At 55.5% G+C, this 121,896-nt stretch overlaps 2 protein-coding genes across 3 annotated transcripts in view; both read left to right on the top strand.

The window, feature by feature from the left end:
• The first annotated feature begins 20,779 nt into the window (after positions 1–20,779).
• On the top strand, positions 20,780–85,603 carry RAPGEF3 (Rap guanine nucleotide exchange factor 3). The gene is given in 29 exon segments (XM_065576530.1): positions 20,780–21,110; positions 21,277–21,483; positions 58,914–58,967; positions 59,329–59,435; positions 60,195–60,316; positions 61,220–61,388; positions 61,999–62,083; positions 63,267–63,327; positions 63,993–64,069; positions 64,543–64,605; positions 64,607–64,690; positions 65,187–65,302; positions 65,778–65,866; positions 67,024–67,102; positions 68,052–68,202; positions 68,701–68,783; positions 69,252–69,291; positions 69,562–69,643; positions 73,017–73,163; positions 77,055–77,152; positions 77,630–77,755; positions 77,884–78,065; positions 78,230–78,320; positions 78,846–78,896; positions 79,543–79,630; positions 80,868–80,932; positions 81,592–81,646; positions 83,605–83,676; positions 85,084–85,603. Coding segments are annotated over 29 exon segments (2,769 nt in total). The 5' UTR covers positions 20,780–21,104; the 3' UTR covers positions 85,203–85,603.
• A 26,713-nt stretch (positions 85,604–112,316) lies between these two features.
• LOC101932406 (E3 ubiquitin-protein ligase TRIM39-like) overlaps positions 112,317–121,896 on the top strand; it is a 14,721-nt gene continuing 5,141 nt past the window's right edge. The window contains exons 1-3 of one of the 2 annotated variants that reach the window (XM_008176224.4): positions 112,319–112,856; positions 114,159–114,254; positions 117,029–117,259. In XM_008176224.4, coding sequence (XP_008174446.1) covers positions 112,428–112,856; positions 114,159–114,254; positions 117,029–117,259 — 756 coding nt within the window. In that variant the 5' untranslated portion in view covers positions 112,319–112,427. Of the gene's footprint in view, positions 112,857–114,158; positions 114,255–117,028; positions 117,260–121,896 lie in introns of both variants that reach the window. The other variant, XM_024112737.3, reaches the window with a different exon arrangement.

Here is a 121,896-nt window from a genome sequence, read left to right as displayed (position 1 = left end):
TTGCTGTGAAAAACAGGGGATGTGAAAAGCAAGACAGGCTATTGAGATCAATAGTGGAATTTCCCTGAACAAACTCAAAGTGGGGAGGAGCTCCCTGTCTGCCTGGTCCCACTGACTCTCTCCAGCAGGGCACATGGTCCCTGGGCAGAGCTGTCCGGCACTGCACTCAACCAGGAGTCACAAAGCCTCGGTGATTTTCAGCAGGCTTTGTGGATACGCTTTTCATTATTCAGCAATTATGGATGATTTGAGAGGAAGGATGGGCTGACTTGGGAGAGCAGGGTTCTGTTCCTGGCTCCAGCACAGACTCCCTCTGTGACCTGGGCCTCTGCTCCCCATCTGTGCAATGGGATGCCCTGCCCTGCCCTGCCCTGCCACACAGGAGGTGGGAGGACAAATGCATTAAATATTGGGAAGTGCCCAGCCACTATAGTGACGGGGGCCTGATAAGTGCCTTAGTTTGATGGCTTATTGATAATCTTTCGAACATCCAAAAATGTACTTCACAAAACCAAGTTGAAGACTTAGTTCTTGTGCTGAAGAGTTGCTAATCTCTGTCTGACCTGACACAACTAGCAAGGGCCATAAAAAGGCAAGAGTTATGGATAGACAAAGGACAAGGGGGATAATAAGACAAGGGGGATGATCTTGGGCTCTGGAATGGGACTCTGGAAATCTAGGTTAAATTTCTGGTTTGCCTTCGACTCCTGGTGGGATTCTGGGCATGTTTAAAAATCTGTCCCCGTGCCTCAGTTTCCCCATTTGTAAAATGGGGATCATGCCTTCCAGTCTCATAAGAGAGTTGTGAGGGTCCGGTCACCAATCTCTGGGAGGGACTTAGAGAGTTTAAGGCCAAAAGGGACCATCAGATCATCTAGTCTGATCTGGACAGCATAGTTACTCTTGCAGTGAAAGCAATAACTTGGGTTTGCCTAGAAAAGGAAGACGGCCTACGCTGCCTTGGCAGTGGTGAAACACGAAATACCCACATAGACTGCTCTAGGGGCCCACAGTGACTCAGTACAGCATGGGCTCATATTACTGCTTCTGGTGGCATTTACGATATTTTTTGGTATTTTGCCATTTTTTGCTGAAAACTGTATATGAAAATTCCCGCCTAGTGATTGTTTCACAAACTGTTTTTATTTCACTTGCTCGTTATTTTTAATGGTCACTGGGGAACTCATGATTGGTCACTTGTTGTCACATGGTGTTTCCATTTTAGATGGCATGTGTGACCCAGGCGCCAAAGTGCCCTGCTGGTCTGATGGTCGGGGGGGAGACTGCTCAGGGAGGGGGAGACTAGCAGTTTCCTGAACAGACCAGACTGAAACGGGTGCTCATCTGTGCACGGCCAGCATGGCTGGCTCAGTTTGCGCATGGTCCCATTCTTTCTGCTGCAGGACTCTGTCCTGCCATTAAACGGCTCCTTCACCAGCTTTGTAATTGTCCCTCCAAAGAAGGACGTATTCATAAGAAATGACTAGGCCACACGTCAGAGATTTGTCTGGCCTAGGGTGTGCAGGGGGGTGTCAGAATGAGGTAGCAGCTAATGCCTTCTAACACCTCCTTGAACGACGGAGGGCGAGACAGAGGCTTTCAACTCATGCTAGCTGGACAAGTTGAAAGCTAGACTCCCACGTCTTGGCTCCAGCTCACTCAGGTAACCCACGTTCAAGTCTCTGCTGCCTTGTCTCTACTAGACCTTCAGAACAGGGCAGTTTGAGTGTGGTATTAACCCCCACACAACGGGCAGCACTCTCCACAGTACACAGAACACTATTATGGCACAAGACATAGCCCTGATGGCATGGATCCATGTGCAAGTGGAATGGGTCCCCTGGGAGCTGCTAGCTAGGACTAGTACCAGCTCCTGGTTGTGGGAAAGGCCAGGTCCGGAGCTATAAAGAGAATTCACTCTGACATGTCGCAGGCTTTATTCAGTGCTGACAATGCGTGTTTGCTGCGTTTCCCACAGAAAGCTGGGGCCAGCCTGCCGTGTTCCTGGGAGGTTATTTTATCCTGGACTTGATTTATGAAAGGGCCCAAGAGAAAGCTAGAGGGCTTTAAAACTGGATTCAGCGATCTTGCCGTTCAGAGGGTGAAACACAGGGGAGGGGCTGGGCAAACACTCCAGAAAGGATGGTCTGGCTTATCTCTTGTGGGCTCAGAGGAGCACTCACTTCCTACCAAAATGCCTCTTCAGTGCTCCCAGCATGAAACAAACCCAGAGTTTGCTTAGGTCTTGGGTGGTGGCAAAGGGCAGCACCCAAAACCTGTGTGAAGTCAGGGTTCAGCTCATGTGCACTCCCCTGCAAAGGCAAGAGAGTTTGGGACTGCCGAGTGAACAGGCTAGGTGGAACAGTCCTGCTGACAGCAACTAGTCTGGAATCTCAGAAAGGGCTAGAGGTTCTTCTCTCTCCCACCCCAGCATCAATCAGAAGTAACTCCCCCGCCACCTGTGGAGTCACCCTGGTGTAAAATTGGTGCAAGTGAGATTGGATTCAGGCTCAGTGGGTATGTCTACACTGCAATTAAAGGGGCTGTTTAATTGTGATGTAGATCATAGGACTGGAGGGGACCTTGAGAAGTCATCTAATCCAGTCCCCTGCACTCATGGCAGGACTATATTATCTAGACCATCCCTGACAGGTGTTTGTCCAGCCTGCTCTTAAAAATCTTCAATGATGGAGATTCCACAATCTGCCTAGACAATTTATTCCAGTGCTTAACGACTCTGACAGTTAGGAAGTTTTTCCTAATGTCCAACCTAAACTGCCCTTGCTGTAATTTAAGCCCATTGCGTCTTGTCCTATCCTCAGAGGTTAAGAAGAGCAATTTTTCTCCCTCTTCCTTGTAACAAACTTTTATGTGCTTGAAAACTGTTATCATGTTCCCTCTCAGTTGTCTCTTTTCCAGACTAAACAAATCCAATTTTTTCAATCTTCCCTCATAGGTCATGTTTTCTAGACCTTTAATCATTTTTATTGTTCTTCTCTGGACTTTCTCCAGTTTGTCCACATCGTTCCTGAAATGTGGTGCCCAGAACTGGACACAAAACTCCAGCTGAGCCCTAATCAGCGTGTAGTGGAGTGGAAGAATTACTTATCGTGTCTTGTTTACGACATTCTGCTAATAGCTTGTGATCCGCTATGACACCCAGATCCCTTTCTGCAGTACTCCTTCCTAGGCGGTCATTTCCCAGTTTGTATGCGTGCAACTGATTGTTCCTTCCTAAGTGGAGTCCTTTGCATTTGTCCGTATTGAATTTCATCCTGTTTACTTCAGACCATTTCTCCAGTTTGTCCAGATCATTTTGAATTTTAATCCTATCCCCCAAAGCACTTGCAACCCCTCCCGGTTTCATATTGTCTGCAAACTTTGTAAGTGTACTCTCTATGCCATTATCTAAACCATTGAAGAAGATATTGAAAAGAACCAGACCCAGCACTGATCCCTGGAGGACACCACTTGATGTGCTCTTCCAGCTTGACTGTGAACCACTGATTACTACTCCCTGGGAACGGTTTTCCAGCCAATTATGCATCCATCTTAGATGTTCAGGCTCATGCTGTAGGATCCTGTGAGGTGGGAGGGCCCAGAGCTTGGGCTGCAGCCCGAGCCCAAACCTCTACACTGCAATTAAACATCCCTGCTGCAGCCCAAGCGTCACCCCCACCCCTGAGCCCGAATCAGCTGGCGTGGGCAAGCCGTGGGTGTCTAATTGCAGTGTAGATATACCCAGTGTTTCTCTCTGTGGGGGCTTGAAAAGTACTTAGCTGTCCTGAGAACCCCTCTCTGGTCAGCTGCTCCAATCCTGTGGCAAGCTGCTGGTGTCCCATCCCTGCAGAGCTCCTTGTTTCCCTGGAGAGGAACACCGAGGTGACGCCTGTTGTTCAGCGCTGGCCATTCTGTGTGTTGGAGTTTCTAGTGTGAAGAACAGGGAGGGTTCCTGGCTTGCAGGTGGAGGGCGTAGCCTCACCCCAGCTAGGTCAGGGATGTAGGCTCTGTTCACAGCAGGACTGTGGGGCTGGGCTCTGAATGCTGCAGCTCTCTCTCAGGGCCAGCTCTAGCTTTTTTGCTGCCCCAAGCAGCAAAAAAAAGCGCCCCCCCCCAGTCCCCCCTGCCGAGCGCTGCGCTACGTCCCCCCCCCCCAGCCGAACGCCGCCGGAACCCCCCCCAGAGCGCCACCCCCCGCGCCGCCCCCCCGCCGAGCGCAGCATGCCGGACCCACCCACCCCCTGCGCCGAGTGCCACCGGAACCCCCCCCCCCCGAGTGCCCAGACCCGCGACGCCCCCCCCGCCGAGCGCCGCAACGCCGGAGCCCGCCCCCGCCCCCTGCCAAGCGCCGCCGGAACCCCCCTCCAGCGCTGCACCCGCGCCGCATCCCCCCCCGAGCGCCGCGCGCCGGAACCCCCCCCGAGCGCCAAGCCCCGCGCTGCCCCCCGCCGAGCGCCGCCAGCTGGTTTGGGTGACTTTATCCCCTTTGCCTCGTTGTCAGACCCTTGTGAAAGCTGGAAGTGACATTTCTTCCCCTGGTTTGGTTTCCCCACTTGGCAAACAGTCCCCCTCTCCATGCCTGCCTCCCCATGGAGCTGCCTTATTGTTTGCTTCCTTTTGGGGGGCACTCAACTGGCACTGCCTGAGCTGAGACCAGGCCCCACATGGCATCGTGGAGTCCTGAGTTAGACTCCTCTCATGGAAGTGCACGTTTCCTCCTAAATACAAATAGAGTAAGAGACAGAGACACTTCTTCATAGATTCCAAGGCCAGAGGGGGCCATGTAGTCCTCAGGCCATACGACTTACCTGAGTTAATTCCTGCTTGAGCGAAAGCACGTATTGTAAAAAACCTCCGAACTAGATGAAAAAGGTGCCAGTGATGGAGAACCCAGCATGCCCCGTGGTAACTTGGTCCAAAGGTTAATCATCCTTTAAACGTGTGCCTTATTTCCAGTCTGACTTTGTCTAGCTGCAACTTCCAGCCACTGGCTTTTCCCCAAAGGGGCCCGGGCTTGAAGGGCTTGAGATCTGCAGGCATCCCTCTATCCCTTATGCTGCCCCCATTTCCCAGTTCTTCCTAGTAACCAGAGGATCACCCCATCACTCCTCACCCCCCCAGAAAGAGCCACCCGCTGTCCTTATGCAGGGCTTATTTGGGTGCATGGCAGCTCCTGGGACAGAGGGAATGTGCTGTTCCAGGAACGATGAAACTTCAGAGGTCTCAGATCCAGGGAGCAGCAGGATGCCACCCAAGAGTGCACATGACGGCACCAGCTGTTCTGGGAGCTCGATTCTAAGGTGTTAGAAGGGAACTGGTGGCATCTGGAGCCCAGAGGCCTTGCCTAGGCTATGTAGGGGAAGGGCTGGAGATGGAGAACTCTCAGGTGAACTTTCACCTGATCATTTGTACTGGTGCCAATTTGTTGGACCCAAAACTTGGAAACAAACCTGACTCTCAGCTTTAGAAAATGCTGCTGGGTGCAGGCAATTCTGCAATGTCCCCACCAGGGGTCCCTAACGATCTCGGCTAGCCATAGCGAGCAACTCTTTGGGTCCATGTACACTGCAATTATGCAATGATGTCGTAGCCATGTCAGTCCCAAGCTATTAGGTCTGGTCTACACTACAGCATTAGCACATTGACCGAACTCTGTAAGCATCAACACTAAAATGTAGCTCCTACCGATGAAAGTCACCCACTACCCTGATCTAATAACTCCACCTCCGTGAGAGGCGTAGTGCTTAGGTTGATGTAGTTAGGGTGACACAGTGTCCATGTAGGCATTGCGTTACTTACGTCGCCTGTTCGCTGTCGCCTCTGCTCAGGGCTCACAGCTGGAGTCCCCCCCGTCAGCCCGAGCTGTCAGCCCCACGCAGGACTCACAGCTCAGCCTGTCAGCTCCCGGTGGCAGAGCTCCTGCTGTCAGAGCCCCACAAGGCCCCACACAATTAAGTCAGTGGAAGCTCCTGGTAATGACGCGCATCACCGAGAGGATGTGATACAGCACTTTAGTTACTGCGCGGACTGTACAGCCAATTCACTTAAATCAGCTTAACTTTGTGGTGTAGACATGCCCTTAGAGAGACCAGGTCGGCGAGGTAATATCCTTTATCTTATGATATCTTAATAATGGTACATATTTAACCCAAGCTCTGGAACCTCCCACCTTGCATGGTCCTAGAGCCTGGGCACCAGCCCGAGCCTGAACGTCTACACTGCAATTAAACAGCTCCTTAGCCCGTGTCAGCTGGCATGGGCCAGCCGTGGGTGTCTAACTCCAGTGTAGACATACCCTATAAGAAAGGCCACTCCTGGTCCCACCATTCTGGTGCAGCTGCAGTGAGGTGAATTGGCAGCATCGCTTTGGCTTGGGGGGAAGACAGGGCCCTGGTGGTTCAGACCTCGCTGCCTCAGACTTACATGGCCTTGCACAGGCCTGAGAACGTGCCCTGGGGCTCATGCCCCCCGGCCCCATCTGTATGGCAGCCTGGGGGAGGGGCAGTGCATGCACTGGAGGACGAGTGTGGGGTTTCTGCGCTAGGGAAGGGGCAGTGTGTAGGGTGTATATGCTGGAGGAGGGGCAGTGAGAGTACCTGTTCTGGGAGAGAGGCAGTGGGGGGTACGTGTGCTGGGGTAGTGAGGGTTGCTGGGGGAGGGGCAGGGTGGGAGGGCATGTGCTGGGCAAGGGGCACTGCAGGGGTGACTGAGGGCCAGGCTTTGGGCCACATGGGCACATTCTGTAAGTCACAGACAAGAGACTTCCCAAGCTTGGTTTGTGCCCTTGTGCTAAAGTGACTCACGTGCAGTGTTCAGCTTCCCATCCCTGTGGAGCCAGCAGCTCCCCTTCCCGAGGTCCCGGCAGCCCAGGGCGCTGGGCTGGACCAGGACCGATGGGATCAGGCCACAGGTGCAGGCACCAGGGAGCATATCATCCTCTGCAGGGAAGGAATGGCCTCCTTATCTGACCCCCCGGGGGGGTGCTGAATGGCCTGCCCTGCGTCAGAGCCCGGCTATCTCCCATCTCGCTCCTCTGGTGCGGAAAGCTCCTGGGCATGGCTGGGCCAGAGGGGGCTGAGACTGGTTCGTCACCAGGAGGGTGATCCAGGCAGGGCTCAGTCCAAGGATGGCTCCCACTCACCCTAGCACCTGTTGGGGACAAAGGGGGTCCCCCGTGAAAAGCCCACCCCTGTGGCACTGTTCTGGTGGCACATGGGAGGGCTCTGCCCCAGACTGGGCCAACCCTCGGAGCAATGTCAGCGAGGGAAGCGGAGTGGCAGTCAGATGGGGAAAGAGCGCAGGCACTCCTGCAACTTTCCCTGGCCTGTCTTATTAATGGGGCCATGCAAGACTCAGACTGAGGTTCCCGGGACAATCCCAGGGAAATGCTGGCAGGCTGGGGATTACCAGCGGGCAAGGGGGGTACGTGTGCTGGGGTAGTGAGAAATGCTGGCAGGCTGGGATTACCAGCGAGCAAGGGGGGTACGTGTGCTGGGGTAGTGGGAAATGCTGGCAGGCTGGGGATTACCAGTGGGCAAGGGGGGTACGTGTGCTGTGGTAGTGAGAAGTGCTGGCAGGCTGGGGATTACCAGCGAGCAAGGGGGGTACGTGTGCTGGGTAGTGAGAAATGCTGGCAGGCTGGGGATTACCAGTGGGCAAGGGGGGTACGTGTGCTGTGGTAGTGAGAAGTGCTGGCAGGCTGGGGATTACCAGCGAGCAAGGGGGGTACGTGTGCTGGGGTAGTGAGAAGTGCTGGCAGGCTGGGGATTACCAGCGGGCAAGGGGGGTACGTGTGCTGTGGTAGTGAGAAGTGCTGGCAGGCTGGGGATTACCAGTGGGCAAGGGGGGTACGTGTGCTGGGGTAGTGAGAAGTGCTGGCAGGCTGGGGATTACCAGTGGGCAAGGGGGGTACGTGTGCTGTGGTAGTGAGAAGTGCTGGCAGGCTGGGGATTACCAGCGGGCAAGGGGGGTACGTGTGCTGGGGTAGTGAGAAGTGCTGGCAGGCTGGGGATTACCAGCGGGCAAGGGGGGTACGTGTGCTGGGGTAGTGAGAAATGCTGGCAGGCTGGGGATTACCAGCGGGCAAGGGGGGTACGTGTGCTGGGGTAGTGGGAAATGCTGGCAGGCTGGGGATTACCAGCGGGCAAGGGGGGTACGTGTGCTGGGGTAGTGAGAAATGCTGGCAGGCTGGGGATTACCAGCGGGCAAGGGGGGTACGTGTGCTGGGGTAGTGGGAAATGCTGGCAGGCTGGGGATTACCAGCGGGCAAGGGGGGTATGTGTGCTGGGGTAGTGGGAAATGCTGGCAGGCTGGGGATTACCAGCGGGCAAGGGGGGTACGTGTGCTGGGGTAGTGGGAAATGCTGGCAGGCTGGGGATTACCAGTGGGCAAGGGGGGTACGTGTGCTGGGGTAGTGAGAAATGCTGGCAGGCTGGGGATTACCAGCGGGCAAGGGGGGTACGTGTGCTGGGGTAGTGAGAAATGCTGGCAGGCTGGGGATTACCAGTGGGCAAGGGGGGTACGTGTGCTGGGGTAGTGAGAAGTGCTGGCAGGCTGGGGATTACCAGTGGGCAAGGGGGGTACGTGTGCTGGGGTAGTGAGAAATGCTGGCAGGCTGGGGATTACCAGCGGGCAAGGGGGGTACGTGTGCTGGGGTAGTGAGAAGTGCTGGCAGGCTGGGGATTACCAGTGGGCAAGGGGGGTACGTGTGCTGGGGTAGTGAGAAATGCTGGCAGGCTGGGGATTACCAGCGGGCAAGGGGGGTACGTGTGCTGGGGTAGTGGGAAATGCTGGCAGGCTGGGGATTACCAGTGGGCAAGGGGGGTACGTGTGCTGGGGTAGTGAGAAGTGCTGGCAGGCTGGGGATTACCAGTGGGCAAGGGGGGTACGTGTGCTGGGGTAGTGAGAAATGCTGGCAGGCTGGGGATTACCAGTGGGCAAGGGGGGTACGTGTGCTGGGGTAGTGAGAAATGCTGGCAGGCTGGGGATTACCAGTGGGCAAGGGGGGTATGTGTGCTGGGGTAGTGAGAAATGCTGGCAGGCTGGGGATTACCAGTGGGCAAGGGGGGTACGTGTGCTGGGGTAGTGAGAAGTGCTGGCAGGCTGGGGATTACCAGTGGGCAAGGGGGGTACGTGTGCTGGGGTAGTGAGAAGTGCTGGCAGGCTGGGGATTACCAGCGGGCAAGGGGGGTATGTGTGCTGGGGTAGTGAGAAATGCTGGCAGGCTGGGGATTACCAGCGGGCAAGGGGGGTACGTGTGCTGGGTTAGTGAGAAATGCTGGCAGGCTGGGGATTACCCCAGTGCCAACTTTCCCTGCAGCACTCCCTGCTCAGAGCTGTGTCCTCAGTATCATCAAACCCTCACACCAGCTTTCCCCCAACAGCCCTGCACCCCCCCCCCACACATGCGCCTTTGCATCACCCAGTGACATCAGAGGGGAACACCTTTAAAACTGAGCAAAGGAAATACTTTTCACGTCACACAATTAGCCTGTGGGACTCACTGCCACCAGATGTCATTGCGGATACGAGCTCAACAGGGTTAAAAGAAGAACAGATGTTTGTATCCCGGTTACACTGGAGAGGGTAGAAAGGGTACAAGGGCTATAAATCCTCATGGCATGATCCAGTCACTGGGGGTTAGGGAGCCATGGACAGGTTATTCCAGAATTGTCCACTAGAGGGTTTCCTTCAGCTTCCTCTGAAGCAGCCAGTCCTGGCTGGTGTCCAAGACAGGAGCTGGACTAGAGGGACACTGCTCTGATGTGCTACGGCAACGCCTGTGTTCCAGCGGCGAGTGCCAGGACATTGTGTCTACTTGGCCATCTGGGGAGCTCGTTGTGCAGTCCAACAAAGGCCCCTGCTGGACACAGGCTTCCTCCTCCCGCTCCCGTGGGAGGAAGAGGCCAGCAGCTTTAGGGCCGGACTGGAGCCGCACGAGGAGCCCCGTTCTGGGCAAGAGTCTCAGGTTGGGGGCAGGAATTTCAAACTTTTCCCTGGGAGAAAATGGATCCCTTATCTTCGAATCTCAACTCGGGCAGCGGCTGCAACTGTGTCTGGACTCAGGTCAGCAGCTCTGAGCCAGCAAGGCTGATATCCACAATCCCCTATGTTTTCCAGGAGCTCTGGTCCCCAGGAGCGGGTCCCTGCTTCCCCATTGCAAATCTGTGTTACTGCCTGCGGGTCAGTGCACCATCACCGTGCCCCGGCAGGCTCCGAGGCAAGGGCAGTCTGTGACCCAGAAGACACCCCCAGCGGGGGTGAGGTGGTGGCAGGGAAGAGCGCAGGTTACAGCTATGGGCTGGCTGGTGGGGAGGGGGATGGAGTGGAGTTTATACAGCATCTCTGCCTATTCACTGATCCAGCCACCCCACATGCTCCCCTGTGATTGGCTCCTCTCCTAGAGATCAGCTGCCCCTGTGGATCAAAGTCCCTTCCCAGAGGGTTGGTGCTGGTGATGAGTTTGCCTTGGGGTGTCAGTGGGTGCTGGGGCTATTGCCCCGTGATCATTTCAAAGCTGAGGAAGAATGTCTCCCTCTTCCAAGGGCTGCTGATCTGCTGTCGCTTGTGGGAGGGCTGGTTAGAGCCAGACAGACCTGGACCCAGCTGCCCTGGCCCGGAAGGCCCAGAAGGCTTGTCCGTGCCGCAGGGAGATGTAGGTGCCGCTTCCACGCAGTCAGGACGTTTGCTGGTTTATGGCTGTGAATGCCATGATCAGCCAGATGCGACAGTCCGAGGGGGCTGGCGTGACTCGCTGGCTGGAGCAGGATCCCACGAGGAGGAGGAAGCCCCTCGTCTCTGAAGAACATTTCCTTATCCCCACTCGGTGCTGCTACTAGGAGTGAACTGATCAGCCATCAGCCCCGAAGGAGGGTCCTGCCCAGCACAGAGCTGTTCACAAGGCGGCTGGATGCAGGGAACCCACAGCCTCTATTACAGAGATACTGCTGCATGGTTAGCGAAGCCCCAGAGAGCACCTAGCTGAGTGCCTTTGTCACTGGGTGGCTGCCCTTTGAGGGATATTAGATCTGCCTCACTGTGACTGACTCCTGGAGCAGGGGGAGGGATGCGAGGGTAGAGGCCCCTGGGCCTGCACTTTGTGTTACTTGGTGAGTTTGTGTTTGAAGAATAGAACTGCCTTGCAGGCGGGGCCTGAGCAGACTCTGGGTCGGGGTGCTCCTTCCTGGGCTCAGGAGTCAGGCCAGCAGCTTCCAGCCTTGTCCTTAGGGGGAGGAGGGTCACTGGACCATATCTCCTCGGCCGTGCCCACCACCCATCCCTTGGACGCCCTGCCTATGTAGAAGGTGAGGAGGCTGGTCGGCAGGAGGCTCAGATGCCCCCTGCTCAGGTTGGGGATGTTCTGCCATGACCCTAGATTTTGAGCGGTGCCTCAGTGCAGCGCTGAGCATGACGGGGCCTGATCCCTGCTGGGGGCCCAGGCTCAGCTGCAACCCAAATTGCTGCCAGGAACCTGCACCCATGAAATCCTCATGTTGGAGTGGAACAACTGGTGTTCCCCGTGGTGTGAGCCAGCTCATTGCTGGCTACTGCTTTGTAACTGGAACTTACTGTCAATGGATTGAGTGTGACCTCGTGGGCAGTCACGCAAGGGGGTCAGGGGAGTCCAGACACAGCTGGGAACAGAGGGAGGAGCTGCTAGTCCTGCTAGTGTCTCATACATCCAGGAAGGGCAAGTCACGCATTCCCCATCCCCACCTTGAGAGCTGCTTCCTTGAACCCATGGACTCACCTTCCGCTTTGGCCATCTCTCTGTTACTGCCCAGCCAGCCCCCAGCCCTGCTTGCCAACAGTGGCTGTGAAGAGGCTGGCAAGACAGGTGCCTGCCCAGCGGCGTAACCTCCCCATCTACGTACGGCAAAGGAAACACAAGGTTTGTTTAGGTGAGATCCTCAGATCTGAGTGCCTGTTGCTCACGATGAGACATGGGAGTGTGAGACTTTCAGCCATGCAGCCCTGGCCTGGTTACCTTCCCTTCGGTGCTGATCCCAGGGCTTCTTCGGAGATTAGCAGCTGGGGTAGCCATGACCCACCGTGTGCCCAGACAGTCATGGCTTGGCTGGTTTCAGTATTAACTGCTTTGCGGCTGTAGTTATTTGCATTTTCCAAACACCCCTCTAGGTGCCATCCAATGTGTGGGCACCAGTTCCATCCCTCTCAGATCACACTGTAAGGACTGACCACAGGTACCCCCCCATCCACACGCTCTTCAACAGCCTCACCCAAGGGAAAGATGAGCTTGGAGGAATGCCTGGAAAGTAATACATCAGGGCTCACGTGAAGCTGGGGGCAGTGAGCTCCTAAACTGATGAGCCCCCCACCCCAATGTGAGCTGCCTCCAGCTCTCTCTCATTTATGCTGAATGAATGCAGTGGTGTGGATTCACACCAGCTGAGAATCCAGCCTGCAACGTTTCCCCGCTAACGCTTGCACGAAATAAAGACCAGCAACCAGCAGGGATATAGCCACTGGAAACAGCCCTGTGTAAGGCTTCTCATGTCTTGTGGTAATACACTCTTCTTACCTCAGCCCTGAGGCTGCCCTTTGCAGTGCCCGGGCAGCACAAGCTCTGGTACTGCAGAGCTCTGCTCCTAGCCCCCAGCACAGCGCATGAGTGGGGGGTGTAGCCAGGGAGAGAGGTGTGGCAGGAGTGCCAGGGCTGTCTGGCACTGTTGCCAGAATGGCCCTTGGGGACTGATGTAGCTGGGCACAATTTGGAGGAGCCCTGAAACTATTCATTTGTGCTGAGAATGACTCTGCCGGGGCAGACCCTGGAACTCGCGGTGTGCGGCACAAATTACTGGGAGCAAAGGCAAGGCTGGAGGGGGGTGAGATGGCATGGGCTGGTGGCGGGTGAAGAAGGGACAGAGAAATAGCTCAGTCCAGAACCGGTCAGAAAATGGAAACCTATTTTCACCAAAAACATTTTTTTTTTTAAATTGGAAATTTGGAAGTTGTTACCAAAGGTTCAAATCAGACCCATTTTCTGTTTAGTCAACATTTTCCAGGCACTTTTTGAATTGTGTAGAGTTCAGAAAGCATTTGGATAATAATTGCAGTAATACTGTGGGGAGAATCTCAGAAGCATGACATATTTCATGTCAAATATCAACAATCCCACATGGAAAAGTTTCTTCTTTAAAAACGTGGCCATTTTTCAATGAAAACCATTTTGTCCCAGAACCATTGCCAGAGCGTCACACTTTGGCAATCCAGACGCATTGGAACAATTCCACAGAGCAGTAAAGCGTTTCATTTTCTGGGTGGGGAGGTTGGGGGGGGGTCCAGCACCAACTCATTTCCTTCAATTCACTGCCCTGCAGGATGGAGAGTTCCCAGGCAGCAGGTCCCAGAAGAGGGAGAGAAATTCCAATATGTACTTCAGACAAAAGGCAGATTAGTCTGGGGCCAGGCCCGGCTGTTTCAGGAGATTAATTATTAGTCAGGTGCAGATAAAACGAGCAAGTTAAATACGGTGATAAAGATTCAGATAAAGCAGAGCCATTATACAGGCGTTTTATGGCAGAGCAGGAACTCTCCTTAATGGGGTGCCTAGAAGTTACCAGCTTGTGCAGCTGTTCGTGCTCTAAGCCTTTTTAGAACTGAGTATATAAAACCTGAATTGGCGACAACCTGAGCATATGGTGAGCTGCCGTGGCCTCAGTGCAGTGTCTGTGCCCTGACACCATCACAGGCTGCCCCGCCCAGCACCTAAGGTAGGCTTGCAGATGTTATGATCATGCTAATGCTGCATATTGTGCCACCTCACACCCGGCACTGAACTGCTAGGGAGGCCAAGGGCTGGATTTTCAAACCAGTTCAGGTCCACGGAGATCAGAAGTATGCAGCCCCCAGCAGCTCCATCTGGGCCGTTTAGGGGCAAGTTTTCCGAAGAGCCCAGCGCCCAGTGCACTCGGTCTCAGCACTCGGAGCTCTGGCAAATCTGGCCCTGACTGTGGGTCTGAGGAGAATTCTGTCCTGGCGGCCCAGACATTTGGAAGAGCCCCGCTGCCCAGAGGACATGGCCATGCTGTTTTGTGCGTGTTTCATGGGCTCCCTCTTCACCAGCACAGCTGCACCAGCCCAGGCCGTGACCTTGGAAATGTTTACAAGCCAAGTAGGGCTCAGGCCTGCTCTGTTCTCAGAGAAACGCCCAGGAATGCATGAGGTGGGGCATAGTGGGGGTTGGTAAATTAGGTTCTTCTCTTTGGCTGAATGACATTAAGGAATTCAGGAGCCGTGATTCCCCACTGGTGCAAGCAATGGCAGAGGATTCAGGTATTTTGTATCCCTGCACAGAGCAGATCCAGATGATGTCAAGGTAAAAGCATCAGCGGCTAGTCCTGCTCTCAAGCTTGGGGAGAGAGAGCTGTCCAAGGGGATGGGACGCCTCCAATCCCCAGGGCAGCCAAGCCCCGGTGTCAGGGCTTCCTTAGCATGTTGCATTTGACCTCAGCCTTCAGGATAGATCCCCCAAGGGCAAGTGCTTTTCTGAATTACCTCACAATAGATTAGCTTCTTTCTACCTTTTCCTCCTTCAGTATGTGTTTGCAATTGCTGTCAAATGCATGGGTGTGTATCTGTGCATTTCAGTGATCTTGGGCCCATATCAACAGTAGCCAGGTGCCTGGCTAAGGTGGGCGAGCCCTTTATGTGTGAACTTGGCACATCCGCATGCATTATACAGCCAAGAGTATTTACTTTCAGGGATGGGGAGTTTTCCAGAGGGGTCATCCCCAGCAATATCTCTGCAGCATCCTCCTTCAGAGCAGGCGAATGATAGGCCCTGCTAACGTTGCGCAAGTGAACAGCGAGGCACCGGCATAGGTGAGCAGAGTTCCCTCTGCTCCCCTGGGGGCGCTCACTCGGTGAGGGGGCTCCTCTGGAGACAGTGCTGCATGGCTATTTTCTAAGGCCCGCCCATGGTGCAGGCTGGAGGCAGGGCTTTCCGACATGGCGAACGCACCAGGGGAGGAGGCCCCCTCGCCATGTCTTTCATGTTGCAACAAATACGGGTGCTGTTGGGTGCTGCAGAACCTTCCCTCAGCACGCCTGTGCCTTTGAGGTTGAAGCAGAGCTGGGAAAAGAATAGCATTAAAGGTTTATTATACAATGGGTGAGGGCTGCATTAGGGGCAGGAGGGGCTGGCTGGGGCCGGACGGTGCAGCTAGTGCAATGTTTGGGGCTGTGGCACACCTGACACCACAGATAATAGGAACTGAATAAACAATAATCAGTTAATGAATGCTTTAGTGTATTTCTGTACTAATGGCTGAGTCAGCATTACGAACCCCGCCCAGCTGCTGCAGGGTTATGCTGGCGGTGCTGGGGTGGGGAAGGATTCTGCAGCGATTTAAATAGAGAGAAGGCGAGCGGTGAACAAAGCCAAGACTCCGCTAGGAAATGTGTTTGCTTGATGCCTAGTGGAGAAGTCTCCTGCTGGGGGCACTCACAGCACCACTGGCATGACAGTGATTTACACTCGGTTGAATCCATCCGGGAAAGACGCTAGTGCCAGCACAGGGAGAAGGGAAGGAGGTTTGTGCTTCCTTTACTCATGGGCTCCTAGGGAACCAACGGGACTCCTGGTGCAGGCCTAGGGTGACCAGAAGTGTGAAAAATCGGGACGGGGGTGGGGAGGTAATAGGCACCTATATAAGACAAAGCCCCAAATATCAGGACTGTCCCTATAAAATGGGGACATCTGGTCACCCTATGCAGGCCATTTCAGGGCACAGAGTCACCAGCCTGCAAGAATATCTTGGCCACACCCCTGGTCCAGGCCCTCCCACAGAAGATACCCTGCACCTGGGGCAGCTGTGGACGTAGGCAGAGGTGGCACAGCCAGTTCTTTGCTTGGCATAGAGGCCCCAGCTTGGAAGGCTGGAGGTATTCCCTGAGGCCTGGTCTACGCACCCGAGTCACCAACCTTCGTGGCACAAAAGAGCTGTGAGGCAATGTTGGCCCTTCCCAGCCCTGCACCTCATGTGTAATTTACACCAGTTTACAGTGGGTGTAAAACACAACCCAATCAGAACTCTTCCCTCACACCTGTCCATGCGCACACTGGATTCACCTATGGCTTGCACGCCACTGGTGTCAATAACACAGCAGGTGCCAGGTCGGGGGACTCGGGCCCATCGTTACTGGGACTGGGCCGAAGCAGAGAGGGCAAAGGTTTGCCAAATTGCTGGGGCTGGGGCAGGGAGGCCCATATTAAACAGGCTGGATTTAGAGTCTTGCTTTCTGCACCTGGCATCTGAAGGGCTCTCAAGGGTGGCAATGCCAGGGCCCATCCCATACTGTGCTGAGTCAGTGAGGCAGAGAGCACGTGCTTCCAGAGCCACCTGCCGAAGATGATGACCAGCAGGGGTAAAGCATGGTGTCCTGCTGCATCCCAGGCCTGCTGGTGCAGCAGCCAACTCCCCTTCGGTCCCTAGAAGGGCTCCCTCCAGTGCAGTCCTGCCCCAGAAGGCTCTGTTTCAGCAGCAGTCCTTCTCCGAGGCCCCCACGGTGCTGCAGTTTGAGGTGGCTGAGCTGTCTGCTTGCAGGTGGAGGGCGTAGCCTCACCCCAGCTAGGTCAGGGATGTAGGCTCTGTTCACAGCAGGACTGTGGGGCTGGGCTCTGAATGCTGCAGCTCTCTCTAGTGTCAGTGTCAGTGTGTCCTGCTCACCCCAAGTCCGGACCCTCTTCCAACCCCCATGCTGGCAGGGCCTCAGCCCTCTACTGGTGGAATGGCTCAGCTGAGCCCTGGGCTGCGCTTGGGAGCTGGTTTGGGTGACTTTATCCCCTTTGCCTCGTTGTCAGACCCTTGTGAAAGCTGGAAGTGACATTTCTTCCCCTGGTTTGGTTTCCCCACTTGGCAAACAGTCCCCCTCTCCATGCCTGCCTCCCCATGGAGCTGGATTCCTGGGGGGCGCTCAACTGGCACAGCCACAAACCAGATGCCCCCAGTGTTGATGTTCTTAAAACCTGCAAAACACCCCGCCCCCCTACGAAGAATTCCCTCTCTGTGCCCAGAGAAGAGAGAGAAAAACACCTATTTGTGCCCAGCCTTTGTGACAGGTGTCACAAAAGCGGTGAACCTCCAGAGACAGCTGGAGTGTGCAGTGCTGGGAATAACCCTCCGTGCAGCTTCAGAGCCAGCAGTGCTGTCACTGTTTTCATGTAGGCCCTATGTAAACCTTGCTCACTGTCGCATTGGTTTTTGTGCTGTCAGGACCGCGGTAGTGTCATTTTCTATTTAATGTGAATGTTACGAGGTCTGATTCTCCTTTCCAGTTTTACAGGGGTAACAGTAGTTTGACTAAAAAGAACGAGGAGTACTTGTGGCACCTTAGAGACTAACAAATTTATTTGGCCATAAGCTTTCGTGGGCTAAAACCCACTTCATCGGATGCATGCAGTGGAAAATACAGTAGGAAGATATATAGACGCAGAGAACATAAAAAAATGGGTGTTGCCATACACACTATAACGAGACTCATCAATTAAGGTGGGCTATTATGAATGAAGTTATTCTCGATTTACACTGGGAGAATTAGGATTCTTGATGTCACTCCGGATTTACACCAGAGTAGGTCAAAGGTGAATCAGGCCCTTTGAGTGCAGGGACTAGCCCTGCAGCAACTCCCTGTCACGGTGCCTCTCTGGCCACATCGCTGCAGGATTCACATGCTGCACAGGCACTAAGGGATTTGTGCTTACCAGACCCTGTGAAGCAGGGAAGTATCATGCCCATGACGCAACTGGACACTGAGGCTCAGAGAGATTCAGTGACTTGCCCAGTCCAGCACCTTGTCCACCAGAACATCCTTCCCATCATCCAGGCTTGCAAAGTTGGTGCCACCTTGGACTCCCCTCCCCCATTCCTGTCTCAGCCCAAGGCCCTCCCCCAAATCCTGCTCTCACCCCTGTTGCTAAGATGTGAATCCATACTCAGGGAATTTCCCACCTTCACCATCGCTTGTGCCTCCTGATAAGGGCTAAACCAGTGCTCATGCTGCTCTTGGCCTGGGGTGGGAAGAGAGGTTGTCGGGAGGAGGTTTTCAGAGTTGGCGAGTTTCAGGGGCCAGAGAGTTCAGGGAAAGAGGAACATTTTGTGTGGTTAATAACGGTGTTTAATGCCATTTAATAACATTGGGGGAAAACGTGAGTTACAGTCCACGGATGGGAGGGGGACTGCCACCACTCACACACACTGCTGGATCTCTGGGGGGGTACCCAGTGCATGCGTGTGTGTGTGTGTGCACATGTGCGTGTGCATCCCAGGGTCCACGAGCCAAGGTACAACTGCAGCACCAAGAAATTGCGACTTTTGTGCCAATTCCTACACTGTCCTCCACTCTCCCCCTTTTGCTGCAGGGGCTTCAGTGTAACCCGCATCCCCTGTGTCCCTCATGGGACTTCAGCCAGGGACACTGAAATTACAGCATCACGAGCTGTGTGATCTGCTCCCCTTCACCTCAGAGCCTAAATGCCAACAAGGTTCACACTTAACTACAAATTGCCAGCTGCCTCCAGCAGGCGCCCGTGTCAGTGTTCAGATTCCAGCTTCACTGCAGTCTCACCCACCTCTTGGTTCTGTCATGGCCCACCCAGAGTAGCGGCCACATTCTGCCCAGATGTTGCTGCAAGGGAGTGGTGGGTGAGTGATAGATGTGCTCGGATATGAAGTGCTCTGAGATCTAAGAAGCCTTCAGGACCTGAAGGGTGCCAGGAATCTGCATGGATTTGCTCCTTAAAGGGATGCACAATGAAGAAAATTACACAGAAGCCTTGGACTTTTGACTCAGATGTTCCAGACACACTGACAGCACTCAAGGGCAGACTCCAGGCCTGCTGTAAGAAGGTGCTGCATCTCAGGGCAAGGTGATGCAGAGGCGTAATTGACAGCATTGCTATTGGGTGGTTGTTACTTTGTATCGGAGTAGTACTTAGAGTCTTCAGCCAAGATGGGGACCCCCTGGCGTCGGGTGCAGCACAGACAGTGAGAGGCAATCCCTGTCCCAAAGAGCACACTCTCACTAGACAAGACCGAGAGTGGAAGCAGGAAGGTCAGAGCCCCCATTTCACAAAGCCATGCCGGGACTGGTCCAGGGCACACAGGGAGTCTGTGGCAGAGCTGGGAATTGAACCCAACTCTCCTGAGCCCAACGTCTGGTGTGAACTGGGGAAAGGGCTGTAAGCAGCAACGCAGAGTAATGTGCCAGAGATGTGCAAAATGAGCATAAATCACATGGCAGGAAAACAGAAGGGCACAGCAGGAACAACAGGAAGGGGTGAAATATGGCAGCTCTCACCCAGACCATGCGCTTGGGGCTGTATGAGCTAAGGTCTGCCCAGGAGAGGAGTAGAGACAGTCCAAAAGTCCAGCCTCATCACACATCCAGAGATCGACGAGGCTTCAGCGCCAGCCCATTGGCCCACATGCTGGCCCTTCCCTCAGCTCAGTGATTTGATCTGCTGCACTCTCAGGGCCCAGCCTCCTCCCACGCCCACTGGTGTCCGGTGGGAATGGCAGCACTGATGTCACTGAGTGATTCTGATGTAAAACGGGTGTGAGTGAGATCAGAAGTAGGTCCTTGGCATGTGCATTGCACTCACTTGGCAGGAGGCCAAAGCCAGCATCTGTCATTTCGGGTCAGGGAGACCAAGCATCTGCGTCTGGTTGTCAAGAGACCAAGAACCAGCGAGTAGCATCTCAGCGCAGGGTTCTAGATAGTGCAGTGATGGGGGCCGGCTCAGCACCATAGATGGGGTTCCTGCGTGGCAAGGAGGCAGGGCTGCTGGCTGCTACACTCCTAGCCTTGGGCTTAAAGGGCACACTGGGGTTGTTACCAGGAGCAAGGGGACACGATCTAAGAATCTCTCTCCCAGAACTGGTTCCCTCCAGGATCAGAGAGACACAAACGGAGCCTTTGCTCCCACAGCTGAGAATCAGGGTTTTAACTTCGCTTGGCTATTTTATCATGTGAATGGTTAGCTCCGCACTCCCATTTGTTGTCATTGGTACAGTCCCACCTGGATAAAGGGCAGCCAGCCAGCAGGCCATGCCAGCACTCTGGTGAGTCCATGAGTTTAATACCCAGCACTGGCTGGAGTACAAGAGCGAATTGCCCCTGTCACCCCAGGGAGCCCTCAGTCACTAGCCCAGCGGCCAGTTGTGTTTCATGGCACGCGGGACATTTTGTTTTTCAATTTCCAGAACAAAATTAATGGAAAAACGGAAACAAACTTTCTGGGTTTTGAAAAGTGTTTTTATAAAGTTCAGGGGTTTGTTGATTCAGCAAAACACAGGAACATTGTGACCCGGATGAAGGTTCGCTTTGGCTGAAAAGGCTTTTTCAAAAGTTTCCTGGTCAACAAACTGTAGAGGGAACAACGGGAGCGGCTCTGGTCACTAGCTCGGGGGGCTTTGCGTCTCCTGCAGGGCACGTGCAGCTCCGGCTGCTTTTAAATTCAGGCCGGAATTTCACCTGCGCAAAGTTTCGGGCGAGGTTCCCACCCCTAGAGCCCAGGAGGCAGAGGGGCGCGGCGTCCTCCCCGTCCCACTGGGCGAGCCAGGGGGCAACCCCACTCCCGACCCCTGGCGCGGAAGGGGAATCCCCGGCCCGTAGATGGGGCTAAGACCGAGGCTCCCGCCCCCGGCCCGCTCAGCCTGTCCCCAGAGCCCGGTTTGCCAATACGGCCGCGCGGGAGGGTTTACACGGGCTTGGTGCGCGCCGCTCCGGGGGCGTGGCGCTCGCCGCCCGGGCTGGAGGCTTTTCAGGTCCTGTGCCAGACGCTGGAGCGTCTCCTGTGCTCGCTCCCAGTTCCCCGCGGAGGGGAGGCGCAGCAGCCCGGCACGGAGCGTGTCTCCAGCCGGAGGCAGGGCTCAGGGAGCAGGATCCCGGCTCCCCACCGGTGCCCGGGAGCCATGGCTTTGCCCAGGGCACCCCCGGGGTCCTGAGCACCCCGACCCCAAAGGCGGGAGCGGTGGGGCTCTCCGTGCGCCAGTCCAGCTGTTCCTGGCACCGCCCTATGGGCTGGGGCAGCCGGCGGGACACCTGGGAGCCGGACCCCGCGCCAGGCTCAGCCGCGGGACATGCAGGTGGGTGACGCACCGGGACGGGACACGGAGCGAGTTCGCTGCTGGCTGCGATTCGTGCTGGGGAGGTGGAGGGCGCAGAAAGCGGAAAGCCTGGGGTGGGGTGGGGGGTTGGCCAGAGCCTCCCCCGGGCCCAGGCTGAACGCCAAGGGTTTCTCTCTGCACACAGGTGGCCTGGGGCAGGCAGGGCAGGTGGCATGTCGGACCTCTCCTCGAGGACTTGCCAACGCCACCAGGTGGGCTTGGAGACCCCACTGCTGAAGGGCATCTGCTCTACCTGCTCTTGAAGAAGATGCACTTGTTCCGGAGCTACAGCTACCAGATCCAGCTGGAGGGCGAGGCAGGCAGCCTGCCCAGGATACAGGGCATCCGATGGGTAACTACTGAAGCTGCTTCGTGTTGTCTTGCCTAGTGTTTGTGAGAGCTGCAGGCGTGCGTGCCAAGGTGCTAGCAGGGCTCTGCTAGTGGGGAAGGGCGGGGAGGGGATGGTTCCTTGTGACAGGCTCCGGGTGCAGGGAGCTGGCACTGAAGAATGAAGGTTAGTCAGGTTGGAGCAAGACTTTGTTTCATCCCTTGGGCCACTGCTGTAGCAATAACTCACTCCGTAACTAACTAGCAGAGCAAATTGACCTGGACACTGGCAAGTGCTTGGTGCCAGACAGTGGAAAGCAATTCCCAAAGATTCTATGGACAATTGTGGTTTCTGGGGCTTAAGCAGCCAGGATCCTCTGAGATGTGTGTCTGTGATATACTTCTAGGATTCCTAGTCTAGCCTAATTCAATCCAGCACGTAATGGGGCAGAGTTAAATGGGAAAGGTGCAGGAATGCCACCTCTGCACCCACCCTTCCCCCACTCCTCCTCAGAACAGACACCGTTGAGTAGACTGTCTCCACCCATGAATCCTTCCCTGGGGTGCGATTCCGTGTTGTCCTGCAGACTGCCCGCGTGCATTCTAATTGGGTGGTATTTTACATCCACATGGCACTCGCTTTGCACGACTGCACCTGACTTCACCAGGGCCAGGCAAGGGGGAACTGGCCCCAATCCAGAGGGAAGAAGGGAGTTAGTCTCCATGGCCCAGTCAGGGCTTGGCCCCTCTGCTGAGACAGCCAGCGAGGGGGCTGGTTAGGATCAGTTGTTATTAGTGACAACCAGCTGAGACCCGCAGACTCAGCACACGGAGGGGGCCTCCAAATCTGGAGTCAACAGTAATTTGAGGCAGTTTCCACTGTACTACTTCTGCATCCTTCATAGTGTGTTGGGGTGTGACGAAGTGGGACTGTTCTCAATGTTTCCTCTGAATACTGTGTGGGTGCCTCAGTTTCCCCTATGTATTTCTTAAGTCTCTAGGTGGTGGGGAAAGGCCAGTGTGCATAAATCACTGACACTCTGTCTCCCTGGCAGCAAATGGCCAGGGCCCCTCCACCCCCCCCCCCCCCCTGCAAGGTAATAGCTAAAGGTGAACAAAGAGATCAGGTGACCTCCTGGCCCAGGAAAGAGACAAAGCCGGGAGAAAGAGGGGCCGGAGGGGGTTTTCAGAGTTGGAGCTACCTGGGGACTAGGAGTGAGGGCAGACGTGGGTGTCTGGCTCTCTGAACCCCATAATGGACCCGGCCGAGGGGTCCCGTTCGCCGCTGTACCTACAAGCTCTGTTTTAGACCGTGTTCCTGTCATCTAATAAACCTCTGTTTTACTGGCTGGCTGAGAGTCACGTCTGACTGCGAAGTGGGGGGTGCAGAACCCTTTGGCTTCCCCAGGACACTGCCTGGGCGGACTCGCTGTGGGAAGCGCACGGAGGGGCATATGCTGAATGCTCCCAGGAGAGACCCAGGAGGTGAAGCCGTGTGAGCTTCTTGCCCTGAAGATGGTCTGCTCCATGGGAGAGGAGGCTCCCCAAAGTCCTGACTGGCTTTGTGGGGAGCAGTTCCAGAGCATCGCCTGGGGACTCCGTGACATGGGGTCTCAGGACTGGGGCCCGAGGGCAGATAGTGTGGGCTGGGGGTGGCACGAGGCTAATGGGAAGCAATCAGGAGGCAACATGTGCTGGGAGCAAAGGGAATAAAACCTCAGGAAGGGAGCCCGCAGAGTGATGTTCATGTGTGAAAGGTCAACCATGCACGGGATCCCTCAGCCAGGTTCGGTGCTTTCCCATGTAAACGGCCCCTTCTCAGCAAAGTGTTCCCGCCGAAGCTGGATTTCGTGTCTATCGGATTCAGGGGGACTCTCGTGCTTGCTATTCCGACTCCGGGGGAGATGTGTGTGTGGGGGTCTGTCCAGCACCATTACCAGGTCTGCGATGTGCCAAGCCAGCAGTATGGGGGCGGGATGCACGGGGGTCTCTGAGGGCAGAACTTGGCCTGCAGAACCTTATTTCCTGGTGATGGCGCAGCCAAGGAAGATCCCTGGCGTGACTCTCTGGTCCCAGGATGGGGCTGCAGGGTCGGCAGTCAGAGAAAACAGCCTTCCCTTGTACACCTAAGCAAGGAGTCCTAAGGTGTCACTTTTCAGCACAGAACTGCACTGGCATCTCCAAAGACAGTCCGATCTCCATGAGCGAGTCCCCAAACGGCCTAGGCCCTGGGCTGGGAGGGCAGCCTGGTACTCACTCCCTGCTGCTTCTTTCCTGTAGGGTGATTTGGGGCAGGGCAAGGGACACCTCGGCAGACATGGCCTCAGCTGTTAGCGAAACCATTTCCCAAGCGATTGCCCCAGCTTGTTCTCCAGGTTCAGCTCTCACTGAGGCATGAAATCAGACCTGTGCTATTGTGCTTCAGTGCACAGCGGCTGTACGGAGTGTTTAAACAATCTACTTGACCATGTCTTAGATTAGATTTAAGCCCTGAGCATGTGAACAGGAAACACCTCCACACCAATCTCTGCACCAGCAAATAACCCCCACTCTCTGCCACACAAGATGTTTCATGGGCAGGATTTCCCTTGAGTTTCTGCTTCTTCCCCCTTAAATTAAAACTGCTCTAATTTATGCTGTGTCTCCTATTATCCTCTTTGTGCCCTGGGGAGCAGAGAATAGCTATAGTGCAGTTCACCCCTTCCCCACCCTCCTCATTCCTGGCAGGTCCCTCCATGCCAGGCGCTGGGACCAGGGCTGTACTCTGGCAGGGAGAACCCCTGTGCATGTGGTATTCCTGGTGTACATGAGAACTGGATCCCACATCTCTAAGAGTGAGTCAGCCGGGGCAGTGTGTAGCCACCTGGCGTGTCAGGTGCTATCCTGAGCACGGTGACCATGAGGCATTAGGGATGGCATTTATGGTGGCCTGGACGGCTGTAGATATCAGGGATGCTCAGAACACATGCACTGTTAACTGGCCCGTCTCTCAAGTGAATCCATGTCTGGCTTTCTTTGCTTAAGGTTCCTCTTCCAGTGGTGTGTAAGTAAGAGCTGGGGCCATTTTCCCAACAACAAGTTTTTCATTGAAAAATGGCTATTTTTTCAAATAGAATTCTTTTAAATGGAAAATTGTCCATTTTTGTGATTTTTTTTTTTTTAAAAGTGATTTAAAATATTTTTGTTTCTTGTTTCCTTTTCTTCCTCACCCCCCCCAGATCTTTTAGAAAATACATACAAAATGATGTGTCTAAATTAGCTGTTACCCCTCAAGAAAGAGATCTTGGAGACATTGTGGTTGTTCTCTGACAACATCCACTCAATGTGCAGCGGCAATCAAAAAAGCAAACAGAATGTTAGGAACCATTAGGAAAGGGATAGGTAATAAGACAGTAAATATCATATTGCCTCTGTATAAATTCATGGTACACCCACACCTTGAATACTGGGTGTAGTTCTGGTTGGCCCATCTCAAAAAAGGTATATTAACATGGAAAGGGTACAGAGAAGTACAACAAACATGATTAGGAATATGGAACAGTTTCCCTCTGAGGAGACAGTAAAAAGACGGGGACTGTTCACTTTGGAAAAGAGACGACTTAAGGGGGGGGGGGGGGATATGATAGAGGTCTATAAGATAATGACTGGTATGGAGAAAGTCAATAAGGAAGTGTTCTTTACCCCTTCACATAACATGAGAACTAGGGGTCACCCAATGAAATTAATAGGCAACAGGTTTAAAACAAACAATAGGAAGTCCTTCTTCACACAACACGCACTGAACCTGGGGAACTCGTTGCCAGGGGAGGTTGTGAAGGAAGTATAAGTGGGTTTAAAAAGAATGAGATAAGTTCATGGGGGATAGGTCCATCAATGGCTATTAGCCCAGATAGTCAGGGCGCAACCCCATGCGCTGGGTGTCCCTAAATCTCTGACTGCTAGAAATTGGGAGTGGACAACAGGGGATTGATCCCTTGATAATTGCCCTGTTCTGTTCATTCCTTCTGAAGCATCTGGCACCGGCCACTGTGGGAACACAGGATACTGGGCAAGATGGACCATGGATCTGCCTCAGTAAGGCTGTTTTTATGTTCTTAAAATCATTCCCCATCCACCCCTGAAAATGCCGGGGGGGGGGGGGGGGCAGAGGGGAAGATGGTGCTTGATAAGTTTATGAAGGGGCTGATCCGGCGGGGTTGCCTGTGATAGCAAGGGACCGGACTTGATGGCGCTGTCCTGTGTTCCTAAAAGAAAATAAGGAAAAAACAAAACAAAAAATGTCAAATTAAAAATGCATCTTGTTTCCCCCAAAAATTGCACACGCAAAGAAATGGAAAATAAAATTCAAACTGGGTTGAATCTGGTGAAATGGATATGACCTGGGAGTTTCCAGTGTCAGTGGGGAATCACTGTAAGGTCCTTGGCCTGCCACTGATCTCAACCCCTTGGGTCTGGGCTCTGCTACACCGGCACATGCAGGGATGTCACCCCAATGGGATGGTGCCAGAATCTTGTTTCCTTAAACCTCCAGCAAGTTGCCCAGCCCAAGCGAAGGGGCGGCTCTGCCCTTAATTTAGGACAAAACTGTGCCTGGCCTTTCCCCACCCCGCACAAGGGCTAAAGCCTACAGCACCCCAGGGCACATACTGCTGCAAATGCGGGGGTGGCAGGGGGAGAAGGCAGCCATGCTGCCTAAGGACCTGGCTGGACCTGGCGTGGGAGCAGGCAGCTTCCCCTGTGTTCTCTGTTGCTCTGGGAGACCCATCCCTTTGGAGCTGCCCTTGCGGCTCTGGGTAAACCCCACAGTCTTGCCCTCTCTCTCAGCCAGCTTTTGCAGCGTTGAGCGTTTGCAGTCAAACATCAGCCTATGTGCTTTTCTGTGCCAGGGCTGCAATGCATGTCATTGTGGGGGGGTGGGAGGGGAAGTCATTTCAGAGCATCCTGTCAGGCTCTGGGGGTCTGAGATTCCCCTTGCCCCCACGTGTATTTTGCCATGGCTTGGAGTCCCTGAACTCCAGGACCGTCTACAGCTCCCGGAGGGGTGCGGAGCCCTTGTTGAAGGTTCTGGGGAGGACCCCAGGGCTGCAGAGGAAGGCACCCTGCATGGGTGGGCCTGACGCTGGGTTTCTTGCCATCCTGTTTGAGGCTGCGGAAGGGCGAGGGCCTTCACAAGAGCCTTAAGGACTGAAATAGCTTTGTTGTTGTCCCTGGGATCCCAAACAAAGGCCAGCGCGAGAGCAGCGCCGCGGTCCCAGGGCTTGGCCAGGTGCCCAGAGCTGCCGGATTTCTGGAGACAGACAGGATCTCGAGGCCCTTGCAGCCAGGCAGCAGGAAGATGGAAAAGGGCAACTCCTTAGGAAGCTGCCTGGAGACAGCAGCTGAGCTGCTGGGACAAATTGGGCAGGGGCCAGGTGGGGATGATCAGCAAGTCAGGGAGGGAGTGAGGCGAGCAGAGCAGCAGTCCTTGCAGAGAAAGCTGGGGCGCACGCAGTGGCGGGGCAGTGCCAGCTAGGCGGGCGGTGGCGGGGCAGGGCCGGCTGGGAGGGTGGTGGCGGGGCACGGCCGGCTGAGTGGGGCAGGGCCGGGAGGGCGGTAGCAGGGTAGGGCCGGCTGGGCGGGCGGTGGCAGGGCCGGCGGGGCGGGGCAGGGCCGGGAGGGCGGTAGCAGGGTAGGGCCGGCGGGGCGGTAGCGGGGTAGGGCCAGCTGGGCGGGGTGGGGCAGGGCCGGCTGGGCGGTTGCGGGGTAGGGCCAGCTGGGCGGGCGGTGGCGGGGCAGGGCTGGCTGAGCGGGGCAAGGCTGGGAGGGCGGTAGCAGGGTAGGACCGGCTGGGCGGGCGGTGGCAGGGCTGGGAGGGCGGTGGTGGGGCAGGGCCGGCTGGGCGGTTGCGGGGTAGGGCCAGGTGGGCGGGCGGTGGCGGGGCAGGGCTGGGAGGGTGGTAGCGGTGTAGGGCCAGCTGGGGGGGCGGTGGCAGGGCTGGGAGGGTGGTGGCGGGGCAGGGCCGACTGGGCGGGTGGCATTGGAGCACCCAGGCACTGCGTAGGAGTGTTTGGGAAGTGCTGTGGCAGCAAAAGGAGTGCGGCACAAACCTGCTTTAGACACAAAGGTCCCTTTGAGTGTCCAGGGAAACCACGCACTGGGAATGTTACTAGAATGAATGGGGGACAGTTCTAGAGCTGGTTGAATAATGAGAAAATCCTGGGTCCCAAACACTTCTGTGAATTAAAGCACCCAGTTCCTTTCCTTGTTCCCCACTGGATTCCAGGTGGCTGCCGGGCGCTGGTCTGGTGAACACATTTGTGAATCTTGAAAAGTTTCTCTGGTTTTAGTGCTAGTGCTGAGTTATGTGAAAACCCATGTTGGAAAGTGTGTTAGTCGCTCTTCTCTTTAAAATGGTTTCAGCTGGTTTGGAAAGGAGGGAGTGATTAGATCAAGGTCTGGCAGCCAGGACTCCTGGGTTCCATGGCTACGTGCCTTTGGGGAAGACACTTGTCCGCTCCGTGCCTCAGTTTCCCCATCTCTAACATGAGGATAAGGCTTTCCAGCCTCACAGGAGGGGCTGTTTCTGGAGCACTAGTGGCTTTCTGATGAACAGCCCTAGCGCCAGGCAGGGCATTGCTCTGTGTTTGTGGAGCGCTGACCCCAGGAGCTTAGCTGCTGCTCCTTATCACTCCAGCTGCCACCTGGGTAACTCCTGCCAGGCCACAGGCCTGCTTCTTATTTGTAAACATTTGCTTCATAATTACAGGTGTGCTTCCTGCTCCATAAACCAGTCACGAGTCTCAGGAATGTTTGTACAGGGAGTGACCGCCTTGGTACCCAGAGGGCCATTCAGAGGCTTGGGAGAGCTGGAGGGTTTGGGGAGCTGCTGACCATGGGGGTGTTTGGGGCCATATTCCCATGTGCCTCGCCCAGGCCAGGTGGGAGGTGAGGGGTAGAGCTAGGGTACCCCAGACCTTGTAAAACATTTTTTAAAAGCTCAGTTTTTCACTCTCCACGAACCTTCTCCCCCTCCCTCACTGAGCAGAAGCAGCAAGGGGCCATTTGCTCCTATTTGCAGGTTCCACATGGCTCACTGGAGGGGCGGGCTCAGTTTTTGCTGCATTCATTGAGCAGCATTTGTGGGCCCCAGCCATGGGCCAGAGGAAAGGAAAGGGTCTTTGGGTAATTATACTGGCCTCTTGACATCATTAATTGGAGGGGCCTGTAAACCCCCTGCCCCACATCTGCCTGCTGCTTACTCTATCTGTGTCTCCCTCTCCCCTGTCCTTTAGGCACCCCTACGACAGTCTAACACAGTGGTTCTCAACCTTCTGGGGGTCAGGACCTATTTGTCAGTGTTGATGGTCTGTCGCGACCCGGGGGGTGGAGGCCCTGGGATGGTTTCAGTGAGATCCTACCGCCCTTGGGGGGTTGGGCCCTGCCTGGCACTCACCCCACAGTGGTGGTTCCTGCAGCTCCTGTTCTGTGGGGCTAGCTGGGCTTGGCTCCAGGCATTGTGATCTCTGGGGCTGCAGCACCGCTCAGGTTTGGCCCCGCCCCCCTGACTGGACCCAACGTGTGTGAGTGGAGTTGTGACCTAGCTCATGGGGTGGCAGTGCCACTCACCCACATTTGGCCTACCCGGGCTCCCGTCATCATGACGGCTGGGCCAAACCTGAGTGGGGCTGGGAGCCCAGAGGTTGCAGTGTCTGGAGCAGGGAGGTGAGCCCAGCCAGCCACGTGGGACAGGAGCCACCGGAGCTGTCACGCGACTCCTTGAAACATTTTGGTGACCCAATTTCAGGTCCCCACCCCGGGGTTGAGCACCCGGGTCTAACAGGTCGGGTGAGGGTTGGTGTGTGTTGCTCTCTATGGAGGCTGGGTCTGGAGAAGGTCAGAGCGATTCTTCCCTCGACAATGGAATTGGGGGGGATGTGGTGGCGTGGTCATGGGTGAAAGGGACTAGATAGGGGACGGGGCCTCTTAGTCCCTCCAGCACTGTCCTGGCAAAGGACTAGATGGGCCAGGAGCTGCTCACCCACCCTGGAGTTCATCGCAGACCCTGGAGATGGGAAAGGGCCATGAAGCTGTTTTCTCCTTCTGCTAAATGAGTGGTTCTCAACCTGCAGCCCACAGGCCACTTGCGGCCCAATCAGCACAGAGCTGCGGCCCATATGACATCCTTAGGGCCATAGAGATAGTATTGGAGGCGGGCCACATAACACATTGTGGGCCACATATGCGGCCCAGTGGTAAATAGGTTGAGAACCACTGCCCTAAATGATGTTTCCAAGTGAAGTTTGAACTTATAATACGATTTTGAAGTGAGATCCAGGTTCTGCCTAGCCCAGTGCCTGCCCACAGCTCCCGTGCCTGTGCTGTGTGCGGCTCGGCTGCCGGAACTGCCTCTGTCATTAGCATGAGAGACAAGGGGGTGAGCACCAAGGAGTTAATGAGGAGGCCAGTGCATAGCCAGTGGGAAACCCTCACCCCCACCCCCTCCCCGGGCTGGGGATCCCTCTTACTCTCTCTGGGTTAATGCTAGAAGCTCACTCCGGTCTTGTCTAATGCAACACACAGAAAACAGGTCTGACAGGTCCCTTCAGCTCTGCTTCAGGCCCCGGTTTACTCGGCACACGTGGCCCCAGCTGGCGGTAGATGAAAGGTGGTATTTTTACAGGACACACTGATGTTCAGCAAGGATAAGCTAGTGCAGCGGTCCCCAAACTTTTGAGGGTCGTGCCTCCCCTTCCCCCGTCTGGAGCCCCGTGCAGCCAGGACCAGGAACGGGGCTGTGGCTCTGGGGGAGGGGGGGCATGGATGGGGAAAGGGGGCTGCAGCTGGGGATGGGTCTGGGTCTGGAGTCACATCCAGGGGCCAAGGCTGGGGGCAGGAGCAGAGCCACAGGCAGGCTGTGATGGGGGCCAGAATTGCGCCGAGACTGGGGACGGGGTCAGGCATGGGGCTGGGAGCCATGGCTGGGGGCAGGGTGGAGCCGGAGCAGAGCCGGGGGCTGGGCAGGGCTGGGTGGCACTCACAGTTTGGGGACCTTTGCATTAGCGACTGGAGACACTGGTGAATGACAACAAGGAGTCTGGTGGCACCTTAAAGACTAACAGATTTATTTGGGCATAAGCTTTCGTGAGTAAAAACCTCACTTCTTCGCATGCATCCGAAGAAGTGAGGTTTTTACTCACGAAAGCTTATGCCCAAATAAATCTGTTAGTCTTTAAGGTGCCACCAGACTCCTTGTTGTTTTTGTAGCTACAGACTAACACGGCTACCCCCTGATACTTGACTGGTGAATGAGTGCATCAGGGCCCCTGAGGAGCTACACAATGGCCTCGCCTCTGAGCCGGGTTCAGAGGAGTTCTTGAAGTGAACCCGAAACCAAAAAGTGCACATGGATGAGCACTGCCTTCTTCGCATGGTGTGAATAACTGCTCCTGCTTGGGGCCAGACCGTGCCCCACTGCTCAGCCCTGCGTAGGGCCAGCACAGTTCCAAGCGCTCCCAGCTCCCATCTGCTTAGGACAGGGGTGGCCAACCTGTGCCTCCAGAGCCACATGCAACTCTTCAGAAGCTAATATGCGGCTCCTTGTATAGACGCCGACTCTGGGGCTGGAGCTACAGATGCCAACTTTCCAATGTGCCAGGGGGTGCTCACTGCTCAACCCCCGGCTCTGCCACAGGCCCTGCCCCTTCCCACCCCTTCCCGCCCCCTCTCCTGAGCCTGCCGTGCCCTCGCTCCTCCCTCCTCCCCCAGAGCCTCCTGCTTGCCATGAAACCGCTAATCGGGGAGGCGCTGATCGGTGGAGCTGCTGGTGGGTGGGAGGCGCTGGGAGGAGCTGATGGGGGGCTGCTGACGTATTCCTGTGGCTCTTTGGCAATGCACATTGGTAAATTCTGGCTCCTTCTCAGGCTCAGGTTGGCCACCCCTGGCTTAGGGTGACCATATTTTCCCAAAGGGAAAACGGGACAACCCTGGGCTGGCCTGAGGCTCCCACTCCCCCAGGCAGATGTGAGGCTGGCCGCATGGGACCAGTGGTCCGAGCCTCCCTGCTGCCTGCCCACATGTAGGGCCAGTCTGAGCCCGCCCGCTACCTGCCTACGTGTGGGGCTGTTTGAGGCCCCCCTCTTCCTTCTGCACCCTGGGTGGACTGGCCAACCCAACCCTAGCCTCCAGCGCCCTCCCCCCATATGTTCCTCCCCATCCCACTAGGGATGATCAGTTGGCAAGAACAAATGGGACAAATGCCCAGTTTTGTCAAAAAAGCCGGGATGGCCGTGACAGGGCCTAAAAAAGGGACTGTCCCGGCCAAAACTAGATGTATGGTCACCCGCTCTGCTCTGGGGCAGGAGTACGTCACTTCTCCCTTTCCAGGGCACTGTTTACTGCCCCTGCAGGCCTGGACAGCTCTGGCATGGGAGGGCTGCTGTGGGCACTGGGACTGACTTTTGTTTTTCCCAGTGGGTGCTCCATCCCCACTCCACCTCCTCCCCCAAGGCCCCGCCCTCGCATCATCTCTTTCCACACCTGTTCTGCTCCCTCCCCCGAGGCCGCCTGCCCACTGATTGCAGCTCTCCGCCCTTCCGCAAGTGCCTCCCACCAAATAGCTGATGGGTGGCCCTGCCCAACAGCTCTGGCTGGTGGGGGCGGAGCACCCCCTATTTTTTGTGTGAGTTGGAGTCGGTGCCTATGGCTGTGGGAGAAGGTCACAAGTGTGAAGATGGCCTTGCCCAAGGGGGATGGAGAGAGCCTGAGTTCCCCTCAGTAGTCCCCCCCACCCACCATATGTTTTCTGGAGCTTGGGCATGGCTGGGGGACTCCAGCATGGCGCAAACTGCATAGAAGCTAGCCCTGTATTGCAGCCACCACCTGCAATGCCTGTGGCAGACGGGAGGCACGTCGGGTGATCACAGATAACAATTTGAGTCATCGGGATGTTCCGGGCCACGCCCGCTCTGCTCGTAAAGTTACTGGCACACGATGTTGCTCGGGCTGAGTCAGCAGGACCAATGCTGTCGTGCCACACATGGGCCTGCGGGATCAGGACGTGCAGTTGCAGGTGCTTCGGCAAGTAGTGAGGGATGAAGCTGGCACTGAGGCTGGGTGCGGTGATTTGCAGTTAGTGGGGACGGTCAGAGAATGCGCTTGGCGGGGCTGTGGGTGCAGAGCCTGCCCCTGCAGTGGAATCCCCCCCCAATTTGGTTTGTTCTGCATGTTATTTCAGTGCAGCCATAGAGGCACCATTTCAGATTTGGAGGGGAGGGGCAACTTTAGCCCCTGGAATCACGGTTATGTAGGCACCTGAAAACTCCAGTTGTTTCTGCAGATAATGATTTAGAAATAAGCCGAGAGAAGCATTGTATCTAATTCCTATATAAGGAAAGAAAATTAAATAAATATTAGACCCACCCAGTGCTAATCCTAACATGTTCTGACAGCTTGTGTCAAGTCACTTAAGGGACACCGGTTAGGTTTCAAATTGTAATGTATATTTTTACCTTGTTACTACCTCTTGAATACAATAGTTGAAATAATTGTAGAAAAATCTAGATGACTTCCTATCACTTTTTTGCAGTTTACAAAGCTTGGAATAGATCATTTAACTTTTGGAAACATCCTACTAGGGCAAGGCCCCATGAGTTTATATTGCACCTGCCTGGGGCTCTAGGGGTGCTACCCCAAACAAATAATCGACTAGACATTCACTTTAAACAGGAGTGAAACTGACACTTTAAAATCACTTTCAAAGTATTGTCAACCGCAAATGTTCAAAATCATGAGTCAGGCTCACCAAAATCATGAGATTGGCTTTACACTCATGAGATTATGTAAAAATAATAACTTTGAGGGGCCACGGGGACGTGTTGGCTGCTTCCGGGAGCAGTGCGGGGCCAGGGCAGGCAGGAAGCCTGCCTTAGCCCTACTGCGCCACCAGACTTCTAGCACCTAAAATTTCCCAGTTTGGCTTCAGTAGGAGATAGGGCCTGATTCCAGGAGACTCCCAGTGAAACCAGAAGGGTTGGCAACCCTACACGGGGACATCACAACCAGCCATCTCTGGAATGAAAGAGAAGTTCACAGTCTGTCCCTCATATGTCCCACGCCTCCTGCCCAGGCCTGGCTGCACTGCAGGGGTGCTGCAGGTTGGTCACTCACTCTGGCGGTGGCCACATGCCTTCAGGCTCTAGGTGGCAGGACCTTCTTCCCAGCGTGCCCCCCCTCCCCCATTGGGGTTACGATTCCCCTCCACCCCCTCCCACCCCAGCCTGGCCTGCAAGGCCTTTTGGCTGGGGGCATCTCCCTGCACTGGGCCCGCTGCCCAGGGTGCTCCCTTGCTCTCCCCAGCTGCTCACCGCACCCAGCTCCGGACGGCTCCAGCCCCAGCTCTACTCTGCCTCCAGCTCTGCTTCCTGGGTTGCTCCCCTGGCCGGTGCAGCTCTGCTCCCCAGCTCAGCTCAGGCTTCCGCTCTCTCCTTAGCTCAGCCCCGCTCTGGTCCAGAGAATTCCAGTTCTCACAGAGGACTGTCTCCTGACTGCCTCATTAGCCTGCCCGCCCTGTCAATCAGGCTGACCTGGACCATTGATCTCTCCCCATTGCCCCTGGGGACTGTCAGTCTCAAGGTTTTGGCTTCCCATTGACCCTTCCCCTTTCTTTTGGTACCGGAAAATTATAGAAGATTAGGGTTGGAAGGGACCTCAGGAGGTCATCTAGTCCAACCCCCTGCTCAAAGCAGGACAAACACCAACTAAATCATCCCATTGTCAAGCTAGGCCTTAAAAACTCTAAGGATGGAGATTCCACCAACTCCCTAGGTAACGCATTCCAGTGCTTCACCCCCCTCCTAGTGAAATAGCTTTTCCTAATATCGAACCTAAACCTCCCCCACTGCAACTTGAGACCATTGCTCCTTGTTCTGTCATCTGCCACCACTGAGAACAGCCTAGCTCCATCCTCTTTGGAACGCCCTTCAGGTAGTTGAAGACTGCTATCAACCCCCCCCCCCCAACATCCAATCCATACTTCTTTAACTTGCTGGCAAGAATACTGTGGGAGACAGTATTAAAAGCTTTGCTAAAGTCAAGATATATCACGTCCATCGCTTTCCCCATACCCACAGAGCCAGTTATCTCATCATAGAAGGCAATCAGGTTGGTCAGGCATGACTTGCCCTTGGTGAATCCATGTTGACTGTTCCTGATCACCTTCCTCTCCTCCAAGTGCTTCAAATGGATTCCTTGAGGACCTGCTCCATGATTTTTCCAGGGACTGAGGTGAGGCTGACTGGTCTGTAGTTCCCTAGATTCTCCTCCTTCTCTTTTTTAAAGATGGGCATTATATTTGCCTTTTTTCAATTGTCCGGGACTCCCCCCAATCATCACGAGTTTTCAAAGATAATGGCCAATGGCTCTGCAATCACATCCGCCAACTCTCTCAGCTGCATTAGGTCCGGACCCATGGACTTGTGCATGTCCAGCTTTTCTAAATAGATGGCCAACCAAAACCCCCCACTAAGTTTTAGTAAGGGGCCAACAATCCCCTCACACATGTCATCACTGTAGCTCACCTATGAAACTGCTGCACTTCATCTGTAGTGGCCAGGAAAACATGATAAAATAGTTATTTAAAAGTCAAATTAAACACTGATGCCAAACAAAGTGGTGTCCCTGGAGCTGGCTTACCGAGCACAGGCAGTACTTACTACCAGGCAAGGAAGTGGGGCAGGATAGCTCAGTGGTTTGCGCATTGGCCTGCTAAACCTATGGTTGTGAGTTCAATCCTTGAGGGGGCCACTTGGGGATCTGGGGCAAAATCAGTACTTGGTCCTGCTAGTGAAGGCAGGGGGCTGGACTTGATGACCTTTCAAGGTCCCTTCCAGTTCTAGGAGATGGGATATCTCCATTAATTATTATTATTATTATGTTCGTTAGTGTCTTGGGGAATCTGCAGGGTCCCTGCAGCTTCCTGAGACAGGAGTGGGTGCAGTTCTAGATGGTGTCTCTTGCTCAGTGACCAGCTGGTGCTGCCGCTCAAGAGGGACTCTCCCACTTTCTGTAACTGACATATATCCGACAGTGAGTGTCAAACCACACCTCCAGGAAACATGAACTTGTCCGGAAAGAAGTGGGCTGTGCCATCACCAGGCATAAAGGTTGCACAGATAGAGCTAAATGGGGAACACTTTCACTAGCAAGCGCGGGGGGTGGGTTCATGGATCTGTGGCATCCTGTCCCCACTACTGCCCATTCTGTACAGTGCCAGCGCTTTGGGCTACCTCACTGAAAAGGGACATCTCTGGACATGAGCCAAAGGATGGGAAAATGCTTTCCAGCAATTGAACTCACTCAGTGCTTCCTTCACCAGCTGACATATCTTCTGACCCCACTGCCGTGGTCAGCACTCTTGGAAACCAGGAGGACGAGGGAGAGAGTATTTGTACCAGTCGGCGCTGAAGAGGGACATGGTGTCGTCACATGAGGAGATCTCTTGGCCACCAGTCCTCTTGTCATTTCCTCTTTGAGGAAGATTGTATCTTTCAAATCATCCATGCAACTTGGGAATGACTCAAGGCCCCACGGGATAACTGGCTTTGCACTCACATCATTTCCTCCTTCTCCCAGGAGCTCTCGGGAACTCCGATGCCTTGTGGAGATGACCATGTGTGGCTGGCTGCAAGCTCTGCTTAGGGATGGGGCAGTGAAAACATCTGCCTCATGGCAGCATTGCCAAGGGGCTTGCCGAGATCTGGTAAATCAGAGAACTAGGAGATCACATGATCACGTTCACTACTGCTTCTGAAGTGCATCCTTCAGCCCCATAAAAGTGGGGTATTTGAGAACTTCACAATGATGAGAGTAAATGTCCTGTAGCATCATTTGCAGCCAGATGGAAAGATACGAGAGACAGAGCTGAGTTCCTTGGAGCTGAGTCACTCTTCCCAATGCCACTTTACAGACTGCAGGCCCACCGGGCCAGATCCTGCACTGTGGTGCAATGGCAGCACGGATTCTGGCTGGCGAGGTTGAGTGAATCTGTATCCAAGAGGATCACTCCGTGCTAAGGGGATCTTTCAATGACATAGTGCCAGCATAGAGATCCCTTCACTGCCAGCCTCTATGCTGCCAATGGAGGGAGCATGGCCAGGGGGCCACTACACTCTGCTGGTTCCTGGTTCAGGTTTTGGCCCCAATCAGCCTAAGGGCTTCTCTCAGTTATGCATTGGAACTGGTCTGGTTCCCAGTGGTCCCAGGACTGGGGAGAGCAGGAGTGGTGAGCTCCATGATTTGTACACCTGTGGATCTAATTATCCCCTTCCCTGTCACTTACATCTGTGTACAGCAGGTGTAAAACACCCCCGGAACACAGCTGTCCTCTCACTTTCACCAGCACCTGCATTTCACACTCACTTTGCACAGCTGTGAATGGCTGCAGCAAGCAGGAGAAATTCAGGCCAGCTGGGACTCTGGAGACATGACAAAGAGAAGGAGAAACCCCACCTGGGACTAGTGTCAAGCTGCCATGAAGGCAAGTGGAGGAGCTCCGTCTTTGAGTCACAAGTTAAAACTACCGGCCACCTGGGAATCAGTAGAATGCCCGCAAAGCTCCATGGAACTGATTGGCTGGGATGTGTGAGCAGCACAAGGACTGTGCTACAGGCCAGAATGAAAAGCACCCAGGGGCAGAATTATTGATGATATGCATGGCTTGCTGCCCATGTCAGAATCTGGTAGCTGAGACATAATGAGGGCCATGAATATTTCACTCCATGGCCTGAGGTCCAGCCCTGGTGGCTGAAATGCTGCTCGATCTCAACATTCAGGGTGCCAGGTCAGTTTCACTCTCCTCTTGGATGTTACCACCACGAAAAGGCGGAACGCTCCTTGAGCGTTAGCAGAATCCCAGGCTGTCCATTTAGACTGGAAGTGTGAGGAACCTCTGAGTCCTATTCTGTTTGTGCAGAAATCCACTGGCTAGAGCAGGCATTCAGAGTCCTTCAGCTATAGTGCCCTGGTGATGTGCCAGGTCTATGCTGCTGAGTCCATGAACTGACTAAGTCAGTTCTTTCTTATGCTGGTTTTCCATTGGGCCAGACCCTCCTCCGCTGATGTAAATAAGTAAAGTCTAGTCAGGACAGTGGAGCTAGAGGGTCTTACACCAGCTGGGGATCATGCCGGCTGTTTGCCTTTCTGAGATGAGAATCAGGCAAACTGAAGCAACTGCTCAGGTTGGTTATAGTGCAGGAATCGCTTCCCCCGCCCCCCTGGTGAGTGAAAAGCAGATAAACCCTTGTCACTGGTTCAGTGGGTGATGTGACCCAGCAGAGACCAAAAGCCGATTGTGCAAAGATTGAAGCCAGTGTCTGAAGTTGTTGCAGGGTTGCCATGGGAACTTGGGAATGACTCTCCTTTCTCTGCTCTTTCCAGTTTGCTCCTCATGCTGGTTATGTGGGGGGCAGGGTGTGCTGTGTCAGGGTGTGCGCTTTGCTGTCCTTTGGGCCTGTTATAACCTGAGGGTCGTTTGGATGCATCATGTAGCCAGGGCTGGGTTATGCCTGGTTTCTTCAAACAAGGAGGGTCTGTCTCCACTGCAGCTGCGCGTGAGCCCTGAGCCTGGGTAACAGACCTGAGCTACCGCACTGAAAACAGCAGTGTGGATGTTGTGGCGTAGGCACTGGCTCGGATTAGCCACCCACGTACGGACCCAGGAGTCAGGCAGGCTGGGCTCAGACGGCTAACCCGTGCCGCAATGTCCACACTGCCGTTTCTAGTGCAGTAGCTCACGCAGAGCTAGCGTGTGGCTGTCTACCTGGGCTGGGACACTCGCTCCCAGGTGCAATGTAGATATATGTGGGGGCTCCTAGCATTGAGCTATCCCAAGCTCGCCAGGCTGGAAAATGTCACCTGCTCAGTCCATGTTACTTCAGCCAGAAGTGCTGGGCTGGGAGCAGGGACCCCTGGGTTCATACGTCAACGTCAAAGCTTCCAGCAGTGAGCAGAACTGTCACGGTGGGAATTGGGGGAGGCCAGTTACGTACACATAACGAATGGCAGCGTCTACACTGACGCGTTGTCACTCTAACTTGGCCGCAATAAGTTCTAGGCCTCTTGTCGAGGTGGTTTTATTTTGTTGGCAAATCAGCAGAGTTTTGCTGCCAAAGGGAGCTTTGTAGTGCTTACACCTCCCCTGCTTTGCCGATAAAAAACCGGGTAGTGTAGACAAGGCCTAAGAGGCAATACTTCCCCACTCACAAGTCGGTGTATAACAAAAGAAATCTTCTATTAAAAAGGGAAAGGGAACCCAGCGTTAATTTGGCAAATCACCACAGCCACATTCAAAAGCACATAACCTTGACCTCCACTGGTGCTGCTGACTCTGCAACTATCCCACTGCTGCCACTGGCCGCTCACTGTTGTCTCTGCCACTGCTTGACGCTCACTGCCACTTCTGCAATGCTGCCTTTTGAGGTTCCCCATTTAGGCTAGCTCTTAGTGATTTCACTGGCTAGTGGGGAACCAGCCGTCCTGTCCATAAGACGGACCAGGGCAACCGCAGCAGTGCACTGCAGCAGTGTCCCCATCCCAGGCCTAAGGCTTAGTCCGGCTCCTCAGCGATCACAGCACTGGTAACCACGGAACAGAAACAAGGGCTCACCCTTGAGTCCAAGCAGTTCCATCTTCAAACACTAGAGAGGGGATGCTCAAATGGAAGTTGCTGAAAGAGTCTAACATACTATCAGGTCCAGGCCCCCTCCCACTCTTATCTTTATTGGCCTCTGGCATCCCTACGCTCTGCTTAGCAAGTTAGCTTCAGTTTAGGGGGAACCCCTCAGTCGGGACAAGCTAAGAGGAGGCCTGTTGCCCTTCACTCATACAATCAGGAGAACATTTCATTCCTCTGCATTCAACCCTGTAGCAAGTCGTGCACTCGCTGCTCTGGCGCCTCTTGCTGGTCAGTCCGGGAATTAGCTCATTCCCGCCTCGGAACATCTCGTGCTGGCCAGTGTCTCTCTACCTCAGGGGTTCTCAAACTAGGGGTCAGGACCCCTCAGGGGGTCACGAGGTTATTACATGGGGGGGGGGTTCCGAGCTGTCAGCCTCCACCCCAAACCCCGCTTTGCCTCCAGCATTTATAATGGTGTTAAATATATATATAAAAAAGTGTTTTTAATGTATAGGGGGGGCGGTGTCACACTCAGAGGCTTGCTATGTGAAAGGGGTCACCAGTAAAAAAGTTTGAGAGCCACTGCTCTACCTGTACCTGCTTCCTGGTCTCCACCACTGTACTTCAGGCTCCACGTCCCTCCCGGCCCACGATGCCCCTTCTCCTGAGTACTGCCCCACAGCAGTACCCCCACACTCCCCAGGGAACCCCAAGCCCCTAATCCTACCTCACCTCAGTGACCCACTGCCAGTCTTCATCTAGCCCTTTCCCTCAGGGGCAAACTGCAGTCTGAAGTGGTCACTCATCATCAGCCAGGGGATTGGACCTGTTGCCTCCTCCTCCCTGGCTGCCTCCCCACAGCCCTAGTACCACCTCCAGCCCTGACAGCAAGGCCTCAGCCTGGCGATTTTCCAGGATGGAGCTCCAACAGCTCCTCCTGCCCTTCCCCCAGCACTGCACTGCCCAAAGTACCCTTTTCGCCTTCAAGCAGCCAGGTCTATCTCTCCCCAAAGCTGGAGAAAGACTGACTGCCTTCTGGCCCTGCAGCCCTTTTATAGGGCCAAGCCTGGCCCTGATTGGCTGCTTCACAGCCTTTTCTGATTGGTTCTCCACCCCAACCATCGCCAAGAGCTGGCTTTTAACCCTTTCAGGGCCGGAGTGGGGTGACCGCCACGCTACAAACACACTACTGTGAATTGTAACCCAACACCAGCCAACATTGATCACTTTGCCAAGCAGGTCTGAAGAGCTCTGTGTAGCTCGACAGCTGATCTCTCTCACCAACAGAAGTTGGCCCAATAAAAGATATTACCTCACCCACCTTGTCCCGCTGAACACCTCGGTAGAGTAGGTGTGTCTGTGCAAACAGGGCCTGCTCCTGAAGTCTTTTCCCCCAGTCCCTCAGTAGCTGCCAGGGGAGAGCTTTTCAGGCCCTGTTTACAGAAAGAAACCACTAAGGAGCCCATCAATGTCCCCTGCATGTCAGATTCTGTCCTGGGCATTCTGGTGCCCCAATAACAATGGGGTGAGAGGCAGAGGAGTGCTCTGTGAACGCGCATTGCCCTGCTGACTGGGAGATGTGGATGTTTGGGTGCCAGACGGGTGTTGCTGTCAGCCAGGCCTTGAGGCTGGAACTGCTGTGTACCCTGCTTAGCCAGATGTCTGCACACGAGGCAGGGTAACCGGGCTTGTGAATCTCCTGGCAGAAAGGGAGGTTAGAGTGACCGTCCATGCGTCTCTGAGCTGGCTCATGAAGCCAGCTTTGTGACCCATGCCCTGGCCGATGGTACCCATGGGCTAGTGAGTCACAGGCCCTCACTCCTCGGCAGACAACACTTCTGAGAGCAGAGCCAGGCAGGGGCCGTACTCCTGGGAGGCCCTAGGGGGAGCTGGGGCAGGGACAGAGTCCCTAGGCCCAGAGGGGAATCTGGCCCTACAGTGACCTGCAGCAAAGAGCTCAGTGTGACAGCCTATGCTGGGCTTGCAGCCAGACTCGTCATTTTAAAATGGATGTTGAAAAATTGGCGAGGATGCAGAGAAGAGCCGCGGAAACGATTCAAGGGCTGGAGACCAGGGGTGACAATGAGAGACTGGCAGAGCTCAATCTGTTGAACTTATCACAAAGAGGACTGAGCGGTGACTTGGTTGTCATCTATGTACCTTCTGGGGGAGAAATAGTGGGTACTTGAATTTAGCAGATAACGGTAGAACAAGAACCAGTGGCTGGAAGTTGAAGCCAGACAAATTCAGAGGAGAAAGTAGGCCCAACTGTTTAACAGGGGAGGGTGGATAGCCATAGGAACAAACTCCCCAGGGCAGGGCTGGAGTCTCCATCTCTTGCTGTCATCCCATCCAGACCAGAGAACTTTCTGGAAGGGGCTTTGAGCAAACATAAATCATGGGGCTCAGTGCAGGGGGAACCGGGTGACCTTCTCTGGCCTGTGCGCCACAGGCCCTTGGTCTAGATGATCTAATGGTCCTGTCTCACCTTACACTCTCTGCAGGACTGGCCCTAGGGGCAGGCAAGTGGTGCAGTTGCCCTCGATGCCACCTTCCGGGGGTGCCACATTGCTCTGCACCTGACTGGCTGTTGGTCTGGGTGTGGAGGGCTCCAAAAACTCTTCTCTGCCCTGGGTGTCAAAAATGGCGAGACACCTCGGGCCAGTCCTGACTCTGTGGATCAACGAATGAATCCACTTTCCTGGAGTGTCTGAATGTTGATCAGGTCTCAGATTTCATCAGATCCTGGCTGTGAGCCTGAGCTCAGGTGCGGCCCACTGGGATGCTGAGGGAAATGTCCGTAGTCAGGGGAGTGGGTGCAGCGCCCAGCCATGCTCCATCCACCCTAGACAGATGTCTCCATCCATTCATCCGAGCTGGCCAGCCTGCCCTCAGTCCCAGCCCCTAGGCCAGTGTGTGTTGTCACGCTGCCACTGGTGTCCTGTTGTAGGGGCAGCCAGTGTGTGACAGGCTTTGTGAGGCTAATTCCTCAGCAGAGGGTGCTCTGTAGGTTGCAGCAGGCCGGCGGCTCTGTGCAGGTGGGTGTTCTGCGGTCACTCCCAGGCCACTCAGCTGTGTCCGAGCCACTGACAGTTCCCACAGGGCTCTGGCACAGCTGTGAGCTGGTCACCTGCAGAGCTCACAACAAATGGTCAAAAGGGCCTCCCCCCCCTCACTACAGTCTGACTCCCTCCATCCCCAGAACGGGTCCCGCCCCCTGGACAGTCGCAGGCAGGGACGGCCCCTACGCTGGGATGCAGGCACCTAGCTTTTGCTGTTGCTTCAGTACCCTTTGCCCAGTCAGCGTCCGTGCTGAACTTCCTTGCTGCTCAGATCATCCCGATGCCATTTTCTGACCCTCCCCAAAGCTAGTGGGGCCTCGTCTGTCTGCACTGGAGTTCTCTGACTGCTCCCCTGCCAGGGGAGTGCCTGACTCCCAGCAGCCTTCCTGGGGCCCCTGGCTCCCTGCTGGTGTGTGATTAGCCCTCCATACTTGTCACTAGGAGCAATGCCCATGCAGCACCATATACTGAGCACCTCACAAATCAGTGCCCCTGCAAACTGCAGCCCCTCCCCAGGGTCCAGCACCCACAGAATCAACAAAGTCCTAGAAATGTGGGGCTGGAAGGGATCTTGAGAGGTCGTCAAGTCCAGCCCCTGTGCTGAGGCAGGACCAAGTAAACCTAGACCATCCCGAACAGGTGTTTGTCCAATTGTCCTTAAAAACCTCCAGTGATGGGGATTCCACAACCTCCCTTGGGAGCCTAGTTCAGAGCTTAACTCCCCTTACAGTCCTAACATCTAACCTAAATCTCGCTCCCTGCCATCTGAGCTTGTTCCTTCTTGTCAGTGCACATCGAGAACAGCTGATCATTGTCCTCTTCATAACAGCCCTTAACAGATTTGATGACTGTTCTCAGGTCCCCCCTCAGTCTTCTTTTCTCAAGACTAAACAGCCCCAGGTATTTAACCTTTCCTCAGAGGTCAGGTTTTCTAAACCTTTGATCATTTTTGTTGCTCTACTTTGGACTCTCTCCAATTTGTCCATCTCTTTTCTACAGTGTGGCACTGTGATGAAGTGGGAATGATTACTGTAATATTTTTATGAATCCTATGTGTGCCTCAGTTTCCCCTGCTGCAGGGTTATCCTAGGGGGTAGAAAGGGTTGTTTGCTCTCTGCAGCCGGTCAGAGACTCTGATGTGAATGGCTTCTAGCTGTCTGGACCTGAGGCCCCATATCAATAGAGCTTTGGAGAAGACAATGGCAAATCCAGTCACTGGGACTTTGATACCTAGCAACCAACCACCATGGTGGCTCACCTTTCTGCAGCAAGCCAAGCAGTGTTAGCCCAGCTGGAGAGCTAAGGACTAAGGAGGTACCAGGGAGTGGTTAAGGGTTGGCTGCTGAGCGCATCTGGGCACACCTCATGTGGGACAAAAAGAGGTCAAAGGGACAGGGCTTTGGGCTCTGTGCTGACCAAGATGGACTATGGTGTATCTTTCTTTTCTCTATGCTAACCAAGGATTCCTATGCTGTGCTCCAGTTGACTAATAAACTCTTCTGCTTTACAACGCTGGCTGAGTGTCACTGCAAATGCTGATGGAGGAGGTGCACTGCTCCCTGATTGTACACATCTCCCCCAGGGGTCTGTCTCAGGTGAACTTGCTGAACAGAGCTCACGGTGTGAAGCAGGGGTGCTGAGAGCACAGAGGTCCAGCCTAAGGAGGCAGTGAAACTGCATGGCTTGCCCTGGAAGAAGAGTGAGACCCCCTAGGCCAGGGGTCCCCAATGCGGTGCCCACGGGTGCCATGGCGCCTGCCGGGGCGTCTAAGTGCACCTGCATACTGGCCAGCGGACGAGCATCCTCCAAAATGCCGCCAACAAGCAGCGTCATCCAGAGGCATTGGCGCCGAAATGCCAACGATTTGGCAAATGCCGATTTGGCGGCATTGCGGCGATGACGCTGCTTGTCGGTGGCATTTCGGCGGCGGTGCCTATTGACGTTGCCACTTGTCGGTGGCATTTTGGCGGATGCTTGTCCGCCGCCACGGTCCTCCGTGGCTCGTCGTCTGGCACCTGCCAGACGAAAGAGGTTGGGGACCACTGCCCTAGGCAGTCTGGCACGTTGATGGGTTCCTCCTAGAGATTGTTCCAAAGCTGGGGCTATAGCACTGGTCCTGTGGATCTATCACAGGCACCCAGAACTGGACACAGTTCTCCAGGTGAGGCCTCACCAGTGTCGAGCAGAGCAGGACAATTACATTCTGTGTCTTACATGCAGCACTCCTGTTAATACACCCCAGAGTGACATTAGCCTTTTTCACAAGTGCATCACATCGTTGACTCTCATTCAATTTATGGTCCACTATAACCCCCCGATCCATTTCAGCAGTACTACCACCCAGCCAGTTATGCCCCATTTTGTAGTTGTGCATTTGATTTTTCCTTCCTAAGTGTAGTATTTTGCACTTGTCTTTATTGAATTTCATCTTTTTGATTTCAGTCCAATTCTCCAATTTGTCAAGGTCATTTTGAATTTTAATCTTGTCCTCCAAAGTGCTTGCAACCCCTCCCAGCTTGGTGTCATCTGCAAATTTTATAGGCATACTCTCCACTCCATTATCCAAGTCATTAATGAAAATATTGACTAGTATTGGACCCAGGACTGACCCCTGCAGGACCCCACTAGATACGCCCTCGCAGTTTGACAGCAAACCATTGAGAGCTATTCTTGGAGTATAACCAAAGAGTTGTGTACTCACCTTATGGTAATTTCATCTAGACCACATTTCCCTAGTTTGCTTATGTGGGACTGTGTTAAAAGCCATAGTAAAATCAAGATACATCATATGTACTGCTTCCCCTCTATCCACTAGGTCAGTAATCCGATCAAAGAAGGAAATTAGGTTGGTTTGGCATGATTTGTTTTTGACTAATCCAGTCTGGCTATTCCTTTATAACCCTATTGTGCTCTAGGGGCTTATAAACTGATTGTTTAATATTTTGTTCCAATATCTTTCCAGGTATCCAAGTTAGGTTGATTGGTCTGTAATTCCCTGCATCCTCCTTGTTCCCCTTTTTAAAGACAGGTACTATGTTTGCCCTTCCCCAGTCCTCTGGGATCTCACCCGTCCTCCATGAGTTCTCAAAGATAATTGCTAACTGTTCCGATTGTTTTTTTAGCTAGTTCCTTAATTACCCTAGGACGACTTGAATGCATCTAACTTATCTAAATATTCTTTAACCTGTTCTTTCCCTATTTTGGCTTGTGTTCCTTCCCCCTTATTCTTAATATTGTGTTGTTAGTATCTGGTCACCATTAATCCTTTTAGTGAAACACAATAGACATTAAACCCTCAGCCTTCTTGATATCATCTGTTATTAGCTTTCCTTCCCCATTAAGCAGAGAGCTTTCCTTCATTTTTCTCCTGCTCCTAATGTATTTCAATAACCTCTTCGTATTGCATTTTATGTCCCTTGCTAGATGTAACACATTTTGTGCCTTAGGCATTCAGATTTGGTCCCTGTGCTATTCTTTCGTACCCCTCCTTAGCAATTCAACTATGTTTGCACTGTTTGTAGGATTCCTTTTCTGGTGTTTAAAGAGCCATGATGTAGCCAGGAAAAGGGGGGGGCTAGGGGCAATGGCCAATTGCTTTTTACCTGCCTTAAGGGTGAGCGATGCAGAGGAGGAAGCAGAGAGGAGGGAGTGGGGGACAGAGTCGCGGAGGAAAGAGGCAGCATGGGGGTACGGTCTTGGGGGGAAGAGGTGGAGTATGGGAGGGTCCTCAGGGGGAGGGGTGGAGTGACGGCAGGGCAGAGCAGTGAGGGGAGCAGAGCGGGAGGCAGGCTTTTGTTGCTCTTGGATGGAGCCATATTGGCTTCTTACTATTTTTCCGATCTTTCCTTTGCATTGGAATAGTTGGCTGTTGTGTGTTTAATATTGTCTCCTTGAGACATTGCCAGATCTCCTGAACTCCTTTATCCCGTGGGACCTCACCTACCAGTTCTCTGTTTGTTACAATCTGCTTTTTTGAAGTCCATCATCCTTATTCTGCTGCTCTGACTCCTTCCTTTCCTTACAATCATGAAATCTTTCAGGTAGGCTTCCACCTTCACGCTCACAACCAATTCCTCCCCATTGGTGAGAATTACTTCTTCCATTTTCTGAAACAAAAAGTTGTCCCCAGTACATTCCAAGAGCTTACTGGAAATGTGTTTTGCCACATTATTTTTCCCAGATGTCTGTCATAGTTAAATTCCCCCATTACCTACCAGGTCTTGTGTTTTGGATATTTCTGTTATTTGTCCTAGAAATGTCTCGCCCACTTCCTCTTCCTGATTGGTGGTCCATAGTAGACCTTACCGTGACAGACCCCTATTTTCCCCCTTTTTATCTCTACACTGAGACTTGCAAGTGGTCTGCCTCTCATCTCCTTCTGGACCTCAGAGCAAATGTATGTACTCTTGATGTATAGTGCAACACCTCCTTCCTTTTTGCCCTGCCTGTCCTTCCTGAACAAGCTATACCCCTCTCTATCAATATTCCAGTGATGAGATTTATCCCACCAAGTCTCTGTGATGCCAATTCAGGCATAATTTAGCTTATGTACTAAACTTCCAATTCTTCCTGTTTATTCCCCATACTTTTTACATTTGTGTATAGACAGCTGAGATGTTTAGTAACCCTCCTCCCCCATTTCATAGAATCATAGAATATTAGGGTTGGAAGGGACCTCAGGAGGTCATCTAGTCCAATCCCCTGCTCAAAGCAGGACCAACACCAACTGAATCATCCCAGCCCGGGCTTTGTCAAGCCTGACCTTAAAAACCTCTAAGGATGGAGATTCCACCACCTTCCTAGGTAACCCATTCCAGTGCTTCACTATCCTACTAGTGAAATAGTTTTTCCTAATATCCAACCTAGACCTCCCCCACTGCAACTTGAGACCATTACTCCTTGTTCTGTCATCTGCCACCACTGAGAACAGCCGAGCTCCATTCACTTTGGAACCCCCCTTCAGGTAGTTGAAAGCAGCTATCACATCCCCCCTCACTCTTCTCTTCTGCAGACTAAATAACCTCAGTTCCCTCAGCCTCTCCTCATAAGACATGTGCCCCAGCCCCCTAATCATTGCCGTCCGCTGGACTTGCTCCAATTTGTCCACATCCTTTCTGTAGTGGGGGGCCCAAAACTGAACGCAATACTCCAGATGTGGCCTCACCAGTGCCGAATAGAGGGGAATAATCACTTCCCTCGATCTGCTGGCAATGCTCCTACTAATGCAGCCCAATATGCCGTTAGCCTTCTGGGCAACAAGGAAACACTGTTGCCTCATATCCAGCTTCTCGTCCACTGTAACCCCCAGGTCCTTTTCTTTAGAACTGCTGTTTAGCCGGTCGGTCCCCAGCCTGTAGCAGTGCATGGAATTCTTCCATCCTAAGTGCAGGACACTGCACTTGTCCTTGTTGAACCTCATCAGATTTCATTTATCCCAATTCTCCAATTTGTCTAGGTCACTCTGGACCTTATCCCTACCCTCCAGCATATCTACCTCTCCTCCCAGGTTAGTGTCATCCGTGAACTTGCTGAGGGTGCAATCCATCCTATCATCCAGATCATTAATAAAGATGTTGAACAAAACCAGCCCCAGGACCGACCCTTGGGTCACTCTGCTTGATACCGGCTGCCAACTAGACATCGAGCTGTTGATCACTACCCGTTGAGCCTGATGATCTAGCCAGCTTTCTATCCACCTTATAGTCCATTCATCCAGCCCATACTTCTTGAACTTGCGGGCAAGAATACTGTGGGAGACTGTATCAAAAGCTTTGCTAAAGTCAAGATATATCACATCCAACCCTTTCCCCATATCCACAGAGCCAGTTATCGCATCATAGAAGGCAATCAGGTTGGTCAGGCATGGCATGCCCTTGGTGAATCCATGTTGACTATTCCTGATCACCTTCCTCTCTTCCAAGCGCTTCAAAATGGATTCCTTGAGGACCTTTTCCATGATTTTTCCAGGGACTGAGGTGAGGCTGACCGGTCTGTAGTTCCCCGGATTCTCCTTCTTCCCTTTTTTAAAGATGGGCACTGCATTAGCCTTTTTCCAGTCGTCCGGGACCTCCCCCGATCACCACAAGTTTTCAAAGATAATGTCTAATGGCTCTGCAATCACATCAGCCAACTCCCTCAGCACCCTTGGATGCATTAGATCCGGCCCCATGGACTTGTGCATGTCCAGTTTTTATAAATAGCCCTTATCCTGTTCTTTCACCACTGAGGGCTGCTCACCTCCTCCTCATACTGTGCTTCCCAGTGCAACAGTCTGGGAGCTGACCTTGTCTGTGAAGACCCAGGCAAAAAAAGCATTGAGTACTTCAGCTTTTTTCACATCATCTGTCACTTGGTTGCCTCCCCCATTCAGTAAGGGTCCCACACTTTCCCTGACCTTCATCTTGTTGCTAACATACCTGTAGAAACTCTTCTTGTTACCCTTCACATCCCTTGCTAGCTGCAACTCCAATTGTGCTTTGGCTTTCCAGCACATTTCCCTCTTGTTGCTCCTATGATCCTATAAAAACGAACAGACTGTCAGTTAGTCTTTAAGGTGCCACTGAACTCCTCGTTGTTTTTGTGGCTACAGACTAACACAGCTACCCCTCTGATACTTGTGACCCTATAGTAATTTTCCATGTCCCCCCCCAACAGATTTTGTTGGCTTCCTTTCGACTACGAGAGACAGCGGGAATGTCTCATGTGACTGAATAGTCCAATCTGAGATTTGCACGATCTTTGGCAGTTATTACAAATGTCTGTATCTTGGTTGGGAGCTGCTTGCTTCCTAAGGGCTCTTTTCTCTTCAAGTTGTAGGAGCCAGCTTCTGCCAGGGATTTCGATACCCTGATGGAGACAAAGGCACCACTTGTTATGCTCACTTGTCAAGATTTCCCATTGGTCAGGATCAATTCCAAATTCCTTCATATCTTGCTTGCATGTGTCATTAGAGCAAAGCTTGGGACATCCTGTTGTTCTTGCTCCCTCTGATAGCTCTCCATATAGCATGTCTTTGGGTATGCATCCATCTTCCAACCTACTCAGATGGCCCACCCAGCACAGTTGTCTTTGCTTGAGCAGGGCTGTCACACTTGGTAAATTTGCTCTTTGAAGAACCTTTGCATTGGTGACTTTATCTTGCCATTTGGTATGGAGTATGTGGCGTAAACAGCCTAGGTGGAAACTGTTTAAACTTTTCTCCTGGTGAGCATAAGTTGTCCATGTTTCCCCACCATACATAAGAGTGCCGAGGATGCAAGCGTGGTACACTAGCATCTTGTTCTTTGTGGTAAGCTTTGAGTTGTTCCATGCTCATTTAGTTAGTCTGCTGAAGGTGGTGGCAGCTTTCCAATGCGAACATTTAGTTCTTCATCCAGGGAGAGGTTGGTGGTCCCTGTAGAATCTAAATAACTGAACTTTTGGACTACTTCTATCTGGTTTGCATTTAAGGTGATTAGAGGATCTTGTGGAACCCTCAGTCCTAATACAACCGTTTTCTTAATGCTGATGATGAGAGCAAATGCCTCGGGGAGGGACCCACTTTGGAGGATCCCTCTCACCAGTTGATTCTTCAGCAGGAAGCCAACTCCCTGCACCTCAAGGGTGTGGTAAAGGGCATCCCGCTGCAATACCAGGGGAGGGGGTTCTACTCACCATATTTCCTCATTCCAAAAAAGGGTGGAGGAGAGACCTATCCTGGCAAGCAGTAGGAAGCACAAACGTCTCACACTTTCAATGGACACAAAGCTAGAAATATTAAAATAATTCAACAATGGTGTTAGCCTCAGCAACATAGCGGGAGAATACGATATTGGGAAATCAACCGTCACTGAGATTTGGAAAAGCCAGGAAAAATACAACAATTTGCAAAAGAAGCCAAAGACAACGGAGCCGTAAGAAGCAGGTGTATTGTACACGAAGCTACTGCTGCTGATTTTGATAAGGCCATGCATCTGTGGCTTGCACAAGAGAGATCAGAAGGCAATTCTATAAGCAGTGTTATGGTTACAGAAAAGGCAGGGTTACTCTACCGAGAAATGGATCCAGACAAAGGTGAGGACCATTTTAAAGCAAGCATGAGGTGACTCTGTTGGTTCAGAAAGCGGCATGGAATACGGGATGCAAGGAGAGTCCCTGACAGCTGACTCGAATGCCACTGGTGAATTTAAAACCACTTTCAAATCATTTATTGAACAGCACGAACTTACCCGGGACCAAGTGTTTAGCTGCAATGAGACAGGCCTGTATTGGCGCCTGCTTCCAAACAAGACTCTGGCAGACAGTTTAGAAAAACAGGTGAAAAATTTCAAATCCAGTAAAGATGTGGTCAGGCTGATGGCTACTGCTAACGCAAGCGGGGATTTCCATCTCCCATTGGCATTCATTCTCAACAGTGTGAAACCTGGCTGGCTAAGCTAAGCAGCACTTCTGCAGAAAAGGACCTGGGGATTACAGTGGACGAGAACCTGGATATGAGTCAGCGGTGTGCTCTGTATTAGTAGGAGCATTGCCAGCAGATCGAGGGAAGTGATTATTCCCCTCTATTCGGCACTGGTGAGGCCACACCTGGAGTATTGCGTCCAGTTTTGATCCCCCCCACTACAGAAGGGAATTGGACAAATTGGAGAGAGTCCAGCGGAGGGCAACAAAAATGATTAGGGGGCTGGGACACATGACTTACAAGGAGAGGCTGAGGGAATGGGGGTTATTTAGTTTGCAGAAGAGAAGAGTGAGTGCACTGCTTGGATGGTGTGGCAGGGCTGGGGTCTAAACCCCTTAGATGCCCTGCCAAAGGGGTAGCTCCACCCCGGCTTCCCAGTAGAACGGCCAAGTGCAGGGGCCCGGACACTCAGCAAGGAGCTCATCTGTAGGCTCTAAGGAGGGCAGGCTCAGAGGAATCAGTAAGTTGAGTGGAGCCAGCTGTGCTGGGGGCTGGGAGGAGATATAAGCCCAGGGAAAGGCTCACTGGAGGGGGAAAGGTGAGCCGGGGGAAGACAGAGGGACTGCAGCTCTGTCTCTACCGGCAGCAGAAAGCCTCAGGGGCCAGTAGGCCCAGGGAAGGGTCAGAGTGGGGATTGGTGTTGTGTGCATCAGGACTCTGTGTTAAGCACTGTAAATAAAAAGACATGGGCGAACCACCTGAAGGAGGCATTGGGACCCCTTTCTTGGACCACCCCAAGCACAGAGCACAGGGACTAGAGGGCAGTAACCTGTGCAGACCCTGTGACAGATGGAGAAAGGTATTTTCTCTGACTGGTTTTTTAAACACTTTGTTCCACTTGTGGAAGACTACCTTATGTCAAAAGCGACAGAGTCCGGTGGCACCTTATAGACTAACAGACGTATTGGAGCATAAGCTTTCGTGGGTGAATACCCACCTCTTCAGATGAATGCGACCTTATATCAAAAATACCTTATGTCAAAATCTGTACCTGTCCAAACTGTACTACTGATGGGTAATGCTCCGTCTCACCCTGCCATTGAAAATCTATTGACGGAAGATGGAAGCATTTGGTATTTATTTTTACCACCAAATGTCATATGCCTCATTCAGCCAATGAACGGAGGCATTCTGGAAAACATGAAATGTTGATACAGGCAAAACCTTTTGTAGTGAGTATGACTGGGATCAATGCAATTTGAATCTTATCGATTTTTGTAAACAGCTGACAAAACATGTGTGTCTACATGTGTGCTGAGTCCTGCAGTGAGATTGGCTCGGAGTCTTTGACACGCTCCTGGAATACACGTTGGCAGTGTATTGACAACACTGAGAGAGAATTTGGAAAACAAGGATGAGATGGAAATAAATCAATTAAATTTTTCTAAAGAGTGACAGCTTTTGGATATCACCCTGGAAGAACAGGAAGAATGGCTAAACGCAGATTACCATGAGAACAAACACCCTATTCTCAGCGACTATGAGATAATTGAATTGGTACAAGAAACAGCACAACCAGACAGTGACAAGAAGGAGGGGGAGAACGCCAAGAAGTTCCCATACATGCAAGCAGAAGAGTGTTTTGCTACCTGTCTGCAATGGCTTGAACAACAGCCTGACACCGCAGCAATGAACCTAATAATGCTTCAAGAGCTACATACCTTGGCAGCAAAAAAGCGTGTTAGCAACCTCAAGCAGAGTACCATTAACAATTGTTTCAAGTCTACATAGTTTATCCTGTAGTACTTATGCAGGAAAGTTAAGTTTGGATAGGGTTTTTTTGTTGTCATTATAAAGACTAGTGCCGGTACATTTTGCTGTAGCATTTTCTTATTTTTTTTTTAGTTCTATTTGAATGGACATTTAAATCGATGGGCTTTTGTGTTTTCTTTTCATGGCTAACAAACACTAAAAAGAAGCGAGAGAAATTACTTAAAATTGAAATATAGTACTGTGTTAACGTAAACTACTAAAAATAAAGGGAAGGTTTTAAAAAAAGTTTTGACAAGGTAAGGAAACCGTTTCTATGCTTGTTTCATTTAAATTAAGATGGTTAAAAGCAGCATTTTTCTTCTGCATAGTAAAGTTTCAAAGCTGTATTAAGTCAGCGTTCATTTGTAAACTTTGGAAAGAACAACCATAATGTTTTGTTCAGAGTTACGGACAAACTCCATTTCCGAGGTGTTCATAACTCTGGGGTTCTACTATATTTAGACTTCCAGCATTTGTACTTATAAAATGTGTCTATATTTAATTGTCTGCCCTCATGTGATGTAATCGGATGGGACTCTTTTTCGTTTGACTGTTTCTCTTCAGTTTCTACCTGTACTATATCTCTCCTCGCCTCTTTACTAGGATATAGAGTATCCCATTTAATAAATCCTCCCCTGAGGACATGCTCCTGCCCACCTGTCAGCTTTCCCCCAGCCCTTAGTTTAAAAACTCCTCTATGACCTTTTTAATTTTCCATGCCAGCAATCTGGTTCTGTATAGGCTCCAGGAGTACCGCCAACTTTTCTGCCACCCTAGGCGGTGGAAGGTCCCGCCCCAAAATGCCGCCCCCCACAGAGGCGGCGGAAGGTCCCGCCGCCGAAATACCGCTGCGGTCGCCGCCCCCCAAATTATAGCGCCCTAGGTGACCGCCTAGGTCGCCTCGTGGGTTGCGCCGGCCCTGATAGGCTCCTCCACTCCCAAAAGATTCCTACTAAACCTAAATCCCTCCTCTGAATGCCATCATCTCATCCATGCATTGAGACCCTGCAGTTCTACCTGTGTTCCTAGCCCTGCGCATGGAATGCTATCATGAAGGTCCTGGATTTTGGTCTCTTACCTTGCAGCCTAAACTTGGCCTCCAAATGCGTAAAAGCTTGCGAGGTGCACAGATATCACAACAGTGGGGGTTGGATAGGACAGGCCCTGTGGACGGACAGGCCCTGTGGTAAGCAGAGAGAAGGAGCTGGCATGTACACCACAACTGATGCTCCTGAGAGTGAAGGAAGCCCTAGAGCCTGCCTGTTCTTGTGCAGACGCCGTACAGCCATAACACTGGGCAGTGGCGTCACAGCTGGGCCAGACCGCTCAGAGTCTGGGGGCGGAGGGGACTCCCAGAATTTGCTGTGCTGTAAGGATGGATCTGTTGCAAGTCCCAGGTTTGGGTTGACCCTTATAGTAAATGTGTACTAACCATGTAGGGATCTGAGCAGGCAGCCCCAGGCACTAACCCCGTGGCATTAATCGGAGGATGCTGAGTTAGTGTTTGCAGAGATCTGTGGCTGCAAAGAACTGTGTCCATTCCCCTGCCCTGCAGCACTTGCGCGTCGTTTTCCTGTGCAGGGAGGTGTCAGCTCAGGCCCTACCGTGGTTTGCACCTGCTCTGCCCGGCTGGAGAAGACACTACGTGGTCTCCAACAGGCGAGAGTCAGGCCCTGACCGTTGTCACCTGGGCTCTGGAATCCCAGTGCAGGGGCCAGGAATACTTGCTCCCACAGACTCGCCCTGCAGTGGGGTTGGCTAATCCAGCTGCCTTCGCTTTGCCCAGTTGCTGCCGGCACCATGTGCTGTTAATGCAGGCTCTGCCAGGGAGGAGCCGCAGTCACTCTAGGGCTAAAAGTACAAGGGACAAAGTCTTTGCTGGTGTACGTTGGCACAAACAGAATTTGTCCCAGAGAGTCTCCTGCCACTAAGGAGTGAGCTAGTCCCATAGGTTCGAGCCCTGCCATCCCCAGCTGGCACTGACAGACGCAGCCCTCAGAGGGACCTGTTTGTTCCTCCCTGCTAGGCCAGGGTCTAGAGATGCCCTTGTGGCCCTGAGACCTCTCTGGGACCACGTCAGAGCAGCATGCTGGGATCTGGGCCTTGTCTGCAATAGGGTGAAACTCTGGACTTTACTCCATGAACTGGGGACCTTCACCCGTGCTGCCCAGAATGGCTGGACAGGACCAGGGCTGAGGGGAGGCCTGGGGAGAGACTACTGCGCTGTTGTGTGGTTTTTATCCCTTGCCCATCACTGTGGTGTCTGCCTTGCAGGACTGGGGTCCGGGTGCTGTCGTCCCTTCTTCGGCCCTGCTATTCTGGAGGGGGAGGCTGCCACGGACCCTCTCCAAGTCCACACAGGGTGTGATGTGCTTGCTCCAGGGTGCAGAGGAGCATCCAAGCCCCTGTGGCACCTTGGCCTTCTGCCCGGGGCACTGGCACCCACCCAGCACCATGTCAGCACAGCTAGTGTTGCTCTTTGATAACATTCACTGCAGGGTTGGCTCTGCAGATCTGGGGCCCACTTCATTCCCAGTACCCGTCTGGCCTGTCTCCCTGTGGGCGCTAGGAGGCCAGCTCAGACTGCAACACCCTGCATTGGGTCGCCATTGCCGGGAGCTGAGCACGCCGTGCCCTCAGCGCTCCTTGCTGCCCAGGCAGCCAGTGCACTTGTGATGTTTGCTGTGTAAACACACCGGTGGCTGGAGGAAACGGGCGCCCTGGCGAGTGACCTTGTGCAAGGCTGGGGGGATTTGTGAGACCTGCCCACAGCAGAGGAATGCTGAGCCAATTGCTTCCTACCCATCCCCTCGAGGGGGGACAAACTGTCCAGCAAGGGACCCTCCTCTCCATATAGTCACATGGAAACAGATGGAGAACACTATCCTTGAGCAGCATGGGGCTTTTATGCCTAGGTGTGACTGGGCGCTACCGCTCTGGGCCATCCTGGGTCTGGCTGGGCACAGCCCCTCTGGGCCATCCTGGGTCTGGCTGGGCGCTGCCCCTCTGGGCCATCCTGGGTCTGGCTGGGCACAGCCCCTCTGGGCCATCCTGGGTCTGGCTGGGCTCTGCCCCTCTGGGCCATCCTGGGTCTGGCTGGGCACAGCCCCTCTGGGCCATCCTGGGTCTGGCTGGGCGCAGCCCCTCTGGACCATCCTGGGTCTGGCTGGGCGCAGCCCCTCTGAGCCATCCTGGGTCTGGCTGGCCGCTGCCCCTCTGGGCCATCCTGGGTCTGGCTGGCTGCTGCCCCTCTGGGCCATCCTGGGTCTGGCTGGGCGCTGCCCCTCTGGGCCATCCTGGGTCTGGCTGGGCGCAGCCCCTCTGAGCCATCCTGGGTCTGGCTGGCCGCTGCCCCTCTGGGCCATCCTGGGTCTGGCTGGGCGCTGCCCCTCTGGGCCATCCTGGGTCTGGCTGGCCGCTGCCCCTCTGGGCCATCCTGGGTTGGGTCTGGCTGGCCACTGCCCCTCTGGGCCATCCTGGGTCTGGCTGGGCACTACCCCTCTGGGCCATCCTGGGTCTGGCTGGGCGCTGCCCTTCTGACTCGGTCTGCCTGGGCGCTGCCCCTCAGGGTCATCCTATGACCCCCAAGGGGCCCAGTCCAGCTTGCCCCGTTGGTTCCTGTAGGGTCCAGCTCCCCAGGTACTGTTTATCTGATTGATGTCCTAAGTCCCTCAGCAAACCCTTGTGAGCAAACACAGGCCTGGAGGGAGGCTGCACGTCCACAGCACTTCAGTGAAGCATTAACCCTTCAAATGCTGACACTTTCCAGCCCAAGCAGTGCTCCGAACCACAGGATGATGACGGGGCAATGTCTCTCAGGGTCTGTACAGCGCCTAGCACAGCAGAGCACGGATTTCATTGGGCCCCCTGGGCACCACCACAAGACCAATATACCAGAGAAGAATGCCCCTGCTCGTGCAGGGTTGTTCCCTACAACCCAGTCCTGCTCTGTCTCCGGCTGGCTTGCTTTGACCAACGGGGAACAACACTTTCTAGTCCATTCCAGTGACAAATAGACCATAACTCAGCAAATGTTTCCTGACTCTTGGGCCGAGACAATTAAAGAGCCAGGGAATTCGCTGAGGACCGGCGGGCAGGGACGCTGCAGGGCAGGGAGTTGGGGCGGGTGCAGAGCCCGCTGACTGCCTGGGATTAGGAGAATTGCCTCTGTGGGAAAGTTATTGTATAGCTGGGGGTTTCCCTCCCTCTGCGGCTCTGATGGCGCTCAGGCGCGCCTGCACGGTGACGAGTCTGCTCTGCAGCCCTGCACAGGAGATGGGGCCGGACAATGAGTCTCATGCCGTGGCTAGTGGAGGTGAGTCGAGCCTTGGGAGTCGGCAGGGAGCTGGTTGACCATGGGTTCTGACTCCTCTCCTGGTCTCCAGATGCTAAATTCCATTGGCCCCACCCCAACCAAATGCGACTCCAGGCAGGGCTGCTTGGACATTTGCCATCGAAACGTTTTTCAGTGGAAAATTTGTTTTTTTCACTGAACAAGAATTTGTGAGGAAAGGATCTGCTGTGGGAAAGCTGAACAGTTGAACCCAAGGCCAGATGCTGTAGGCAAGGCAGAGGGGCCAGGGCTGACAGATTTCATCCTTCAACGTTATTCAGCGATTTCCAGGTCTGCAGATAAACATTGCACAAATACACAGTCTGCAACACCCAATGTGTTGGTTACTGTAGTTACATAATCAGCCAGTCAGGGAACGGAAACTATACCACGTGACATAGGGCAGATACTGGGAATACCATAACCAAATAGACAATTGAAAATGGGTGCTCCATTGGCTAGGGACACAAGTCACATGCTGTTGTTTCTGCTGTCTGATTGGATGTCTCGTGTAACTTGCCGACCTTCTACAAATTGCAAATTTTAAAATCAAATGTGCAATTTGCCATGTACTTTCTGTGAATGAGATTAGCAGAGACCCTGTTTCCCCCCCCCTTCCTCTGCAGCATGGGTCACAGGTCACTTGCAGGTTTAAACAAGAGTAAATGGTGGATTCTCTAACGTTAAGTCTTTAAATCGTGATTTGAGGACTTCGGTAACTCAGCCAGAGGTTAGGGGTCTATTCCAGGGTGAGGTTCTGAGGCCTGCCATGTGCAGGAGGTCAGATTAGACGATCATGATGGTCCCTTCTGTCTATGAGACATCAGCATTCAGCGCGTATTAGCGTGAGAGAAGCCTGCATGCTCAAATGCGCATGGAAAGCGTGTGTGAAAGGCCACGAATGTTGGTGAGGCACCACTCAAGTTTGAACCCCAGCAAATATAAATATATGTGGGAGGTGGGGGACCGGAGGAGAACGGGTCAGGGAGAGGAACAGCAGGGCAGCGGAGAGCAAAGCAGGGCTTGGATCGAGATACACGTGCCTCTTGTTCAGGATCAGAGGGCTGGCGCTTTTTATGCGGCTGGGATCCTTCCAGAGCTGAACGAGCCAGGGCAGGGCCAGGGGGTTGGAAAACAGAGATGCTGAGGGTTCCCTCAAGGCCTCGTCTCGAGAGAATTGCCTGCCCTTTCCATTCTTAGCCACGGGAGGAAGCTCTCTGATCCGCAGTGCTCGCGACGGGTAGGCCAGGCTCAGCTGGGATTCCTTGGCCTCGGCAGTACTGCGTATTGCGACCCCGGTTTACCTTCCCGGCAGGTTTGGAGGCTGCCAACACTAGGGGGACTGGCCCACAAGAGAGATTGGTTCTGCCCTATCTGATCGAAGCCGTGACTTGGTGCCAGTTTGCAGCACCCTGGCTGCCAGGGGGCAATGTACTGCCCCAACTGTTGTTCTGAGCTCTGAGCTTGGACTACAGACCGACTCCCACGCTGAGCGAGGCTCTGTCCCAGCTGTGATCATGCGCAGGGCCAGCTCCTACGTGTTTGGGGTCAGGAGGTCATGAGTTCTAGTCCTGATTTTCCTCACCTAACTATCCTGTGCACCAATGCTCCAGCCCCGGCATAACCCTACCCCAGGAAGTAGGGGCTGGCTGGGCAGGGTGATGAAGACGGGCTTGTTACCACCAATTACTTGTATTTAAGTGGGGGAAACCCCCACAAAAACTGTTACCAGTAGCAGCGCATTAAGTAAAGACGCAATGATGGTTGGCCGACTAACCAGTAACAACGGGCTGGTTCTAAAGGGCCCCGTATCCGGCTGCCCACGCTTTGCTCTCGTTCCAGTCCATTCCTCGCCAGTCAGAATTTTACACTGAAGAAACTGCCCACTGCACCCACCACACATGCAACTGCTGTTAAGGTGGGAAATGGCAGCTGTTAAACAGCGAACAACTGCTAGGGGGCAACCTTGCTTAGCGTCTGCCTCTCCCCAGGTAATCCAGGAGTCATCCCGGAAAGGTCCCTCTCCCCCGCAGGGTAGGACTGGGAGAGCTCTGCTGTCACCACATGATCCCTGCCCTTCACAGTGGCCTCTTTAGCAACAGGGATCCCCGTGCCACTGCATGCCTCAAACAGAGGGCATGGGTGTGGAGGAGCCCCTGTTTGCCACTAACAGAGTGGCACTAACGTCTAACACTAATGTCTCTGTCCTGTTGCTTTCCAGACACCGCTCCCTGACAGCGAATCAGCCCCAGACTGCGGGCAGAGCCTTACGCAGGTGAGTGGGGTAGTCCCTGCTTCGGGAAGCCACCCCCCCATCACCGGGGGGCAGTTCGCTGCCCTGGGCAAAGAAAGTAACTCAAAAGGCCCTTGCTGCCTGTTGGTCTGGGAATGCCCCTCCAACCTGCAGGGCATCCCATGGCATCCCTGGACACTGGCTGGGTAGCTCAGTGGGCAGGAAGGGGAGAGGGAGCTGGGGAGTAGTTTTATCTTGCTGGTTTCCCGTCCAAATGGTGAGCAGGAGTGACCCTGCTTAGTGTGGGAGAGCCAACATGGAGCGAGCCGTGCCAAAGGCTGATGGAGGAAGTGCCCAGTTGAATGCCCAGCTTCTTGACTACTGATGCTTGTTTGTCCCCCAGGCACATGCAGAGAAGGTTTGGAGAGCGGGGAGACTCCTGTACAGCCACCTCGTGAGCTCCTGTCCTGGCCTCATCCGCGATCACAAGTACCACCTTAGGCACCACAGGTGGGACGGCCCCGCTCTGTGGCCATGGCAGTACCTACCAATGAGGGAGCCTCGCAGGGCAGCTCCTGTGTGCCTGGGTATGGACCCTCCTGGAGCCAGGCCTGGACAGACGGGTGGGACGTCACGGCCCCATCCCCAAAGCCAGAAAGGGAGAGACAATCATGGACCCCTGCAGGCCTGGTGCTTCCTACCCGAGAGAATTTAATGTTACTAAATGTCAGTCACAAAGCAGGGAAAGTGTCCTCCTCCACACAGCCCTGCCCACCGACCCACTTCCCTGCCCTTCGACCCACAGCCCCTGCAGTACCTGCCCTGGGTCCTCCCCTTCACAGCTCTGCCGGAGCCCCTCAATCCCCACCCACAGCCCCAGCTATCCCCACCCTGGGTTCCCCCTGCCCTTCTCAGCTCTGCTGGTGCCCCTCAATACTGCATGGATGTGCAGTACCTGCCCTGGGTCCCCCCCTTCGCAGTTCTGCCGGAGCCCCTCGGTCTGACCCTCAGCCCCTGCAATCCCTGCCCTGAGTCCCGCTGTCTGCAGCTCTGGTGGTGCCCCTCAATTGCACTCACAGCCCCCCTGCTATTCCACTCCAGCACTCTCCCTGCCCCCAAGCTCTGCTAGTGCCCCTCAATCCCCACCCACAGCCCTGATTGTCCACACAAACCTTTCTTGCACCTTTTCTCCTGCCTCGCTATGCCAGCCCTGGATTCCCCAGGTCACTAGTCTCGTCTCACCCATCCATCGCCCTTTTTCTCCTGTAGGCATTGTTGCTCCGGGAAGGAGCTGGTAGACTGGCTGCTCAGTGCAGGGCTGTCCATCCAAATGCGGGGCCAGGCCATTGGGGTTTGCCAAGTGCTGGTGGATGGAGGAGTCCTGACTCATGGTGAGAATCACAAAGGGTCTGGGTGCTTCCAGGACTCCAGCTACCTCTGCAATGCCAAGCTGGGAGGAGTAGGCTGGAGAACATATGGAGTGTGGCAGGGTGGACTGGGCTGGGGACTGGGTGTGCCAGGCCTGTGTGGGGCCCAAGGGAACAGGGTAGGGCTGGGAGCCATGTGGAGTTTGTCAGGTTGTGGTGGGCCAGGACCCAGCAGGGCAGGATAGGCCAGGGGCTGTGTTGGGTCTGGTGGGGCAGGCTGGGGGCCATGTGGTGAGGTAGGCTGGGGAATGCATGGGGCCTGCAAGCACGGGGTAGGACTGGGAACCATGTGGAGGTTGTCTGGGTGTGGTGGGCCAGGATGCAATAGGGAGGGGTGTACCTGGAGGTGAAGGGTAGGCCAAGGGCTGTGGGCTTGGCCAGGTATGGAGGGTGAGATGTGCCAGGGACTGCCAGGAGCCTGGTGGGGCAGGCTGAGGTCACATGGGGTCTGGCAGGGGTGGGGCTGGAAACCACGTGGAGTTGCTGGGCCAGGACCCGCTGGGGTGGGGTTGCCAGGAGTGTGAGGAGCCCATGGGATGGGCCAGGGGCTGCATGGATGTGTCAGACCCTCGCCAAGCTCTAGCTCCATGACTGGGCTCCGTGCTGTGGGGCCAGGGCCCAATTCAGGCTCCTGTCAAGTGTCTGCCCATGACAAGGAGAGCGCAGGGGGAATTGCCTGTGCGCACCCTTCCCCCTCCCCCACGGCACACGCTGACAGTGCCCACTGTGACCCTGGTGTCTGTTCCTACCCCATCTCACGCTGGCCCTGCTCTCTCACGGGCTCACAGCAGCTCGTGAGCTGGTCCAGGCTCGTGCCACGCACGGTGTCGCACACAGGCTGATGCTGCCATGTGGCTCTTTCCCCAGTGAAGCAGGAGTGGCATTTCCAGGACAAGGATGCCCAGTTTTACCGCTTTGCCGAGGGGGAGCTGACTCTGGAGCCTGGCACCTGGGACACTGAGGAGCTACTGGAGGCATTGGTCTTTCTGGCCCAGCTGGGCCCTGATGCGCTGCTCACCATGGCCCTGCGCAAGCCGTGAGTATGCCACATGTGCCCCCATGGCTGGGGGAGAGCTGGGCTGCCCACCGAGAGACCCGCCCTCCCCACGGCTGGGCTGCCCACCAAGAGTTCTGCCCCTATGCCATGTCCTCCCCACGGCTGGGCTGCCCACCAAGAGACCCGCCCTCCCCATGGCTGGGCTGCCCACCGAGCGACCCGCCCTCCCCACGGCTGGGCTACCCACCAAGAGCAGCTGGGCTCAGTGGGCCTGAGACCCCAGGTGGGGTGTAGAGGGCGTTGAGTGGGCCAGGCTGGAGTACATGTGCGTGGTCAGTGCCCTCAGCTCCAGACCCTGGACACACAGACCCCCCCCCCCCCCCCCAGACAGCACCTCAGGAGGGGAGCTGTGAGACCCACCCTGCCTGGCCAGGGGCTGCCCTCTGCATGGGACCAGGCCCAGCTCGGGGGGCTGCCCTCATGTGAGGTCATGCCAGGGCTGGGGGGAGCTGCCCCGCATGAGGCCAGGCCTGAGTTGGCGGGGGGGGGTTGCCCAGCTCAGGGAACTGCACTCTGTGTGGGGCCGTGCCTGGCATGGGGATCTGTGCCCCCCGCAGACAGGGCCAGGGTAACTCCGCTCTCTCCCCAGCCCTGCCCAGCGCACGGAGGATGAGCTGGAGCTCATTTTTGAGGAGCTGCTGCACATCAAAGCTGTGGCTCATCTTTCCCACTCAGTGAGTGCTGGTTCCCCCTCCCCCCGGCCAACCCCTGCTCTGCCCTCCCCCCCCCGTCAGTCCCTGCTCCCCCCGCCCACCAGCCCTGCTCCCCTCCTCACCAGTCCCTCCCCCCACCAGCCCCCACTCCCCTCATCTCGGCCACGCCCTGCTCCCCCTCCCCACGGTCAACCCCTGCTCCCCTTCCTCCCCCCTCCCCTCCGCCTGCCAGCCCCCATTCCCCTGCCCCCACCAGCCCCTACTCCCCTCACCTCGGCCAACCCCTGCTCTCCCCCCCCCACCAGCCTTGCTTCCCCCCACCAGCCCCTCTCCCCACCAGCCCTACTCCCCTCACCTCGGCCAACCCCTGCTCCCCCCCCCACCAGCCCTGCTCCCCCCCACCAGCCCTGCTCCCCCCCTCACCAGCCCCTCTCCCCACCAGCCCCGCTTCCCTCCGCCTGCCAGTCCCCATTCCCCTGCCCCCACCAGCCCCCACTCCCCTCTCCTCGGCCAACCCCTGCTTCCCCCCCCACCAGCCCCTCTCCCCACCAGCCCCGCTTCCCTCCGCCTGCCAGCCCCCATTCCCCTGCCCCCACCAGCCCCCACTCCCCTCACCTCGGCCAACCTCTGCTCCCTCCCCTCACCAGCCCCTCTCCCCACCAGCCCCGCTCCCCTCCGCCTGCCAGTCCCCATTCCCCTGCCCCACCAGCCCCTACTCCCCTCTCCATGGTCAACCCCTGCTCTGCCCTCCCCCCCGTCAGTCCCTGCTCCCCTCTGCCTGCCAGCCCCCATTCTCTTTCCCCCACCAGCCCCCACTCCCCTCCCCACAGTCAACTAGGGTGACCAGATAGCTCCAGCCTCCTTCCAGCCCTGGGGCACCCTCTGCCGAGCACCTCTTGCCCTCTGTGTATCCTAGATTGTCCATCCCGACCCCCCGGCACTGTCTGCCCCTTTGGCCCCATGGAGTTCCCCTACCCAACTCCCCAGGCATCTCACTGAGCCCCCACTGGGCCCCCGCTGTTGCTCCTGCCAGGTTCTGCCAGGCAAGCCCGGCTCAGCAGCGCACCCTTCCTCCCACTGACCCCCTGCCCCAATATGCTCATATCGTTCAGCCCAGGCCTCATGCCATCCAGCACCTGCCCCCCTCCATCCCACGACCCTCGCCCTGTGCCGGGGCAGCACTAAGGGGTGTCTCTCACTGCAGGTGAAGCGGGAGCTGGCCTCTGTGCTACTGTTTGAGTCACACCCCAAAGCGGGCACCGTGTGTGAGTATCACAGTCTGCCCCAGCCAGTGACTCTATGAGCGTGCTCCTCCCAGCCTGGGCCCAGAGGGGGGTGTCCTGCACTCTGCCAATCTGGTTCCTGGGGCACCACTCTACCCAGCCTGGGGCCTGGCATCCTCTGACCAGGAAGTTACACCTTGGAGATGCAGCACCAGGCACTGCCCCATGGTGTGCCATTGCCTGGCACCGCACAGCAGACTGACCAGCACCAGAGAGGGCAGTGACCCCCCTGGCACCCACTGCAGGGCTCCGATCCCAGGGACCCTTGTGCCCACCAGACCCTGCAGGAAGGGAAGGGAGGAGCCCCGGGGCTGTTTGCTGGGGTGCAGGACCTGAGCCCTGTGCTCTCTGAGTTCCTGGGCGGTCAGCGTGGGAATGGCTGGAAACGGTGACATTCAGCGTTTGGCACATCCCAACCCCACTGTGCTGCCCCACAGGTCCTCACGGCTTAGGGGACGGAGCCGGCCAAAGCACCAGCCCTGAGAGTGCTCGTCCCGTGCTCCCCAGGGCAGGGCTGGGCTGGGCAGGGCAGCTCCCCTGGAACGCATAGCCTCTGCGAGGCTGGGATGTGCGGTCTAGACCCCTGACAAGGGCTGCCCCATCTGCAGTCGCTTGGGCTCCCTGGACAAACCACGGCTTCTTTGCAGTGTTCAGCCAAGGAGACAAAGGCACCTCGTGGTACATCATCTGGAAGGGCTCAGTGAACGTGGTCACCCATGGCAAGGTATGTGCTTCCCTGCCCTCCACGCTGCCCTGCCCCTACAATCCCACTGGGCCTTACTGCTGGGACGGAACCAGGACCTCCAGGCTCCTCCCCCTGCAGGCCCACTGGGCCCCACTGCTGGGACAGAACCAGGACCTCCAGGCTCCTCCCCCTGCAGGCCCACTGGGCCTAGGGTGACCAGATAGTGAGCATGAAAAATCGGGACGGGGGAGAGTACAGTTGCCTATGTAAGACAAAGCCCCTAATATCGGGATATCTGGTCACTTTACCTGGGCCCCACTGCTGGGACGGAACCGGGACCTCTCGGCTCCGCCCCTTGAGAGCAACCGGTGGAGGTGGGAGCTGAAGGGCCTGTGCCCCCTGGGCCAGCATGGTGCTCCCCCTACATCCCAGTGCCTCCCGGATCCCCTGCTCCCCAGCCGGCGGGTGATGGTGTGGGGGTCTCTGGTTTCTCACCCAGCTGCCACCCCCAGGGCCTGGTGACCACCCTGCACGAGGGGGATGACTTCGGACAGCTGGCGCTGGTGAACGATGCCCCCTCGAGCTGCCACCATCATCTTGCGGGAGGACAACTGCCATTTCCTGCGCGTGGACAAGCGAGACTTCAACCGCATCCTCAAGGTGGGCCCAGACCCTGAGCCACGGGGCCCAGCCATCCCCAGAGGGCAGTTCTCCTGTGTTCCCCTCCCTGCTGCCCCTGCCAAGCAGGCTGTGGGCACCGGCACCGCTGCCTCTTTGGTCTGTGGATCATCTCACATCACAGAGCCGCATGGCCCTGTGTCCATGGCGTACCAGGCTGGGGATAGGCTGCGGACACTGTGCAGCAGGAGGGTGTGTTGGGGGGGGGTGTGTGGCTGACACATGTCCTGCCCCTTGCCCTGTCCCAGTCCTTGCTTTGCCCCCAACTCTGCCCTCGCCCCAGTCCTTGAAGTGCCCTCTTTTGGCCCCAGTCATTGTCCTGCCCCTTGCCCTGCCCCAGTCCTTGCAGTGCCCCCTGCCCCGCCTCTGGCCGTACTCTGCCCTACCCCTGCCCCAGTTCTTGCACTGCCCCACCCCACCCCTGCTGACCCATCTCACTGGGACAGTTCGGGAGCAGCACTGACGCTGGATTCTCTAGGATGTTGAGGCCAATACCATGCGCCTGAAGGAGCACGGGAAGGTGGTGCTAGTGCTGGAGAAGAACCTGCAGGGGAGCGGCTCCAGCAACCAGTCACCGTCTGCGGGGAGCAGTAGGTACAGCGGCTTCTACCCCTGCGGCCAAAACCTTGCCAGGCCTGGGACCAGCAGCACCCCAGGGCCCAGGCGGCACTGAGACAGATTTGGGTTGTTCCCAGGGAGACCTCACTGCAACCCCAGGCTGCCCCATGCAGCTCCCACCCTCATCCCATCGCCTCCCTCTGACGGGGTCCCACTGTCTGATGCAGCAGGGTGGGGAGCTGTTGCTTCTGCTTCCCTTGGCCTCCCAGAATCCACTGCAACATTTCAAAGGAGCTGTGGTGCGTGTTGCAAAGGATGCTGGGACACATCTGAGCTGTGGGCCCCAGCTGCCAGATTGGGAGCGTGTGTGGGGCAGGTAGCGGCATCTCTGTAGTTGGCCACTTGGTGGCTCTGCTGAGCCTGTGTGGGCTGTGGCTCGGCCACGTGTCTAGGGGATGAGGCTTATGCCCCTGTGAGAGTCTGACATGCCTGGGTGTGCTCTGTCCTCCAGGTACTCGGTGATGGCTGGGACCCCTGACAAGATTCTGGAGCATTTGTTGGAAGCCATGAGGCTGGACGCGACGTTCTCAGACCCCCTGGGTATGTGCGGGTTGGCTGGGCTGGGGTCGCCACATGCCCAGACATGCGCCCCCGGATTCACGTTCCCACGGATACGGGTGCACGGACACACACAGATACACGCGCTCCCAGATACACAGGCACAGACATGCGCCCCCGGATTCACGTTCTCACGGATACGGGTGCACGGACACACACAGATACACGCGCTCCCAGATACACAGGCACAGACATGCCTGTGCGCAGAGATACATGCGTGCACGGACATGGGCATGGATACACATGTACACAGATACACGCTCATGGACACACACATGCAAATGAAGAGCTTCTCTGAGCTGGGACGTGGTGCCAGGCTCCCCCAGGACTAAAGGGAAGTGCTGCACTCAGCCAGTTCATAGAGCAGAGACGTCTTACATCCTCCACACAACACCCATAGCTAGAGCCTTACCAAATTCATGGTCCAGTTTGGTATATTTCATGGTCATAGTATTTTAAAAATATTGACTGTCATGGTTTCAAGATATTTAAATCTTACATTTCAGTGTTGTAACAAAGCATGGCTATGTATTTAAAACCACAAACGTATACAGCCCTTAAGTCACCATTTCTCAAACGGGGGATCCCGACCCATCCTTACTTCTGCGCTGCCTTCAGATCTGGGCAGCTGGAGAGCGGCAGCTGCTGGCTAGGCACAGAGCTCTGAAGATAGCGCAGAAGTAAGGATGGGTCCATGGTTTGTCCAGGGAGCCCACCATCAACAGCAGCACAGAAGTAAGGGTGGCGATACCATACCAGGCACCCTCACTTCTGTGCTTCTGCTGGCGGTGGTGCTGTCTTCAGAGCTGGGCAGCCGGAGATGCTCTCTAGCCATCCAGCTCTGAAGACAATGCAGGGGGCTGGGATGGTTGGGGGGATGGTGGGAGCGCAGGGGACTGGGATGGTTGTGGGCTTGTAGGACCTGGGGGCTGGGATGGTTTGAGGGAGCTGGGATGGTTGGGGACTGGGAGTACAGGGGACTGAGGTGGTTTGGGGACAGGGGACTGGGATGGTTGAGGGGATGGTGGGAGTCTGCTGGGCTCAGAGCCCCCTGCCTGGGGATCGCTGCTGGGCCCAGAACCAGTGGGTCCTGCCTGGGGTGAGGACCCTTTAACGCGTGCTGGGCTGGTGTTTTTCAGATACCTTGGTTGGGGATTTCCTGCTGACCTACAATGTGTTCATGCCAACCACCCAGTTCTGCAGAGCCCTGCTGCACCAATATCCTTTTAGGGCTGCAAGGACCCGCACCTCGTGGGGCAGCCGGGGAGGGGGTGGGTCATGGGGGTTTCCTCCTGACCACGAAAGACAGAGAAACAGAGAGAATCTGTGAGGAGCCCGCCAGAGAACCACTGGGGGGGTCTGTAGCTCTGTAGCCTGTGTGTTCTGCGCTTGGGCTCCGCTGTCGGAAGAGACAGGCCCATTCTCAGGGCCCACTGGCCCGGGGGTGCCACCCCCTCCACACTCACTCAGGGAGACCCAGATCCTGGCTTATTTTGCTGGTCTCAGTCTAAGGCTATGTCTGCACTGCCAAGGGCTGTGAATAAACCACCCCCTTGAGCGACGTAAGTTACACCGACCTAGGCGCTGGTGTGGACAGGCTGCGTCGGTGGGGCGTCGCTGCCGCCACTCGTTGGGGTGGAGTAACGAAGTTGACGGGAGAAATCTCTCCCACCTGCATAGAGCCGCTTACACCGGCTCTGAGCTCTCTAGCGTGGCCATAGTCCGCGTCCCCCTGGCTCAAAGCACCTGCTGCCTGGGGCCAATCTGCACCGAGCTGCACACTGCACAGGGGCCATATGCAGAGAGCAAAGGCCTCCCAGCCGCTGAGCTTCGGACTAGACAGAGCTGCTTGCACGTGGGGGGGTCCGGGATGTGGAATGGGGTGACTGTCAGCAAACGGGCAGTGCTGTTAAAACCAGCAATGTGGGCGTCCTGCTCCCCCTCCCTGCCCATGCCGTGGGTCCGATCGCCTACAGCTGTGCACGCTCCCCACATGCCTGTGCTGTGGGGCTGATTGGTTCTGCTGTTCTCCGGGTGCACGCTGCAAGGCTCGCCCCTCTCTGCAGTGCGGCCGATTGCCCCTGGGCATGCCCTGCAGACTTGCTGCCTGACCCCATTGCTGCTCCCAGCACACACTGACCTAGAGGCTTCCTTGACTGGCCCCCACTTTCCATGCGGAGCCCTCCGAGGGCTCGGAGCAGGAGAAGGCTGTCTACTCCCTCAGCAAGCGGCAGAAGATCGTGAGGCTGGTCAGCCAGTGGGTGTTGCTCTACGGGCCCCTCCTTCAGGCCGAGCACTGTGCCATAACCCTGCTGCAGGTACTGCGGGGGAGGGGGCAGGGGAGGCGCTAAGCAGCACATGGGTAGGGGAGTGTGGCGAGCAGCGGGCTCAAGGGGGCTGACATCCAAGGGAATAACGAGGCTGGTCCTGGCCTCGGAGCCGCTGAGCTCTGTCCCCTGCCACCCCTGGCCACCGTTCCTTGCACGCCCCTTGCCAGTGGGGACGCAGCCCATGAGGACGTGATTCCATAATCCAGCACCAGGAGCGCTACACTAGGAAAGAAAAACTGCCCCCGGCTACTGCCCCCTGCATAGCAGGAGTCCATCCTTATAGCCCCAGGGACCCAGACACTCAATCTGCCACAGGTCATACTGGCATTGCCAGGCGTGTCATGTGAGGGCATTGCTTCCCATGGAGCCCACCCCCCCGGGAGAGATTTCCAGGCCCCTGCGTAGGGTGACCTCAGGTGTCCCAGCACATGCTCTAGAATCACGGTGCAGCCTTGGTACTGACCAGCCAGAGCCTTTGTCCTGCAGAACCTCTCGGACTTCGTGAGCCGGGATCCTCGCCTGTGCAACCTGCTCCGGGACCAGACACAGGATCGTCGAAGGAACAGAACGTGAGTCCCCACCTCCTTACATCCGAACCCCTGAGGCCCCGTCCGTGCCTAGACGGAGCCATGCCTGTGCCTCACGCGGGCCTGAGTCCTGGAGAGGCTGCGGTGTAACCCGTGCGGCAGTGACTGGAGCGCCGGACTCCTGGGTCCTAGTCCCAGGATGGATGCGCAGGTGTGTGGGGTTAGAGAGTCAAGAGGTCTGCCTTCTACCCCAGCCCTGCCGCTAACTCGCGCGGCTGGGCCAGGCCTCTCTGTGCCTCAGAGGGAATGGACTTGAGAGGCTAAGGGCTCTTGGACATGCAGCGAGGACACGCTCTGTGGAGGAGGAAACTAGTCAGTATCATTCGGACCCTCTCCCCATCCAAGTATCTTATCTCCTAGAACTGGAAGGGACCTTGAAAGATCATTGAGTCCAGCCCCCTGCCTTCGGGCCCACGGGCTCTCATCCGTGTGTGTTTCTCCTCTTTGCAGACTGGAGAACGGTGGCGGAAGCGCATCTCCACAGTCCAAGGTACCGACAGCCCAGCAGCGCCGCGGGGCACCTGCTGCCCCTTCCGAGGGGCATGACGGGTGGGCAGGGAGCCAAGGAAACGCCCCGAAGGGGAGTGGCCCTGACACAGGCTGAGGGCGATTGTGTGGGACTTTGAGGGCTTGGCTCACCTGAGCTGCCCTGTGGGTCTCCGTGGAAGTGCTGTGCCCTTGGGCTGTGAGCATGGCAGATGGCAGTGTGTGCCCTTCAGCCCCCTAGTCCCATCCCAGCTTCTTCATTCCCCCATCCCAGGTTCGGAGCACAGTGAACTGGATCGCCAGCCTGGAGGATGCCACGCTGAATAACAGCTGTGCCATCGGAGCCCAGGACAAAGGTACAGCTCTGCGTCCGCCCGTCACACACACAGACTGCTTCCGTCCCCCCCCCCCCACAGACTGCTTCCGCCCCCTCACCCACACACAACACACAAGAGTGCTTCTGCCCCCTCTCTCTCACACACACCACACACACACAGTTTGCTTCCGCCCCCTCACACACACACACACACACACACACAACACACACACTGCTTCATCCCCTTCAAATACACATACACACACAGAGACTGCTTCTGCCCCCTCACACACTGCATTCACCCGCTCTCACACACACACACACTGCACACACAGACTGCTTCTTCCCCTTCACACACACCCAAACACACACACCCCACATACAGACTGCTTCTTCCCCTTCACACACACACACACACACACACACACACACACACACACACACACACACACACAGACTGCTTCCACCCCCCCACACACAAGGCTGCTTCTACCCACCCCCACCCTCTCTCTCTCTCTCTCACACACACACACACACACACACACACACACACACACACACACACACACACACACACTGCTTTCACCCCCTCACACTCAACACACACAAGCTTGCTTCTGCCCCCCCCCCACAGACTGCTTCCGCCCCCTCACACACAAGACTGCATCTTCCCCCTCACACACACACTGCTTTCACTCCCTGACACACACACCACATACAAAGACTGCTTCTTCCCCTTCACACAGACACACAGACTGCTTCTGCCCCCTCACAAACACACCACACACACAGACTACTTCTTCCCCTTCTCTCTCTCTCTCTCTCTCTCTCTCTCTCACACACACACACACACACACACACACACACACACACACACACACACACACAGCTTCTGCCCCCTCTCACACACACACACAACACACACATACTGCTTCCACCCCCTCACCACACAAGACTCTGTCACACAATATTGCTTCCGCTGCCTCACACACACACACACCACACACAGACTGCTTCCGCCCTTCACACACATGCACACACCCACACACACTGCTTTCACTCCTTCCCTCTCTCATGCTCACACACACACACACACACTGCTTTCACCCCCTCACACACACACACGTAGACTGCTTCTGCCCCCCCCCCCACGCATGCATGCACACATACACACACACACACAGACTGCTTCTGCCCCCTCACAGATGCACACACACACCTAGGGTCCTAGAGCTACAGGCAAACTCCTGTGATTTCTTAGGCATCCGCAGAGGCAACATCTCCCCTGTAGGTGTGTGAGGTGTAGCCCCTCCCCTTAGACACAGTCACCTTGTAGGTATGTGTGGTGTAGCGCTTCTGTGATGCATTCTCAAGGGTGAAACCAGAACTAGGGTACTGCTGAGCCCTCTGTCTTGCCAACCTGGGCTCCGTCTCACACTGTGATTATGTGACAAGCTGCAAACCCCTCCAGGTCCTGCATTCACACAGACATTCACAGGCAGGGACACACCCAGCTGCAGTTACATGAATGCTTTCATAGGCCACCCATGAACCAACAATAGAGAGGCTCTGGCAAATTCCCCCCAGCTCCCCAGCCTAGAACCCCAGAACTGTACCGTCTTGCCCTGCTCAGAAGCCTGACCAGCGTAAGTGTATTACCCAGTCTGTCCCTCCCTCAATGTGGAGAGAATGTGCACCAGTCCTTGGTCCTGAACAGATTTCCCTTTACACTTCAAACAACACACTGTTTTACGTAAAAAATATAAAACAATTTATTAACTACAGATGGATTTTAAGTGATTATAAGTAGTAAGCGTACAGACCGAAGCTAGTTACCTAAGAAATAAAACAAATTTGCGATCTGAGTTCTATTAACTAGACAGGAATTGAATCAAGCAGTGTTTCACCCTGACAGAAAATACAAGCAGGTCACAGGTCTTCCATACACGGGCAAGAAATCCCTTCAACCTGGAACTATCTCCTCAGTTCAGTCTTTTTCTTCAGACCTGTTTCCAGGTGTTGAGTTGTGGGGGGAGTGAGGACAAGTGATGTGATGTCACTTCCCCCATTTATAGGTTCCTCCAGCTTGCTGGAAAGATCTTTTGCTATGATGTGAGTCAAAAAGTGTCCATTGTTTACCTGCCCCCTTTGAGAAGGCTTCATTGTACACAGATAATGGTAATGTGGATTCTAGGGTTGCCAACTTTCTCATTTCAGAAAACTGAACACCCTTGCCATTGTCCCCTTCCCCCCAGCCCCGCCCCCCCCATCTCCGTCGCTCGGTCTCCCCCACCCTCACTTACTTTCACCCGCCTGGCGCAGAAGGTTGGGATGTGGGGTGTGGGCGTGCTGGGTGGGGGTACGGGCTCTGGGATGGGGCCGGGGATGAGGGGTTCAGGGTGCAGGAAGATACTCCAGGTTGGGGCCAAGCGGTTCGGAGTGTGGGAGGGAGGTGCGGACTCTGGGAAGGAGTTTAGGTGCGGGAGGGGATGCAGGGTGCAGGCTCTGGGAGGGAGTTTGGGTGTGTGAGGGGGCTCTGAGCTGGGGCAGGGGGCTGGGGCGTGGAAGGGGGGGTCAGGGTGCAGGCTCTGGGCGGGTCTGGCTGGGGCAGTTTGCGGGGGCTCCAGGAGGCGCTGATGTCAGGTGACCCCTTAAATAGCAGCTGCACCAGCGGTGCCCTGGCATTTCCCAGGCCTCAGAGTCTGCTCTGTCTGCCATGAATCTTGGACACGTGGCTCGGGGAGGACAAAAGTTTTTCCTGTTCTCTGGAATGCGGGGGGAGGGAAGAGAATTCCCCGCAAGTGACACACACACCCGAAAACCGGACGCCAGGCAACCCTAGTGGATTCCCCTTACTGAGCCATTAACACTGTCTGGCTTCTCCATTGTTGTACCTGAAAGGCTGCTTGTGGGTGTTCCCAAACTCACTACATATTTCAGTAACGCACACATAGCAAAACATCATAACTTCGCATACAATGATACCACATACAATCCAACAGGAGAGTAATGCTTAACCGATCAAGACTTTTAAAATAGTACCTCGCAAGGCAGACTTTTTACAAAACGCATCATAATTATATCACCATGGTAGATATGGGGGTGCCAGGGTGTTGCTTTGGGGAAAAGACTGTCACACATCCCCTTGGATACAGTCACCCTGGGAGGCGTGTGGGGTGCAGACTCCCCGACATGGTGGTCCCCATACCCGAGAGGCAGGGCCCTGCTCAGAGCCCATAGGGACTTGCAGTCAGGGCTTGTGCCCTGGGGCCCCAGTCTGCCTCCCACGGAGTTCACAGCTCAAACCTGCCCCCAAACGGGGCTCCCTGCCCGGGGATCCTAGGTCACCTCTGCCCTCGGCTGGCTGGGTCCTGGCCAGGGGGGTCTCACTAACGCGTCCCCGCCTTCCCCAGTGCCCTACGACGTCTACAGAGCTGACCACTCCTGCCTCACCGTGGTGCTGCCAGTGAACGCCTCCGTGCGCGACGTGCTCCAGTCCCTCACCCGCCAAGAGGGCGGGCACGGCGAGCGCATGCTGGTCAAGGTCAACTCAGCAGGGGGTGAGTGAGTGGCGTGGTGCTGGCGGGAGCTGGGAAGTGCGTTCTCCCCCCTCCCTCCACCAGCTGCACTGGGGCAGCACGTCCTCCCCCGACCTCCCCTGCCACCTGCACTGGGGCAGCACGTTCTCTCCCCTCCCCCTGTCAGCTGCACTGGGGCAGCACGTTCCCCCCCCTCCCCCTGTCAGCTGCACTGGGGCAACACGTCCTCCCCCGACCTCCCCTGCCACCTGCACTGGGGCAGCACGTTCTCTCCCCTCCCCCTGTCAGCTGCACTGGGGCAGCACGTTCTCCCCCCTCCCTCTGTCAGCTGCACTGGGGCAGCACGTTCTCCCCCCTCCCCCTGTCAGCTGCACTGGGGCAGCACGTTCCCCCCCCTCCCCCTGTCAGCTGCACTGGGGCAACACGTCCTCCCCCGACCTCCCCTGCCACCTGCACTGGGGCAGCACGTTCTCCCCCCTCCCTCTGTCAGCTGCACTGGGGCAGCACGTTCTCCCCCCTCCCCCTGCCAGCTGCACTGGGGCAGCACGTTCCCCCCCCCTCCCCCTGTCAGCTGCACTGGGGCAGCATGTCCTCGTCTCACCTCCCCCATCAGCTGCACTGGGGCAGCACGTCCTCCCTTCACCTCTCCCCCACCAGCTGCATTCGGGCAGCACATCCTCTCCCCACATCCCCCTGCCAGCTGCATTGGGGCAGCACGTCCTCCCCCCGCCTCCTCCCACCAACTGCACTGGGGCAGCACATCATAGAATATCAGGGTTGGAAGGGACCTCAGGAGGTCATCAAGTCCAGCCCCCTGCTCAAAGCAGGACCAATCCCCAGCTAAATCATCCCAGCCAGGACTTTGTCAAGTCTGACCTTAAAAACCTCTAAGGAAGGAGACTCCACCACCTCCCTAGGTAACCCATTCCAGTGCTGCACCACCCTCCTAGTGAAAACGTTTTTCCTAATATCCAACCTAGACCTCCCCCACTGCAACTTGAGACCATTGCTCCTTGTCCTGTCATCTGGTACCACTGAGAACAGTCTAGATCCATCCTCTTTGGAACCCCCTTTCAGGTAGTTGAAAGCAGCTATCAAATCCTCCCTCATTCTTCTCTTCTGCAGATTAAACAATTCCTGTTCCCTCAGCCTCTTCTTGTAAGTCATGTGCTCCAGCCCCCTAGTTATTTTTGATGCCCTCCGCTGGACTCTTTCCAGTTTTTCCACCTCCTTCTTGTAGTGTGTGGCCCAAAACTGGACACAGTACTCCAGATGAGGCCTCACCAATGCCGAATAGAGGGGAATGATTCAGGCATCATGTCCTCCCCCCTCCCCTCCAGCTGCACTCGGGCAGCACATTGCCCCCCTTCCTCCGCCAGCTGCACGTCTTCCCCCTATCTCCCCCCTCCAGCTGCACTGGGGCGGCATGTCCTTCCCCCTCCCCCGCACCAGCTGCATTCAGGCAATACATCCTCCACCCGTCTCCTTGCACCAACTGCACTGGGGCAGCACGTCCTCCCCCTCCTCTCCCCGTCAGCTGCACTGGGGCAGCACGTCCTCCCCCTCCTCTCCCCGTCAGCTGCACTGGGGCAGCACGTCCTCCCCCATCCAGCTGTACTGGGGCCAGTAGCGTAGCTAGGGGTGGAGCGGGGGCAGCGGCGCTTCCCCAATGAGCACAAGTGGCGCCTTGTCAATTTCCTGGCGCCTTTGTACTCACCCGGGGGAGCGATAAAAAAAAAGGCGCCACCCGCTGCGGCACTTTTATTTTACTCACCCAGCGGCGCTCTGGGTCTTCGGCGGCATTTCGGCGGCGGGTCCTTCAGTGCCCCGAAGACACCCGGAGCACCGCCGGGTGAGTAAAAGCCCTGCAGCGGGTGGGCGCTTTTTTTTTTTTATCGCTCCCCCTGTTCCCTCAACCTGGCTATGCCACTGACTTGGGCAGCACGTCCTCCCCCACCTCCCCTGCCAGCTGCACTAGGGCAGCAAATCCTCCCTCCACTTTCCCCTCCAGCTGCACTGGGTCAACACATCCTCCCCTCCCCTCTCCCATCCAGCTGCACTGGGTCAACACATCCTCCCCTCACCTCCCTGGCCAGCTGCACTGGGTCAACACATCCTCCCCTCCCCTCTCCCATCCAGCTGCACTGGGTCAACACATCCTCCCCTCCCCCATCCAGCTGCACTGGGGCAGCACATCCTCCCCTCCCCCATCCAGCTGCATTGGGGCAGCACATCTTCCCCCCACCTCCCACCTCCAGCTGCACTGGGGCAGCATGTCCTCCCCTCACCTCCCACTTCCAGCTGCACTGGGGCAGTACGTCCTCCCCTCACCTCCCACTTCCAGCTGCACTGGGTCAACACATCCTCCCCTCACCTCCCTGGCCAGCTGCACTGGGGCAGCATGTCCTCCCCTCCCCCATCCAGCTGCACTGGGGCAGCACGTCCTCCCCTCACCTCCCACTTCCAGCTGCACTGGGTCAACACATCCTCCCCTCACCTCCCTGGCCAGCTGCACTAGGGCAGCAAATCCTCCCTCCACTTTCCCCTCCAGCTGCACTGGGTCAACACATCCTCCCCTCACCTCCCTGGCCAGCTGCACTGGGTCAACACATCCTCCCCTCCCCTCCCCCATCCAGCTGCACTGGGTCAACACATCCTCCCCTCCCCCATCCAGCTGCATTGGGGCAGCACATCCTCCCCTCCCCCATCCAGCTGCATTGGGGCAGCACATCTTCCTCCCACCTCCAGTTGCACTGGGGCAGCATGTCCTCCCCTCACCTCCCACTTCCAGCTGCACTGGGGCAGCACATCCTCCCCCCCACCTCCTCCGTCAACTGCACTGGGGCAGCACGTCCTCCCCTCCCCCCTCCAGCTGTACTGGGGCAGTACGTCCTCCCCCTACCTCCCGCTTCCAGCTGCACTGGGGCAGCACGTCCTCCTCCCACCTTCCCCTGCCAGCACATCCTACCTCCTCCCCCCACCAGGTGCACTGGCGCAGCATGTCCTCCTCTCCCCCCTCCAGCTGCACTGGGGAAGCACGTCCTCCCCCAACCTCCCCCACCCGCTGCACTGGGGCAGCATGTCCTCCTCCCCCTTCCTCCCCACCAGCTGCACTGGGGCAGTGTGTCCTCCCGCCTCCCGTTGCCTCCCCCCCAGCTGCTCTAGGGCAGCATGTCCTTGCCCCGCCAGGGTGTCCCTGAAGCAGGTAGAGTGAAGAGGGGGCAGTAATGGGGCTGGGAGAGTGGGATGCATTCACTTTAGGCAGTGTCTGGGTCTGCCAAGCATCTGGAGGCCTGTTCACCTGCCCAACCCCCTTTCTGCACCAGCGACACCTGGCCCCTCTCCCCATGCTGCAGCTGCCCCTCTCCGCTACCCCCCAGGCTGCGAGGATTTCCTCGGGGCTCGCCCTGCCCATACTGACCCAGAGGGGGCGATGGTGTTCTAGTGGCAGCAGCTGCTCCCGCCTGGCCCAGGCCCCACACTGCGCCTCAGGGGGCATGGCTGATCCATGTCCTGCCGAGACCTCCCAATCCTACACCCTGAGCCGGTCCCCTCTCGAGCTGGAGGGAGTGGGGTGCCCCATGCTGCAGCCAGTGTGGTCCCTGGGGCACTGTCGTATGGCACAGCCTGCTGCGGCCCTCCGCCGGCTCTACGGGTGTGTGGGGTTGGCATGCCCTCCTCACAGGCCTGTGAATTCACTTGGGGACCAGCCCTGAGCTCCGCCAAGTCCCGGGCTGGCAGCCCTTGCTCACACTTGGATTGCCCCATGTCTCCCCTGCGCCCCAGGGCAGCGAGGCTGGCTGCGCTCCCTCCGGGAACGTGCCTGTCCCTGCTGGCTGGTGTGCGTGCAAACACCGCCGCCTGGTGGCCACTGTGGGAGTAGCTCTCCAACAGGCTCTCTCTCTCTGACAGATAAAGCGGGGCTGCAGATGGACACCATCGGTGTGTTCACATCCCTGGGCCTGAACGAGAGACTCTTTGTTGTGAATGTCCAGGAGCTGCACACCCTGGTGAGGGCTGGGCGGGGGGAGCAGGGTTCTAGGCTGGGGCCAGGCGAGCCTTGTGCCCCTCTCTTTGCCAAGGGCTGGAGACTCCATCCCACGAGCACACACACCACCCGAGGGCTGCTGCCCATTATCAGAGACACTCAGAGCTGGGAACTGGTTGTGTCGGGGCGTGGAGAGCCCAGGTCCAGCACTGCAGCACACAGGCCCTGGGCAGCAGGGCCTCTGCCCCAGGGACTGCCACAGTCTGCTCCCAGCGGCAGGAGCCGCACCTTGACCTGTGGTGTAGATGGCTTGGGGTCTGGCCTCTGTGGCTGGTCTGCCTGGCTGCCTGGGCGTTCACAGCCACCTAAGATCTACCAGCTCCCCGCTGAGCTGGGCAGGGCTCTGGCCCAGGGCTGCCTGGCTCACCCGCAGGCCGTGCAGAGCACACAGGGCTAAGGAGACGGGGGCGTGTGACATTCTCACTCCTCCTCTATCCAGACCCCTCATCCCGAGCAGCTGGGGCCCACCGTTGGCTCCTCAGAGACCCTGGACCTCATCAGCTCCAAGGACTTGGCCAGTCAGCTGACGGATTACGACTGGAACCTCTTCAGCAGCGTCCACCAGGTAATGGGCAGCGTCTGGAGCAATAAGCCTGGGGTCGGAGCAGAGAGGGTGTGGGCCAGGCGCTGGGCTGGCTCTCAGGAGATGCGGGTCCAGTCCCAGCCCTGAGCTCTGGCCCTTGTGTCTTGAAGGTGGAGCTGATCTATTACATCTTTGGGCAGCAGACGTTTCCCAGCGCGACCACGGCGAACCTGGAGCGCGTCATGCGGCGCTTCAACGAGCTGCAGTACTGGATCGCCACCGAGCTCTGCCTCTGTGCGGAGCCGGGCAGGCGCGCCCAGCTGCTCAGGAAGTTCATTAAGCTGGCGGCACAGTGAGTGACTTGTGGGCAGGGAACTCGTCCTCCAGGAGTCCCCGCTGCACCCAAGCCAGCCCTCTCCATGGAGGCAGCCTGGCGCTGGGCCCTGCTGTGCTAGCTGTGTCATCCAGGCCGAGGGCTGGCCCTCAGCCCCCGAGTTACTGTATCTTCCATTTCAGCCTCAAGGAGCAGAAGAACCTGAATTCCTTCTTCGCGGTGATGTTTGGTCTGAGCAACACGGCTGTGAGTCGCCTCGCCAAGACCTGGGAGGTACAGACCCTGCTGCTCCAGGTCAGATCCAGCCTGGGAAACTTCGCCCAGGCCCTGGGACCCTCAGCTCCTAACGGCCTAGGCAGAGGTCACCTCCTGCTGGGCGATGGGCCCGAACCAGAGCCCCAGGCTCAGTTAATGCGAGTGTCCTGGCCAAAATCCAACTGCTGCTCACCCCGCGCAACTCCCTCCCATTGAGATACAGACGCCTTCTTCACTCCCTTCCCTATACCCTGTGTTCCACCCCAAAGATGGCTGCAGCTCTGTACTGGCTGAAACAATCCTTGTGTCTAGTTTCTGGGCTGGGGCCTGCCTGCTTCACACCCAGAACTCCCACGGGAATGCAGGCAGTTCTGGGTACCCAGGGCCTGGCTGTTGGGGGGTCAGCCTCCATGCAGCCCCCAGCGCGGCAGAGGCGCTGAGAATGCGCTCTGCGTGAGGAACAGGAGAGGGTCCCGGTGCAAGGGGCTGGAGGATCCACCTGGGGTTCGGGGGAAGCTCTCACCTGCTCTGTCTCACCCACAGAGGCTGCCACACAAAACCAGGAAGCTGCACTCAGCGCTGGAGCGTATGCTGGTAAGTTTGGCTCCCTTTGCCAGCACCTTCACTTCCCCACATGATTCTTGTAGATGGCGGAGACCCCCAAGGCAGGTTCTCATAGCCCAGCCCACCCAGCTGTGGGAGCTAAGCCATGCTGGGCTGGGGCAGTGCCTGGGGGAGGGGTCCTTTGGGGGCAGGAAGTGGTGCAGGCGATGCAGGAAGGGGAACCCCCCCTTCTGTGCTGCATGCAGCCCCCGTGCAATGCTAGAGGGCTCCATCTCAGGCCCTTGCTCCATGGTGTCGGAGCACTGCAGGAGGAGCTGTGCTAAGCCCCCTGGTCACGGGTGATCCCAGGTACTCTGGGTGTGAGCCAGGGTGCTGGCCCCAGCGTCATCTGGGTGAGGACTTTCTGTCTCCCTAGGTCCCCTCCAGCATCAACTGGCTGCAGAGGTCCCCTGCCCTTCCAGCCCAGAGCTACAGCTAACTAGCTGCTGTGCTCCACCCCAGCGGTGGTGAGGTGACCCTCCAGCGGGGGCGCTCCCTCAGGCTGCGAGGGGCTGCACTGGCCTGGGGGAGCTGAGCTCTGGCCTGCTGGGGGCCTAGCCTGCAGCCATGGCCTCGCGAAGGCACCGCTCTGGGGCCCAGAAATGGGTCCTGCTCTGAAATGCTTTTCTCCTTCCAGGACCCGTCCTGGAATCACAGAGTCTACAGACTGGCCATCGCCAAACTGACCCCGCCCATCATCCCCTTCGTGCCCCTCCTTCTCAAAGGTACAGGAACAGCTCGGGAATTTCAGCCTGGGGGGGGCTGGGCAGTAACTCTGTTTCCAGAAGTGACTCCCTCCCACAGTGGGTTTGCAGGGACCCCACCCCAGCGCCGGGTCCCCTTCTTCCCAGGGAGGCCAGTTCCTCCGGGCACTAGCATCCCAGTGGGGCGCTGCTGGGTCCAGGCACATGCCCTGGAGAAGCTCAAGAGACTCCTCAGGGCAATATGGCTAGTGAAGGGGACAGCTTTGCACTGCCTCACAGAGTGACACAGAGCCCGTCCCGCGGGACCGGGGCTCCATCCTGTGGGGCTGGGGGACCAGGGCTCCATCTCATAGGTCAGGGGGACCGGGGCTCCATCTCATAGGTCAGGGGGACCGGGGCTCCATCCTGTGGGGCTGGGAGACCAGGGCTCCATCTCATAGGTCAGAGGGACCGGGGCTCCATCCTGTGGGGCTGGGGGACCAGGGCTCCATCTCACAGGTCAGGGGGACCGGGGCTCCATCTCATAGGTCAGGGGGACCGGGGCTCCATCCTGTGGGGCTGGGGGACCAGGGCTCCATCTCACAGGTCAGGGGGACCGGGGCTCCATCTCACAGGTCAGGGGGACCGGGGCTCCATCCTGTGGGGCTGGGGGACCAGGGCTCCATCTCATAGGTCAGGGGGACCGGGGCTCCATCCTGTGGGGCTGGGGGACCAGGGCTCCATCTCACAGGTCACGGGGACCGGGGCTCCATCTCACAGGTCAGGGGGACCGGGGCTCCATCCTGTGGGGCTGGGGGACCAGGGCTCCATCTCACAGGTCAGGGGGACCGGGGCTCCATCTCACAGGTCAGGGGGACCGGGGCTCCATGCCACAGGGCGGGGGGACTGAGGAATTCAATCGTATGCAGTTGGCTCCAGCCCCGCAAGCTCGTGATCTCTTTGGCCATGGGGCCAAGCCTCCAGCGGACACTGGATTTGGCTGCTGTCCGGCTGCTCCTTGGGGGTGCTCTGCGTCCACACCTCCATTACCGACCCTGGGGTGTGGGCGGTGGGGGAGGCCCTGCGGGAGCCCTGCCCTGCCCTGCCCTGCCGGACGGAGGAGCATTGGTGGGATGGGCCAAGCACAGGTTCAATCGCAGCAGCCTCCCCACCACAGAGAACCCCCATCTCTGTTGATGGTCTGAGGCGTTAGCTGGCGCCTGTGGAAGGAGGCTGCGTCGCGGGGGCTGGGCACTGACTTTGAGGCTTCCCCTTGTAGACATGACCTTCATCCACGAGGGCAACCGCACGCTTGCAGAGAACCTCATCAACTTTGAGAAGATGGTGAGCCAGGCAGAACCTGTCACCCCTCCAGGCCGGCCCCACTCCCCCCGGCGGCTGAGGGCCTGGCGAAGTGAAGCACTGCACAGACACTAATGCGTTTGGGGGTCCCTCAGCAGGCGGCTCATGCGCCCCGTTTTTCCAGGGAGGAAGCTGAGGTGCAGTGAGAACCCAGGTGTTCTGGCTCCTGGCCTCGTGCTCTGACAGGCCTGTCTGGAGGAGGGGCTTCGGCTGATAACAGTGCTGAGAGTGTCTGTGCGCAGGGGCTGGCAGGGGCCACCTCCTTCACCCACTCCCAGCCCACGGGCTCCTCCGCCCCACGGCAGCTCCCCAGCAGGGTGTGGCTGGCCCCACCTGCCTGTCCTGCAGTGCTGCCCCAGCCTAGCAGATGGGATGCCCCGCCATGGTGCCCCATCCCTGGGCCCATGGGATTGTGGTTGTTCTGCACATTTTGCCCCTGTTCCCCATGGCCCTTTGCTGGGGTTGCCTGGCTGAGGGACAGGCCCTTGGTAGAGGGCATGTGCTGGATGGGGCAGCTGTGCCCCACGCCCCTCACAGGCTCTTGGCTTCCAAAGGAGTGGGAGGGGGAAGAGCTTTACCTGACCATGTGTGCGCCGGGCCATGCGCCCTGGCCCATGAGTAACCCTGTGCCTTGCCTGCAGCGAATGATGGCCAAGGCCGTACGTATCATCCACCACTGCCAGAGCCACACGTACGGTGAGTGCGCGCCAGGGCCTGTGGGCACCCAGCCCTGGGGAAGGTCACCCTCCAGCCAGCATCACACAGGGGCCATGGCAGGTCGCGCCTCCTGTGGGTCGAGTTCTGGCTCCCGTGGGAGCAGGCACTTTGCCACCCATCCCCAGCACTGGGGTCTGCCCTTCAGGGTTACAGCTTAGACAGGGCCCAGGGCGGCCAGGGTGGGGGTCCTACCAAAACAGCCCAGTAGGCATTGCCAGTAGAGTGGGATTTAGGAGGAGAGGGTACTGGGGCATGTAGGGAGGGCACCGTATAGGGAAGATGGGGGGCATTGGAGTAGGAGGGCAGAGGGTGTTGGGGGAAAAGGAGGGGAGTGCCCAGAGCTGTTAGGTACCTTGCCACCACCTGCCCTAATGTTGGAAGCCATGTCTGGTGCCTGCCGGGCTCAGCTCCCTGGTTCCACCAGCCACGGGCAGCACAAGCATGACCCCCTCCGTCCACACAGGCCCCGCTGCCCCCCTGCAGGTTAGTGACAGACACGCTCCAACCCCTCGGCCCTCCGAGTGTCCCCGGGCCCATGGGACACTCCCAGAACTGCCCCCCAGCTCACCCGTTTCACCCCGGGGGCGTCACTCGACTCAGCTCACAGCACTGAGATTGCTTGTAGTACAAACAAATCAGAGTTCATTTAACGAAGATCAGAGAAGGCTGTGAAATTAATGGAAACAAAGGATTACATATAAAATAACTAAAACGGCATTCTCCTGCCTCCTGAAGGTTAGCTCACCCAAAGTTTAACAGGGATCCTCCATCCATAGGACACGCGTGCTGGTAGCTTGCCCCTGGGCACCCCCAGATATTGTTCCAACCTTTTCTTCACTTGTAAACAGGGTACCCCCCTCCCTGCTGCTTGTGTTTCTGGGCTAGAATCTCCCCTGGAGACTTTGATTAGCATTTTGCTTGGACTGTAAGTAGGCGTCCATTGTGAAGTGTACAGTGCTCACTTTACATACAGCCAGACGGGCATCTCCTGCCTGGCAGAAACGTACCATCTGCTGGTGCCCAGCCCCGACTCACAGACCTGAAGAGCATAATATGCCGTACAGACGCATAGCTCCTAGGACAGGACCTGTACATACATTCTGCACTGATTGCAATGATCAATGTGACACAGGCTTTCAGTAGGGCCTCCCATGACACCCTAGGCAGAGATCAGACCGGGGAGCTCTGTAACCCTCTGCAGCCCTGTGCCCTCTGCCAGTTGGGTCACAGACATGTAGGAAATGCATTGGGGCAGGAGGGCAGAGGTTGGGGAAGAGGAGTGTGTAGGGGAGCAGGGGCCTATGTGGACAGGAGGGCAGAGGTTGGGGGAGGGGGGGTGTGGGGGAGCAGGGGGCCCATGCAGGCAGGATGGCAGAGGTTGGGGGAGGGGTGGTGCAGGGGGACAGGGGGCGTGTCAGGACAGGAGGGCAGAGGATGGGGGAAGGGCATGTGGGGGAGGGTGTGTGTAGGGGAGCAGGGGGCCCATGCGGGCAGGGGAGCAGAGGTTAGGGGAGGGGTGTGTGTAGGGGAGCAGGGGGCTCATGGGGACAGGATGGCAGAGGTTGGGGGAGGGGTGGTGCAGGGGGACAGGGGGCGTGTCAGGACAGGAGGGCAGAGGATGGGGGAAGGGCATGTGGGGGAGGGTGTATGTAGGGGAGCAGGGGGCCCATGCGGGCAGGAGGGCAGAGGTTGGGGGAGGGGTGTGTGTAGGGGAGCAGGGGGCTCATGGGGGCAGGAGGGCAGAGGTTGGGGGAGGGGTGTGGGGGGGAGCAGGGGGCTCAGGGGGGCAGAGGTTGGGGGAGGGGTGTGTGTAGGGGAGCAGGGGACTCATGCGGGCAGGAGGGCAGAGGTTGGGGGAGGGGTGGTGCAGGGGGCCCATGGGGGCAGGAAGCATGTGCTGTGAGTGCCTAACGTCCTGGTCTGTTCTCTCCTCCTAGCTCCCATGTCCCCACTGCGGAGTCGTGCCCCCCAGCTGCTGGAGGACCCCCAGGCCCTGCGGATCTCCACCTGTACGGAGCCCCACCTTCCTTACCCCTCGCGAGGGCAGCCTGCTGGGAGGGACGAGTAGGAGCACAAGGCCGGGGTGGGGGTGGGGGGGGGCGGGGGAGATGCGAGGCCAGTGCAGCCCCTTCCCCATTCATGGCCTGTCATACACCTCCACTACCTGGTCCAGCTGTACCCACCGTGGCATCTCTGCCAGCACCAGCCAAGCCAGGGGCCTCGTGTGGGCAGGCCGTGCCCCCTGGCTGTCCCCCAGTGGGGCTCCCACCTCACACCTGTGCTAGCGAGAGCAGGTCAGGCCCAGGGAGTGAGCGTAAGCAGAGGCCCTCCCGCAGCCCACCCACAACAGTTGGGGGGAGATTCCAGGGTGCTCGTGCCTCTGGCCATAGCTGGGGAACCTGGCCAGCCCCTGAGCTGGGCTGGTTGCGTTCTCTCCAGCCCACCCATGTCTCCTCCAGCCAGGGCCCCTCCCCCCGTTCTCTATTCACGTTAGTCCCCCACCCCCACCCCCACCCATTGTCCCTGCACTAATGACCCTGGGATTTTCCTGCTGCATCAGTCAAAGGCCGGCTTCCCTGTGCCAGCGGGAGCTGTGTCTGCCACTGTGCCGTGGCACGGCACCCTTGTGCTGAGTTGTGGCACCATCGCACTCATGCTCGGCGCTCCCTTGGGCAGGGGGAGAGCAGCACCTCCAATCACAGCTGGCAGCTCGCCCTTCAGCACCGGCTCACAGGGCGCCTGCCCTCCTGCTCAGGGAATGACCCCTCTCTGCTCGCCCAGGAGCAGCCCCACTCCACACTGGCTCACTCGCAGATCCCAGGGTGAAAGGGTTGGAGTAAAGGAGGATGCCAGTCCTGCCTGGTGGGCATGAGCCAGATGCCTCCAGGGCAGCTCGGGGGGCATAGCCCGAGGCTGCCTCCCCTCCTGTTCTGAGGGTCCAGCCCCTGTGCACGTAGTGCCCGAGGCCTCTCAGTCCCCTCTTGTACTCGCTCCTCTCCTTGCTGGGTTCGGACGCTGGGCCAGGTAGTCAGGGGCTGCTTCTGCCACTGACTCGCCCTGGGACCTTGGGACTGTCCTGGCACCAGTCTGTCAGGTGAGAATCAAACACAGGATCTCCCGGCTCCCAGTCCTGTGCGCGTTCCTGCCTAGAGGGTACAGAGGCTGCACCGCCCCTGCCTTTCCCACTGATCACTTGTTGGAATGCGCCTCCAGACCTGGCTTTGAATTCCCTCTTTGCACAGCCCAACAGAGCCAGGCATGAGCTGCGCTGCTCGTACCCCGCACTGGGCTAACGCTGCAGCCCTAGGGCTAGTGTCAAGGTGTAGGGCAGTGAGGGAACAGCTGCCTGTGGGCTTTAGCCAAGAGTGTCCCATCCCCCCCATTCCCCACTCTGATCTGGGGCTGTTTCCTTGCAGGCTCTGAGCAGTCCCTGTGCGGGCGGAGTCCTGCCTCCACCCGGGCCTACCTCCAGCACCTGAAAGTGATCGACAACCAGAAGGAGCTGTCACGGCTTTCCCGGGACCTCGAGTCCTGATGCTTGGGACCAGGGGCGGAGCAGGAGGGGCCAGGCTAGAACCTCCAAGGGGGGCACTCCTCAGCCCACCAGCCCATTGCCCCTGCCTGGCTGCACCAGGGCAGTTGTGCATGCCCTCCACCTCCTGGGAGAGGGCTGCCCATGCATTCCGACTGTCCCCACTGCAGAGGGACCCCGCCGCAGCCCATCTGCCAGACCGCCTGCCCAGCCAGGACCGGGGACCACTCGGGCTGTACCATTCCTCTCAGACTTGGAGCCAGCTGGCTAGAGCCTGGAGCAGTAACGGGCCAGCCCCAATGATGGCGTCTGCTATGAAGAGAGACAGGGAGGGGCAAGGCCGGGGGAAGAAGGGCTGGACACTCTGGCTTCGCCCACCGCTGTCAATAGAAGTATTTTTTGTACACAGGGATGTTTTCCTTCCTGGTCCTGCAGCAGCATCTCCAGCATGGAGCTTCCAGCAAGGGGGGAGGAGGGAATGCGGCTTCTCTTCTCAAGAGCCTCCCACGCCCCCAGCACCATTGCGGAAGGGGACAGCCCCCAGGCATGTCAGAGCTTGGGCCCTAGCTACAGCGCCCACTGCTGGACCTGTCTGGGCGAAGCTGGGGCGGGTTAAATTGTGCCAGCCAGACTACCAGAGCCCTCCTGCAGACAAGGCCACGGGCACTCCAGCCCCGGCTAAACTGGAGGAGGTAGAATACCTCCAGGCCCAGGCTTCCCTGGCCTAGCTTAGCCCATGCTGGAGAACGACCAGCCTGGCTCTAAATGCTAGTGTAGACATGGGGGTAAATGGTGTGTGCTGGCACCATGGTTACCAGGCCCTGCCCACTAGTGACTAGCAAGTGGTGGCTTCAGAAGAGGTCCCATTGGAAGCAGGAGCTGGAGAGCCAGTGCTGACTGCTCCACACGGGGTGGCGGCTGGTGCTCCGCTGCCAAGATGGATTGAAACTTCATTCGAGTTCCAACAGCGGGGAATAAAAATCCCCCTCCCCAGCTGCTGCAGAGAGAAGAGGCAGGATTTCCGGGCACACTGCTCACGGCTGGCCAGGGTGGGCCCCAGGCATGGTGCTCCAGCCCAGCAGTGGGGCACAGGGGAGGTTCTGGGGGCCCAGTGCTGAGGGGGCTGGCCAAGGACACCCATGTGAGCTGCCTGGGGGTCAAGGCCTCAGCCAAATATTCAGTCACCTCCTTAAGTTAGTACTCGACAGGCGGCTCAGCCCAAGGCTCTGGGGGGTCTGGACAGAGCAGCCAATGCCCCAGAGAGCAGGAGGGGAAAGAAACCCAGCGGTACCAGCCATGGAACCAGCATCACCATGACACAAGTTGAATGCCTCCCTCTCCCCCCAGGGGTCACTGGGCACGTGCTCACACCACTCCCTCCCAACGCATCCTGCTGGGTAGCTGGACTCTGCAGCCAAGCACGCTCTGGGGCAGAGACACCAGGAGGTGTCCCGTGCACCTGCTGTAGGGGGAACGGTCCTTGGCTTATAACTCCTGCCTCAGCTCTGTTGCTCTGCAGCTCCTGGTACGTAGACAGCAGGCTACCTACAGATAACATGGTCCTCACTGGCTGGGTGAGGTCAAGGCTCCCAACTAGCAGCAAGGCCCTGGGCTGCCTAACTCATCAGCCTGAAGGCTCGGGGAGAGCCTGTCTCTGCATGACCTAGTCCTCCCCTGGGTCCAGGCCAGTTGGCTGGGACTTAGGCATTGCCCGAGGGGAGGTTTGTCCTTCAGCTCTGCTGGTGATGGGAGCAGGGTGGAGTTAAGGCCCAGGCATCCTGCAGCAAGCAGGACCTGAGCTCAGCAATAGAGCAAGCCTGGGGCAGCTGCCGCCATGAGGTTCTGACAGGTGAACAGAGCTGGGCTCAGGGGAGCAGCTGGGAGCAGCTGAGGAGTCACTCTGCTCTGGGCACACGCTAAAGGCAGTGCTGTTGGCACCTGACCCCCAAGCCCCCGGCGACAGTTTGAGGGGGACACGAGGGGCTGGCCATTTAAAAATATTTATTAAAAACCAGCCAGGCTGCACCACCTGGTGGGCTGTGCGAGCCAGCCGCTGCCCCAAGCTTCAGGGACCCCGCGAACAGCTACGGAGACAGCGCTGGGCTGCAGGGGAGAGTGTGGGAAGGGCACCAGGCTGGGTGAGCTGTGACCATGACGTGTTTCATGGACACTGCCACCCTCCAGCCTGGTGAAAGCCAGCCCCCCTCCCCCCCAGTACAGACTCTGAGAACCAGCCCCCTTCCCCCCCCCCCCAGAGCAAGTGGCACCCAAGCTCAGTCTCCTCCAGGCAGAGGTGTGAACCTCCCTTAACAGATCCCAATGAGTGGCCTCTCTTCCAACGTCTGCCACAGGCTCCTCGTGTTTGCACGGTGTCCTAGGGGCAGCCCCAGCGCTGCCGCGGCACAGGAGACCGGCTCGTCGGCCCCAGCTGTACCCTGTTTCCCCAGACCATCCTCAGGCAGCGCTGGCCTTGCCAGCTATCCCCGAGCACACTCACAGCCTGCTCCATCTAAGCCTCTGGGATCTCCTGGGAGATGCTGGGGGTGGGCGCAGCCCCCTTTGGGGAGCCAGCGCACTTGGGACTCTCCCCCAGGGGCAGTGTGATTCCCTCAAGCCCAGAATCTGTCCTAGGTGGCTCATGGCACATGGTTTCCTGCTCCTCTTCAGGCCAGGATCCCCCACAGATGGACTCACTTCTCAGGGAGATAAACCAGAGCAGGCTGGCTGCATCAGAGAGAGGCATCGGGGACTGGGCACTGGGATAGCTGGTGTCCACGCTCAGCCCAGGCAAGCACCCAGCACAGGGACCGACCCACCCTGTGCACGGGGACTGGGCAGCTCTGCCACTGGGAGCTGCCTAGAAGGTGGTCTCAAAATGTGGGTCATGGGGGATGAGCTCCAGGATGGCTGCATGCTCCCAACACCCCAGCCCACTACAGCGCCTTGGCTGCATGGCCAGCACAGGGCCCCTTGAGTGGCTTGGCAGGATGGGCGATCCCAAAACGGGCGAGTCTGCAGGAACCAGGCAACCATCCACGTCCACACTGCTCCTCCAGGAGGAGCAGAGCTTGCCATGCGGAAGGAACTGAGCGCGGTCAGGTTCCATCACTGGCCCCAGGGCACTGCCCAGTGCAGAGCTGCCCTCGTAGCGCAGCGTGGAGCTTTCATCCCACTCCTCACGCTGCCCCGCCATTGGCTCAGGTCCTGCGCTCAGTCCTTGACTCAGTGCCCCAGCTCCCTGCTCGGGGGAGAGCCAGCTCGCCAGCGCAGACTGGTGGGACAGCTCGCAAGGTATCTGACTGAAGCCGTAGGCTGGTGGGTTCTGTCGCACGCAGGCTGGGCCGGAAAGGGCAAGCCTGAGGCTGTGCACAGACGTGGCCTGGTCTCCGGTCAGTGCCTCGAACTGAAGGGACTTTCCCTCGTGGCTCCTGAAGCACTTCTGTCTGGTACAGAGAGAGACGCCAGTTTAGCAGCAGCGAAGTAATCCCTGGACCCACCCTGTTAACACAGCCACTGGAAACAGGAGCTGCCTGCAGCTGGAGCCTCCCAGCCGGGCAGGCACCATCTCCAGACATCCTGGCTGTGTCAGATACATGGTGAGAATGGGAGCGAGACCCTCTAGTGTTGTAATAACGCCTCCAGCAGCTCTGCTGTGATTGCGCTGGGAGTATGCACCATGTAGAGCACGGGGGATGCCGTGAATGCCATGTACCTGGCTGGGCACATCCAGGATTCAGTGACAGAGGAGCCCACCGAGGAGTTCCTTAGCCAGGGCACCCCCAAACGGTGCTCCCTCCTGGGCAGCTGGCCCAACGCTGGGCCTGGCCATTCTTCAAACATGGAGCACAGGTGCCTCCAGAAGCCATACGTAGGCACCTAGAGAAAAGCTGGCCAGTTTTCAGAGGCACCGAGCACCCAGCCACTGGGGCAGAAGCCCTATTTGAAGGTGTAGGGCTGGGTCCCTATGGCGACGTGCAGCAAAGCTCTCCAGGCAGCTGGGGGCTAGAGGGGCCATCACTGGGGGCTGACAACACACCACGGCGCCTGCTAGTGAGCCGTGGTGCCTATCCAAGGCCCAGCAGAAATGTAGCCCCGGAAGGGTCAGACTGAGGCTTGGGGACCCCTTCCCCCTCCCCTCGAAAGACACCCCTGCCAGCTGGTGGTGAATTCTGGGAGGCTGCTGCGGGGAGGGGGGCCCATTACCATCACTCCTGCATGGGGGTGGGGCCACTGTGTGGGGACAGGGCCAAGGTACACCTAGGGCCCCAGATTGCCTTGCGTGCTCTTGCCCCGAGGGCGGAGTCCCAAGGAGCCACATGCGGCATGGACAGCACACGATTCCACCCCATTGGGACGAAACGCCAGGGATACATGCCCGTGCGCTGTCTCCGAGCAGCCAGCAGACAACCCAGGAGCTGGCTTGGGGGGCCCATCCCCCTGCTGGGGTCTGGCAGGCTCAGCCTTACGGCTCAGGGCAGGGAGCGGCTCCCTCACTCCTGGGAGTCCAGGGCAGGTTTCTCCAAAGAGCAGGGCTGCTGGACATACCAATGCAGAGACCTAGTGCACCCCGAGAGTCATTCACAAAGGGGTCAGAGAAGGCTACAACCCTGCCCCTCCCTTTGAGGGTGGGAAGGCCCCTCTACAGAACAGATGTCTCAGAGTCTTGTTAGGGAGGGGCAGGGTCTTGACTAGAGACATCCTGCACCACACCTCATAGAATCACAGGCCTGGAAGGGACCTCGAGAGATCATCTAGTCCAGTCCCCTGCACTCATGGCAGGACTAAGCATTATCTAGACCATCCCTGTTGTTTGTCTAACTGCCTCTTAAAAATCTCCAACTATGGAGCTTCTACAGCCTCCCCAGGCAATTTATTCCAGTGCTTAACCACTCTGACAGTTAGGAAATTTTTCCTAATGTCCAACCTAAACCTCCCTTGCTGCAATTTAAGCCTATTGCTTCTTGTCCTATCCTTAGAGGTTAAGAAGAACAATTCTTCTCCCTCCTCCTTGTAACAACCTTTCATGTACTTGAAAACCGTTATCATGTCCCCTCAGGGCCCTTCCCTCATTGCTCTTCACAGTGACAAGCCTGCCTGACGGTTAAAGGTTTCACAAGATGTGACGTGTGTCCGATGTCACCCTCTAGTGGCTGATCCACAGAGGATAACAGCCTACTACTGCTACCACCAAACAGCGTTCCCCCTCTAGTTCAAGGGAAGCAGCCTGTGCTTTGGCACGGAAGATCTCAGGTGCTAACCCTGCTGGCAGCCCATAGGGACTGGGAGTCATCACACGTTCAGTCCCGATCAGTATCTTTATAGGCAGGAAGGTGTGCAGAGAGGCCACCCAGCAGGCTCCCTGCACAGGGACGTTTTCAGCCTGAGGGGTAAATACAAAGGCACCTTTTTAAGAAGTTGCACTTAGGCTACCACAGGAATAGCTTTGCCCATTCTTAGGCCAGGAGAAGCCCCACCCACTCATGCCAAGTTCACAGGCTCAGGCCGGGCACCAGTTCATCCCCCACGGCCACTTTCAGGATACAAGCAAACTCAGCCGCTTCCTTCAACATCCGGCCCCTCTTTTCCCTCCCGTTGGGGCCAAGCAGCAGGAGAGGCCAGGCCAGCACCTACAACCTGGGATCAGTGAGGTGTTGCATGTTCTGCTAGGCCAGGCAGAAGCTGGAAACATGCCACCCCCATAGACATCCCCAATGTTCAGGGAGTCCTGGAGCAGGGCTTTGGCGCAGTCCCATCCACATACAGCAGGGGTGGGCGACCCAGACAACTGCCCAGGGGTGCCATGGTCAAGGGGGTCCCATGTGGCAGTGCAGAGGTGCATGCTGCCAGTGTAGAGTCAGAAGCTACTCCTAGCTGGCAGGGGAGCACCGTGTGTGGGGGATTGCCCAGATGCCCTGGTGGAGGAACATGGGGGGGAGGGAATGGTGTTGCACAGACACTGCTTGCCCCCCACCATGTTCCTCCATGCCCCCTCCCCCCCAGGGAGCTATGAGGGTGGGAGGAAGGAGCAGCACCAAGTGCTCCATCTCTCCAGGTCACTTTCCCCACCTGGGCTGTGCTGTGAGGTGAGCATCAGCAGCTGCTGCTCTCCTGCCCTGCCCACCCCTTACGCAGCCCAGGTGGGGAAAGTGACCTGGATGTGGGGAGCCCTGACGTCAATCCTTGCTCCCACTCTCACAGCCCCCTCGGGTGGGCATGAGGGAGCAGTGTTCGAGGGAGGAGCGAGCAGCAATGCCAGCTGCTCCATGCATACAGATCAATTTCCCCATGTGGGCACAGGAGTGGGGTGCAGGAGTTAGGGGCGAAGGGGGCACAGTGCAGGAGTTAGGGGGTGGGGAGCCTGGGGAGTCCATGGGGGCCAGCGGCACCAAAACACAAGTTTGCCCAAGGCACCATTTTCCCTAAGCCAGCCCTGGCAGCAAGTGTCACCTTACAGAGGCTTCGGCACAAGCCGCAGGCCCCATTGAGCACAGCTAGGGGCACAGTTTCTAGCCCGATAAGTTCTGAACTCCTGGTCGCCAGGCACTGTGGGCATGAGGGCCTGTCTCGGCCGGGTTCATCCAGTACCTGTGGAGAACAGATAGCAGCGGGAACCGGATCCCAACAAGGATAGCAAGGAGGAGAGAGGATAGCAAGGTTGGGGTCCATGGTCCCGTCTGCCAAGGGAAAGACAGAGGTTTTAGACCACAGCAGAGTGGGAGAGCTCCCAGGTGCAGCCTCAGAGCTGGCAGCCGGGTCACTAGGGAGCAGAATCTCCCTTAAACCCTGGGACCAGCTGCACTGTTCTATATCCCCCCGAACCAGCATGGTGGATGGTGCTGGGTCCAGCCCCCCAGCAGCCCTTGCCAGGGATAATGGCCCCCCTCCCTCTGACACTGTCACCTTGGACCTGTCACTGCCCCCCATGCCTCAGTTTTCACCTAATAGAAAGGGGGTTGTAATCCTCACCAAGCTCAGTGCCGCCCTTAGAGGTCTCTGGATGAAGCGCGCCAGGCAGCACGTGGCGAGAGCAGTGAGGGAGCAAGACGTGCCCGGTGAAAGGGCACGTGCACTCCAGCTCTCCCCTGCAGCGAGCTGGAATCGAGGTCGTTACCTGAGAAAGGAGACCACTAAGAGGGGACAGGATAAACGTCTGTAAGGTCATGACTGGTCTACAGCTGGGAGAGTGGAGCTTCTGCTCCTCCTGCCTCACAGAACTGGGGTTCTTCTTCGAGTGCTTGCTCATATCCATTCCATTAGGTGTGCGCGCGCCGCGTGCACGATCGTCGGAAAATTTTCTACCCTAGCAACACCGGCGGGTCGGCTGTGGAGCCCCCTAGAGTGGCGCCTTCATGGCGCTGAATATATACCCCAGCCGACCCGGCGCCCCCTCAGTTCCTTCTTACCGCCCCTGACGGTCGTTGGAACTGTGGAGCGCGGCATAGCTGTTCTCCACTCTCCCTAGCTTAGTTAGTTATTCACAGTTATAGTTATAGTTCTAGTTGTTTATAGTTAAATAGTTTTTAAAAATTGTTCGTTTGTTCTAGTTGTTATAGTAGTTCAGGGGATTAAGGGGGTCGTCTCCCCCTTTCTCCCCCGGCCGCGGGGCCGGGCTCATGCCCAACGCTCCCGGCTTCAAGCAGTGCGCCTCCTGCGCTAAGCCTATGCCCACGAGCGACCCGCACGACTCCTGTCTGAAGTGCCTGGGAGAGTCCCATCAAACAGATAAGTGCAAGATCTGTAAGGCCTTCAGACCAAGGAGCAAGAAGGAGCGGGACTTTAGGCTCCGGCAACTCCTTATGGAGGCGGCACTTAGTCCGGACGCTCCATCAACGAGTCAGGCCCCGGCACCTAGCACCTCGGTGCGCAGTGCCCCGGCGGCACCGGCCTTGCCGACCACGCGAGTGGCGTCGGACAAGCCTCCCCGGCACCGGACCTCGTCGGCACCGCAAGCACAACAAGTGCCTCGGCGCCGGTCATTATCCCCGGGGCATAAAAAAGCCCATAAGACGGGGACCTCCGTGCCGAAGACACCGGCTCCCCCAGTGCCGGGGGTAGAGCCGCGTCCGCCTGTGGAGCACCGAAAACAGGTGACTCCAGCACCGTCGACTCCGGCTCCGAGGCCGTTGAGTCCGGTGCAGATAGCGTCTCCACCGAGACCGGCGGTGATACAGTGCCTCCCGTCGACTCCAGAGACCTTCGCGGCGGCGAGAGACTTAATAGCTCTCACGGAGCCGGCACCGCCTCAACCACCGGCACCGACGGCACCGTTGACTCGTCCGGTCCAGTCTAGAGGGAAACCTGCCTTGATGCGCCCTCCATCGCAAGGGCTGGAACCACGGCACCGGTCCAGGTCCCGAAGCAGGTCCCCACGCCGCTCGCAGTCCCGGCGCCGAATATCACCTCGGCACCGGTCGTACTCGCGGCCAAGATCTTCGTCGCAGCACCGCTCTACGTCTCGGCACCGCTATGATCGTCGGCACCGATGAACGTCGAGACGTAGTTCTCGGCACCGCCACGATCGACGCTCGACGTCGAGAGGCCGCTCCCGGCACCGGGCCTACTCCAGGTCATCGTCGAGGTCCGGATCCGACTCCCGGCACCGATCGCCAGCACCGCGTGGAGATAGAACATCTCCGGACCGGCACCGTGCGGCACCGCATCCCACGGGATTCGTCTCGACGCACTCGGCACCGCCATGGCCATCGAGATCGGTGTCCCGCTCCTCTGAGGACTTATCGAGATCGGCATACCCCCCTCAGGGGCAAGCCGAGGAGCAGGACATAGGCCATTGGCAGGAGGTAGCAGAGGACCCTGCTCATGGCCCATCTCACTGGTCGTTCTGGACCCCGTGGGCGTACCATCAGGCCCAAGGGGCTCCAATAGCTTCGACCTCTCGCTCGGGCCACTCCGTTAGAAGGGCCCCGGAGTCCACCATCTCTCGGCCTCCGCCAGGGGGCATGGAGGCTTCCGTGTCCGCACCACCTGACGTCCTGGACCCAAGCGCAGGTGATGCTCCGGCCCAGGAGCAGGGAGACCAGGACCCTCCCTTGGATCCTGTACCACCGGAGGCATCTTCCTCTTCCTCTCCGGATGAGGCAGTGGCGGGCACATCGTGCACAGGTCCACCTCCAATAGATCTTCGGGCTCACCAGGATCTCCTGCGTAGGGTGGCCCGCAATATGGACCTGCAGGCGGAGGAGATAGTGGAGGTGCAGGACCCCATCGTGAATATCCTTGCAGCGGATGCCCCATCGAGGGTGGCGTTACCCCTGATCCGCACGATACAAGCGAATGCAACTACGATATGGCAAACGCCTGCCTCTATCCCACCCACAGCGAGAGGGGTGGAAAGGAAATACTTTGTTCCGTCCAAAGACTACGGGTACTTGTATACCCACCCCCAGCCGTGTTCACTGGTGGTGGCATCAGTGAACGCAAGGGAGCGCCACGGTCAGCAGGCCGCAGCGCCCAAATCGAAGGAGGCTAAGCGCCTCGATTTGTTTGGCCGTAAAGTTTATTCAGCCGGAGGGCTGCAACTCAGAGCGGCTAACCAGCAGGCGCTCTTGAGCCGCTACAACTTTAACTCCTGGAACTCTATGGGGAAGTTCAGGGAATTGGTTCCCCAAGAGTCCAGGGAGGAGTTTGGAGCCCTGGTAGAGGAGGGTAAGAAGGTGGCTCGGACCTCCTTACAGGCCTCCTTAGACATAGCGGACTCTGCTGCGAGAACCCTGGCCTCAGGTATCGCTATGCGGAGGATCTCCTGGCTCCAGGTTTCGGGTTTGCCTCAGGAACTGCAGCAAACCCTGCAGGATCTGCCCTTCGAAGGACAGGGGTTGTTTTCAGAGAAGACGGACTCTCGCCTGCAGAGCCTCAAGGACTCCAGGACAATCATGCGTTCCCTGGGGATGCATGTTGCGGGCCCTCAGCGCAGGCCATTTAGGCCGCAGCCTCAGCGCTTCTACCCCCCCCCCCCCCCCCCGCCTCGTCAGAGACAGGACTCGGCCCGGAGGCGAGGGCGAGGTGGTAGAAGAAGGTGGACCGGCCCTCAACCCGGTCAGAACCAGGGGCCACCTAGACCACCTTCAGGCCCCAGGCAGAACTTTTGAAGGTGCGGTCGAGGACGGCGCCCCAGTCATCCCCCAGGATCCAGCCCCCTCCTTTCGGGATCGCCTTTCCCATTTCCACCGTGCTTGGTCCCTTATAACTTCGGACCGTTGGGTCCTTCGCATGGTGGACAGGGGATACGCTATCCAGTTTTCTTCAATCCCCCCCTCCTCCCCCCCTTCCCCGTCCCTCTTCAGGGACCCTTCTCACGAGCAACTTCTTATACAGGAGGTTTCTACGCTCCTTGCTATGGGGGCCATAGAGGAGGTTCCAGTAGAGTTAAGGGGCAGGGGATTTTATTCCCGGTACTTCCTCATTCCCAAGTCCAAGGGAGGTCTGCGACCCATCTTGGACTTGCGCGGACTCAACAAATTCGTAGTAAAGTTGAAGTTCCGCATGGTCTCTTTGGGGGCCATTATCCCCTCCCTCGATCCTGGAGACTGGTTCGCCGCCCTCGACATGAAAGACGCATACTTTCACATCGCAATTTACCCACCTCACAGACGCTTCCTGCGATTCGTGGTAAGCACGGTGCACTACCAATTTGCAGTCCTTCCCTTCGGCCTATCCTCGGCCCCAAGAGTGTTCACGAAATGTATGGCTGTCGTGGCAGCGTACCTTCGTCGGCAAGGGATACAGGTGTTCCCGTACCTAGACGACTGGCTGGTACGCGGTCGCACCAAAGAGCAAGTTCGAGCTCACGTCCACATAATAGTGCACACATTCAACAAGTTGGGCATCCTACTCAACAAGGACAAATCCACTCTAGAACCTACCCAGAGAATAGAATTCATCGGCGCAGTTCTAGACTCCAGACGTGCACAAGCCATCCTGCCAGACAACCGCTTTTGCACCATCACGAGCCTCATTCAAGGGCTCAAAGCCTTCCCAACTACCACGGTCAGGTCGTGCCTTACCCTGCTGGGTCACATGGCTTCCTGCACGTACGTAACCAGGCATGCCAGACTTCGGCTTCGCCCACTCCAGACCTGGGTGTCATCAATATACCACCCACATCGGGACAGCCTGAACATGGTGGTCACGGTCCCGAACTCGGTCCTGACCTCCCTCACCTGGTGGCTAGATCGCAATGTGGTTTGCGAGGGGATGCCATTTCACGCCCCACAACCCTCTCTGCACCTGGTCACAGACGCTTCATCTCTGGGTTGGGGCGCCCATCTCAACGAGCACCATACCCAGGGCCTGTGGACTGCACCTCAGCTAGCCCTGCACATCAATGTTCGGGAACTGATGGCGGTGCGCCTGGCGTGCCAGGCATTTCTCAATCTCCTATGTGGCCGCTGTGTGTTAGTTCTCATCGACAACACCACGGCCATGTTTTACATCAACAAGCAAGGAGGAGCACGCTCGTCAATTCTATGCCAAGAGGCCATTCACCTGTGGGACTTCTGCATCGCCCACTCAATCCATCTCACGGCATCGTTCCTCCCTGGAGTCCAGAACACTTTAGCGGACAGACTCAGCAGGTCCTTTCAGACGCACGAGTGGTCTATCCGTCCGGACATCATACATTCCGTTTTCCAGAAGTGGGGGTTTCCCCAGATAGACCTGTTTGCATCTCGAGACAACAGGAAGTGTCACGTGTTCTGCTCTCTGCAAGGTCGAGCTCCAGGCTCCCTCTCGGATGCGTTTCTCCTTCCCTGGAAAGACCACCTGTTTTATGCCTTTCCTCCGTTTCCTCTGGTCCACAAGGTACTGCTCAAATTGCGCAGAGACCAGGCACAGGTAATTCTGGTCGCTCCAGCGTGGCTGAGACAACATTGGTACACCACACTGTTGGAACTCTCGGTTCAGACACCGATCCCGCTTCCATTATGTCCGGATCTCATCTCTCAGGACCACGGCCGGCTGCGTCACCCCGACCTGCAATCACTCCACCTCACGGCGTGGCTGCTCCATGGTTCACCCAGGCAGAGCAGCAATGCTCGCACTCTGTCCAACAGATTCTGCTGAGCAGTAGGAAGCCCTCAACACGCACCACGTACCTGGCCAAGTGGAAGCGGTTCTCCTGTTGGTGCGAACAACGAGCCACGTCCCCGTTGCAGGCACCTATTCCTCTCATTTTGGAATATCTCCTCTCCCTAAAACAGCAGGGGTTGGCGATATCTTCAATTAGAGTTCACCTGGCCGCTATATCGGCCTTTCACCCAGGGGAACTCGCGTCTTCGGTATTCTCTAACCCGATGGTCGTTAGATTCCTCAAGGGCTTAGACCGGATGTACCCACAACAACGTCAGCCCGTTCCGACGTGGGACCTCAACCTGGTTCTCTCCAAGCTCACAGGTCCTCCATTCGAGCCACTGGCCACCTGTTCACTTTTGTACCTATCCTGGAAGACAGCCTTCCTCGTAGCCATCACCTCAGCAAGGCGCGTTTCTGAACTCAGGGCGCTTACATCCGAGCCCCCTTACACAGTTTTCCATAAGGATAAAGTGCAGCTTCGCCCACATCCTGCCTTTCTCCCTAAGGTGGTTTCTCCGTTTCATATCAACCAGGATATATTTCTCCCGGTCTTCCATCCTAAACCACATGCTACTCGCCAGGATCAACGTTTGCATTCTCTGGACGTACGCAGGGCCCTGGCTTTCTATATTGACCGCACAAGGCACTTTAGAAAGACGACGCAACTCTTCGTTGCAGTGGCCGACCGAATGAAAGGCTCACCGGTCTCCTCACAACGCCTATCCTCCTGGATTACGTCTTGCATCCGGACTTGCTATGACCTGGCAGGTGTCTCAGCACCACACCTCACCGCTCACTCCACGAGGGCCCAAGCTTCCTCGACTGCTTTCCTGGCGCAAGTTCCGATCCAGGACATCTGTAGAGCAGCGGTTTGGTCATCAGTCCACACGTTTACAGCTCACTATGCACTAGTGCAGCAGTCCAGGGACGATGCTGCCTTCGGATCAGCGGTTTTGCACACAGCAATGTCCCACTCCGACCCCACCACCTAAGTTGGGCTTGGGAGTCACCTAATGGAATGGATATGAGCAAGCACTCGAAGAAGAAAAGACGGTTACTCACCGTTGTAACTGTTGTTCTTCGAGATGTGTTGCTCATATCCATTCCAAACCCGCCCCCCTTCCCCACTGTCGGAGTAGCCGGCAAGAAGGAACTGAGGGGGTGCCGGGTCGGCTGGGGTATATATTCAGCGCCATGAAGGCGCCACTCTAGGGGGCTCCACAGCCGACCCGCCGGTGTTGCTAGGGTAGAAAATTTTCCGACGATCGTGCACGCGGCGCGCGCACACCTAATGGAATGGATATGAGCAACACATCTCGAAGAACAACAGTTACAACGGTGAGTAACCGTCTTTTTCTGTCCCTCAGCACAACAAGGGGCTGTTTGATTACACTAAAAGGTGGGGAATTCAAAACCGATAAGAGGAAATGCTGTTCCAACGTGCAATAACGGGACTGTGGAACTCCCTGCCCCAGACATCGCTGAGGCCAAAAGCTTGGCGAAAGTCAGAGAGGGACTGGACGTTTGTATGGAGAAGACTAGCCAGAGACAGCATCATTAGTGACAAGTTTTAAACAGGGTATTGCCCTTCCTTCTGCAGGGCTTTTCCAGTTGCAGGAATTCTAAGGCCCTGAACAAAGCAGTTTAATTGAGACTGTGGGCCAAACGCATTGTAGGACAGTATGACAGGTTGTACCTCTGTAGTCACACCCTGCACACTACTGTAATAATCTTTGTGCAAAGTATGCCATGTGAGGTATCTTGCTGATCAGTAGCTTCCTGATAAAATATGAGTGGCAACATTGTATGGGAAGTTATAAGATTTCACTGCATGGTGTTATGAACACATGTTCCAAACAGAGATTGGCAAACAGATCTGTCCTAAACAAAGGAATATGTGTTCTGCTTAATTTGCATTTAAGCAGTAGATAAAGTCAAGTAGGAAGGGAAACAAAGGAATCTCAAACAGGTGAGGAAAAAGCAGCAGGGAACATCCTTCCCCATAGATTTTTTTCTCCTGGTACTCAGCTGGAAATGTTTTTCAGGAAGGAGACTGAAACTATAAAAAGGAGGGACAAACACCTGACAACAACCCTTTCTATCCATCACATTCATAGCAACAAAGGAAGTAGGTATTGGATTCTGGGAGAAGGGGTCCTGAGCTAAGAAGTTTGGTCAGTAAAGCTGCTGAAAGCATGTCGTGAGAAAACTTTGCTTTGAATTTAACAGATTAAGTGAAGCACAAGTATCATTTTATCTTTGTTTTTCTTGTAACCGTTTCTGACTTTTATGTCTCATTACCTGTATTCACTTAAAATCTCTTTGTAGTTAATAAACTGGTTTTATCTAATCCCATGTGTTTGAATTGCAGAGTTTGGGAAACTCCATTTGTGGCGGCAAGTTATGTGCATATTGTTTCTAGTCAAGAAATAAGACTATATAAATTTGTATTGTCCGGGAGAGGGCTGGGCAGTACAGGTCACACACTTCTGGGGGTGATCCTGGGGGTGTGTTGGGTCACCCTGGAGTATAACTGAGGCTGGTGAGAGCCAGGTAACCCAGGTTGGCTGGAAGGCTGCAGTTACACACAGACACTCTGGGAGTGACCTGCATGCTGGGAGGCTGGGAGCAGTTCAGGTGGGAACTCCTTCAGATAGGCATTGTAAGGCACCCAAGGTTGCAGGGCAAGGGTGATCCCACTGCTCATTAGTCCAGATTGTACCCTGGTATGTCACAGACAGGTGTAAAGGTCCCCAGGAAAGATGGAAGAAGTGAGGTTTTTACTCACGAAAGCTTATGCCCAAATAAATCTGTTAGTCTTTAAGGTGCCACCAGTTCTGTGCCAGCTGCCCAGAGCCCTGCAGACAGAAAGGGGAAGCCACAGAGGAAACCCTAAATGCCACTCCCCTGCTCATCTAGATGATGGAGCAATAGATGGCGGATGTTCATTTTCATCAACTGTCCCTCGCCCTCCTCCTCACTTTCCAAGCCCAAGGCAGGCTGGAGGGGGTGGTGCCCTGGGGCGTTATCCTGCCCAGCCAGCAGACAGGGTGCTGACAATGGGCAGAGCCCTGCAGTGGGACTGGGATCCCGTGGGTCCTTCAGGACCTGCTGACATAATAGTGGGACTTTGTTGTGGGCAGGATTGGGTGGGCAAAAAACAGTGTGTGGTAATCTGCGGGAAAACACTAACACTCTCATCCGTTTACCAAGGAAAAATTGTGTCTGGATTCCATTTATATACATAATATATTAACTGACCCTTTTTTTAAAGGCGTTTGGGGGGAATCTGTCTCTCTTGTGGGATTTGCGGGATCTAAGGTTTTTGTGGTTGGATCTATAAAAATGCAAGAAACAATGCAGGAGCGGGTAGGAGGGGGGTTAAAAAAATAGTCCCACGCGGGGCTCTAACACTGGGCGATTGACTGGCTGTGAAAACTAGAGTCTGTCTTATTGCCAAGGGACAGAGAAACTCAGACAGCAGCAGGGGGTTCAGAACACTGCCCTGGTGAGGGGGTGACAACACCTCCCCTGACATCCTAGAACTTTAGACACATTCATGAAGCCTCTCTGCCCCCTGGGCTGTAGGGACTGGGACCCTACTGATGGGAAATAGGTCTGGGGAGGGGAAGCTACCAGAGTCACACAAAAAGAGCCATGAATGGGACCCAGCACTAACCACTGCTCCGAGAGCTGGCAATTACAACCAGGCCCTCATGTCCAGTCCCCCTGCTTTGAGAGGGAGTGTGTTCTGCTGTAGTGACTGGACCAGGGGATTGGGAGTCAGGACTCCTGGGTTCCATTGCTGGGTTTCCTACTGACCTGTGCGACTTTGGGCAAGCTGCTCCCCCTCTGAATGGCTCAGTCCCCAGCTGTTAAATGGGGATCTAATACTTTCACCCAAGATGAAATAACCCTCACCTTACCCCCCGAGAATGTGTGGATAATGACCCTTGCAACTGAGCCCTCAGCCATGCAAGCCCCAGAATGGAGCCAGTGGGAGGAGCGGGTATATCCTCTGGTATGGGCGTCCGGGGTCCCAGGAAAAGCAACCCATCAAACCCCCGTTAATGTTCAGCTCTTGCCAGGAAAAGGTTCGGTGCGAATTAAGCAGTACCCGATCAAAAGGGAAGCCAGAGAGGGACTGCAGGAGACTACAGACCAGTTCCTAAAGTGCGGGGTACTTCGAGAATGCCAGTCAGCTTGGAACACTCCCATCTTGCCTGTACGAAAGCCCAATGGCACATACCGGCTGGTCCAGGACCTGAGGGCGGTTAATGAGCGGGTTAAGACTCTGCACCCCCTTGTTCCAAATCCGTATACACTGTTGGCCTCTATGGGGGGCAGTACACCCATTTTTCGGTCCTAGATTTAAAGGATGCTTTCTTCACGATTCCGGTCGACACCCAATCTCAGGAGATTTTCTCCTTCGAGTGGGAGGACAAGAGAAGGGTTAGAAAGCAGCTTTGCTGGACAGGGATTTAAAAATTCCCCCACCCTTTTCGGCCAGGCCCTGGCCAGAGACTTGGGACAACGAGGACAAAGTCCTCTTCCTGTAATATGTAGATGACTTGTTAATTGCCGTTGTGGGTTTAACCCCTTGCCTTAAAGCCACTGTGAGCCTCCTGAACTTTGTTGGACTCCGAGGATATCGCGTAGCACAGAGTAAGGCTCAGATCGCCCTCCCAGAAGTACAGTACTTAGGGTTTCACATAAGGCAGGGGGAGCGTCAACTTTCAAAGGAAAGGAAGGAAGCTATCTGTCAAATTCCTATCCCAAGTAATCGTAAACGGCTCAGGGCGTTTCTGGGCATGGCAGGCTTCTGCAGAATATGGATCCCAGAGTTTGGACTATGGGCTAAATCCTTGTACGAATGTGTTAAGGGAGCGGATCACGACCCCTTTCACTGGTCCTCAGAAGCCGACAAGGCATTTAGGGTTTTAAAAAGGACACTGATGGAAGCCCCAGCCCTGGGTCTGCCGGACCGCACTAAGCCGTTCCAACTGTATGTGCATGAAAGGAAAGGGGTGGCCCTGGCAGTGCTTACTCAGTTATTAGGCACCTGGAAACGTCCCGTGGCATATTTCTCTAAACAACTGGATCAAGTTGCCAAGGGGTGGCCGGCATGTTTGCGGGCGGTCGCAGCCACTGCCCTAGTGCTTGGGGAAGCTGAGAAACTGACACTGGGGGGAACTGTGCAAGTGTATACTCCCCACATGGTCCAAGCCCTGCTGGATACTAAAGATGGTCTCTGGCTTACACAGGCTCGAGTAGCTCGGTATCAGGCTAAACTTTTAGAAAATCCTGAAGTTACCCTACAGACCTGCCCCTCCCTTAACCCAGCCACCCTGTTACCGGAGACAGAGGAGCAGGAACACGACTGTTTGGAGGTCATAGATGCCCAATACTCCAGCCGCCCGGACTTAAAAGATCAACCGCTCCCTAATGCAGACTGTGAGTGGTGCACCGACGGCAGTAGTACTGTTACAAACGGACAAAGGAGGGCCGGCTATGCTATTGTATCTCTCCACAAAACCGTGGAAGCAGAGGGTTTACCTGCTGGGACATCAGCCCAGCTGGCTGAATTGGTAGCCTTAACCCGTGCACTTGAACTGTCAAAAGGAAAAAGAGTTAACATTTTTACTGAGTCCAGATATGCTTTTGGAGTATACATGCCCATGCCGGTCTGTGGAAGCAGAAAGGAATGCTAACAGCCCAAGGCTCTCCGGTCAAGCATGGGCTTCAAATTCTCCGGCTTTTAGAAGCGGTACAGCTCCCCTCAGCGGTAGCAGTGGTGCACTGCAAGGCTCATCAAAAGGAAGATCAAGATGTGGCCAGAGGGTAATGCCAGGGCGGATAGGGAGGCCAAGCGAGCTGCTACCCTGGAACCACAGGAAGCTGAAGATGCCCATATGCATGCCCTCATCCCATCAGCGGGGGAGCTCCCGGCCCCTCAGTACTCTCACGAAGAGAGGAACCTGGCCGACACACTTGGGCTCCAGGAAAAGGAGGGATGGCTCCACTCCACGGAAGGAAAAATCCTCCTACCAAAGAATCTAATACGGCCAGTGCTACAGAAACTACATCAGACCACACACGCCGGCAGAGAGGCTCTTACCCAGCTTATGAATAAATATTTTCTAACCTCTGGACTTAGACCCCTGGCCTCCCAGGTACAGGCTGAATGCCTGATCTGCCAAAAGAACAACCCTCGACCAGGAGTGTCAGTGCCACCAGCCACTCTGGAACCTACCCCAGGCCCGGGGCTGGTTTGGCAAATAGACTTTACTGAGTTCCCCCGAACCCGAGGGTTCAGATACCTCCTCGTCTTGGTGGATCGATTCAGCGGATGGCCTGAAGCCTTCCCATGCCGAAACAACACTGCCAAAACGGTGGCTCTTAAATTTGTCAAGGAGATCATTCCTCGCTTCGGACTCCCCCAGTGGATGGAATCTGACAACGGAACACACTTCACATCTCAAATCGTTCAGAAGATATCGGATGCCCTGCAAATCCCCTGGAAGCTCCACACTCCATGGCAACCACAGGCCAGTGGGGTAGTGGAGCGTACAAATCAGACACTCAAGCGACATCTCTCAAAGGTCTGCCAGGAGGCTTCCCTACGGTGGCCTGATGCCTTACCCCTTGTTTTGCTCCGAGTTCGCGCTCTCCCAAAGGGCAGATTAGGGCTTAATCCCTTGGAGATTATGTTTGGAAGGGCATGGTTTATGAACGGTACACCGGTTCTGTTAGGGGAGTGGGAGGTAGGTTGTGGCTTCTTATCTCAGTACATGTGCTCTCTGTCTGCTGTTCTCTGTTCTCTCCACAGGTATACCAAAGATTTGCAGCCTCTCCCTCTGGATGCCCCTATCCACTCCCTGCAACCAGGTGACTCCGTTCTCGTTCGTACCTGGAAGGACGAGCCTCTCCAAGAGAAGTGGAAGGGACCCCACACCGTCCTGCTGGTCTCGCACACAGCAGCAAAGGTTGAGGGACACAAAAACTGGATCCATCACTCTCGTCTAAAAGCAGTGCCCGCTCCTGAACGGTGGACCGTCCAGCCTACGGAAAAGACTGCCAGCGACGACCTGGGACTTAAACTGTTATTCAAAAGACAATAAGGTCTGCTGTCCAGCTGGTGCAATCCCGCGGCGGCCCGGGGCGGAGGCATCGGCAGCCCAGCCCCGTTCGTTCCCCTGAGGGACCCGAGCGGGACGGGGGGGGGGGGACACACCGGGGCCTGCTGCCCCCACTCCGGGGCCGCCGTGGGATAGCACCAGCTGGGCAGCAGCCCAGACGCGACTGCCAGGGGCTGGGCGCAGCGTGCGCACTGGGTCGCCACAGCAGGCCCGGGCTCGGGGGGTTCGGGCCCGGGCGCCAGAGCCGCAGCCGCTGAGCTTGGCCATCGGCCGCTTCCTACCCCCGTGGCAGTGGGAGCTGCAGCAGCGGCTGCTCCCGAGTCCCACTGCCCGGGGGGGGAGAACAGCCACCGCCTGGCCCCGCGGGCTGCCCTCCTCCTCTCCCTACCGCCCGATTGAGTCCTGCCTGCTCGGGGCCAGGCCGGACTCTCACTCATGGCACCCCGCTCCCCCTGCGTCTCCCGGGCCTCCCTCCAGCACTTGTGGAGGAGGGTGGTTTTTGTTTGTTTTGTTGCTCTGCCACCTTTTTTTTTTTTGCCCCACCCCCCCAACACCTCCCCGCCCCCCGCATCCCGATATTTGACTTGGGTGATCTGGTCACCCTATTATCAAGTGATCTAAGATAGGGTTACCATACATCCGGATTTCCCCAGACATGTCCGGCTTTTTGGTTGTTAAATGGCCGTCCGGGAGGAATTTTTAAATATCTAAAAAACGTCCGGGTTTTTCAATATTTAAAAATCCCTCCCGGCCGGCCGGCATATGGACGTATGGTAACCCTGCCGGAGCAAGTCTCTGAGCGCCCGTCCCAGGGACTGCAGGGCTCGGAGAGGTTCTTCGCCGAGGAGCCGCTAGGGGTTCTGTTGAGTTTGGCGCCACGTTCACAACTGGGCGCTCCTTGAGCCTGGATCCCGGGCCGGCTCCAGGGTTTTGGCCGCCCCAAGCAGCCAAACAACAACAACAAAAAAGCCATGATTGCGATCTGCGGTGGCAATTCAGCAGGAGGTCCTTCGCTCCGAGCAGGAGTGAGGGACCGTCCGCCGAATTGCCGCCGAACAGCTGGACGTGCCGCCCCTCTCCGGAGCGGCCGCCCCAAGCACCTGCTTGGTAAGCCGGTGCCTGGAGCCGGCCCTGCCCGGACCCATCCAGGGCCCCCCAGCCCCGGGTGGCGAGTGCCAAGGCCCTGACGCACTGCCCTGCCCGAGCTGCAGCCGCGCCGGGGAGCGTCTGAGGGCTGCAGGCAGCGCTGGAGCTGACGGGGCTGCTGGAGGATGAGTCGGAGCCGGCCCCGCACCAGCCCTCGGGCTCCCAGCTTTCTGTCGGCCAGAGCAGAGCCTGAAGGGAAACTTCTCCCGGGACAACTCCCCGCTCAGCCCGCTGGTGTGGGGCCAGCGCCGACTCATCCTCCGGCAGCTCCAGTAGCTCCAGCGCTGCCTGCAGCCCTCGGATGCTCTCCGGCGTGGCTGCAGCTCGAGCCCTCACAAAGGAGGCTGCCTGGTGAGGGGAGGGAAACGGGGGGTTTCTTCCCCTCCCCTCCGGCTGCTGCATCACGCCCGCCAAGGCTGCGAGCGGGACAAGGGAGCCTCCTGCAGCCACGGCAGGAGGGAGGGAGATTCCGGGAGTGGCGGACCCTGCAGCCCCTAGGGCCAGGTTCAGCTCCCCAGCTGGAGCGGGAGGGGTTGCACCAGTGACTTCAGGCGGGGTTGGGGCTTCCACTCCCTGGTACCCCATACAAGTCAAGAGCAACTCTCCCCTCCCCCTTCAGTGAAGCAGGGGCAGGGGGTAAATTTAAAACTGGATTCTGCCACATCTTGTGCAGTGTGGGACCAACCCTCTGCCCCTCCGCTGTCTGGACAGAGAACATGGTGGGGGCAGTTAGGGTGGGGGGGTCTCAGGAGGGGGCAGTCAGGGGACAAGGAGCAGGGTGGAGGTTTGGGGGTTCTGAGGGGGACAGTCAGGGGGTGGGAAGTGGGAGGGAGTGGGATGGGGATGGGGCTAGGGCGGGGCTCCCCCTGTCCTCTTTTTTGATTGTTGAAATATGGTAACCCTATCTAAGATCATTCTGCATCACTGCCCTGTCCTCATCATTATTTATCACTCTGACAGATTGTGTTCCACAAATGTTATCAGCAGTGATTTATATTTACTTCCAGTTCACTGAATAAAATGTTAGTGTAATCATGCCTTAGTGGGTCACAACTGAGGATGCCAAATTCAGGATGAACTACTGAGAAATAGGGCAAACACATCCCAAAACTGGTGGTTATTCTTTTATAAGATATACCAAACCAGCCACAAAAGTAAACTGTTTCATCACACTGGCTAACAAGAAAACATAAAAGCAGTTTCCTCAGGCATTCCAGTTCTTATATCACCACCAAAAACACTGGATTCAGAGATGAGTGGTTCTTTACAACCAGTCTGATCAAATAATAGGTTCTTCTGATCCCAAAGTACCATCCACACACCCAGGTCAAAATATAACTTAGATCTGACCCAAAAATCACACGGTTGCCAATCCTTTAGTATCTAAAATCTAAAGGTTTATTCATAAAAAAAAAAGAAAGAAAGGTGAGAGTTAAAATTGGTTAAAGGAATCAGTTACATACAGTAATGGCAAAGCTCTTGGTTCAGGCTTGTAGCAGTGATGGAATAAACTGCTGGTTTAAGTCAAGTCTCTGGAGTACATCCACAGCTTGGATGGGTCATTCAGTCCTTTTTTTAGACCTTTAGTTTGTAGCAAAGTTCCTCCAGAGATAAGAAACAGGATTGAAGACCAAATGGAGGTGTTTCCAGGGCCTTTTATAGCTTTTGCCATGTGGCGGGCATCATGTTGTTCTTACTGTGGAAAATTACAGCAACAAGATGGAGTTTGGAGTCACATGGGCAAGTCACATGCTCATGCCCAATTTCCCTCAGTCATTGCAGGAAGCCATTACCTATACTCCAGACAGCACGTTTACATGACAGTCCACTCAGTGTAGATGGGTGTGTCCCATGGTCCATGGTCAACCAAGTGTTTCTTGATGAGCCACTTAATTTGAATAGTCCCTCCAAGATCTTCTGGGCGTTACCTTGTGGGCGTTATCCCAGGAGCAAACATTTGAAATCCAAGTATAGAGCCAATACTTATAACTTCACATACAAAAATGATACGTGCATACAGATAGCATAATCATAACCAGCAAATCATAACTTTTTCATAGACACCTCACTTGACAACCTTTGTACAATATTTGCTGCAAATATATAACAGCGGTTGCAACAATGATCTATATGGTCATATTTTAATCAGATAACAACACAGTTAGTTTTTGAGAGTTTGTTCAGACCCGAGGCACCAAGTACCTGTTCCCCCCTGCACAGCCGGAAAAGGGTGTCTAGCCCTGCTCTCACATGGGGTGAAGCAAGGTACACACACATGCTAAGGAACTATGTCAGCTGGGGTATGAACCAAATGTGAGGGAGGGGCCACCTGCTTACAAACACACTACAGGTCTGTAGTGTAGACAGGGCCCACATCTCTGTCTCATTTTCCCACCCTGTAAAATTGACATAATAAATCCCATCTCGTTGAACTCCATTTTATCATTGGGGAAACTGAGGCAGACAGCGGTGAAGTGACTTATTTGTGGTCACAGTGACTCCATAGCAAAGCCAGAACTAGAAAATGGCAGGTCTTCCTGATAGTCAGTCCTGGGCCCTTGCTCTTGTTATCCTGGCTTCTTTTTTTGAACGTCAGTCACAGCCTCTCTAGAGGTTTTTCTTTATCTCCATTTCCCTTAATTCCATATGGAAAGATTTTCTGTGATCCAAATTGGCTCTAATGCCTGTGGATGTCTGTCCAAAAGATGTGCTCTGCCTCAATCAGAAGTTATGGGCTTGATGGAGGAACCACTTGGTAGCCTTCATCTGTGTTATACAGGAGGTCAGACTAGATGGTCATAAAATCTATGCATCTAGGCATAAAATCTTTCTGGCCTTAAAATCTGTGCATCTAGGCATTTTTCTGCTCCTATTGAAAAAATTCTTATTTTCTGTCATTCACTTGCAGTTGGAATAATTTAAATACAGTAAAAGGATTTCCTCTTTCATTGTGTCCTGAGCACTTTCGATTGCAAACAATGTATGTTAAACCAACAGGTCCCAATTTCAGATTGTCACAGAGTGAGGTGGCCCTTTACGGAGGTGGGGTCAGCTGCACCTGTGCCAGGTTTAGCCACCTCTCAAAGAAAAGGGAATGAGTGACAAGGGGCGGCATGTGACTAGGAACCAGGCCTTCTGGGAGATATAAGGACAGCCTGTGCTGAGGCTGGACTGAGATCCCAGGGAGATGAGACTTGGTCCAATCTGTTAAGGGCCAGGAAACAACCACAATGAGCTCACAGGAAGAGGCCCTGTGAGGAAAGGACAGAATGTTTTCGGTGATGGGGCAATGACCCAACTGGTTTATGCTCTCAGAGCCAAACACCCACAGGGGGTTGTGGGCCGTTATGTTCCCTTTCCGCAGGGTAGATTTTCTGGAGGAGGAAACTGATGCCGTGAGGGGAAGGGGATTGACCCCAAGGCCTCACATGTGAGTCTGTATCATAATACATATGCACAATAGAACTGCACTAAGGTTGTACTGACACCAGAGAAAGTCCATTTTGAAGTCCCCAGACTTCATTTTATATCCCTGGCTTCCATTTTGAATAAACCAGAGTCACTCTACCATTAGATGGAAGCTGCAGGTCACGTAGCGCTAAATATAGAATTGGCGGGGAAAGGTGGTAAACAACAATGACTCAGCAGATCATAACACCGTGAGGTAAATAATGGTTGCAAGTTGAAAAACAGAATTGACAGTTAGCAAAAGAAGGTAAACAAGTAGGATGATGTCATGGGTCTAAAAATCAAATTGAAAAAGGTATAAAAGTCTGTGTGTCACTTGACAGCTGACAGTTGAGGAGGCAGTTCCGAGAGGGGCAGCTGAGACGAACGAAGAGAGAGCACGCAGGAGAGTCACTGTCAGAGAAAGTTCTAGTTATAGCTACAGTCAGAGATACAGTATGGTATAGTGTTAGTGTATATATATGTGTGTGGGGGGTTAATAAAGGTGAATGTATGTGCTGTGTTGACTGCAAGAGGAATTTATTTATATATAAGACCTAAAGAACACCTCAGAACCGCTGTCAGTGACCTGTGGAAGACTGACGATCTGAAGCTGGGCTCATCACGTAGCATTTCTTCAGACTGTAAGGCCATATGGTTTAGGGCGCTCTTTAACTTGTGCGGGATTTGTGTTTCAGATTATTCATGTGTCAGGGGTGGTTGTTTGCACCAATAAAAGGTGCTTTGTTTTGGAAAGAACACTGCTTGTGTCAATCATTAATTGGAAGGCTGTATCCATGTCCTCTGGGGGTAACAAGGCTGGGGAGTTTCTGAAAGAGAGACCCCGCCTGGCCAGCCCAAGATATTCCTTGGCCACCCTGGAGACCCAGACCTACTGAGAACAGATCGGTAACAGAGCCGGCTCCAGCTTTTTTGCCGTCCCAAGCGGCGAAGCGAAAGGAAAAAAAAAAAAAAAGATGAATCCGCGATCGGCGGCAGTTCGGCGGCAGCTCTACTGTGCCGTTTCATTCTTCGGCGGCAATTCGGCGGCGGGTCCTTCGCTCTGAGAGGGACTGAGGGACCCGCCGCTGAATTGCCGCCAAAGACCCGGACGTGCTGCTCCTTTCCATCGGCCGCCCCACGCACTTGCTTCCTGCGCTGGTGCCTGGAGCCGGCCCTGATTGGTAAACAGGTGAGCTGTTTGGAGGGAACCCTTGGTAAACCCAGGAGGGGGCAATAGGTGAGTTATTCTGGGGGTACCTAAATTCTGTTTTTGGGGTAACAGTACAAGCAACCTTCATTCTGATGTTTTCTACATTTAAAGGCCTGGTCTACACCCAGTTTTTTGTATAACTATTTTGGTTACGAGTGTGTTTATTTATTTATTTTTATTGAAATCGTTGTCCTGGCACAACTTCTATTGCAGACACAGTTATTCTTTATAAAAGTGCCTTACACCAATATAGCTTATTATCCACCCTGTACTGGAATAGCTATACTAGTGGTAAAAAGCACCTTTATATTGATCTGTGTCTGCTTTGTACTGCTTTAACTATACTAGTAAAACTCAAGCAGTACAACTTTCTAGTGTAAACACCAACACCCATGCACCTCACCAACACCCAGGCACCTTTATATTAAATTTAAAAAAAAAGTCTGGTTCTTGCTAACAGGGAAGAGAGATTGCCTCCCAACAGGAAAAATGACACTCAGATACTGTGTTGACAGGCACCAATTGAAAATGAACCAAATATGTAGTTGTCTGGTTATGACAACTACACTGCCATTCATCTGGTAGCATGAGCATTAGGTACCAGGGTATTTGTAATTAGAGTCGGTCAGAACACAGAAATTCCATCCTGTGGGAAATTCTGACATCTTGAAATTTACTTTTTTGTCCTGCACTGGGACAAAAAGTTGAAATCTTGAAATATCTAGCAGAATGGAAATTCTGAAATATTTTTATTTTGAAACACCAAAGCATCCCTATCTACACATTGTTATTTGAGAATGTCAGCACACTGATATAAAATGTTGAATATATTAAATATATACATAATAAATGTAATATGAAAATTAATATATTATAAAAGACAAGATTAAATGAAAAAATCAGAACAAAACAAAACGTCCTATTTTCATTTTGCATAGTTTCAAAACTCTTCTGTTGGAAAATATGCTGAAATTGACACGTTCCCGTGAAACAGTTTGCTTTTGTCAAAGCACCATATTCCAAAAGAAAACTGTCCCATCAATTTTTTTTACCAGTTCTACTTAAGAGTGAATATTTTAGTTATTTGTAGTCTAAGATGAAGCCTACCCAACCCTGCCATTTCCAGATGGACCTAAATTCTGCATCTTGGCAGGGGGTTAGACAAGATGACCCTTGTGGTCCCGTCTAACTCTATGGTTCTATGATTCTATGTCAGGGCCTGGAGTTTAAGGGTCTGTGTATGCTGAAGAAATGTTTAACTGGTTTTAAAAACAGCGCTGCTAAACTGATTTTTGACCCTGTGAGTGCTGTAGTACAGACCAGCTTCCAGGCTGTTTAAGGCAGCATGGCCTACTTTTAGTGAACTAGTTTCCTGACCGAGAGTGCTCCAAGCACCCTAAGAACTGGCTGAAGTAGATGAGACTTTTAACAGGGCTAAAGGACAGATTCAGGGTAATCAGCTTTGGTCTGGACTATTTTAGTACCAGTGTGAACAGGGACAAACTAAAAGAGTTCAACTAGCCATTCTGCTACTGTCCCACAACACATCAGTGGCCTTTCAAAATCTCCCATAAAGCACTGCGTCTGAGAGCTGAGATAGTAATTGTAGGATAGGTATCCAGAGAGTGTTGATAATGCAACAACTAGTGCAGATGTAACACAAAACTGCAATGGTTCTTGAACTGATCCAGTGTGGCGGGGGGGAGCACTGACTTGGGTCGGTTCCAGATGGATCAGTTCCCTAGTGCAAGGTTAACATTGGGTTAACCTCACACCAGCAGCAGGAGTGTCAGGGCACTCCAAACAGAGCTGGGCATCGGGGATGGGGTGAGGCAGAAACCCATTAATCTGATTTGTGGCTGTCTGGATGGTGAGCTGCTCTTGACTTGGCTGGACAAGTATCGAAGCCTAAACTCCATGCATTGCCACAGCTGTTTCCCTTCCGATGCCTTTGCGAACCTGGAGAGGAAATTCCCAGCAATAAAACCCACTGAGGGCTTCCGAGGGGGAAATTGCAATCAAAAACAAATCCGCAGTGCACAGCAGCCTCTAGTCCCTCCCCCACTCTCCAGTGTCCGTCCCTCCCTGTTCCAGCCCCTCCTGCTGCAACCCTGCTAGAGAAAGCCAGGAAGGAGTAACTCCTGTTGCTGACAGGCTGGCAGCCCTGCAAGTGGAAATATTCTGAGTGCAGCAGCCATGGCCTCAGGGAATAACCTGATGGAGAAGCTCCAAGATGAAGTGTCCTGCTCCATCTGCCTGGAGTATCTGAGGGATCCTGTGACCATCGACTGCGGGCACAACTTCTGCTGCGTGTGCATCACCGACTATTGTGAGCGGTGGGAGGGCTCCACAACCGGGGTGTTCTTCTGCCCTCAGTGCAGAACAGGGTTCCTGCAGACCACGTTCAGGCCCAACAAGCAGCTGGCGAACATTGTGGAGGGCATCGAGCAGCTGGCACTGCAGCCAGACAAGGAGCCCAAGGAGAAGCTGTGCGAGAAGCACGGCAAGAAGCTGCGTCTCTTCTGCGAGGATGATGGGGAGGCCATTTGCCTGGTGTGCGACAAGTCCCGGGTGCACCGCTCCCACACTGTGATCCCCATCGAGGAGGCTGCCCAGGACTACCAGGTAGGAGCAGTGACAAGCATCCAACTAGACAGAGCCATGAGAGGGGTCGGGGCTGCCGGGCAAAGCCCCAGGGATGTGCTCCAGCCCCATTCCCAGCCCTCTGAGTTCTGGGCTCTTAGGAGGCTGGGCTGTGGTTCCTGCCTGGGGTTTTAGACAGGGAAGGTGCCTGTCGCCGACCCATGCCCTGGGCCCTGGTTGGGTGGTCCCACCTGTAGCCATGGAGAAGTTCTCCATCCTCCAGAACCCATGAACAGAGCTCTCTCAGCTAGAAAGGGCATCCAAGGAGCGGCTGTGAGGGGCTCTCTCCCCAACACAGCTTACCAGGCTGCGACCCCACCACCTGCTTGGGCAGGTTGGGCCCCCAGACCAAGAGCATGTGAACAAACTGATGGAGGACATGGTTCTACGCTGCTACTGGCCCCGGAGCTGGGGCCCTCACCTCTGCTGCCACAGAGCTGGGCACTGGCTGTCTGCCCCCTTACCACTGCCTTGTGAAGCCAAGCTCTGGCCTCCTTATCACTGCTGACCCCTGGAGGAGAGCCCCATCTGGTCTCCCTCTCACCACTGATCACCGGAGACAAGCCTAGTTTATCTTCCCCCTCACTGCTGCCCCCCCCCCCCCCAGTGGTGCTGGAACAATTTGTATAGTTGAGCCAAACTGTAAACCCTGTATATGATGGAAACCACTTTAAGCCAGGGGGTGCTGCCGCAACCAGCACCCGCAGTTCCAGCACCTATGACCCCCTCCCTGGAGACGGGCCTCATCTGGTCTCCCCCTCACCACTGCTACCTGGAGGTGAGTCCTGCCTGGCCTCCCCCTCACTGCTGCCCCCTGGAGCTGAGCCCTTGTATTGGAATGGACAACTGCCGAGAAGAGGGGAGCGGGACCCCTGCCCAGTCACCTCTGACAGCCCTGAGGTGCCGGCCTCTCTGCTTCGTCCCCTGACGAGTTCAATGGTGGCTATGGGAATGAAGGATCCTTTCAGGGACCCATGCCCTTGCCCAATGCGCCACAGCTCGAGGACCCCAGGGTGAGCGGTTCTCTGCAGCCATTGGAGCCCCATTTTGGAATCCTTCCTTGAGCCCCCCCCCCCCCAGTGGAATGGGTTACCTAGGGAGGTGGTGCAATCTCCAAGTCCCGGCTTGACAAAGCCCTGGCTGGGATGATTTAGTTGGTGTTGGTCCTGCTTAGAGCAGGAGGTTGGACTAGAACCTCCTGAGGTCTCTTCCAACCCTGATATTCTATGATTCTATCATTCTAAGTGGGCACTGGGAGGATTCAGCCCCGTTTTCTCCCCACAGATGAAACTGCAGGAAGCTCTGGATTTTTTGAGACAAGTGACGGGGGAGGTTGCAAAGCTCCAGGCACAAGAGGGGAAGAAAACCGCCCAGTGGAAGGCAGGTGTCGTGAGTGTGATCCCACCACATCCTCCCCTGGGCCATGGGACTGTGGGCCCCAAGCAATAGCACGGGGGGGTCTGGCACATTCGCTAAGGGGGGACATTCACACTGAGGACCTCACATTGGTTTTACATCAATTGAACTCCAGTGGCTCCTGATTTTTCCCAGTGTAACTGAGATCAGCATCAGGCCCTGAGACTAAGATGGAGCATCCCGGTGGGGCACCAATGGAAAATTCCCTCCAGAGGGGACTAAGACGTAAGTCTGGCAGAGCAGGGGAGGACCCCGTTGCTGCACTGTTCCCAGGAGAGGAACATACAGCAGCATGGCATCCTAGTCACACTCCTCAGCCTCTGCTGCCAGCCTGAGGCCGGCTTAGCTCAGTCTCAACAGTTTATCATAATGCGCCCCTGTGGCAAGGTGCCAGGCCTGCTTGGACCGTGTGTCTCCCCCCCCACCCCCAGCTCTGTTTTTAGCTGGAGCCCCCCACATTTCGCAAATGAATCTTATTTCCCCAGTATCCTGGAAACTGATTGAGTCACTTTCAAACTATCCTGCCCGGGCAGTTGTGCAAGCTCCGCTCATTGCACAATCCGAGGGACCAGGAAGTGCTGTGTAACCGCAGAGTCTGATTAGCTCTTGTACGGGGCTCGCTCCCAGCTCTGCTCCGTCCGAGGGGGGGGCAGGGCCCAGCTTCATGGTGCATGGCTCGGCCTGACTCCCTGCCATGGCTTGGTGCTGGGGACGGCAATGCTCCCATCCCCCTCCCTGGAGCAGCTATGCAGCTGCCATGCCCCATCTTCACTCCATGAGCCCACATCTCTGGGCTCAGGGGTGGGGGAATGGTGGCAGGGAGGAAATGGGCACCCACAGTGCCTACCTGACTCTGCCAGGGCCCATTGGGAGTGACAGGCAGGCACAGAGATCCTCAAGGAGCAGCAATCCCAGCTCCTGCATATCAATGGAAGAGGGACAGGGCTTGTGGGGTGAGGATCTCTCCCCACCCCTGCCAGAAAGCAGGGGAGAGTGGTGACTGAGCCCCCTGGAGTCCACACCTCCTCCTGCCAACAGTAAAAAGCATTTTGGTGACACAGCCCTGCCCCTCACTCCCAGCCTCCGCCCCATGAGGGTTAATGCAGCCCATGGCCCTGACTGCATGGGGGAGAAAGGGACTGGGCTCCTGGGGAGAGGGGAGCCCCTGAGGCGTTCCTGGCCCTGTTGGCATGGCATGGAACCAAAGTACTGCTGCACCAGGCCAGCCAGACAGGCTTTGCCGGAGCCACCATAGCTGGGAGGGGCTTTGTAGAGCACATGGCAGAGTGCAGTGGGGACTGCATGGCTCAGGGGCTGCTGATGGGATGTGGAGTCTTTCACCCCTTTCCAGGTCCAATCCAGCAGTGACTGAAAGTTGTTGCTGGCTGATGATCTATTTAGGGACTCGTGGACTGAGTTTGGGGGGTTCTCAGTCCCCTTGCCAGCAGACAAGTGTCCACAACACAAAAATACCTACTCCTGCAATGGACATCAATTGGCATCTTGTTGGCAAACACAGAAGGGAGGGTAGATCTCAGCCCTTCAGTCCCGTCCACAGGTTGCTTAGTGTGTGTGTGTGTGTGTGTGTGTGTGTGTGTGTGTGTGTGTGTGTGTGTGTGTGTGTGTGTGTTGGAGGCGGGGGGACGTGCATTGCCCCTGCCCATGCAGAGTGGACCTTGACTCTGGCTGGTTCGTCAGTCTGCGGAGCTCGTGGCTGTGTAATTAGTGTGCTCCGTTATCCTTTGGCTGGCATTCCCTCCTGCCCTGCTGTGGGGCTGAGGTGGCACGCCAGTGCAGATGAGCCCAGAGGAGTCTGTGTGCCCAAAGCTGGAACTGCAGGAACTATGTGCCAAGCAGGAACCATTCCTGCCCCCTGCCCTTGTAGCCTCACCCACTGGAGCCGACCAAACAGCCATTTTCTGTGGGAAAACCTCTAGCACAAAGAATTTCCACCAGCCCCACTAATAGCTCAAGAATAGGGGGTGGGGAGGGTTGGGGCATGATGGCAGGGACAAGTGGGGATGACAGAATGAATGGGGGGGCACCCTAGGGGCAAGGGAGGACAATGGCAGGGACAAAGGGGCAGTTTGTTACAATGTGTTAGGAGCATAATATTATAGCATGAAACAGGGGTGACCAAACTTACGGGCCCTCCGAGCCACATACGACAATCTTCGGAAGTTCAAGAGCTGGGGCCTGGGGCTTCAGCCCCACAGGAGGTGCCTACCGGGGCTTGGGGCTTCAGCCCCATTCCTACTGAAGCCCTGAACCACCCCCCGTGCTGGGCAGAAACCTCTACCTCACTACCGTGCTACAAGGCACAGGTCCCAAGCTCCCCGCCGAAATCTGGTAGGCGGAGAATGGGGGGAGGATATGGGGGGCTCTGTGAGCCACAGTTTAATGCTAAAAGAGCTGCATGTGGCTCGTGAACCACAGTTTGGCCACCTCTGGCATAAAAGATCCCCCAGGGCCCAACCCTTCTCCTTTAAATCCCCGGAAAATGGGCCATGGTTCCCAACCCACAACCTTTAGACTCCCAGCAAATGGCCTGTGTCCAACCCACCACCTCTAGATCCCCAGGAAACATTCTGTGAGGCCCAACCCTCCTCCTCTAGATCCCCCCAGTAAACAGCCCACCACCCTACTACCTACTACCCCATAGCCCTCAGCAAACTGCCCTGTGTCAAATTTGGCCTCATCCCACTGAGGTTCCTCCCCCGTGGTTTCTGCCCCTGCAGGACAAGGTGAGGGCGCAGAGAGAGGTCATTGTAGCCGCGTTTGCCAAGCGCCGTCAGGCTCTAGAAGAGGAAGAGCAGCTCCTCGTGTGCAGGCTGGAGGAGGAGGAGGAGGAGACCCTGCAGAAGCTTCAGAAGAACGCGGCGTTCCTGGTAGAGCAGAGCTCCAGCCTGGCCCAGCTGATAACGGAGATCGAGCAGAAGTGCCAGCAGCCAGCTGCTGACCTGCTCAAGGTGAGAGCCCCTCTCACGATGTGACAGGTTTTCCCCAGGTGTCACATGGAACTGGGATACCCCTATGACCGCCTGTCCCACCAACTTGGGTTCCCCTTACTCTGTGCTGCTGTGACAGGTTCTCAAGCCCCCTTCCAGCACACACACAGGTAGGGACACACCCTACAGCCATATTCACCCAGATGCTGAGATCAGCTCTGCATGGGAAGGCTCTGCTAAGGAATTGCCCAGCACTCAAGTGTACACTGCCTCTTGGAGTGTAGACCCAAAATTGTGTCGTCTTGTGCTGCACAGAGAACGGTACAGCGTCAGCTCGTTGAAATCTGCTCCCTCCCTCATTGTGGAGGAAGAGATGCACACCTTTTTGCCCCCCGCCCCAGTTATGAATTCCACCAACTGGTTTTAGAGAAAACAAGTGATTATAAGGGATAGCAAACAGATCAGAGCAGATTACCTAGCAAATGAAACAAACACACAAGCTAAGCTTAATGTACTAAAGACACTGGTTTTAACTAGCAAATTCTCATCCTAAAGGTTGTTTTGGGCAGATTGTAGAGGTTCTTGAAGGCAAACTGCTCTTGCTTGCAGCTTAAAACTCCAGGTATTTCTTTCACAGGCCAGACACCCTGGAGCCTGGGTTCAGTCCTTTCTTCTCCAGTTCAGTTTTAGGTGTTTACAGCAATCATCTTGGGCGGGGAGATGAACCTCGATTATCTCACTCCCCTGCCTTAAATAGGATTTACATATGGTGAGAATCCTTTGTCTTTCAGTGCGATTCCCACCCCCCTCAGTGGAAAAATACTGGTATTCTATCATGGAATCCGGTACCAGGTGACTTGAATACATGATCCTGCAGCGTCAAGCAGCCATGAGTCAGAGGCGGTTTGTAGCAGCCCAGGAAAGCTTCTCTGGAAGGTGGGATATTAGCATCTTCAAAGACCAATTGTTCTCCCTAATTGTCCATTGACTTGTTCCAGCTAGTCAGCCAGATTGATTGCATTCTGTCTGTCTGGCGTTCACCAGGTGCAAACTCTTTTGCAGTACAGATGTATAGTCAATATTCCCAACTTTAGATACAAAAATGATACATGCATACAAATAGGATAATCATATTCAGTACATCATAACCTTTCCAGTGATACCTCACATGACCTATCTTGCATAAAATACATTATGATGACACAATCATATCATAATATTACTATGAAAACTATGGGAAGCAGTGTCACACACAGATCTGCAGGATCGGTGCTATGGCCCCAGCTTTGGAATGGTCTCTAGGAGGAACCCCTTCAATGCCAGACTCCCTAGGGGTCTTGCTCTTCCTCCAGCACAAGCCACGTGGCTTCACCGCTTCCTTAGAATGGACCTCTGGGCCTGCAACACTCCTGCTTCACACCATGAGCTCCGTTCAGTGAGTCCAACTGAGACAGACCCTGATGGAGACTTGTGCGCTCATTAGGGCCTAATGCACCTCACACCATTAGCAGTGATAGTCAGGCAGCATTGTCAAAGTGGGAAGGTTTATTCATTAACTGGAACACAGCACAGGAAGTCCTTAGGGTAGCCTAGAGAAGTGAAGGTAAAGCATGGTCCATTCTGGTTAATCCAGAGCCCAGCCAAGCTGTAGTGAACCCCTTGGTTCAAGCTCTGTCTGTCCCACCCTCTGACCTCCTTCATCCGACTCCAGCTGGGAGCCCTGACTCCTTTCAGCAGCCAGCTCTTATCCCCCCATACCCTGCCAGTCCTTTGATCCCATGCTGGGGGGTTGTTGTTCAGCTTCCCTATGGGCGACCCTGGGGAAGTCCATATCCCTCTGGGTCGTTGGTTGCTAAGTGTCAATGTTCTGGTGTCTGGATTTGCCATTGTCTTCTCAGATGCTCCACTGATATGGGGATTAAGGCCCAGGCACCCACACTTCTGTCTCCTAGCCTGTCCTGAGAACAAGCAGTCCTTTCCCACCCACTAGGTAACAAATCAGCACATGGGGAAACTGAGGCACACACAGGCTTCATAAAAACAGTAGGGCTGTCGATTAATTGCAGTTAACTCACGCGATTAACTCAAAAAATTAAATTACGATTAATCGCAGTTTTACCAATTCAAATTTATTAAATATTTGTGGATGTTTTTCTACATTTTCAAATATATTGATTTCAATTACAATACAGAATACAAAGTGTACAGTGCTCCTTTTATATTATCATTTTTATTACAAATATTTGCACTGTAAAATGATTAAAGAAATAGTATTTTTCAATTCAGCTCATACAAGTACTGAAGTGCAATCTCTATCGTGAAAGTGAAATTTACAAATGTAGATTGTTTTTTGGTTACATAACGGCACTCAAAAACAAAACAATGTAAAACGTTAGAGACGACAAGTCCACTGAGTCCTACTTCATGTTCAGCCAATTGCTAAGACAAACAAGTTTACAGGAGATAATGCTGCCCGCTTCTTAATTACAATGTCACCTGACAGTGAGAAGAGGTATTTGCATGGCACTTTTGTAGCCGGCATTGCAAGGTATTTACATGCCAGATATACTTAACATTCATATGCCCCTTCATGCCTCAGCCACCATTCCAGAGGACATGCTTCCAGGCTGATTAAAAACAATCTATGCTCATTAAAATAATAATGCATTAATTAAATTTGTGACTGAACTCCTCGGGGGGAGGGGGGAGAATTGTATGTCCCCTGCTGTTTTACCTGCATTCTGCCATATACTTCATGTTATAGCAGTCTCGGATGATGACCCAGCACATGTTAATCGTTTTAAGAACACTTTCACTGCAGATTTGACAAAATGCAAAGAAAGTACCAAAAGTGAGATTTCTAAAAATAGCTATAGCACTTGACCCAGGGTTTAAAAATCTGAAGTGCCTTCCAAAATCTATGAGCAATGAGGTGTGGAGCATGCTTTCAGAAGACTTCAAAGAGCAACACTCCGATGCAGAAACTACAAAACCCAAACCATCAAAAAAGAAAATCAATCTTCCGCTGGTGGCATCTGACTCAGATGATGAAAATGAACATGCATCAGTCTGCGTTGCTTTGGACCATTATCGAGCAGAACCTGTCATCGGCATGGAAGCATGTCCTCTGGAATGGTGGTCGAAGCATGAAGGGACATATGAATCTTTAGCGCACCCGGCACGTAAGTATCTTGTGAGGCCGGCTACAACAGTGCCATGCGAGTGCCTGTTCTCACTTTCAGGTGACATTGTAAACAAGAAGCGGGCAACATTATCTCCTGCAAATGTAAACAAACTTGTTTCTCTGAGAGACTGGCTGAACAAGAAGTAGGACTGAGTGGGCTTGTAGGCGCTAAAGGTTTACATTGTTTTATTTTTGAATGCAGGTTTTTTTTGTACATTGTTCTTTATTTGTAAGTTCAACTTTCACGATAAAGAGATTACACTACAGTACTTGTATTAGGTGAATTGAAAAATACTATTTCTTTTGGTTTTTACAGTGCAAATATTTGTAATCAAAAATAAATATAAAGTGAGTGCTGTATACTTTGCATTCTGTGTGGTAACGGAAATCAATATATTTGAAAATGTAGGAAACACCCAAAAATATTTAAATAAATGGTATTCTCTTATTGTTTAACAGTGAGATTAATCGTGATTAATTTTTTTAATCGCTTGACAGCCCCAAAAAATAGTATCAAAAATTCCCACTTTGTCACACCCGCCACCCACTCTTGACTGGACTCTGCAGTGAGTGGGTGAGAGGGGAGAATGAGTGAGTAAAAAGAGACAGAGAAGAGAAAACCGTGGCTGATACTGAGGGAGGAGTGGGCAACTTGCCCTCCAGCAAGCAGCTGCCAAACTGCCCTACCCTCCGCTAGGGTCCTCCTGCCCCCACACCAATGCCCTGCTTCCCAATGCCCTGCGGCCCACTCACTGGGAGGAGGTTTGTAACAGGGAAGGGGAGCAGCCTCCCAAGGCCCTTTAGGGTCACTGTGGGGAGCCTCTGACCTGGGTGATGCTGGAGCTCAGCCTAGATGGTCAGAATGGTCCCTCCTGGCCGTGACCTCTGTGGGTCTATGAACTTTTTATTTTCAGTAACACCCTCTGTCTCATGGGCTGTTTTCAGCTACTTCAAGGCAGGCACCTGCCAATCCCAAGGGACCTTCCTGCTTGCTTGGCATCGGAGTGACTCTGAGGCCATTGGCTGGGAGGGTGAGGAACACTTTGTGTTCCAGCGATATCATTGGAAATCCTGAGTCTTTCTGCACTGGCTGGAGACCCCCCACCACCTCCTGATCAAGTCTGGCTTCAGAAAGGCGTGATCTGCTGAAGCCACGGCAAGGCACAGTGCTGTGCAAGACAGGGCTAGGAGCTGGGTTGCTGAAGTCTGTGCTTCACGCTGCAGTTAAGAGCCCTCTCCCTCTGTGGCACTTCTCTGGCTGCCACAGTGTCAGAGCCTCACAGTCTTTAATGCATTAATCCTCACACACCCTGTGAACTAGGCAGTGCTGTTATCCCCATTGTACAGAGACTGAGGGCCAGAGAGACTCAGTGATTCACCCAAGGCGTGCATGGCTGAGCCAGAAAATGAACCTCAATTTTCTGAGCCCAAGGCTGGTACCCCGACCACTCACCATCCATCTCCTGGTGGCTGT

The sequence above is a fragment of the Chrysemys picta genome, chromosome 22 (assembly GCF_011386835.1).
Source record: "Chrysemys picta bellii isolate R12L10 chromosome 22, ASM1138683v2, whole genome shotgun sequence".
Taxonomy (NCBI): Eukaryota; Metazoa; Chordata; order Testudines; family Emydidae; genus Chrysemys; species Chrysemys picta.
Note: the sequence above shows the minus strand (reverse complement) of the source record. Positions and strands in the feature narration are given on the sequence as shown.